The 144179-nt window shown below is 33.3% G+C and overlaps 1 protein-coding gene across 1 annotated transcript; it reads right to left on the bottom strand.

Moving 5' to 3' along the window:
• Window positions 1–32533: 32533 nt before the first annotated feature.
• On the bottom strand, window positions 32534–141993 carry LOC131845608 (knirps-related protein-like). The gene is made up of 3 exons (XM_059194686.1): window positions 141494–141993; window positions 57968–58045; window positions 32534–33728 (listed from the first exon to the last, which is right to left on the bottom strand). The coding sequence occupies exons 2-3, from the start codon at window positions 58043–58045 to the stop codon at window positions 32694–32696; spliced, it is 1113 nt and encodes a 370-aa protein (XP_059050669.1). The 5' UTR covers window positions 141494–141993; the 3' UTR covers window positions 32534–32693.
• Window positions 141994–144179: the final 2186 nt, after the last annotated feature.

The following is a 144179-nucleotide window of genomic DNA, read 5'->3' as shown; positions in this document are numbered from 1 at the left end:
ATTATAAATAATGTTAATTATTAATAGGTTATTGTTAAATTTATACAATCGTCTAAATATTAATATTGATCTAAAGTATGTTGAAAATTTAGCTGAATATGAATTTTCTAAAACAATATCACCTATTTGAAGCAAATAAATAAATAAATAAATAAACAAAATGTTTGAGGTATTTCAATTCCTTATTTTACTAATATGTAACTAATCACATGTGCAGTGTTGCTAGATGATTGTCTAGCTTTCCCCCAAATGTTATCTGCAATGCAAGTATAATTTAGATTTTCAATTTTCCGCCGAAATAAGGGAAAGTTTGTACTCCTGTCATCGTGATAAAACTTCTTCTCCCGTTATTTTATGGTCATTAAAATATTGAAATTTTATTTATTTATTTCAAATTCAATGCACAATTATAAAATGTACATATTGCGGACTAAACACCTTACGGCGTTATCTACCAGGCAACCATGAGTGGTGCAGAGAAAGATTGTTGGCGGTGTACAAATATATTTTCTTTATGGGAGTAAAGGGGATTGTGAGGAATATGGACTGTTGATCTCATTGTTAACAATATATCATAACAGGTCGACCTGCTCTCATGTTCATCTTATCATTCTCTATCGAAAACCGTTTATACAGACGCTGGACCATTCCATTATCATCCATTAAAAATATATTTTATAAGGCATAGAAACAATATTAGCTTAAAAGTTAATATATATTATACATTATATATTATATAATTTTGACGATCTCGGTGGTCTAGCGGTCTATCACTAGATGGCGCTTTGTGAAATGTCCTGAGATTTTTTTTTTTTCTCAGCTTTTGCTGGTTTTCTCCACACTTACGGGCCGAAACCAAGTAAGTGCAGAGTGTGTGTATGTGTGTGTGCTATTATTATTATTATTATTATTATATGTATCAATATATAATACACTGATCGTGTAAATTTTTCTTTTCCCCATAATTGACCAAAAACATTTCTCGCGTTTTGTATTCGCACGTTTCGAATTAGAAATGTAAAGTTACAATGATTATTTAAAAGAGTAACACACAAGTTTCTTGCTCGTTCTTCTTGTGATGAGACAGCTTTCCGAATAAGCGGTAGATTAAAAGAATGATAACGAAGACTATTCAAAAGTGCTTAAACTAAGTTTATTTGAATAAATGATTTTGTATTCTATTCTTCTCATCTCCTCATCGTCACAAACTCCCCAAAAACTTCGGAGATTACCTCAGTATGACATCACTGGACACGTGTGACTCGTCACCGACCAATTAGGTGTTACGTGGGCTGCAGACAAGACAAATCGCCGCCATATCTCAGCCGAAACAAGATCACTAACACTACACTGGTTTGCTTTCCAACGATATAATTTATTTCGGCTCACATACATTACAGGTCTGAACTATAACCTTATAGTAATAACTAACAAACGTCCCGCAGGTTTGCTTGCGTTGATCGAAATTAGTTTGGTGATTTCGTTTTTCAATTTTCCCGTGGGAAATATTATTTTTTGTTATAGTTTTTTTTAATTCTGGACAATTGTCACAGCGCCATCTAGTCCCAAGTTAAGCTACCTATAGCTTATGTTATTGGTACTAGACACTTGATATGAAATCTTAGATATTATTATTTTTTTGAAAATACATAGAAATCACCCAGACTGATATAAACAAAAACGGCCTCGGTGGTCTAGCGGTTTAACACACTGCTTTACTTACAATGGTCGCGGGTTCGATTCCTCGTACGGCACAAAGATTTATATTCATGAGTATGATTGTTTGTATCGGTATCGGTATTTTTTATGTATAATATATATGTATTTACAAAAAAAAATCTGTGTATTCATATCAGCTGTTCAGTATCCATAACACAAGCTTTAGCTAGCTTCACTTGGGTCTAGGTGGCGCTGTGTGAATTGTCCTAATATTATTATTATTTTCACTGTAGTTTCATTTTCTCAACTTATTATTATTATTATTTAATTATTATTTATTATTTAATTGAATTAGTGCTAATTGGTAGTTTGTCAAACACTTAAACTTAAAAATGAAAAATGTAAGAATAAAATTATTTAATAGAGCAACACGCAAGTTTCTTGCTAGTTCTTCTTGTTATGAGACATATTTCCGAATGAGCGGTAGATTAAAAAACATATGATGACTATTCAAAAGTGCTTCATTGTAAGTTTATTTGAATAAATGATTTTCTATTCTATTCTATTACTGGTGGGAATGACAAAGGAATGTAGTTTTCACACATCGTACAAACAAAAATTAAGTATGTATACATGTATAGACAAGTAACTATTTATTTTATCTTTCTTTCTTTCTTAATATATAGATCGATAAATTAACAAGTTAATCATTGGAAGAACGCTTTTTCTCGACCACCAAAGTCACTAGCGTGAGCTTCACATAGCAGATATCACAGCTTATCATAGTAACGAATTAAGTGGAAAATTACAGTTTTGCCGAAATGGACTTTGAAGCTGAAATTTGAGAGTCCACTTTCCATTATTTTTTATATTCACTTAATACGGTATTAGTAGTGTAGTAGTAGTGTGAACATATATACACACCCAGTATAATACTGTCATAATTTAAAAATGTAAAATTTTTGAAAGTAGACTTAAAATTAAAGTAGTAGAGTATATTTTCCAAAGCTTATAGCGTTGCGTGGCTTTAGCTAGATGTGCGATATATCTAAAGAGAAATTATTACCATTTTTTTTGTTTGTTAATTCGTTATACTGACTTGAATTATGATAAGGTGTCGACCTTAAATCAACATCGAATTTCTCATTTGTACACCAATTTATCTATCCATACTAAGATTATACGTGAGAAAGTCTGTCTGTACATTATTATCTTAAGACTTAACGGCGTATGGAATCTTGATATAATCCTATTGATATTATAAACTCGAAAATTTGTAAGTATGGATGTTTGTTACTCTTTCACGCAAAAACTACGAAATGGATTTTGATGAAACTTTACAGTAATCTAGCTTATACATCAGAATAACATATAGGCTAATAATTTTAAAAGATATTATGTAAATTGGGTGAAATATAATGATAAATGTCATGTGAGGGTATTATTAGAGAGTATTCTTATTTTCTATATATCTTATTTAATATTTACTATACAAAAGCTAAAATATGCTAATAGTGCTAAATATGACTCCCACTCAGCATTTATACTGTAATACAACTAAGTTATATCACTTTCAGCGGGGCCACCTCACACGAGACAGCGTACGCACATACTCATATACAAAAGAAAATAAAACGATTACGAATGAAACCGCGCGGCGCTACTAGTCTTCAACAAAATATGATATACAATAATTCCTCATAGACAGCCAATAAATGAGATGTATCGATAGTACGCAATCCAATATGTATTAATTCGAGTCGTAACAAATTAATTTTATTCGATTTTAAGTGGTATTAACCGATTTATAAGAACATTTATATGCATACATCACTGTGTGTAGATCTTAAAAAGTAAGGACGTTGTATTAAAAACCGTTACAACATTTAATTGTTGTAATATTCGGGCAGTTATTGGTAGACGAGCCGTTTACTAAATTCGTGGCTATACGAATTGATTGTGTGAAAACTATTCCGTAACTAAACGATTCAAACGAGATATATTCGAGTTTTATTTTTATTTTAAAACGTTAGCAAAATATTGAGTAGATATGTTCTTAAGAGCTATGGAAGAGTGTAAGGGAGGGTCATTCAGGGAGGGGTTTTTTAGGCAGGGGGTTTCGATACATTAAATAAAGTTATAATAAGTTAAACATTTTTTTTTAGTAAATATATTAATTTAAATTTATAACTAGTATTTACATAACCTAATTGTACAAATAAGAACCTAAAATTAAAAAGCTTAAAAAAAATATAATATGATGACTAAAATATATTATTAAAAGGGGTCGCTTTAGGCAACGTTCCGAAGATACTGGCAGCGTTCCCTCTTTGAAAAGCTAGACTAATTCTTTGTCCAAGGTAGCTGCCAGCTCTTCGGTCTTCTGTAATGTCGACTAACCTTTTCGTTATTTCTTTGAAAAGTCTTATAGCGCTAGGACCCCACGGACCAAGGGTCTCGACACCGAATGGGACAAATTCATATTCACATTATTTAGATTAAAGGACATCCGCAAGAACCAGAGTGACCGACATAGCCCGAATTGCAAAACTGAAGTGACAATAGGCAGGGCACATAGCTCGTGGAACAGAAGGCCGTTGGGGCAGTAAAGTTTTCGAGTGGCGACCGCGGACCGAGCAGCAGCGGGAAGGCCTCCAGCAAGGTGGATCGACGATCTTGTCAAGATCGTTGGAAGGCATTGGATGCGAGCAGCGCAGGACGGATCGTCGTGGAGATCTTTGGGGGAAGCCTTTGTTCAGCAGTGTCCACTGCTCCGGGCTGCAATGATGATGAAACATTATTTATATTATTAACCGGGTCTTAACACGAACTAATTTTATGGCGAATGAAGGTATACCTCTCTCGACGATTCGACTAGGTTGCACTAGCCGTTAGATGGGTCCACACCGTCCGCGCTACGGAAGAATGTTCGCCCACACCTGGAGCTCCGGCAATAAGGAGTAGAGGTACACCTTGGGATTTTACCGGTAGGAGACCGGCAGTACCCGCTCATTACCCCTGGAGCGTAAGGGTCTCCATGACAGATTTCCTCAAGAAAAAAAAAGCGTGGTCACGCTTTAAAAAGAACTAAGTTAAACATTGTACATACCTAACGTTTGTACATAGCTTTTAAAATAAATAATGATAAAATGGTAATTAAAAAATATACCAGTTGTGTTTCTTGTCAGGTCTTCTTAACATTTTTTTTCCGGACTTTTTTAATGCTGTTGGCCGCAGCTGGCCTTTACAGCTTCTCCGGACGATAGAGGGCGGTGCAGATGGGCATGCACTCCAAACCAAAGGCAGGACTCATGGAGCGGCTGAAGACCAAGTCCCGCCTGACGGATACGACTTTAGTCAGAGGGCACTTTAGGGGTTCGAACCTCGGCTTATGCAGTCGCAATTTCGATCCCGTTTGAATTGGAAGGGGGATCGGTCGACGAATCTTAACGTAACGTGAATAAGTGGTCAAAAATGTGCAATATAATTTCATGATTTAGGCTATTAATTAGCTTGAATACAACTCATAAATGTATGTAAAATGGTTTTCTTTGATGATTCTTGAAAAACAATAGTAATCTAGGACAATTGTCACAGTGCCATTTAGTTCCAAACTAAAAAGAACTTATGGGTACTAAACAACGTAGATGAATAAGAACTTTAACAAACATATACCAGCAGTTGGATAATATAAGTTAACAATAAACAAAACATGCGTAGTATTTATATGCTAATGTAAACTGCCAGAGTCTGTACTCAACTTGCCAGAAAAAAATGTCTTATAAAATATTTTCTTTGTAAAAAAGCTTATTATAAAACTGAAGAATTTATAAATGATAATAATGTTTTTGTAGAAAATATCTAACTAAAATTCATAGCGCTGACAATGTTATCTGATTGAACAGATTAAGCGCGTAGCGGTTTCTATGTTGATAGTCGCATGCCTAATCCTAGAAATAGCAAATAAATAGCTCTTACTTTCAAAATTACAAGCAAATAAATTGAACTCGTGTGGTTAAGAATACTTACGGTATATAATCTCGGGAGATCCGTGATGGATGCTGTACGTTAAGAAAATAAAACGTTAGTGTTTGATAACTTAATCGATTCCGGAGATAGTGTGCCCTCATGAATAAAACTCACATTAAAACACGTGAAGTATGTTTGAGACGTAAGTCACCGCGACGCGTAGTCGTAGTTATATGGTGTGAGTTTAGAACAAATGTTTACAATTTTTTTCTTCAGTCGTTCACTCTTAGCAGAGTGATCGTGGCTCTTATGATTGTATATCTCGAGGTATGGTATTATTGTAGTTTTTGGCGATAGAGCTCCTTGCAATTTGCCACCATTTGGTACAGTTTTTGGCTGCACGAGAACATTGTACGATGGACTGCTTTGTAGCCGTTTTTATAATGTCAATGTGTACATTATACTATAAAGTGTATTAACCACGGTTAAAGACAAGGAAGGTATTAGAATGAGTTATTTTTTTATGCATTACTATATGTAAAGGTCCTTAAGTTGACGACCTCGGTGGTCTAGCAGTCTAGCACACCGCTTTACGTCCGATGGTCGCGAGTTCAATTCCCCGCACGGCGCAAACATTTGTATTCCTGAGTATGATTGTTTGTCTCGGTCTGGGTATTTTCTATGTATAATATGTATGTATATAAAAAAAAATCTATGTATTTGTATCAGTTGTTTAGTACCCATAACACAAGCTTTCGCGAGCTTAACTTGGGTCTAGATGGCGCTGTGTGACTTGTCCCGAGATTATTATTATTAAAAATTTTTGCTATTATATACACCGGTGTTTTCCTATATAATAAATCCGATCGAATATTCAAATGGTGATAGCTGAGGTTTACAATCTTGGTTCAGCTCTAGCAGACAAAGAAGTTCTCGTATTAGAGAAAATTAAAGAAATCCATGGAGTAATTACTTAAACTAGAGTCAACTAGGGTTGATTGGTAGCATAGAGATAAGTTAGAATTGTTTTCATTGAGGGTTTTGGGCTATTATCAGGTTAGGCTACTGCGACCTACATAGATTTATTGTGCTCACCCTTATTCAAAGCGCACGACCTGTCAGTGACAAGAATCGAAGGATATTCTTAGGAGCGATAGTTTTTATCTCTTCAGGATAGAGTGTATATTTTCCAAAGAAGATATTTGGTTTATGCATGAGTGTGCTACAACCACATAGGATGTGTAATTGCGTTTCCTAATAAGTGAAATATTGGAAATTCTCTCAGACCACAGACAACAGAAGCAATTATATATATGAAACTTTGGATTTTTTAATACCGTCTCAATATGCAAACGGTGTTGAAATGAAAGCTGTACGAAATTGTCTATAATCGATTTACTATCGATTACCATCATGGGATATTCATAGAAATCTAGTATCGCACAATTATTTGTAGAAATGCAATTATTTTTGGCTACATTTTTGCATATTTCAATCGTGTAATGTAACTGCATACTTTCCACTTAAACTGCTTAACTTTGAGAGCTATGAAGTTTCTTTCAATCTTTTCTCGTTTAGATATTTAAAATTTACATACACATTTTTTAACCGACCAATTTATTGTTTTTTCAGATGATGATTTAGGTTTGATATCAGTGTTTGCTTGATCGAAGATTAAATCAAATTTACAGACAAAGTTTCTTTGGTTTTACAAAGTTTCGTTGCTCCTGTCCAGATTCGAATTCACGACCTTTTTAGTCGATGTAGTAAATATCAGTTACGTTCTCTTATTAATCTTGATTATGAGTGTTGATTGCGATTTATTTAAAAACCAATACACTTTTTAATTCGATCAACACCGTATCTCGGATTAGTTTACGAGTGGTCCACAGTCCGCAGGAATCCCACTAAATACCACAAGCTACAGAAATGATCGGGCGACGCGGGCGCAGGCGCGCGCAGCCTCTCCGCGGGGACTCCGCGCCGAGATAATATCTCGGTCGCGTTTGTTTTATAATTTTAAAAGCTTATAACATTACGTTTATGATGCCCCTACCACGAGTGTGTGTGGAAATTATATATTTAATAATACGTATAATAAGTAATTGTTATGCCTCGGCCAGACAATCTAATCACTCGTCGCCATCCTCAGGTTGTCTGGAAGAAGTAGCTATTTAGCAAAAAGGCACTTTATTAATTTCATTATTTTTTCATTAATTTCATTAGTTTTTCATTAATTTCATTAATTACATTAACTTTTTTCATTAATTTTCATTAATTTCATTAATTTTTTAATTGATAGTCTAGAATCTTCGGTTTTGGGCTCTATAAGTTGGGGTAGTAAGTCATTAACCACAAACTAGAGTTTCAACGACGTAATCTTTGTAAGAAGTCGCCTGCGTGGATCTCCTCAATCTGACTTATTTTAACCACTATCCACAACACAATCAACTCTACACTGCTTACTATTGTGTTGGAACTCGAAGGCAAGTCGAAACAGGTCAGAAGTCGTCAGTTTTCGTATCGAGAAACATATGTAGGGGCACAGCCGAGTTTCTCATGTGTAGAAAGTTAGTTAACGTACCTAATTAAATAATTACCGTGCCCTGACCCCTGTCTTGTTTGTCTGTCTGTGCGTTCACTTCTAGTTTTTATGTGCGCCCCTTATAATTAGTTATTTGGAGCATAATTATGAGTATCACTTTTGAATCAACGCTCTCTCATTACTATTTATAATACCTATACTAGCGATCCGTCCCGGCTTCGCACGGATCCATTACAATTCTTTGAATTTATCGGCATGTTCTGTACTGTAATACTATAACACCCATGTATTATACATATAAACCTTCCTCTTGAATCATTCTATCTATTGATGAAAACTGTTTTAGAATCTGTTGCATAATTTAAAAGATATAAGAGAATGCCACGAAAAAAGGAAATCGCGGCGGTAATAAAGAAAACCGCTTCCGTTGTCTGTTCAGTCATAGGAAGAGTAGAAAAAAGGGGTTTAATATAGTAATCTGTGTTTATCTCAATACGCATAGGGTTGATATTAAAAACTCCAAAAAGTAAAATTTATTCCCGCAAAAATTCACTCAATTCGATAAAATATAAAAAATAGGCATTATGTGGGCGATAAGGGAAACTAGGGAATTGTTGGAGATATATATATATATATAATTATTATTATATTACAAAGAAACACTACTAACTAGGGCCAGGAAGGGAAACCGAAAAGAAACAACAGAAACAGTGACAATCTATACGTATAAATAAAATTGTTGTGTCTGTTTGTAATATTGAAATAACCGTGTTTTACTACATGAATATGAATATAAACACGGTACATACACCAAAATCACATATTTTACAATTTTTGTCTGTCGGTCTGTTTGTTCCGGCTAATCTCTGAAGTGGCTGGACCGATTTTGACGGGACTTTTTTTAGCAGGTAGTTGATGTAATAAGGAGTAGCTTAGGCTACTTTTATTGTAGAAAAATAAAATAAAATTCCACGCGGACGAAGTCGCGAGTACAGCTAGTTTAATTTTGGTATTCGAAATATAAAGGTTATAAAATAGACCATAGACTAAATAAGTATTCCACACATTACTTTTATTATTATTCCGAGGTCAACTATTTCATGTGGTGCCGACAATTGATTTAAATATAGATTTAAAACTTTCATATAATGTCTATGGCGAATTTAAAACCACAAAATTGCACGTAACTAACGTAACTGTTTGTATTTAAGCTCAATATACATATATAAATACAATCATTTCAATAGATTTTTTAATAGTTTAAAAAAACCGGTTGTAATTTTAATTACTGTTGTTTTGAATTGATGCAATTTTTTTTGCAACATTTAAATGATAATGTAATAAATTTTACATATATATATATATATATGTACATTATGTAATAATAAAAAAAATGGATAGTACATATACCCTTACTAATATTATTAATAAGAAAGTAACCCTGTCTGTCCGTCGAGCTTTCACGTCAGAACTATTAAACGAAATTTGGTAAACAAATAGTCTAAGAGTCTGAGAAAGGACTTAGACTACTTTATATTGTGAAAAAGGGTTGTAAGGGGTTGAAAAGGGGGATGAAAGGTTGTATGGAAGCATTTTTAAAGCTAGAAGCTTCAAATTTATTTTTTAGACTGTTAATTAAATATACATAAATAAGATATTTAAAGATTGGGTAATTATTTTACAAATATTTAAAAATGCTATTAAAGGCAACTATTCCACGCGTACGAAGTCGCGGGCACAGCTAGTCATTATATAGTATAAAATAAAGTCGCTGTCGCTGTCTATCCCTAGGTATGCTTAAATCTTTAAAACTACGCAACGGATTTTGTTGCGGTTTCTTTTAACAGATAGAGTGATTCAAGAGGAAGATTTATATATATAATACATGTACACCCGTGCGAAGTCGGGGCGAGTAGCTAGTAGAGAATAGAAGGAAAAGAAATCGCAGGCCTATGAATATTTTCTTTATGTAATTGGATTGTTAAACTATCTGGCGGCCCATCTGATGGTAACATATCACTACGTACGTGATGCCCATCACGTTATCATATGATACATGATACCACTCAAGTATCTCGGAGGACAAGGACCATGTTTAGCTGTTTTAGCTGTTATTCATATGCTGTAACGTATTTCTTAATATTTCTGTTCATAAAATTGTATATTTATGATATAACTAGCTGTCCCGGCAAACGTTGTTTTGCCTTAAAATAAAAATAAAAATTTAGGGGTGGACTACCCCTAACACTTAAACTTAGGGGGGTGAAAAAATAGATGTCGATTCTCAGACCTACTCAATACGCTCAAAAAATTTCATGAGAATCGGTCAAGCCGTTTCGGAGGAGTATAGGAACAAAAACTGTGACACGAGAATTTTATATATAAGATATTCTCTAAAAATTCAGACAGCACCATCTAGACCCAAGCTAAGCAGAGCTTGTGGTATGAATAATAGACAAGTGATATAAATTAGGTAAATAGAGAGAGATATATATTTTATTGTAAACATATAAATATTTATGATTGTGTATACAAATATTTGTGCAATGCGAGGAATTGAACTCGCGACCCTCGGAAGTAAAGCGGTGTAATAAACCGCTAGACCACCGAAGCCGTTGTATATATTAGAAGAGTTGAAAGGAGAACAGATTGAGTACTCTGTTTTAGTATATAGGAGAAGAAAAATTCAAAAAATTCAAAATTCAAAATTCAAAAAATATTTATTCATGTAGTTCCGTAACAGACACTTATGACAAGTCTAATTATAATCAATATATATTGTATATACGAGATAGTGTAACAATTACACTACTACTTAGAGAACATATTAATATAATAACTTATACATCCAGGAACAAATCTTAGCCTACTCTTACATCACAAAGACAATAAACAAAACAAATAAATTAAATTGTGGCAGGCTGTGCTTCATTGCATCCTGTTAGACATTAGAATCTAATATAATAATAATTAGTAATAAACATAATAAAATAAGCTTTTTAATCTTTTTACCTCATGATAATAATTAAATTATTCATATCTAGGGTATACATAATGAAGAAATATATATGAGATGGTAACAGATTGTGTGCTCTGTTGAAATACCTTTCATTTGTTTTAAATATGAAAAAATCATAAAAATCACGTTAGCAAAAAATAACCAGTAATATCACTTTGAGGAATTCAGGAAAGGATAATTAGAATTAAGTAAAAAGGTAATATAAACCTACGCAAGTACATGAAATTCTAGCACTAATAACAATATCATTAAAGCAGTAATTAAAACCACTTATATTACTGTATGATACGACAGAATCATTTATATTCATGAAGGAGGCGTTATACACTTTAAACTGACAGACAAACGTATAGGCATTACTTGAGTTATCGCGGTGAGGATTTGACTAATTTTGGACAAGGGCCCAGCGGAGGGGCCGACCACCCGCGCTTAACAAATGTACTGACATCATAGTGCTGCCACGCTTTATGTTTTATTATCGGACATTCCAAATAACATTAAAAAAATAATATCAAAAAATTATTGCACATGAACACAATGACTGTTTATTAAAAAACAATAATAATTGTATATGTACGTATCAACATACTGTTGCCACACTTAAACTTTATTATCGGACATTCCACAAAATATTTAAAATAAACACAAAAAATACGCCGTTACATCAGTGTACATAATACAAGTATTTATTAAATGTGTTACCACTGAAGTGGTAGTTACTGTATGTGAATCTATTGTCCTCTTGTGAATTATACACATTTAATAAATACAAGTATTTATTAAATGTGTATAATTCACAAGAAGGCTGACAATACGCCAAAAGTGACATATAAAAAAAGCGGCATGAAAATAATATAAATATTTATAAAAATAATGGTGAACAAGCTGCCAGCAACATATGCTTATTTGTCAATTATTTGCACACTATATACTTAAAGTATTTAATTAATTTGTTTAATTCCGCTACAATTCGGTTGTGTGAGATTACAAATAATCAGTGCGAAAACCTGACCATCGCTACTGGATGCGTTCGACCTTTTCCATTTGTTGATCAAGTTTCGACTGTAATTGAATATCAACCAGATTCCGATACGGTTTTTGCCTCTGAACGAGGCATCATCAGGTAATAAATAGAGTTCTGTTGAGAAACTCTTTTTATATATTTAAAGTTTTCTTGTATCTATAATCAAAACTATAAAAACAAAATATATATTATGTCATTTCACTCTCTGCCATCTTACCATTAAATACATTTTTCCAGTCAGAAATAGTTTTACTATATATTTCTACAACAAGCTCAGATATAGTTTGTAAGCTTAGTGTTGCCTGTTCGGCGACCAACGACACTTACATATTGCATTATATTAATATTCTAAAAACAAAATCTGTGTACATGACATACTAGTTGATTCACGCAACTTTGTCTACATCACACTTATTTGACAATATATTTCACTTAATTTACATAATATCTTTTTACATTATAGCTTAGTTATTATTATGATGTATATGCTAAAGTTTTATCAAAATCCATTCAGGAGTTTTTGCGTGAAGGAGTAACAAATATCCATTCATCCATACTCACAAATTATCGCGTTTATAATATTAGTAAGATGTTTAAAACATCTGTAGATATTCTGTTGGTATTCAAGTTTTGTATGCGTAAAAACATATATGTATGTAGATTTGTCTATACATGAATTGTTAGACAAATAAAAAAAACTATATATACGCTATGATGCACATACTCATAGTTACATAGATAAATGACGTAAGGTTTTGTCTACTAAAAACAAAAAAATAATATTTATTTTAACAACTTTTTAAAAAATAACAACTTATAAAAGCAGCATGATACAAACGGGACATCCCAAATATAACGCAACGTGTGGTCGCCGCAGTCCACAAACGTGTTAACTACGTCCGTTTGTCTGTCTGTCTGTAATCATTGCTCATGTACAAGGTGTGTGTGAACCAATCGACGCGTAACTTTGTTGATTGTTACTTCTTATCGACTTGAGCTCCATCACGCTGAAGAAGTTGTTCTGGGAACGTTATGTGACGTATTCATTGATCAATACACTTTGTTAATTTAGAAAGCGTCATTTTCTAATAAATGTAGGCTATTACAGTTCATATTTCTGACTAGCTGTTCCCGCGACTTCGTTCGCGTGGAATTTAACTCTATTTTTCTAAAATAAAAGTAGCCTAAGTTACTCCTTATTACATCAGGTACCTGCCAAAAAAAGTCCCGTCAAAATCGGACCAGCCATTTCAGAGATCAGCCGGAACATACAAACAGACAGACAAAAATTGTAAAAAATGTTATTTTGGTGTTTGTACCGTATTTAAATTCATATGCATGTAGTAAAAAACGGTTATTTCAATATTACAAACTGACACTCCAATTTTATTTATAGGTATAGATGTATAGATGAAATATAATCTACTCAATTTTTTATTTTTTTTTTATTTGTACAACCAACAAGAAATATACCATGAAGTCCTCCCTTGAGTCCTCGCATAATTGTATTCATGAGTATCATGTACTCAAGAATACAAATGTGCGAGGATTCAAAGGCGCACTCATCGAAAGTAATGCGTGCTAAACCATTAAACCACAGAGGCCGTTGTAAATAATAATAATAATAATAATAATCTCAGGACAATTCACACGGCGCCATCTAGACCCAAGTTAAGCTATATAAAGCTTGTGTTATGGGTACTAGATAACTGATACAAATACACAGATATTTTTTTTGTAAATACCTACATATCATACATAGAAAACACCCAGACCGATACAAACAATCATACTCATGAATACAAATGTTTGTGCCGTGCGAGGAATCGAACCCGCGACCATCGGTCGTAAAGCGGTGTGCTAGACCACTAGACCACCGAGGTCGTAAATAAATATTAACCATATAAAGACTAAAATAATTTTCAGTTAAACTTTAAAAAACATACAGTAAATAATCATAGAGAGAAATCGTAAATTTGTAAAAGCAGTTTGATTGTGGCAATCAGTCGGATAACGTAATAAATAACTGAATGTGATTACCACGCTTCGTTTGCATTTTACCACGTATGATCTGTTTATTGGTATAATTTGTAATTAATCTTAATTTTTATGTTAGCATTTGAATAATTCGATTAAGTGTAATAATTTAGAACATAATGACAGTAATATTCATTGAATCATTTTTTTATATGCCTTACAGTTTGCTCATCATCTGCTTCTTCCTTATCCCATTTATAATAGGCTACTTTTATTTCAGAAAAATAAGTTAAATTCCACGCGGGCGAAGTCGCGGGTACTGCTAGTCCAAATATATATAACTCAAAGGTGACTGACTGACATAGTGATTTATCAACGCACAGCCCAAACCACTGGACGGATTGGGCTGAAATTTGGCATGCAGGTAGATGTTATCATCCTCTAAGAAAGGATTTTGATTAATTCTACCCCAAGGGGATAAAATAGGGAATAAAAGTTTGTATGAAACTTTGTCAATTTTAAACCGATCGGACTGAGACTTTGCATGCATAAAGCTACTATAACGTAGTCATCCCCTAAGAAAGGATTTTGATAAATTCTACCCCTAAGTGGATAAATTAACGCGAGCGAAGCCGCCGGCAAAAGCTAGTTTGACATAACATTAGTTCGTGTTAAGACGTGGTTAATAATATAAACAATGTATAACATACATCTGTTTATGGATGTTAAATCTACTGAAATAGAATTATAAATGTCACGAAAGCGGCACGTTCTCCCATACAAGATGAGATAAACATATTTGTATAGCATTAAATCCACCACATATTGGTTATATAGTTGCATGTGTTCGGATCACGAACTGAACCCGCGAGTGAGCCATTATAAGTTATCGATGTTTGATGAACCAATGACCTATGTCTTCATTCAATTGTTAAGTTCCATACACTGGGCAACTTGTGCCGATACTGGCAAGCAATGTAATAAACTTTATAGAGTAGACAATAAGAAGAGAAGTCTATACTTGTATGGATTTGGATTGTTGTAAGGGACAAAGATATATATATACTAGCTGTTACCGCGACTTCGTTCGCGTGGAATTTAACTTTATTTTTCTAAAATAAAAGTAGCCTAAGTTACTCCTTATTACATCAGTTACCTGCCAAAAAAAGTCGCGTCAAAATCGGTCCAGCCATTTCAGAGATGGAGCCGAACAAACAGACAGACGTACAGACAAAAATTGTAAAAAATGTTATTTTGGTGTACATACACCAAATTATAAACTCAGGACAATTCACACAGCGCCATCTAGACCCAAGTTAAGCTAGCTAAAGTTTGTGTTATGGGCACTAGATAATTTTTTTGTAAATACATAAACATTATACATAGATAACACCCAGACCGATACAAACAATCATACTCATGAATACAAATGTTTGTGCCGTGCGAGGAGTCGAACCCGCGACCATCGGTCGTAAAGCGGTGTGCTATACCGCTAGACCACCGAGGTCGTCAAGATTAATCATATGAAATGTATTTCATGCTATGTGTGTACGTATTTATTTTTATTACGAACATTATTTGTTGGGGTAGGTTGTTGTGAGTCTTAAATGAAATAAATTAATCTAATCATAGACTTGACCGTATTGATTTAATTGTATAAATTATAATATTTAATATCACAACACGGAACTGTTAAATGTGTTTATAGTAATTAATGTTTGTGATGCGTCCCAAACGAAATGTCAAGTTAGAAATTATTAATAGCTCTAACAAAATATACTTGTTTGTTTTAAGACATAAAATATATATTAAAGTTTATAAAACCGTAGTTAGACCAGCGATAACATGGCGCGGTATGCTGGCCACTCACGAAACGGAAATCTGACATACTTCATGTTGCCGCGATGAGAATGCTCAGGTGGTCAGGCGGAGATACCCTGGACTAAGTGCCAAATCACTATATCAGAGGCACATTCAGAATAAGACCTATACTGGAAAGCTAGTGGAAGCACGACTTAGATGGTATGGCCATGTCATGAGGACCGGAAGACCACTTGGCGAGAAAAGTTCTCGACCTCAATTCAGGACCGAAAAAGCGTGGACGACCTCGATTAACATGGATGTCAGTAAGGACCTTAAGGACAACGGAAACATAGAGCCAGCAACAGTCCAAAATAGACACCACTGGAGAAGAAAGCCTGGCACAACCACATTGTGGAATCACCTTCCAGCAATGGTATTTCCGAACCGATACGATATTGAAACCTTCAAGAAAAGAGTTTATTCCTTTTTAAATGGCCGACAACGTACTCGCAATTCCCCTGGTGTTACAGGTGCTCATGGGCGGCGGTAATCACTTACCATCAGGTGCTCGTTTGTCCCCTGTGTTATAAAAAAAAAATGAATGATTAGGAGAGCCGACCCCAAATGAAAATGGGATAAGGCCGGAAGAAGAAGAAGAAGAATATATATATAATATATATATAACACTTTATTGCAACAAATTCAAATTTCAAATTCAAAATATCTTTATTCATGTAGGTCTATTACAGACTCTTATGATATGTCAAATCTACCGTCAGTTCCGAATGATTTCGAGATGAGAAGAACTGACAAGAAACTCTGCTCGTATTTTTTTTTAAATGATTCATAATTACAATGATTGAATGATTCATATTTACAATAATACAGATTCATTTAAATTCAAATTGGGAGAATAGAATGGCCACCAGCATATACTATTGAAAAAAAATCTAATCAGTGTTCACAACCTGAACAGACCAGTCCCCACAAGCAACACCCGTTCACGAGTATGACGGATGAGCCAGACATCATTATAACAGTTTTAATTTATATGACAAAACAACGTTTGTGGGGTCAGCTAGTAATTATATAAATAAATAGTGGGTAGTTTTAACTAAACAGCGCACCGCTGTGGTCCGTGTTATTTCGTGCGCGCTCCGAGCACTGTCACAATGCTCCATAATTCTCGCATCGGCTGTTGTATGTACAGTGTACTGTGAACCAGATACAAAGAAATACAAATAATATTTATCTATACATATAAATAAAATTGGAGTGTCTGTTTGTAATAATGAAATAACCGTTTTTTATTATATGTATATGAATACAAATATGGTACATACACCAAAATGACATTTTTTACAATTTTTGTGTGTCTGTCTGTTTGTTCCGGATAATCTCTGAAATGGCTGGACCGATTTTGACGGGACTTTTTTTGGCAGGCATAAGGATAGAACGGCTACTTTTATTCTAGAAAATTTCTATTTATTATTTAAATACATACATATTATACATAGAAAACACTCAGACCGATACAAACAATAATACTCATGAATACAAATGTTTGTGCCGTGCGAGGAATCGAACTCGAGACCATCGAAAGTAAAGCGGTGTGCTTGACCGCTAGACCATCGAGGTCGTCATAATACATTTTATATTTTGATTAGAGGCGATGAAAGCAGACGTCCCGAGAGGTCGAAGTGTAATTTCGAATCGAAATATAATATTTATTATCATTATCTATATAATATTTAGTGTAATATTATATTTTATATGCAAATCACTAGGGTTCCAATATTATATTTGTCATATAGTATACATATGAATTGAGTATAACGTTTTTGGTTATGATATTCCAAATCAATAATAAATTGCAATCAAATTTATGTTTTTTTTTATGTTTATATCCATATTATTATACCAAGGTTAATTTGACAGTGTTATTGACTTCGCAAGATTAACAATTTTTATTACAAGTTCCTTGTATTTTTTATGTACATGTCTTACAAAACTGGGAGGTGCTGTTAAATCTGCACTACCTATGTTTGACTGGTAGAAAATGTCGCATGGTGTTAAGATCTCCAAATGTACTGAACTATATATTATATTGTGTGCATTAAAGTTAAATAAATAATAAAAAAATAGAATATGTTTATCATAAGATAGGTATAACAAATATGTATGATTTTTTTTTAGTTTTGGATATTTCAACATTATATTGTTAGTTGCACTAGTGTTACCCACTCACTAATAGCTATGCCTCACTGTTGGGTTGACTGGTTGAGATCTCTTTTAGAGGTAAGTCGACCTTTGCTCGGTTTGTTTATAATTAAGTTAAATTTATTTAAAAGTGCAATAAAGAATCTATAATAAATAATTAGATAATTTAGACTTAATTTAGTTTATGTTATGAGAATATTCGCTATACTCAGCTGACTGATTTAGAATAAAATTTGCTAAAACAAAAAAAGCAACAAACAGCGGCCTCGATGTTCTAGCGGTTTAGACCTGGCCTTACTTGCAATAGTCGCGGGTTCGATTCCTCACACACTACATACATTTGTATTCATAAGTATGATTGGTCTGGGTATTACCTATGTACCTATATTATATATGTATTTAATAAATATATGTTTATGTACTTATATCAGTTGTCTAGTACCCATAACATAAGCTCTGCTTAGCTTGGAACTAGATGGTTCTACGTGGATTGTCCTGGGTTATTATTATTATAAACATAAGCTAAATTTGATCTTCAGATGTGAATTTTTTTTATTTGTTTGATACTCTGTTGTGCTTTTTCTTTTCTGTATGTAATGATATCATCTCTAATTTAATGCATTGTTTTTATTTACGTTTATCTTATATAATAATTTATACGCAGCTGTCAGCATGGTTTTCATTGTGTTGTGATGTGTGATGTAATAAATGTCATTCTATTCTGTTCTGTTATTCTAAATTTCGTAATAAAAAAATGTACTCAAACAACAATAATCCGTGGGTGATCATCGCGACTGCACACTCCGAGTTTAATATAATGTTATATCAATCGATTGCACCTAAATTTTGAATAATTAATTACGTCGACGTTAACAGCCGACGATTCTTTACCGTTGACCATTTCCAATATGAATATTATAATGGATTATGTAAATACAACGCGTCCACCAAATCAACACAAATCGAGAGTGAATTCCGTGCATTCTCCATGTATAGAATTACAACTACATTTAATTTCTAGTTTATTTCATCGATCCAATGTCGGAATTCGTGTCGTTATCGTTTACTATAGGAATTATTGGTTCGGCCCACGGTGGTAAATATTTTATTAAATAATAATATGATATTCAAATCGAACCGAGGCCGGGTGGTCTAGCGGTTTACAGATCGCTTCACTTTGAATATCGCGAGTTCGATGCCTCGCTCGGTGCACGTATTTGTGTTCATGAGTATGATTGTTTCGGTTTGGGTGTTTTGACAGAAAACTTATAACAGCACTGCTTAGCTTGAGGATATATAGTGTGTATTGGCCAGTGTTGGAAACTATTTTTATACCTTTTTTATCATCTATGTTTTTTTATAATATTATATTGTTTTTATATGACATAAGTCAATTTAATACAAAAATATTCTATCAACTACAACGGTGCCGTTTTACTTTTTTGCTCGTCATCTTGATCTCCATCCTTCACAGCCAGGGTTGTAAATGTAAATATAAATTGGACTCCAGTCTCCGCAATTAGCATCTCATTCGGACCGTTGTGCGTGTAGAGGCAGACTACTAAAGTAGCCAGCCAAGCTCCTCCCAAAAGCGCAGAAGTCTCCTGGTGTCTTCAGGCTTCATGGAGCGACCTCACCGTTCCGAGGATTTGTTTTCATTGTGTGGCCACTGCTGCGAACTCCAGGATTACGTGAGCCGCCGTTTCTTCAACTTCAAAGCAGTCCCGACAAAGTGAACTGTCTGGCCAGGATTAAAAAAATATTATTTATGTGTGAATTGTCTAGAGTAATTATTATTGCAATTAGAAAAGTTGCTCGAATAATTATTATTTAAAAACTTAACAACTATTTGAACTTTACGCGTTTTTTGTGCTTTGAATTGAATATCTAAGTCTGAGATTCAACAACGATATCCCTCCGATCGATTCCCAATCATACGAGGATTTAAGACGAAAGTCGGACATGAGGTTCGAACACAAGTGCTCTCAGAATAAAGTCGTATCCGTCAGACAGGAGTTTGTCTAGAGCAGCTCCATTCCTTCCGCAGGTTTGGAGTACCATCTACACTCGCTCTCTAGCATTCAGTACAGCCAAAATCATTAGAATAATTAAAACAAATTGTCACAGTGGGTATAATACTAATGTATACATTATAAATAAAATTGGAGTGTCTGTTTGTAATACTGAAATAACCGTTTTTTACTACTTGCATATGAATATAAATACGGTACATACACCAAAATAACACTTTTTACAATTTTTGTCTGTCTGTCTGTTTGTTCCGGAACTAGTATTTAAATTTAAAAAGAAAGCTGTCTGTCTATTTTTTCTATAATACAAGTATTATAACTAAGTAATTAAAAATAACATAAAATGTATATATCTTTGTAAATTTAACATATATTATACACAAATATATTCAGATGAACATACAACGAACATATAAAAATACATATTAGTCAAAAATATAAGAATAAATTTTATCGATTACAAGTCCATTTTACTTACTACATTAATTCGTTTAATTCCGCTACAACTGTAAAAACATAACCCTCTTTTCCCTTCGCCGCAGTCGGATAAAGATGGAAGTACTTATAACTACTGTTTTTCATTTCATAATATATATATTTAGATATACTACTACACCATACCTTATAATTTTACACAGTATAATACAAAGACTCCGCCGCTGTCTGTTCGTTTACATCTTCGACTTTCGACTTTCGACGACCTCGGTGGTCTAGCGGTCTGGCACACCGCTTTATGACCGATGGTCGCGGGTTCGATTCCTCGCACGGTACAAACATTTGTATTCATGAGTATGATTGTTTGTATCGGTCTGGGTGTTTTCTATGTATAATATGTATGTATTTACAAAAAAAAAAAAAATCTATGTATTTGTATCAGTTATTTAGTACCCATAACACAAGCTTTAGCTAGCTTAACTTGGGACTAGATGGCGCTGTGTGGATTGTCCTGAGATTATTATTATTATATATTATCTTTTAAATTACGTGGCGGATTTGAATGTAGCCTTCAGCAATAGATAGAGTGATTCAAGAGGACGGTTTATATCTATAATTGATGCGTGTTATAGTATACAACAAGCTGAGAAATTCAAAGATTTGTAATGCACCCATGCGAAGTCCGGTAGCTAGTATACTATATTCATGTACACCTTTATTACACAATCTCTGTGTTTGACTACTCTGAGCGCTAAGTGATGGGACAGAATGGATATAGGTTGATCATTAGAAAATGAACCGTCAGATGTGACGCAGGTTGCGGGCGATAACATTATCCTGATCAAAAATATAACTTTATTTTTACTTCGCCGTAGTGGGATAAGAACTCAAGTATTGAGTTTTGATGAAATAGAATGGATACGGTCAGCTGTGACTCTAAAGTCACCACCGATAAACATATATCCTGGTCAAAAACATAATTTTATTTTTCCTTCGCCGTAGTCAACAAGAAACAAAAACTTTTATTTGTAATTCTCTATGTTTGACTACTCTGAGCGGCACCTTGCCATCACAATGTGATGGGATAGAATGGATACGGTCCGATCGAAAAAAAACCATCAGCTGTGACTCTAAAGTCACCACCGATAAACATATATCCTGGTCAAAAACATAATTTTATTTTTCCTTCGCCGTAGTCAACAAGAAACAAAAACTTTTATTTGTAATTCTCTATGTTTGACTACTCTGAGCGGCACCTTGCCATCACAATGTGATGGGATAGAATGGATACGGTCCGATCGAAAAAAAACCGTCAGCTGTGACCCGGAGGTCGCGGCCGAGCAGCAATAATTATAATAATAGTAGCGTCGTGCGAACGTTATTACAAATCAGTGATTTATCTCGGTTATTTTGTGCCAAATTATATTGACTCAATGATATTTATACATATACTACTCATATATAAAAAACCTCGGCGGTGTAGTGGTTTAGCACACCGCTTCACATCTGAAGGTCGCGGGTTCGATTTCTCGCACGGTTGCACCGTGCATTTGTATTCATACGTATTATTGTTTGTATCGTTTTGGATGTTTTCTACGTATAATATTTATGTATTTACGAAAAAAAAAATCTATGTATTTGTATCAGCAATCTAGTACCTACCCATAACACAAGCTTAACATGGGGTTTAGGTAAATATTTAGAGAGAAAGAAAAGCAAAGAAAAGGAGAAAAATAAAAAAACCATTTGTATGTATATTCATATCAATTTTAACATACATATTACATAACATATATATATATACATATACATACACATATCAATTGTCTAGTACCAATAACACAAGCACTGCTTAGCTTGAGGATGTATGGCGCTGTGTGAATTGGCCGGGGTCAAAATAATAATTATCTACATATAAGCCGTCTTAAGGAAATAGATTTTTTGATGGATAATAACAGTATGGATCACGCTTACGCTAACAGTACACGCGGGCGGGACACCAGTGGAGGATGATAGGAGATGAAGTTAATTACCCTATCATGTAGTTAATCAGCTTATCGTCCCGAATTTGCTATGGGATTAACCACGAAAGAGTCCTCGGTTTCATGATTTTTTACACGAATTTTGTGCGTCGTCCTGCACTTTTTATGTATTCTCATACTTTATTGGAGTCAGTGCCACATGTAACTATGGATCTAACATTTAAAACAGTAACTATTTTTTATTTATTTATATATTATAATATTTATACCTATATTTATTTACTAGCTTTTGCTCGCGGCTTCGCTCGCGTTAATTTATCCCTTTAGGGGTGGAATTTATCAAAGTCCTTTCTTGGGGGATGGCTACGTCATAGTAACTTTATGCATGCAAAGTCTCAGCCCGATCGGTTTAAAATTGACGAAGTTTCATATAAACTTTCATCCTATTTTATCCCCTTGGGGGTAGAATTAATCAAAATCCTTTCTTAGCGGATACTTACGTCATAACAATGGTTTGGGCTGTGCGTTGATAGATCACTATGTCAGTCACCTTTGCGTTATATATATTTAGATTATTTATATTTTATACATACATTCTACAGTAAATCTTTTCAGTCCATGCTGCGCACAATTACTACCCATTCTTAAGAACTCTGCTAAATCCCATTACCTCTCCACTTAAATTCTCCTTTTTTGTCCTTGTTATGTATCTTCTTCTTTTGCTTATGACATTGTTGTTTTGTACTCACATTTTTTTGTGTTTTATTTCTTTTATATATGTTTATATTGTATGTACTTTTTATATATTCATATTTATGTACATATATGTATATAGCATAATGTGTGTTATTTTTTAATATTTATTTTTATTACTATTCTACATCTATTTACTACGTTTATATATATATTCTTCCCTGCAATTCAAGCTCCACCTACCACTTTTGTTGTTTTTCTCTACCTAAAGGATGTCTGGAAGATATTGCTTCCTGCAAAAAGACGTCTTTTGTACATATATATCTCTTTTCTATTTAATTTTTATGTAAAATGCTTGGAGCAATAAAGTGTTTATAAATACATATAAATGAATAAAACTTTTCAATATTTATTAATAACCAATACCATTTGTTCATCGCTTATTACCTATTACGCTTGTTATCTCCGTTCGATCTTAAATCTCGCTGTTTTATTGTCTCCAAAATATTAAAAACGTGTGTTGCCCGTTATCAATATATAAATCAGACGATAATTCAAAAACAATATAAACAGAATGCAGTTACGAGTATACATACGTACCTACATAGCGTGATCTATGAGACGTGTCACCATATATCAACGCCCCGCGGCGCGCGCGCACCGTGTCCTCTCATTATTTTTAAAACATAGCGCTCTTTATGGCGATAGTGCTGCGAAACGATGTATATATATTGCTGGGAAAGATTTTTTCCAGCTGTACGGAAGGCGAGCTGTTGGACGAAGAACTGGATTCCTGGTTACCCGCAGGTGAGGTATGGAAACAATTTCCGATCGGTAGGTGGTGAGGTTTTCGATTGAGATTGTCAGGAATGACGTGTTGAATTATTTATTGGTATTCTTGTTTTGACGGCAGTTTTTTTTGTTTTATTATCTGCTACTAGTTATTGTACGTGTATTGTACATGGTTATTATATTGTGATATGGAAATGCATTTCATCACTTAGTAATATCGGGACAGTGCACGTTGGATAAGTAACTTTATCTAACATCACGTAAGGCATGTAATATTTAATATAAATAGATTTAATATAGAAATAGAGTAAGTCAAGATGTAACAGTTAATACACAAGTATCAACCCTACTGTATGTCATTACACTCATCACCAATCCTATGATCACAATAGAAGCAGTTGGTTATGTCAAATGATGATGCCAGCGAATGGTGTTTTAGGATTAAGAAAGCCGGCTTCCTTTAACTGAAAGAGACGAGGATGGAGAAGGTTTAAAAGTGATTGCAGCATGATAGTAAGTGATTACTGTCACCCATGAGCTCTTGCAATTCTCCAATGGTCATACCAAACCATAATTAAAAACTACTGTAGCCACACTCTCTGTTATGTTGTATACAATAAATATATTCAGTAAAAAGTCTTTTTTATTTCTAACTATTGCAATTTTGAATGCTGTTGTTTCCAGGTGGCTTTTACAGCTTCACCGAACGTAAATGGATAGTGCAGAGCGCAATCCAAACCCGCGGAAAGAGTTGTGGAGCTTATCTGTACCATTTTCTTTTATTTTTAATTCCGATAGTTATTGATATTATTGCTTATTAGCGAAATCAATAAGACCACAGTTTCCAATTAGACCTATTGATCTAATTGGATGCTGCGATCTTGGTGCATGCGTCCTCGCGTATATAACTAGGCAATACCTGAAAATTCTGCTTGCTGTATGAGCAAAAAATATAAGTAATTCGTAAGTTGTTTATACCTATATTATATACTCACTTTATTTCGCGATATCACCCGTTCAACCGCGTGAAATTAGGCTGTTTTATTACGCTTAATTTATTCTAATATTTAAGGTATATTACTGTAAAGTTTCGACAAAATCCGTTTAGTACTTTTTGCGTGAAAGAGTAACAAACATCCATACATCTTTTCATCTAAACCCACAAATTTCGCGTTTATAATATTAGTAATCATACTAAAATACTCATATACTGCATTGTTTAATAATTATGTTAAATGACCAATACTGTATGTATCTTAGTCTTGCATCTTTTTCTTTCTTTGAATGTACTTTATGTATATATTCTTTAGGTATAATAAAAGTTATAACTATATTTATCTATAGGTATATTAGTCGGCGTTTCTGTAAGGCACAGGGTCCTCTAATTACGTATTCAACTATAGAATATGACCTATAACATGGCAGTTATTGTGAGTCGAGTTTACTACTGTTACACAAGTCGTTACCACTTGCTACTCTACGGACGCGTAATGATGCTGGATTAGGCAGTTCAACGTTCATCAGATGAAATATTTTCTATAAGAAATAGATTATTTGAAATAGAAATAGAAATAATCTTTATTCAAATAAATAGTGTTGAATAGTCACATTTTTTTATTCTACCACACATTTGGAGCGCTGTCTCATCACAAGAAGAATAATCAAGAAACTTGTGTGTTGCTCCTTTAAATAAATGTTGTTTTAAGTAGATTTACTTTAACAAGGATCAGGCATGCGATAATCAACATAGAAACCGCTACGCATTTAATCTCTGTTCAATCAGATAACATTGTCAGCGCTATGAATTTTAAGTCAGATATTTTATACAGAAACATTATTATCTTTATAAATAACCATTCATAATTTTTGTTAATATAATAATCGATGAAATAAATGTTATATTTATCAGATCAATTTATTTTTCGACGGCCCTAATCATAGAGCCCTTTTTAAATAACAACACCACCATATTATTCCTGATTAACCTAGTGGACCTGAACGGTCCACTTGTTACATCGTGTCCTGTTTTTTTCATAGAACTAGCACGAAATAATCGGATGAATGAAAACATCTGTGAAAAACATCTACATTTTTTTTCGAATAAGTATCGATTGAATCATATAATTGAAAACATTTAGACCTAATGACTTTTTTACATTCCTAGCGTTCATTCTATGTTTTATATCTGTAGTAATTAAAACATATTTTTGGAATAATGTTTGTAATATTCGTAAATTAATAATATTAGTTAGAATAGAATAGAATAGAAAATCATTTATACAAATAAACTTACATTGAAGCACTTTTGAATAGTCATCACATTTTTTTAATCTACCACTCATTCGGAAAGCTGTCTCATCACAAGAAAAACGAGCGAGAAACTTGCGAAATTGAAGAAATAGACGTTGATATTACAGACGAAAAGACATGAGTTCCTCCAGATCGTCCGGTGAAGCTGTAAAGGCCTGCTGCGGCCAGCACACAGCTTTAGAGTAGTCCGAAAAAAAATAGGAAAGCTTGAGATAATGCGGTACGTATTGACGACTGTACTATAAATAACAGCGTCGCCTGATCTCCTTAAGGACCATTTTTCTGTACTACATTCAAAACTACTTTAGTTTTTGTCCACCTACAACAGTCAAGGAAACGAGCACATAAGATGTTTGGTTATTTTGATTTGTCCTGATTGTTTTATATATATATAATATATAAATTACAAAATGATATTTTTATTTTTAAATAAACAATTGAAGGAGTTGAGAGAACGACGTAAGACGATGTAAAAACAATTTTAATTTTAATTACATACTACATTTTTTTTTGACAATTCACACAGCCCCATCTAGTCCCAAGTTAAGCTATAAATAATTTAATATTATAAGACTTCTCTTCAAGCCTCACTCGCGACAATCCATACATATAAATATATATAGGAAACGGTTGCCATTTGCTATTAGGTAGGCTGTTAGTCAGTTTGTTACATCAAAAATATGATTCTACTATAAAAATTATACTTTTATAAACTCATAATAGGAATGCTAAACAAACTCTTGGACTTACCTAAAGGAGAGTGGTATATTTTTCTTATATTATTACTTACCACGGATCTAGAAAACCTCTCTCGAAGCTCGCGGTAGAAGTTATGGAGCTGATGAAGATCTACTCCCGTCTGACGGATACGACTTTAGTCTGAAGGTAACAACGCTAGGGGTTCGAACCTCGCCTCAGGCCGTCGTAATTTCGCTTTGAATTGGACGGGGGATCGATCAGAAGGGCTACCGGGTGCACCGGTGCGAAGTGTAAAGCGCCCCCCGCCCGTTGATTCCGCGGTATGATGTGGTTGAAATTGAGAAGTTATTGTATTTATTTATTAATTGACTCTCTCTTTCTCTCTCCCGTTAAACCCGAACGTATAAAAGGAAGCCACTAATAGCAGAATTAAAAGGATCGAGATAATAATAATAATAATCCATACAGTAAATATAACTCATACAGCGCGGGGGGAGGGGATTGTTAGTAATGTGGACTAATGATCTCATTGCTAGCAATTTACCATGTCAGATTGACCTCCACGCGGTTCCCCCTGGAAACCATCGTGATAAATTCCTGGTGAATTTGTCACGTTGGGCTAACTGATCTGACTTCATGTTTATCTTATCATCCTCCACTGGTGCCCCGCCAGCGTAAACCGTTAGCGCAGGCGGGAACAACATTCCATTATCATACACTAAAAAAAAAAACTCATACAGCGCCATCTAGTCCCAAGCTAAGCAGAGCTTGTGTTATGGGTATTAGATAACTTATATAAATATTCTTATATATATTTTGTAAATACATATATATTATACATAAAAAACACCCAGACTGATATAAACAATCATACTTAGGAATACAAATGTTTGTACCGTGCGAGGAACCGAACCCGCAACCATCGATGCGCAAAACCGCTAGACCACCGACGCCACAATGCCTCTACCTATGTCACATAGTATATTAGTCATGAAGATAAGTTATAATATGGTTAGTTTAGATGTATATATATTTAGATTGGTCTCATCCAGCGTCTGTAGATCTCTTCAAGACGAGCTCGTGTCTCCGGGTCAAGGATCGCCCGCTCACATACGATTGAATTACCTATTAAAAGCAACTACATTATGACTCTTACATTCAACTGGAGACGGTCGCTTATGAAAACCGATTATATTTAATTTTAAGTGCGAACTGAACGAGGTCGGCTTTAGTTAGTCTTATTCGACGACGACCTCGGTGGTCTAGTGGTTTAGTACACCGCTTCACGAGCTATGGCCGCGGGTTCGATTCTTCGCATGGTACAAACATACAAATGTTTCAGTATGATTCTTTGTATCTGTCTGAGTGTTTTCTATGTATAATATATATAGTATTTAGGAGAAAAATATATCTACGTATATGTATCAGTTATCTAGTACCCATAACACAAGCTTCAGCTAGCTTAACTTGGGTCTAGATGGCGCTGTGTGTATTGTCCTGAGATTATTATTATTCTGTTCATACATGCAAGTGTCCTCAAATACGATTTAGCTCGTTGATGTCTTTTGTATAACGATATATTGAGTTGTTTATAAAAATGCTTTATAGTAGGACTGGCTTGTGCTCGCGGCTTCGCTCGCGTTAATTTATGCCTTTAGGGGTGGAATTTATCAAAATACTTTCTTAGTCTACGTCATAGTAGCTTTATGCAAACAAAGTCTCAGCCCGATCGGTTCAAAATCGACGAACTTTCGTCCTCTATTTTATCTCCTTGGGAGCAAAATTAATCAAAATCCTTTCTTACCGGATGCCTACGTCATAACAACTACCTGCATGCCAAATTTCAGTCCGATCCGTCCAGTGGTTTGGGCTGTTCGTTGATAGATCACTATGTCACTCACCTTTGAGTTATATATATTTAGATTAATTACAATTAATTACATTAATAATAATAGTTATTTTTCAACTTTCGTGTTTCATATATATTATATACATTATTAAATGGGTCATAACTGGAATAATTTTATAGTAAATGAAGGTATTTACCTCTCTCGACGTTTCGACTAGGTTGCACTAGCCGTGGTCACGAGCTGACTGGAGTAACAGCGATGTCAATGTAGATAGGTGACAGCAGTTTTTTCATCTACCGTCACTAGATTGTTCAATGAAAGTTCGCAACACACTCACGGTATCCGTACACTTATTGACTGTGGATGCTACTGAACTAAATTTATTTATGACTGGATTCCATGCAGATGATCATTTTTAAACCATCCTCTCTGTTGAATATGGATATTTTTTAATTTAAATCGCCACTCGTACCAATATTAGTGTTAAAACCAATCATCATCATTATGATCGCAGCCCGGAAGACGTCCACTGCTGGACATAGGCCTCCCCCAAAGATCTCCACGACGATCGGTCCTGCGCTGCTCGCATCCAATGCTTTCCCGCGATCTTGACCAGATCGTCGGTCCACCTTGCTGGAGGCCTTCCCACGCTGCGTCTTCCGGTCCGTGGTCGCCACTCGACGACTTTACTGCCCCAACGGCCATCTGTCCTACCAGCTATGTGCCCTGCCCATTGCCACTATTAAAACCAATATTATTGATATAAATATGACATGAACAAAGTGGGACATTCTATTCTGTTCATATATAAGATTCGATTTCTAGCTCGTTGATGTCTTTTGTATAACGTCATATTGGGTATTTTAAATTATGTCCTAAAATCAGATTTGAACATAAGAAAGCACATTATATGCTTGTTTTAGAAGACTACTATTTTAACTATCTGTAATTTTGATAAAAATGATGTGTTTCCTATATATTTGCTGATATCGGAGAGTCTAATAAAGTTATTACTTTCTCTGTAGTCGACTTTTACAAAGGATTCAAAGAAGCTAAAAATGTTATCTGTTATAGTATTCATTATTAGAAGAAATCTCTTTACTTTGAAGTTAGTTAAATGCATGCATATGACTGGAAATATTATAGACTTGATTGTTATTATTGCGAAATTATTTAATTGAAATATTGTAGTAATATTTCTAAAGCTTCTAACTTTACTTACGATCACAGCATTACTTGTTTTATTTTCATCTTCATCATAAAATTTTATAGGAGAATTCTGAGTCGCCTGCATTCACTATTTATTTCAATATTAATATATTTATATTCATTAACTACTTTCCATATCTATGCGGTTATGTTTTTATCTATGCTCATATTGCACAGATCAGATTAGGGCATTAGAATAAAAAAAACATGTCGGGTACATCAAATAGTTTCTGCATTCATCTACTTAGTTGTGGATTTTTATCTGCATTCAAACTACATTGCATTTGATTAGGAGCGTCGGAATCAGAAGACAACATGTCCAGTGCATCAAATAGTTCCTGCATTCATCTACTGCTTGCGAGATAGTTGTGGATTTTTATCTGCATTCAAACTACACTGCATTAGATTAGAGGCGTCAAAATAAAAAAAAGAACACGTCAAGTGCATCAAATAGTTTCTGCATTCATCGACTACTTGCGAGATAGTTTCAAAATTCAAAATATCTTTATTCATGTAGGTCTATTACAGACTCTTATGATATGTCAAATCTACCGTCAGTTCGAAATAATTTCGAGATGAGATGAACTGACAAGAAACTCAGCTCGTATTCTTTTCAAACAATTGTTGTACATGTTTACAACAATACAGATTCATTTTTAAATTCAAATTTGGGAGAATAGAATTACGAATTTTTATCTATGTTCAAACTACACTGCATTTGTTTAGGGACGTCGAAATAAAAAAAGAACATGTCGAGTGCATCAAATAGTTTATTTTCAACTCTCCGTGGAATGCATTCAATACATATTTCATTGCAATTCAAATCGCTCTAACTACAATACACATTTATATACAAACGCTTTACGCAGCACCATACAGTATTACATCTGAGTATATTCGTCTGTTCTGTGACTAATTTCACTACAATTATATCGTATTTTACATTTTAAGAAGTACATAAAAAAATATTATAATATTTCTTTGAGCAACGCTATAGGAATGTTTGTAAAATTATCAATAATAGAGTATCTCTTTGTTTCAGTACATTATTATCAGAAATATTATGTGTATACATAGTTATATTATTATAAAAAACAGTTGAACGCAACGCAGCTTAGTGGTTTGCTATCTTAGCTTAGAAACATAGGTAATGAGTTCAGATCTGACTGATATAAACATAAGTGTGTCAATTTTTATCACTAACTCAAGATATCATTATTCATGTACATAAAAAATACATTTAAAATCAAGTTTCTTGCTCGCTGTTCTTAGCAGAAACTGAATTGTGGATTTGAAATTGAAACTGAAAGCTACAAGATCATAAAATAATCTGATGCATGTAGGTCTATTACAGACTCTTTTGATATATCAAATCTACCGTCAGTTCGTAATGCTTTCGAGCTAAAAACAACTAACAAGAAACTCAGCTCTTATTCTTTTCAAATCTTGTACATAATTACAAACATACAGATTTTTTTTTAAATTCAATTAATGAGAATACAGATAAGAAATATAACTCTCCGGAAAAATCGATAACAAACCAAACCTGTTTATTTTAAACAGGCAGTAGGCCTTTTGCCGCGTTGGATTCAAATATACTGAGCGAATATTGAAATGTGGGCTTGTCAATTGTTTCGTTCAAGATATTAATATTTCACAATGTCTCTAACTAACCCATCAGGGATAACTGTCGTGAAGGTAATTATTATAATTGTGATTAACAGTAACTTAGGATAGAAGTAAAACGAGGGTATTAAACAAGCTACGCTGCACAATGCACCCGAAGATATTACATTTCAAAATGTCAAACAGCACATCAATCAAAATTTCTACTAAATGAAATAAATTATATTCGATTATACAAAAATATAGGTACATATCTCAAGGTCCACTCCATAAATTACGTCATAGATTGAGGCAGAAGGAGGGGGTAGACATAAAATTTGAACTTCCAACTTCATCTCTATAAATATAAGGTTTAAATTATTTCGTTGACAATATTACAATCTGTTTACTAAATTATAAAATTGGAATATTCGTGACGTTATACTAGGGAAGGATGTCTCAATAAGGTGATCAGCTGTCAAGGACGAGGGTGTCAAAAAATATTATAAAATTGTAGTAACTTATGGACGGGCCTTAATGGAATGTTGGAACACCCGGTCGGCTCCATTCACTAATAAAACCAATAACTAAAGCTAAACTATGGCTTACTACACTATACAAAATAATTTATATTTACACACAATTTGTACATAACCATTTACCGGGCGCGTTGTGTCTATAACATTTTACTAGGCGCTACTTAATTTACGTATTTGGATAGACTCTTTATTCATGCAATAACAATTCACAAAACATCTGATTCTGATTGTCTTTTCTACTTATTTTTAAAATCACAATCCGATTTACTGGCCTTAAATTATTCACTGATGTACTATAATGTCTTACACCGGCACTACACGCGTCGCGTGCTGTCACACTTTGGTCGTTAGGTCCAACGGGTGGAGTTTGATTCTCTTTATTTGTGAGTAGGACATGTCTTCTTCTTCGCTAGCAGAGCCGACACCGCTCGCTGACTCGCCATCATCGTTATCAGGAGTTATAATTTCACTGTCATCTGACCTTCTGCGGGCCGAACTTGACCTCCCATCTGATTTGACAGACAGATCCATTGGATTCTCCTGTAGCGGAGATTCAGACGTTCTTCGCTCAGCAGGAGGCGTGGGAACAAATTCAGCTTCTGAGAAGGTATCTTCTTGTGGCGTTGGTTGCGTGGACCTCTGTTGTTTTAGAATTTCGTCCAAGAAGAACCGCTTTGAGGAATCAGCATTATGATCATCGATTCGTACATCGTTGTTGTTTTCTGCCGCCTGCCGCAAGGCTGCGTGGTCAAGCAGATGCCTTGAGTATATTGGATGGAAACCAGGCGGGAACAGCAAGGGGTGGTTGGCAGCGAACGGGCTAAAAGGCGGCGGTGGTAAGAACGGCGAGTGGGGAAAATGGGGCAAGGAAGCTATGTTGGCTAAGGGTAATGGGACAAAGGCGTCTCTGGGCGGCGTTAGCGGTCTATCCGACGGCCGTGACTGCGTGATCCTTGCTTTCTCATCAAGCTTCGGTGAGGATCCGCTTCGGTGCGAGTCAGGGGAGCCTGAGCAGGGTTTGTATTCATCGAGGCCTAATAATGCGAGTTCCTCTTTCGTCCGCGGTCTCGCCAGTCCTGGGAAGAGATGAGGTGGAAATGGCGGCGCTAAGTGATGTGGCGAAGGAGGCACTCGCGGCGGTGACCTTGACTGAGCGGCTTGTTGCTGTTCCTGTAGGAGGCAGTGGATTTTGAACCAGTTGGACCTCCGGCCGTATCTGGACCCGGATTTAGACATGCCCACCATGAGACATTTCCGGAGACGGCATGCTTTGCACGCGGTCCTGTTCTTCTTGTTGATGACGCATTCCCCATTGTTTTTGCATTCAGTGATGGAGTTCAGGTTGTTGTATGAACGGCCGAAGAACGACTGGAAAGAAAAAGAAACAGTATGTTATTGTAAGTTACAAATTAATAATATACGACGAGGTTCTAACGTATTTCATACATAGAAAAAACATTAATTTCTGTATTTTCTGTCGATTTAATAATGTCTCCATATTTTGTTCTAAGCTGTGACTGTGGATGAATTATTTGTTACTCTTTCACGCAAAAATCACTAAATGGATTTTAATGAAACTCGAAAGTTTGGGAGTTCGCGTCTATAATATTACTAGCTACTCGCCCCGGCTTCGCCTGGGTGTACATGTATTATATATATAAACCTTCCTCTCCAAAATACTCTATCTATTAAAAAAAACCGCTTCAAAATCCGTTGTGTAGTATTAAAGATTTCTGCATACATAGGAATGGATAGACAGTGACAGCGACTTTGTTTTATACTACATATGTAATGATTAAGATAGTCTTCGTCATTTAATGTCAAAACCATTTGCTTTGTAAGGTGAGCTGTAAATAGATTTATATATAGCATTCAAAGGGTAACACAAATCCATATTAGATAGTGACTTAATTGTATGAGAATTAATTAAACATGTCATGTAGAGTTAATGAAATAGAGTTAATGTTCATGTAAATGGAGTTAACAGTGAGGCACGTGACGCGGCGTACAAAGGCACAGAAAGTGATCCACGGCGTCGGGTCGCATGAGAAATCCTCCCTAATTAGATACAGGTATATTGATCTTTGCTAATTAGCTCTGCCTTGCGTTTATTCTTAACGGTTACTCGTCTGACTCATAATAATGTTACTATTTACTATTCATGTTTAAAAATTAATTTTATTTCAATTAAAATGTTAATCGCTGGAAGGCTGGAAGGCAGCGCAGGACCGATCGTCGTGAAAGTCTTTGGGGGAGGCCTTTGTTCAGTGGACGTCTGCCAGAGATGATGCTGATGATGAACATGTTAATCGGTAAATCGGTCGCGGGTTCGATTCCTCGCACGGCACAGATAAGAGTTAATTGCAAGTAAGGGGTTTCTTCTTTCAGATATTGAACAAAATCTTTCTCTGGAGATCTGATCTATTTCATCAATTTTCGTTACCAGTACAGTGCATTTAACTCTGACCTAAAGCAACGTTTACACGGCCCGCTACCCACCGTCGGGCCGCTTGGGTTCGAGAGTGAAAACTACGTCTTACATCGCGTTCACGGGTCAAGACGTCACTTCCGCCCGATATAGGCCACAGGTTCGGTTCCGGTCTGTTACTCGCGTTTACGTACAGTTTTGTTTTCTAACGTCCTTCGAATTTCGTTAACATAATTTACGTAAACATCGACTATTGTTAACCTTTTGTGGATTGAGGTGATAACTACGGTTTGTAAGAGCTGTAATCATATTGAATGAATGACTTGTAATTAGATTACATAGAACTTAATATAAAAAAAATCCACATTACTAACAAATCGTATAAACAGAGAACATATGATTTTTATGTTCATAATGATCTATTATTTCAAATATATTTAACTTAAAAACTAATGGAATAATGAATTGTAATAATGGACCAAAGATATTTTTTAATTTAATGTAATAAAGTATTTATAGCGACTTTGTTTTACACTACGTAATAGAGATGTGCTAACTCGTAATAAACATAACTCGAGTTGACTCGAGTTATCTGTAATAAACAGTTTTTATTTTGTTTTTTTTTTTAATTTTTCGAACAAATCTAATGTTTTTGGCCGCAGCTAGCCTTGAAAGCTTCACCGAACCATAGGGGCGAGTAGAAATGGCACTTCAAAGCCGCGGAAGGACTTATAGAACGCATAATCATTTTAATGATAGAATAACCAGACGAGTATGCGAAAAAAAAATGATAACGACCTCAAATAAATATTGAAACATTTGTGACGAGTGACAATTGTATGATATGAAATGATCGGAAAATTTCATGTCATTATCAGTTCGATGACAGAATCATGCTCTCGCTCTTTCACTTGATTCGTTCATTTACCAGTTGAATACTTCCAACTCGAGTTGGCAGAATTCAACTCGAGTTAACTCGAATTCACCGCAACTCGAGTTATCGAGTTGACAGATCTCTACTACGTAATGATAGATGTCGTGTTCTCGCTCCTGTCCCAGTAATAATTAAATGGTTAAATGAATTTGATGGTAAATGGTAACTGTCACCTATAAACATGAGCTGCATCTACATTAGTGATTTGAAAAGTAAAAAATAGATGCATGTATAAATGGTACTAAAATCCAAGGTAGCTTGGTTGCATCTTGACACATGTTAAACAGTGTCAATATGATTGGCAACCGACTCGCTGTCTGAATTTTAAACAGACGGACAAAAACACAGTAAAATGTCCAACAGATTAATGACATCGACATTGTTAAATTATTTGAAATTTGAATTCAAATTTGGATATTAATAATAAAAATAGTAATCTCAGAACAATTCACAAAGCGCCATCTAGGTTCTAGTTAAGCTAGCTTGTGTTATGGGTACTAGACAACTGATACAAATACACAGATTTTTTTTCATAAATACATACATATTATACATAGAAAACACCCAAACCGAAACAAACAATCATAGTCATGAATACAAATGTTTGTGCCGTGCGAGGAATCGAACCCGTGACCATCGGAAGTAAAGCGGTATGCTAAACTGCTAGACCACCGAGGCCGTCCATTATTAAATTCATTATTGGCGTTAATTTAAGTAACATTTTATCCATGAGTTTGCATTAGACTATGAATACATCATAGAAGTCAAAGCAATTTTAACAATCAAAGTAACATTGTTATGACGATCAGTGATAATATGACAATAAAATTGCGTTTATATAATAGTAATATTGATAACAGATAACAAAACCTAATCATCATTACATAGTATAAAACAAAGTCACTATCGCTGTCCGTCCGTCCCTATGTATGCTTAAATCTTTAAAACTAAGTAAAGGATTTTGAAGCGGTTTTTTTAATAGATAGAGTGATTCAAGAGCAAGGTTTATATGTATAATACATGTACACCCGGGCGAAGCCGGGGCGAGTAGCTAGTAACATAATAATAACCAAAATTATATACGTATATGTATTTGTTAGTGCGTGAGTGTATGTGATTATGTGTGTATGTAAGAATAAAATGAAAATGAAACTTTTAATTCTGTTAATATTTTGGTTTCCGAATAAAATGAATAAAAATACAGTCAGCTTGTTTCTAATCTAAATATATATAACTCAAAGGTGACTGACATAGTGATCTATCAACGCACAGCCCAAACCACTGGACGGATCGGGCTGAAATTTGGCATGCAGGTAGTTGTTATGACGTAGGCATCCGCTAAGAAAGGATTTTGCTTAATTCTACCCCCAAGAGGAATTAAATAGGGGATAAAAGCTTGTATGAAACTTTGTCAATTTTAAACCGATCGGGCTGAGACTTTGCATGCATAAACTTACTATGACGTAAACATCCCCTAAGAAAGGATTTTGATAAATTCCATTTAATAATGGGATAAATTAACGCGAGCGATGCCGCAGGCAAAAGCTAATTCTGATTATAAATTTCTGTCTTTTATATATATGTTAATTAATTTCTTTTTTTTTAGAACTATCGAACTATCTATTCGAAAGGTAGTATATATACAACTACAATTAGAATGACTGTTCTAACTACATACAACCTCATCTAACAATATAACACGTGTTGCCATGTATCTTGCCAAAATGATTGGCAACCGGTACATCGGCTGAATAATAATCGCAACGAGCAATGATCGCGTCATACACCAAGAATTTAAACTGAAACAATACCATCTAAAAGCGATCCGGCCGTGATGAGCATTAATTTTGTATTTTTGGTTAGTGAATGTGGAAATACCATTGTTGTTTTGACTCGTTTTGTATTTATTTTTTTATACTTTCTGATCAGTCATATGCATCGATTTCGATTGTCGTTCATAACTTTGTGGTTTTTAATAACAGTATTAACCTGGCTCATCCGTCATACTCGTGGACGGGTGCTGTTTGTGGCGACTGGTCTGTTCAGGTTACGAACACTGATTAGACTTTTTGCCTATGCTGGTGGTCACTCTATTCTCCCAAATATGAATTTAAATGAATCTGTATTATTGTACATATGTACAACATTTATTTAAAAGAATGTTTGTTTACATGAATAAAGATATTTTGAATTTGGAATATGTAGCTTATATCATTATGGAATCATGTATCCTTTAAAAGTGAATCTTTTTTCATTGGAGCAAATACTTTTCGATCATTCTGTATCTTCGCTTATATCTTTTAAACCACGCAACGGATTTTAATACAGTTTTTAGTACCGTACTCTATATATATACACTACTTATATTTATAATATACTAGCTGTGGCCGCGGCTTACCCGCATACTATTATTAGCCTATATGTTAGGCTGATGTATAAGCTATATTACTGTAATGTTTCATCAAAATCCGTTCAGTACTTTTTGCGTGAAAGAATAACAAACATCCATCCATACTAACAAACTTTCGCATTTATAATATTAATAATAAGATTTAAAAGGAATGTTTATACGTAAAATACATATACAACCATGCGAAGCCGGGTGCAGTAGCTAGCTCAACATAAAGTATAAACATGTTGACCAATTAATCCAAAGATTTATCGCGTATTCCCTGTAGACATGGATAATTTAAACATCATCGTTGTATTCGTATTTCGAACTGGCAAGTTGATCTCGATAAAATTCAGTTGGCTAATTGATGCCAACCTGCCAATAGTTCGGGAGATGTCGTAATTAATCGGCGCGATACGTCGGGTGCACGCAACCACGTGTATCAAATTCAAATTCAAATTAAGAAATCATTTATTCATGTAGGACATTTTAGCCGCTCATGAACGTCAAATTTTTATCTTATAATTCTTTCCCTACCGTCCAGTTCAGTATTACATTTTATTGAGAAGAATTGGCAAGAAACTCAATTGATTACTTTTTTTTAAAGCCAGTTTATTTACTATGTATATTTATATAGGTGTCTATGTCTAACATTAAATGAAAATCCCGTGCATGAACAACTATTGCCATGCACGCTCGTCATTCAAGTAATCATTTAGTGAGTGATAGGCTTTTTCGCTTTAATTAAATACAGTTGCCAATCAATTGGCCAATAATCTGCTTAATTGGCAACTTTTGACATTCTCTGTATATTATGATGGGTTGTTGAAAGATTTCATACATGAGTGTTTCAGGGTCGCAGTTGATTCTTTGATAATAATTGTTGAGCTGAGTTTCTTTTCAGCTCTTCTCATCTCGAAATCATTCCGAAATGATCGTAGATTTGACATATCATAAGAGTCTGTAATAGACCTACATGAATAAAGATATTTTGAATTTTAATTCACACTGCAAGCGTAGTGTAGGTTCTGGTTTTGCGTAATAGTTATCTATAGCTCAAAGGTAGTATTAAATTTGATAGTATCTTTATTTACACAATTTTTTGTATACAATGATACTGTTATATGTCCTAAAGGATTTTGTCTGTATAAATAGAATATTAAAAAGTTGATACTCAACCTAGAAAGAACCTAGAAAGTGCATTCATGCTACAAACAAATATGTACGTGTAAGAATATGACATATATATATATATATCATATATATATGTATATATCTATATATATACATACACAGTACTTACACTTTAACTTAACACGTAAAATGATAACGATAAGGATAAAGATAAAGTAAATATAAAATTAATAAAGGTATATTACTATAATAAAATAAATAACAAAATATATTATGCTGACGTGTATAGTTCTTCTGAAACGTTTCCTCTCTCGTTTCTCTATACCCTGTAATTTCACTGACATATATCACCCATGCTGTAATATAGTTTGTGAAGAAAGCTGTTTAGAGCAGTATTACATAAACAGACCTATGCAGATGAGACAAAATTCCCTCTAGTTATATAGTGATATGTGGCAGTAGGGATACACTCATTTGTCGATGTCTATTTAATATATCGTCGGTTAAATAGAAAAATGACAGTATTCAAAATGTACATTTTTTACAAGAAAATCATTTATTTTTTTTGTTTTTTAAATTTATTGAAATTATTTTGTTAATTTGTTTAACATTTTAAATTTATACAGAAGTATTATATATAATTTTAAAAGTATTTAGATAATGATTAAGACGGCGTGGTTAATTTCATCGACTTATATAAAAGGAGGCAATTCTAGCTTCTAATTTTGAAAATTGTCATTTTTCTAATTAATCGACGATATGTGAAATGTATACAAAATACAATACAATAAAAATAAACAGTCATAAATTATGCATAATACACATAGATAATAACATTCAAACAAATAATAATTAAACAGTTTCCGTTAGAAAATCTTACTTTATCTTCCAAGCTACCTTATTCGATTATGTTAATTCAAGATAAGATCTATGGATGTCACTTATAAATCCTAACTTACGAGTAAACCCACTGATTACGACTAGTATTGCAATAAATTTCAATAAATTCAATGCTACATAAATGTTATGACCCATTACAATAATGAGGTCATATGTTGTTGGACCTCGATTGTTCCTAAGTTCGTACAACCAGATTCATTATTGGAAGCCATTATGTTGCTATTAGTTTTGCTGTAAAACATCAAGACACTGCATTATAGTTAATGGCAGAATAAAATCTTATTACTCACTAAATGCACTATCAGAAATTATTTATTGAAGTGGGGCTAATGCACGATTCACATCAAACGGTGTTAATCGACACGCGTGGAAGCGCGTCGACGCGGAATCGCGGGCAAACCTTGGATTAAACTCAAGATATCGATATTCAAATAACAAAAATGTAATACAATATGTACGTGTACGTAATATCTATCAACAGCAGCATATAAATATGCGAAAAAAAAAATAACTGCAGAGTACTGCACAAATGAACACTGTATTTAAAGATCTCGCATTATTATAAATATTAATTTAAAATTTAATCTACGAAAAAATCTGTAACGAAATAAAATATTTGCAAATAAAATTTGTCTAGTTCTGAATAATACGAATCTGCTTATGAGGTCGAAATTTTCTGAGTTCAATGTATGTTCTAACCAAATGCTTGCAATGCCAAAGAATTTGGCATTTACATAATAATTATTAAAAAATTGCGTGGTTTTATATAAAAATTATTTTAATTATTAAGCCCCTGGTACTGACAAGTACGTAATTATCATTTATTTATTAATTTTCAAATATATATTGCATTTGCATTATGCGCTAGTTGATGCGTCTGCTCGCACCGTTTGATGTAAATCATTCTTAAGAGAAGTAGATATAAATAGTGCACAGAACTTTACACCTAATCCTCATAGGTCGACTGATGACAGATGTACAAAGTTATGTTTTTTTGCGTCGTACAGATTCAAACTTGCGACCTTTCAATCTAAGTTGGGTTAGTAATGCCCGACTATAGTAATATTTGACGAACTCGGTGGTCTAGCGGTTTAGCACACCGCTTTACGTTCGATGGTCGCAGGTTCGATTCCTCCAAACATTTCATGTGCTCATCATCATATTTTTAGAGGATGCTCGGTACAAGATAATACTGCTATGTCTCTCTGGTTTCCACGATTACCCATCCTAGCAATTATCACCATCAGACATTGCTTGACCTCGCAAATCAGCGCTTAACCGAGAATACTTGGCACAACTTCGCTAAATGCATATTTATAACTGGCCCATTAAATCCAATCCAAGTTTATAGGCGATAAATAATAGCGGATCTATAAAAACGAATGTTACAACCAATCTCGAGAACATCTCGCCGAATAGAACTTAAAGACTCCCTAGCTTGGCTATTTCCCCACTACATTAATAATGGGAAATAGAATAATAATAATCTCAGGACAATTCACACAGCGCCCTCTAGTCCCAAGTTAAGCCATCTAAAACTTGTGTTATAAATACTAGATAACTGATACAAAGACATAGATATATTTCTCTTCGTAAATATCTACATATTATACATAGAAAACACCCAGACCGATACAAACAATCACCCATGAATACAAATGTTCGCGCCGTGCAAAGAATCGAACCTGCAACCATCGGAAGTTGGCGGTGTGCTGAACCGGTAGACCGAGGATTATGGATTAATAAAATCACTTTCGGTATATATCCCGATATTTATCACGAACAATGTAATCTTTATAAACGGGAGTGATACCGAGCCGTCTCATTAAGACTCCATAAACCCCCATATAAAATGTTATGGTACACATTTTATGGTAAGATTGTTGTGGCTTACCTACCGCAGTGTAACTATCGAGTATTATTGAACGACTTAAGCCAAGATCTACTATATTATGTGTGAGAAGGTATTAAGGTTATAAATAAATAACCTAATTGTACAACTAAGGACCTAAAATTAAAAAGCTTAAAAAAAAATATAATATGATGACTAAAATATATTATTAAAAGGGTCCCTTTAGGCAAGGTTCCGAAGATACTGGCAGCGTTCCCTCTTTGAATAGCTAGACTAATTCTTTGTCCAAGGTAGCTATTATTTGTTATTATTTGTTAACAAAACTTATTTATTTAATTACAGGATAAAAAAAATCAATTTTTTATAGCATACAGAACAAACGAGCTTGCTTACCGGATGGTAAGTGATTACCGCTGCCCATGAGCACTCTTTCTTTTTTTTGGACTACTCTTGGCCACAGCAGGCCTTAACAGCTTCACCGGACAATAGAGGGCGAGTGCAGATGACACTCCAAACTCACGGAAGGACTTATAGAGCGGCTGAAGGCCAACTCTCGCCTGACGGATACGACTTTAGTCTGAGGGCACCGCTAGGGGTTCGAACCTCGGCTCAGGCCGTCGTAATTTCGATCTTCGTTTGAATTTTGGGATCTATAGGAGGGGAGAGATCATGAGGGGACAAACGAGCTTGCGACTCACCTGATGTGGTTACAGCCGCTCATGAGCACTCGCAACACCAGGGATGTTGCAACTGCATTGCTGGCATTTTAAGAAGGAATACGCTCCTTGAAGGTGTCTATATCGTATCGGTCCGGAAACATTGCTGGATGATTCCATAACCACACTACGGAGTACTTATATATATTGAAATCTTATGGGAATATAGAAACGAAAGTTAATTTACTAATCATATGGTTTCATATGTAATCTTATATTATAGTTGTGACTAATTGTTTCAAACAAGCATTTAGACTTTTTCAGTGGAGCACGTAATAATGGCTGCACGCGAATAGAAACAAGCGTGAGAATATACTAGATAACGATACGAGCTTAAATTTCTGACCTTTCTCTTACAACGTTAAAAAAACTAGACCAGCAGACCTTACGCCCTATTCCTTAAAGCATAAAGTTTAAAATCACATTAGACATGTTTTGGGAACGGCAACAATATGTTGGTGTGAAGACTGCGAGTTCGTGTCATCTCGCGTTTGCATTCAGAAGCACTGACCTGGACGCGCGGTACCGATGTTTTGATTGTGTTTGACATTCGAATAAAATCGATTATTCGTTTAACGTGACTCGATGCCGCGCGGTATTGCACCGTTGTTTAATACATGATATAAATTTGAAATTGGAATTAAGTTCGAATAAATTCGATTCGTTTAACGTGACTGGATACAACGCGAAATTGCTATGTTGTTTAATGACGAATTTTTAGTAAAAAAATAATTTTTAGTTCTTTAGGCTACTTTTATTTTAGAAAAATAAAGTTAAATTCCACGCGGACGAAGTCGCGGGAACAACTAGTTCATTATATATCACTGTTGTTATCACTGTATTATAAGACTTTGCCAACAATGTCTATGGATTTTATTCTCGTATTTGAAATTAGTCTTGTAATATAAATTTATGTTTATTTTTGTGTACTACTAGCTACTCGGTAATCGGTAATAAGGCTATATCGTTTGCAATATACTTGATAATAATAAAATTAACCCCAATCACATTAATCCAGCTTAAAAACCCCAATAATCTTTAAGGTTTTTAAGCTGGATTAATGAATTAGTAAACTACAGGCCTACGATCTCACAAATCTCTTAATTAGATATTTCTATGAACTTGTAATTGGGGTTAATTTTATTATTATCAAGTCTATTGCAAACGATACAGTCTTATTACCGATTGGTACACGAGAAAGCCTTTAAAAGGAATTAATTGGTGATTTAACTGAGTACAGTTATTTAGTTTATTAACTAGCCAACTGACAGTTCTGCACCGCAATCTACTTACATTAAAGACTGCAATAAATCTGACAGATGAAGTAACTCGGATGAGACATTCATTTTCAGTTTGGGATATGCGGGTTATTAGTAATGGGGACATGTGACGAAATTAGTTGTAATGTTAGTTCGACCTCCACGCGGTCCCCCTTATACCAAATTCAAATTCAAATTCAAAAATAATTTGTTCATGTAGGACATTTTAGCCGGTTATTAACGTCAAATTTTTACATTCTAATTTTATTTTTTTTTCCCTACCGTCCAGTTCGGTATATAGATCCAATTGAGATGAACTGGTGGTGGTACCATCGTGGTTAATTCGTAGTGAATTCGCCATTTTGAGCTGACTGACTTTATTATTATACACTGGTGCCATCTCAGCATATGCTGAGATCTACAGCACATGGCGAAGGCTGATGAGATAATATCTCATAACAACTCACACAGCGTTATCTAGTTTCAAGTTAAGCAGAACTTGTGTGATAGGAGTAATTGTTATAAATAGATGTTTTTATTTAAAACATACATACATACATACATACATAGTATAAAACAAAGTCGCAGTCGCTGTCCGTCCGTCCCTATGTATGCTTAAATCTTTAAAACTACGCATCGGATTTTGAAGCGATTTCTTTAAATAGATAAAAGTGATTCAAAAGGAAGGTTTATATATATAATACATGTACACCCGTGCGAAGTCGGGGCGAGTAGCTAGTAATATACATAGTAAACATCATTTGTACCATGACGTGAGGAATCGAACCCACAACTATCCGAAGAAAACCGGTGCGCTAACACTAGACCACCAAGCCCGTATATTATAATATATATGTATGTGTATAATTGGATTATCAACTATTTAATTATGAATCAAGCTTCAAAACGTGACGTTTGCATAAATTATTCGGCTACATAATGCATAGACATGTCACCCGGACGCCACCATCGATATCGTGACGGGAATAAAAATTATCGATATGCTCCAATAAGTTGATCGGTGTGCCAATTGTTTGGGTTGCGTCGTTTGACAATTACAAAACGACCTCTATAAAACAATGACAATCATTAAAACCACTTACAGACGATTGTGGACCTTAAATCAACATAACAATCACAGATATGGATGCCAGAATCGATTACCCGCTGTTACAAATAAAATGAGACCGTACACCCAAAAGTTTGTGAGTACAAATTCGTATCGATTACGAATCGAATCGAGACGAATCGATTCACCCCGTGGACGGTGTTGTAAATAAAGTAGGCATTGTTTCAATGTTGTTTCAATATTTGTTTATAGTCGAATTAAACGTTTTATATCGATCTCATTTTCAATTAGTAAAATAGATATAGAAATAATCTTTATTCAAATAAACTCATTACAAGCACTTTTGAATAGTCATATTTTAATTCTACCACTCATTCGGAATGCAGATTCATCACAAGAAGAATGAGTAAGAAACTTGTGTGTTGTTTTTTTTAATAGATGTTATTTTGTATAAATAATTACAGTATAATAAGTAAGAGGCATGCGATATATATAGTTATTTATAAGTCCATATATATATATTTGTTACTCAAGTAGCTATTATATTTATTTACTATGCTAATTGGCGATTTATATACACACTAAATATTGGAAATGTAATGCCATATACCATTTATTTAATAGAGCAACAAGTAAGGTTCTCGTAAGTAAGTAAGCTCGTTCTTCTTGTGATGAATCTGCGTTCCGAATGAGTGGTAGAATGATTATTGAAAAACGCTAATATTAAACTAATTGGAATAATGTTTCTATTTCTATTACATCTCAATTATCATCATGAATTCTGTTGTATATAAGTTATTATTTTTACATATATTCATAAAAAAATATAATTTATTAAAACTATTTATTGCTCACTCAAAAGATAATAAACAAATGAACTCTTTACATTAATATTCTTAATAAACGGCGGTCTTATAGCTCAAAGCAATCTTTTAAAGATAACCTGCAATATAACATATAAAAAATATTGATATTATAATAAAATTTTAACTATTACAGTAATTTTCTTGCAAATGTACATATTTTTTGTTAATAGACGACTATAACTTGAAAAAAGTAAATAGTAGGTACATTATCTAAAAGTTATTAGTTTTAAGAATTAAGGTTTTATTTTATAACATTTTTATAATTATAAATAAATGAGGTTTTTATTAAAATGCAAATAATTAAAGGTATATATGAATTAATTACCCAATACATTATCAAAAATACTGACTTCATTAGTAACAAAATAATCGTCATAATCGATGATCGCAATAGCAAAAGTATGGTTCAGAGTATAAAATACGGTTACATTAAACACCTCTTTTTTGAAGTCGGTTGAAAATGAAACTCGACATAAAGTGTACGCCTAATAGCAATGATATACAAAATTTACATACATTTCCTAGGAACACGTAACAAGCGTGTAATAATTGTTATTAACTGCAATTATTACCGTTTATTGCTCGGTAATACGTCCTTCACGGTGCCTAATCATAATTTCATTTCAATCTATAAATAATAAGAGCGAGGTATGTCACGCCAAATGGCCAATTAGTAACAAGGCAATCTATAGAAACACTAATATAATAATAATCTCAGGACAATTCACACAGTGCCATCTAGACCCAAGTTAAGCTAGCTAAAGCTTGTGTTATTGGTACTAGATAACTGATACATATACATAGATATTTAATTAATAATAATTATAATAAATCCAGGACATACTGTACTGTGTCAAGTAGTCCCAAACACAGTAGAGCTTGTACTATGATTGCAAAAGCCTCAGTGGTCTAGTGGTTTAGTCTTACTTCCGATAGTCGCGGGTTCCTCGCACGGAAAAAATATTTGTATTCATAAGTATCATTGTATTTATCTTGGTGTTTTCTAAAAAAGTATGTATGTATTTATGTATATCTATTACAATGTCTGGTACCCATAACATAAGCTCTGTTTAGCTTGGGATTGGATAGTGCTGTGTGAATTGTCCAGGATTGTACATAAAATCTGTAGAAAAAGTTTTATTTATTTCAAAATATTGGCACGTTTTGGCTAGGGGTTCGCTAGGGGTTCTAAACCCTAGCGGTACCCTCAGACAAAAGTCATATCCGTCCGGCGGGAGTTGGCCTTCAGCTACTCCATAAGTTCTTCCGCTGGTTCGGAGAGCCATCTGCACTCTCCCCCTATCGTCCGGTGAAGCTGCAAAGGCCAGCCACGGTCAACACTGTTGTAACTGGCTAATCAGATATGTATTTTATATTCTAAATTTGTATTTGAATTTATAGTTCTTTTATATTACATTCTTGTTTTTGATACTTCAATTCATTATTTCTGTTGTCAATATGTTAGTTCTCTATTATTAATATATTTTCTCCGTTTACCTAGTCTTCTTTCTTATTACTACAAAAACACCATTCGAGAAGTCCGAAAAAAAAAACTAAAAACATAGACACTTAACACTGCCTCTGTCTACCCATTATTACTAGCACGGTGGTTAAACTTTAACCGACTCCGAATAAAACAACAGTCCAATTAATTAACTCACATTAAAGCGGGCCATTAAAGGCTCGACTTTTGTTTTGTTCAGCGTCTATAGCGGTTGACAAATTACGACCGCGTCGGCTTCTTTGGTGGAGTCGCACGCAGGCGCACAATGACGCGCGGCGCCACTGTCGCCGTATGTCCCCGAACAATACTCGATTACACATACAGATAATTCTTTCCAGAAACCTTTAAAAGCAAATTAGAAGCGATGATTTATTACGGTGTGCTGTTACGAAACAAAGCGGTCTCGGTTTAACCCGAATACCTTTTTCCGTTGAACGTTTTCCGTTCGCGTGCGTTACCGCAATTTGAATGTGCTCCAAATTTGAAAATAATTCGTGTCGGCCGACAGTTGCCGCTGATTGTTAATAGACGAGTCTGTTTATTGTCGCTTTGATAAATATATCTTATGCTAATAATGAACAAAAAAAAATAATATCAACTTTCAAGTTTTAGTCTTAAAGTCCATTTTCCAAAAAAATATTTTATAGTTTAATATTATTATAATTTTCATTATTAATTATCAAATAATCTATGTATATATTTATGAAATAGACATACATATACATATTCAAATAAGTACATACTAGTTCTGGACTGAATGTATGTACAAAAGTGTTATTTAATAGTATAAAAATTAAAATAATTTCTCGGGAAATTTTATTGTCACTTTGAGAAATATAGCGTTATCTATACATATATTAATTATATGTATTATGCAATTATATCCATCCGGGAATTAGTATATATATTTATAAAATCGACATACATATACATATTCAAATAAAAATTAAAATAGTGATATTTAATAATGTAAAAATTAATATAGTTTCTGGGTTGTGGCGTAAAATTTATTGTCACTTTGTGAAATACAGATAACTGGAACATATATTAATTATACCTATTATAGTATATACATTTCCCTACCCAGAATGGTAATATGATAATGAGAATATCCGGGAAACTAGAATCATCCATACATCACTAGTCTAATTCCGTAATTCCGATTAAACGCAACGTCGGTTGCTCCAAATCGCTTTCGTGTTTGGTATTGCCAGATACAGTTTTTGAAATACGAGCAGTATATTAATAAAAAAGAAATTTGTTAAAAATAAGAATAGGAAAACAATTTGAAAAATAGTTTCGTAGCTCTTCTCCTGCTCCAATAAGTCATTTTATAATATTAGTAAAAATACTGAAATTTTTATAAATATATAACATATATATTATATTTAAAGAAAATATAGGTCATGATATTACTAGTTGTATAATATTCATGTTAAATATAGAGCTGGTAGTTATCGTACCTGATATATTTATATTAAATAGAGATCTGAAAAAAAACATCGATTTCGATAAAATATAAGTTAACTATACTAATTTTATGCAAAACTGGGAGTTTGTCGAGTTCAGCTTAAAATAGAGAGATCTGGCAACACTGATCAATGGTTACGCAATCGCAAAATACTATTTAAATAAATAAATATATTATATTTATAGAAAATATAGCTCACGATATTATTAATTGTACAGTATCATTTTAAATTTGGAGCTGTGTAAGTTGTCCATACTAATTTTGACCTGACTATACAAATGTTGTGCCAAACCCGGAGTTCCAATAAACTTTCAGTTTTGCACAAAATTTGTATAGTCAAGTCAAAATTTGTAGTTGTATTTGTAATTGTGACCTATATGTCTTAAAATTTATTCATTTTGTCTGCAATAGAGAGATCTGGCAACACTGTTCACGGGATACGCAATTATATTAAATATAAGTTGACTATACAATTTTTGTGCAAAACTTTTGGATTTTGATGGGTTCAGCTAAAAAGATCTCTAATTTAAGATGGACCCCTCGGCATAGTAACACCGAATTCGATAAAATACAAGTTGACTATACAAATTTTCGAAGGGTTCAGCTTAAAATAAAGAGATCTGGCAACACTGGTCACGTTACGCAATCGGTGTACAAGCGTTCACACGTTTTTACCGTGCGCTCCTCGCATCAATCACGACCGCTATTACGCCTAACTACTGGGCTACGGTCACTCGGTTAAACCATCATAGTGTTACAGTTCGCTCGTTTCAACCTTATTACACTATATGTTTGGGAAACTACTCTGCTACCAAAATGTTAGGGAAAACGGTAGGTCACGTACCGGTATGGTTCTGCGATTTCTTGGGCTTCAGGGTCTCGAAGGTATCTTCGCTAGCTTTCCAGCTTCACAGCAGGCCTCACAGTAGGTTAACACAGTTCTAATTTATTTTAATTCACAACACAATGCGCGCGCGCGTCAAGGCCGCCGTACAGTCGGTTCAGTACTAGTTAGGGAGGGGAAGGGAACGCGCGGGAACAGAAAACTAACGGACTCTAATATAATAATCTGTGCTTACGATGGTATAGGGTAGATTTTGAACACTATATATATACACGTTTTTTATACTGTCGAATAAATAAAATGACTTGTAGATGATATCTGCGATTTTGTTGAAGACAATTTGAAATACTTGTTTAAATAATGCAATATAGATAGGGAGCTGTGGACATGCTAAGAGTTGTGTTTACCACGAGATCGACAGCTGACAATGCTTCTGACAGCTGACAATAATTTATTTAACTTCAATGCACACAATATAAAATATAGTAAAGTACATTTGGCGGAATTAACACCATAGGCAGTTGACAGGCAGTAAAAGTGTATCTACTACTTGCATTAATACTAGCTGCTGAATTTTACCACCGAACTACCTGCCAGGAACTAAAATACTGATGTATGGCGGTCCTCCACAGTGCGGTTTTCTAGAAACTGCCACGCACAACAATTTGGAATCACCTTCCAGCAATGGTATTTCCGAACCGATACGATATTGAAACCTTCAAGAATTCAAGAAAAGAGCTTGTTCCTTCTTAAAACGGCAATGCACTTGTAGTATTTCTGATATAGCGGGTGCTCCTAGGCGGAGGTAATCACTTACCATCAGATAAGCTCGTTTGTCCCCTGTGCCATAAAAATACTAACAATTGCATGCGCGCGCGCCGCTTCACAGATTTACATACAAACGGTGCGCTTGCGCAGGGCTACGTGTAATTAGCGATCCGCCAGACAAATTGACGACCGACTGTGCTGCTGACGCTACTGTATTTACAGATATGACGCTCGAGGATTAGGCTTAAATTGTAGCTTTGAAATATTATGATAACTGTTTTTTTTATGTAATTATCATAAAAATAGCTCGGGACAAATTATAAAACGCCATGTAGAGCTGTGAGCTAAGCGGAGCTTGGGTTATGGGCCCGTGATAACATTGGTGTTGCCATTCCAGAGAATTAAGATGTTATGTCTATGATCCTGTAATGAAATTACCAATTAGTGCCTAAGCATAACCGAAACACAGCTTACAAAGTATGGTGCTCGGTGAAATAAACGATTACTTGAATGACGCATGGCAATAGTTGTTCATGCACGGGATTTTCATTTAATGTTAGACATAGACACCTATACAAAAATACATTGTAAATTAACTGGCTTTAAAAAAAAAAGTCATTCAATTGAGTTCCTTCCCAGTTCTTCTCAATTGGATTTATATACCGAACTGGACGGTAGGGAAAAAATATAATGTAAAAACTTGACGCTCATAAGCGGCTAAAATGTCCTACATGAATAAATGATCTTTGAATTTTCTAATAAATTTCTAATAATGAATCTAGAGGGGAATGGGATTGTTAGTAATGTTGAACAATAAACCTATTACTAGTAAAGAACCATGACAGGTAGACCTTCATGTGGTTCCTCCTGGAATGGAAGCCATCGTGGTAAGTTATTCGTGTATTTGTCACGATGAGCTCACTGGCATTATGCCAGTACTAACATTTTATAATTCACTTAAAAAACTTATTTAAGTATTACAAACACTTGTTTAGTAGTCATAATACTAATTCTGCTTAATTTAGAAGTAGATGGATTGTGTAATATCCAGGATTATCTAATCTAATACCCGAATTGTCTATGCCTAATACACTGTCAGGTTTAATCGGAATATTTGTGTAATGCACTCAAAGAGTTTCTGCTTAATTTGGAAGTAGATGGAGCATGTAATATCCAGGATTATCTAATCTATTACCCGGATTGTCTATGCCTAATGCACTGTCAGGATTAATAGGAATACTTGCGTAATGCTCTCAAAGAGTTTCTGCTTAACTTGGCAGTAGATGGAGCATGTAATATCCAGGATCATCTAATCTATTACCCGGATTGTCTATGCCTAATATACTTTTTTATCGGAACACTTGTGTAATGCTCTCAAAGAGTTTCTTCTTAATTTTGCAGTAGATAGAGCATGTAATATCCAGGATTATCTAATCTATTACCCGGATTGTCTATGCCTAATACACTTTTTTATCGGAACACTTGTGTAATGCTCCCAAAGAGATTCTGCTTAATTTGAAAATAGATGGAGCATATAATATCCAGGATTATCTAATCTATTACCCGGATTGTCTATGCCTAATGCACTTTTTTATCGGAACACTTGTGTAATGCTCTCAAAGAGATGTTTAACTGTTTCGATACTTGGTCTATGGTCATTTTACGGGCTGTGATCTTACCGGAGTTGGGAAACATACGATTTCTGAATCGCACACCATGACCAACCTTTGGTTTCTATGCCGATGTTATTTTATCACAGAGATGTTGCTGTAGAGCGGGCAAGTCATTTTATTGTTTAAGAAATATATATCATAAAATTAACATTTGATTTTTAAAAATAGAACGACAGCAATTAATTGTTTAATATACATAATGCATTTACCATTAGTAGAGAAAAAAATATTCTTCTGTATATTATACTACTTATTATGTAATTTAAATAACTTGTTTTTAACATTTTTTTATTGTTTTAACTGATTATATTATTTATTGAGTTTTATGATAAGCAGTAATTAGTACATTATATTGAATGAGCGTCTTTCTAATGTGTAACCCAGTAGAAAGCAGCAAATATGAACTCGTAATCTATTACTGCCATTATAATTTACTTTATAAATTAGAAAACAATACAGTAATATATTTTTATTTTTATTTATTAAACTTTAATGCACAGATACATTAATAAAGGTGCACATGGCGGACTTAACACCTAGAGGCATTTTCTCCCAGTCAACCATAGGGCAAACAGAGATTCATGTGGGCGGTACATTATGATTAACATAATAGTTACATAACATAAATTTAGTTATTTAGCACATGTAATGATGTGCTAACACTGTATATTAAACTTTAGACAATTAGTAATACACTTCTAGGAAAATACTGTTATGTAAGTTAGAAAACAATTAAATATATTAAAATTTTATGGAGCTATATTATAACTGTACAACTACCCGCCGAAGAAAAAATATATCTAACGATTTAAATAATTGTATACATATTAACATTGTTTTCGCAAATATAAAGTGGATATTTTAAAATACTGTATAATATTCAATCTAGTTGTTGAAAATTAGCTGAAATATTCTCACTACGCTCCAGCGGACACCAAGAAATGTATTCATATTCTTATTGGTAATAACACTAAAGTCCATTCGAATTAGTATATAGAAAATTAAATAACACTCTCAACAGTATGCTTGATCGGTATCATCGTGGTATAAAAAATAAACATTTAATAACTTAACGTCAGAAAGAAGAGGGTTATTAATGTACCATGTCAGGTGGACTTCCGTGTTTTGTATCGTGGTAAATTGCCATTTGCCATTATGGCTAACTAACCTGACTTCATATTCATTTTATCATCCTCCTCTGGTGCCCCGCCAGCGTAAACCTTTAGCGCAGGTAGGTGTATCATTCAATTATGAACCTAGTGGGTGTTCGCTAGGTTTCATCTGTTGGGAAATGAAGTTGAGACTTAGGTATTTATGAAAAAAATATCTATATATTTGTATCAGTTATCTAATACTTATAACACATGTTTTGACCAGCTTGACTTAGGTCTGTGTGTTAGATAGATAGATGGCGCTGTGTGAATTGTCCTGAGATTTTTTTTTTTATAACACAGGGGACAAACGAGCATGGGCTCACCTGATTGTAAGTGATTACCGCCGCCCATGAGGACCCGCAACACCAGGGGAATTGCAAGTACGTTGTCGGCCTTTTAAAAAGGAATAAGCTCTTTTCTTGAAGGTTTCAATATCGTATCGGGTCGGAAATACCATTGCTGGAAGGTGATTCCACAATGTGGTTGTGCGAGGCAAAAAGTTTCTAGAAAACCGTACTGTGGAAGACCGCCATTCATCCAGATGATCAGGATGGTATTTCAGTTTCTGGCGGGTGGTACGGTGGTGAAACTCAGCAGCTGGTATTAATCCGAACAATTCCTCAGAACACTCCCCGTGATATATGCGGTAGAAAATGCACAGAGATGCAATATCTCGCCGCAAAGCCAATGGGTCGAGTCTGTCACATAGACGTTGATTACTATTATATAATTATTATTAGATTATTATTATAATTAGTTTTGAATACGTCCCCTCTATTACATATATCTGTGTTCACGTATATATTTACAAGCAACGTTAATGGTGCACGCCACCAGTTCGCACTGTTGCAATATTCATCCACTACACATTATATATCGCTGTATATTTATACTTAATAACCACTATACCTCTATGTCTCCAAGATATTTATCCCCATTTTAATGTTTCTCCTTGTATCCGACGTTTAACATTACTTACAGTAATGTTATAATTATTAACTGTCCTGAAAGAATCGTTTAATTGCTACATTAATAGATCTAAGATAAGCTTGGCAAGCCAACTCCGTTATCCAGATACGATTTCAATTATGTACAAAGTTGGCAAGTGCTAGTTGGATGTGGGAAGCAAACTTGGACCTTATCTTATAATCCTGGGAAAATTATGTTTGTGGCACACAAATATATATACGAGTAAGCATTTAGTTATCTTTTCTAACAATTTTCTTTATTTTGTTTTGTTATTTTTGTAACATAACATCGTAATATATATATATTATGATATGTAATGTTAAATCGAATGTAAGTTATAATAATAATAATCTTAGCACAATTCACACAGCAACATATAGTCCCAAGTTAAGCTAGCTAAAGCTTGTGTTATGGGTACTAGATTACTGATACAAATACATTGATTTTTTTCGTAAATACATACATAGTATACATAGATTACATTCAGACGATAAGATGATACGAACAATCGTACTCAAATACAAATGCTTGTACTGTGCGAGGAATCGAACCGACTACTATCGGAAGTAAAGCGGTGTGCTAAAACACTAAACCACCGAGGCCGTCTAATAACGTAGAGTTGCTTGAAATAAATGATGAATATGTCATGATGGGCTAACTGACCTGACCTCATGCTTATCTTATCATCCTCTACTGGTGTCCCGCCAGCGTAAACCGTTACCGCAGGCAGGTAGCACCATTCCATTTATTTATTTACATCGTACTAAGTGAGCTGTACAGTCTCCCAATATACCCACTTAGGAAGATAATATACAAATTACACACATTTATAAACACTAATTACACAAGGAAATAAATAGAGAAAAAAAAACAATAATAATAATACCTAATCTCCATTTAACGTACTACCTAAATAATCAATTTTATTTATATGTATATTATCTATACATATAAATAAAATTGGAGTGTCTGTTTGTAATAACCGTTTTTTACTACATGCATATGAATATAAATACCGTACATACACCAAAATAACATTTTTACAACTTTTGTCTGTCTGTCTGTTTGTTCCGGCTAATCTCTGAAATGACGGGACTCATTTTGGCAGGTAGCTGACGTAATAAGGAGTAACTTAGGTTACTTTTATCTTAGAAAAAATCTTTTATATTAGAAAAATTAAGTTAAATTCCACGCGGACGAGGTCGCGGGAACAGCTATCTGATGATATCTATTATATCTGAATGATAACTATTGCGTATTTATTGATTGGTGTTACGTCTAAAACAAGGGTCTTCAACCCGCGGCCCGCTGGTGTGTTTTCTGCGGCCCGCCAATAGCATTGGCCCACTCTCAATAACGACAACAATGAACTAATAAAAAGTGCATTTAATATCAAATAAAAAAATCCTTATAAAAATATCTATGGTGTGCAGAATAAAAATGTTTTTGGCCCTTGAGTTATAAAATGTTGAAGACCGCTGGTCTAAAACGAATGCTAATCAAGCTGAATCTGGTTGGATTGTCAAATGTCCGAGCAGGCAGCCGCCTGACCGTGGATCCTGCGACGTTTGCGCAATAGTACTATTGTCGGTTTGTTCCACTCGCATTGATGTAGTTGCGAATTTATTACGCCATCAAATACGGGGCGTGCAAAGAGTGCAGGATTAAGAGTATAAAAATAATAATAATTTCGTTACTGACTCCGCCAACTCCGTACCGCCTTAGAATTATAGGAATTTTGACGTTTAGTTTATTTCTAAACGACTTTATTTCTAGGAATGAAGATAATATTTTAAAGAAGGTGTTACATATGAATGTGGATGGTTATAAGGGCAGAGGAAGACCGAAAAAGAGATGGATGGACTGCGTGAAAGATGATACGGTAAGAAAGGAAGTAAATAACGCGATGACTGCGAACAGAGATGAATGGAAGAGAAAAACATATTACACCGACCCCAAATAAATGGGATATGGAAGAAGCAGATGATGAGTTTATTTCTAAACACAGGATGCGTTTAGAACATTAAATTGTAATTTTCTTGAAATACAAGAAAGCTTTATAAAATAATTCTCTATTAATGCAAATTATTATTGTATAGTGTCATTTTGTGTGTGTAAAAATTAAGTTATGCATGCTGTGTCTACATCTAGAAGGATGTGTTACTTAAATAGTTTGTTTTATGTGTATTAAGTTATGTACTATGTAAGACATCCAGTTTTGTAGACCTAATAAATAAAAAAAAAAAAGAAATAAGCTAAACTTCAAAACTTGACAGTTTGTATGTGAAAATAAAATTCTTATTTTTACTATTCTCTATCCAATTTCTTCATATTTTATCACCGTTTAAACCTTCCCTGGATTTCGACGAATATTTCAAGATTGAAATTAGCCAAATTGCTTCAGCCGTTCTCGAGTTTTAGCGGGACTAATGAACAGCAATTCATTTTTTATTACTTTCGCATTTATAATATTAGTAAATATATTAGTTACAGGAGCTAATACAATGTCAGCGTTACAGATTTATCTGTAGCTTTAGGCTGATTTGGTTGCCTTTTGATCTTTGCGGTACATAAAGTCATCTACATTTCTTTTATTTGTACAATTTTTTTAACTAGTATAATGCTAGATAGTATAGGTAGGGACGTTGACGACTAATGAATGAGTTGATACTCCACATACAGAGGCCAAGATTTGAATCCTACGCAGAGTAGTCTCAAAAAAAATCACACAAAATCTTTTCTTTAGTTGCGATTAGATTTGAACTTACGACCCTCATGTCGGTGTAGTAAGTCACTAAGAATACGCGTCAATTATTTAAATACTTCAAATACGGAACTCTATAAATTACAAACATTAAAAATAGGATTTTTTGCGTGCTGGTCGAATTATTGAAGCGTATCTCCCGGACATCGAGCGATATCTAATGAGCGATTATTGTAAAATGTTCCTTGTGAGTGTTTAATATAAGGTTTATTATATCAGAAAGGATTACGAGGATCTAGTTCTCGGAGGACGAATCGAATTCAAATCGGAATCGTAGCAATTATCACAATTAATCGATTATTCAGAAATATTTTTTATCAGTCAATATGCAGCAATGGTTATGTTTAATCGATTTCCAATAAGTGTTAAATAATCCATTTAAAAATATAAATCAGATTGTGATTTTATTTACGGAAATAATCTAATTTGACGGTCTTGGTCTAGTGGTTAAGCACACCGCTTTACTTCCGATGGTGGCGGGTTCGATCCCTAGTGCGAATTCATGAGTGTGATTGTTCCGATATAAACAGTCATACTCATGTATACAAGTAGTGCTACAGTTACCACTTTCCATATGACCATAAATACCATTCTATAGATATAAAAAATACAAAAAAATCAACGACTGACCGTTACAGTACGGTGCAATCTCTCTAACACAAACAAATTATTTTATTTGAATATATTAATATACATAATAATCTTAATCATATTATAAACGCGAAAATTTGCGAGTATGGCTGTTTGTTACTCTTTCACGCAAAAACTACTGCACGGATTATGATAAAACTTTACAATAATATAGCTTATCATCAGAATAATACCTAGGCTATATTTTTTATTGAAATTTAACGCGAGTGAAACCGCGAGCATAGCAAGTATGTATGATATGCTATCCAACTTTATTTACCTTGCATCCTTCACAGGTGAAAGCGCCAAAATGGAACCCTGCCGCCGGTTCTCCACAAACTTTGCACTTTTGGTTCATCTGTAAATAAAAAAAAACACCAATATAGTTTTTAAAAATAATACACATATATAAATAAACAATGTGTGTGTTTAATAATACATATTCCTAATTATATATTTCATGTTTTGAAATGACAAATATGTGGAAATGTTGTGTTTATTTTCTTGTAATTTAATACTGTGTTTGTTTACATTTTATTAAATAACTAGTGAGTGATACCGGCTTTTCTTGGATGCATTACAAATCTTTGAATATCTCCGCTTGTCCTATATGCATATATTATACATATAACCTTCACCTTTAATCACACTATCTATTACTGAAACTTGCATGAAAATCCGTTGCTTAATTTAAAAGATATAAGCGAAATTACAGCGAAAGCGACTTCATTTTATACTATACTTTACATAGTATAAAAAGAAGTTGTTAATTACTTAAATAAATAAAAAAATCAACAATAATTTTATGACACAAAATGAGAAAATAAGTTGTTAATTACCTAAATAAATTATAATAATACACAAATAATAATTTTGTGACACAAAATGAGAAATGAATTTGATAAACGCCTAAATAAATTAAAATAATACACAATTAATAATTTTGTGACACAAAATGAGAAATAATATTGTTATTACACTGAAACAGTGCAATAGTGTTGTTCTTATCGATCGACATAAACAATGTACTGAAAACCGGCACACAAACCCAATTCAGTGTTAATACACCATGACGGAGATCTACCATTTTCCAATCAGTCATTTAGTTGTTAATTTCGAGGCCCACGGCGCATGTTATTGCTTCCGATAAATCGTTTTGTGTAACGATTAATATTGTTACAATGTATCGACTAAAATTGTTTCATTGCATCTTTGTACAGTTACACGGATTTTATGTTATAAAATCTATCGATAACAGCGATGCCCAGCGTTGCTAGACGTCCCTATTTTGTCGGGACGTCCCGATTTTTAAATTAATCAACAGGCTCTGTCCTGCTTATCGGGGATAACTCGACAGTTCGTGTAGCGTGCTGAGAAGAACAAGACTTTACTACCTACCGATAGGGTAAATCTAATTTAAAATATCTTATTTCTATTAAAATACAATTACTATCAGTATTTTTGTCATCTATTGTCTTATTATCGTAATTCAAACTTAAATAAGGAGATAAATATTTAAAATCTTCTGATTATAATTATATATGTTTTTTCATTATGTCTCAATTTTGACGCTAAGGATCGCGCTTTTTACACTCAAAAAGTTTGGCTTGCCCGAATTAGCAGTAAAAATTTGGCAATGCTGGCGACGCCTGACTCCCTTAAGGATCATATATCTGTACTATATTCAAGACTACTCTCTTTCGTGCATCAATAGTATTTAAGAAAGCAAGCACAAAAGTCCAAGACGAGCGAATAAAACATTATGTACATATTAAATACATAATAAAATTACAAGTAATTAAATTGTATGTTTAAATTTTAAGAGCTATCTGTAGAGACAGCTCTTTATATGCAATACGCAATACTCACTCACTCTATCCAATTTTATATAATTTTCTTTCCAGTTTTATTTTATAGTATTCTGTTTAAAATAGTGTTGTTTCGTCTACACAATTATATATATAAAGTAACTCCAACTGGAAGTTTAAACTAGTAGCAAATATAATTATTTCTCAAATTTATTTATTATTTTTATATTGTTATTGTTTTTTTTTTACAAATTAAATGCTTCATTTAATTTGTAAACAAGATAAAGAAATTCTCGTAACTGACTAGGATAAAACCTACAACGAGCCAGCGCACCGTCGCCAGATCCTGACGGCAGTTTGGTGTAATCGCTTATCTAAGTTCAGTGGTACAAGCCGCGCATCAGGTGCGCTGGATACGTTGACATCTAGATGGAACGCTAATTGTCTATGGCCACGAGTTATTTATCGTGCTGAGATGAGGTATACATTATACTGGGTACAAAAAGACATGTACATGGCTATAACTTTTTGATCACCCTCCGATCGATACCCCGTCCAATTGAAATGAGGTCCGATGTTAGGACGGCCTGAGTCGAGATTCGAACCTCTAGCGGTGCCCTCAGACTAAAGTCGTATCCGTCAGGCGGGAGTTGGCCTTCAGCCGTTACATAAGTCCTTCCGGGGTTGCTGAAGGTTGCTGTGGGGAAGCTGTAAAGGCCAGCTGAGCCCAACAGCATTAGAGTAGCCCGAAAAAATTATATTTATTTTTTAAGTTTAAGAGGCTTCTACAACGCAATAAAGAACCTAATAAAGAAATTAGATTTTTTAAATTATTTGAATTTGAAATAGTACTTGATATATTTTTGTAATTCTAGGTTTTCAAACTTAAGATAAATGGAGTCAAGTCGTTGTTTGATTGATATTAATTCTGTATTTTGAACATATATTTTGGTATGATGAATACAGAAGTCAGTATGATATACTATAGTAACATATATACAAACATAAGCACGAATTGTATAAAAGTGTAAAAGTATAAAAATGATTGAGTTACTTTATATAAAACTGTCACTTATCTATACATCTATACATATAAATAAAATTGGAGTGTTTATTGTATAGTAATAACCATTTTTACTACATGCATATTATAAATAATTTTTTTTACAATATTTGTCTGTCTGTCTGTTTGTTCCGGCTAATCTCTGAAATAGCTGGATAGATTTTGACGGGACTTTTTTTGGCAGGTAGCTGATGTAATAAGGAGTACCTTAGGGTACTTTTATTTTAGAAAAATTAAGTTAATTTCCACGCGGACGTAGTCGCGAGAACAGCTAGTCATGAATTATTTAAATATCATGATTCAAATTTATTTATTTTTGATGCAGTTAAATAAAGTGTACATATGGCGGATGTAATAACTAGCGGCATTATCTACTAGGCAATCATGAGTGTTACAGAGAATGATTGTTTAATTGATATATCATATAATATTATTTAAATGTAAAGAAAGACTTTCCTAATCAGATAAAAGTAAATGTAAAACTATAAATTCATCTGTGGACATAGTAAATTAGATACTATACCCGTATTAAAGAAGTAACATTTATAACAAAGTGTCCACTCGTCGTGCACTTAGATTAATACGAGTTCATATTACAGGAAGCACTGTAGGCAGAAGGTGGTTATATTCGAAACCTGATAGCTACAGTAAAATGTACTCGATTTCAACCACTCAATTGAACAACCACTAAGAGATTGCGCACCTCACATCTAGTAAATCACGCAGCGTGGTCCCGACCCGCGCCGCTTATCGCTCCGCTCATCTGCCCGCCGCTCGCTCTAAATTAGATTGGACACGATTCTGTACCGCGACCAGGGTTGTCAACTGTATGATATCCTTATATGTGAACGAGATTTTTGGTGGTGTACGGTATGAAAGAATATTGTCAGAGATTTTTTTGGTATATTCATACTAATGTTATAAATGTTACAAATAACTTTTTTTGGAATTAACTGAACTAAATGGATTTTAACGAAATCTGATAAGGAAATATAATGTATCTCAGAAAAAGTAGATTGTCTTTTATTTAAAAAAAATAAAGCAGACAAATATAATTAGAATTTTCTTTGGAAAGAAAATAAGAGAAATGAACGATGAGAGGTAAGGAAAAAATTTTAATACAAAAAATTTGACGTTCGGCTAAAATGTCCTACATGCATATATGATTTTTGATTTGATTTTATTTGTAAGTAATCGTTCACAATGTACTTTTTTGCTTATGTTTTTAGAAAACAAAATTCAATACTAATTATTCGAACCAAAGTATGATTATACAACAAATTTTGTCCTACGGAAACATATGAATCGATCTTTTACTGCAATTAGATATATGTATTGTCGTATTCATAATTTGAATGATAAGACAAGCACATCATCATCATCTGCTTCTTCCTTATCCCATTTATTTGTTGTCGGCGTAATATGTTTTTCGCTTCCATTCATCCCTGTTCGTAGTCGTCGCGTTATTTACTTCCTTTCTTACCATATCATCTTTCACACAGTCCATCCATCCTTCCTCTGCCCTTATAACCATCCACTTTCATATGTAACACCTTCCTTAAAATATTATCCTCATTTCTACGCATTACATGTCCATACCACGATAGACGATTACTCTTCAACCTCTCTGACACCGGTGCCACTTTCATACTTCCTCTAATGTATTCATTCTTTATCTTATCCATTCTTGTCACACCATACATCCACCTCAACATTCTCATTTCAGTTGCATGCAGTCGTCTTTCATCCGTCGCCTTTATGGGCCAGCACTCTGATCCATACAAGACAGCAGGCCGGATCATGGTCTTGTAAATTTTCCCCTTAAGCTTAAGGGGAACACGCGAGTCACACGTCGTTGCCGTAACCTGCTGCCATTTCATCCATCCTGCTGATAAGACAAGGATATCATTAATTGTTATATGAAGAGTTAGCGTAACAAGTAACAACCGGCGCCTGCGCGCGCCCGGGCGCTCCACACCGGCGCCCCTGGGCGCCCCTCCGATCGATCCCCCGTCCAATTCAAACGGGGATCGAAATTACGACTGCTTGAGCCGAGGTTCGAATCCCTATTGGTGCCCTCAGACTAAAGTCGTATCCGTCAGGCAGGAGTTGGCCTTCAGCCGCTCCATAAGTCCTTCCGCGGGTTTGGAGTGCCATCTGCACTCGCCCCTAACGAAGCTGTAAAGGCCAGCTACGGCCAACAGCATTAGAGTAGTCCGAAAAAAAGTAACAACCCTAACTGATTTGGTAACCTCTATATGGTATGGGTATTTTAAAGTGTCTTTTACGGTTGACAACCCTGACCGGTCCCGTCCTTGTTTTTGAGAGAGACGATGTCACCAATGATTTGTCGTTTTTATGATATCGGCGCTGTGGCGGTGTTCTTTATTATTGGCGCGTGCAACGGTACTTGTGGGTATTCGGTCCTCTTGTTTGTATTTAATTATGCATCAAGTGTTTAAATGTGAAAATAATGGAATTATGTATTTTATCAATATACAATGATTTCATATTATTGTCTCTGTCTTGGTCAGGGATTATTATTGAAAATTAAAAAAAAAATTGATATACAAATTAGAATTGTCTGTGGTACGTCTATGGGTAACGATTACGAAACATTATTTTATTTCATTGGAAAACTTATTAGAAAACCAATATTTTGATATATGTTATTACTGAATTAAACATATGAATGTGGGTGATTATAAGAGCAGAGAATGCCCGAAAATAGGTACTGTAGTCCTGTTTATGGGAAATGTATACTATTGAATTTTTTTCTTAAATTGGAAAAGTAATTAGAAAATCATTATTTTGACTTATATTACTGAATTAAACATTGACATGATATGTCATGAAAGGGAGTGAATAACGAGATGACTGCGAACAGGGATTATGAAGGTAAGAGAAAAACTATTATATATATATATATATATTGGGGTCCTAAATGAATGGGATAAGGAAGAAGCAGATGATGATATTATGACTCATATTGCTATTACGTAGATAAACAAATAATTTAAGACGTCTCTGCTTTATGTCCAAAATGTCAGACGATCCTACTAAAATAAGATTATAATATTAATGAACCACATACTGACACCTTTACTAGGGTAGTTAATGTAGACTAAATTCCTTCTCAAATTAGGAGAAACATGCCCAGAGACAAGTTAAAGGGTCATTATGGCGCTGATAGTGAATTATGACAGGTAAATAGTAACAGAATAATAATTTAGGTTACACTTTAACCACAAACAAATACTAGAGCAAATTAGCAATAATAATTAATTAATAATTGTAAGTAAGAATAAATTATTTAAAAGAGCAACACACAAGTTTCTTGCTTGTTCTTCTTGTGATGAGACAGCATTTCTAATGAGCGGTAGATTAAAAAAAAAATGTTATGACTATTCAAAAGTGTTTCAATGTAAGTTTATTTGAACAAATGATTTTTATTCTATTCTATTCTATTCTAGCGCATTTTGTTCATTATACCTATTGGTAGGTACAAATAAGAGGCGGTTCTAACAATTATGTCATTCACCAGTGGGAGGGAGGCGGTATTGTTGGCGACAAAACGTGACATACAGCTCAGTTCATTTTATGTATATGATTCATAAAACTAGTCGAATAAAACCTAATTTGCTATGACACTAGCGATTAATAAAATATGCAACAAAATTTACGGGGCCATTAACCCCGCGGTTGAAAAGTCCGAATAACCCTCTGCATCGTCGAGCACGATTCGAGTTGTCGAGTATTCGAGCATGTAACTCTACTCAGCACATCGATCTTTTGCCTTACGACTTAATTAATTTGTCAGTTCCATTCACCTTTTTGGGGTTGTGTGTCCTGTTACAGAATAATACATAAACAAACGACTTACCGCTTAAAACTGATAGGATTAAAGCCGAATATCGCGAGATAAGGATTTATTTATTCAAGCGAATGAAACGAAAGCTTATGACAAGATACGACTCGCGAAAAATTGTTAAACCGAAAAGGTTGTCACTGGTTGGCGATCATTTATCTTGAATGGGATCTGGGCGCATTATTACCATATTAATTACTTCATATTCCGAGGACGCGGAGATTAAAATTCGGCCGAGTTATTTTTGTAATACATTTATTAGTTTTTCAATTATTTATATCGTAATCTATATTTAGTATTTAAAATGAAGTGAAGCGTCTCAAGAGTGCTGTCGTACTGTTACCTAAACTGGATTGAATCAGTGTCAACTAATTTTAAGGTACTTTAATTAATATCATATTTTACGTACTCGCATAGAAAGCAAGAAATAAACTTCTAACGAAACTAAACTACTACTAAACTAAAAATATCTTGTAAATAAAATAATATAAATATTCTGTAAAAACATTGTATCCTTTTGAGCGCATCATGGCCTCAGTATACAGGTTGTTCTTAAAATATTAACGTTTAGTTCAAGAATAAGCCACTCTAATATTTAATTGCCAAAGTATTACAAAAATTGGAACATTATTTTCAAATCATTCGGTTTGAAAATCAAATAGCGTTCGACATCGAGCGGGGCGTGTGAACCGCGCCCGCTCTGTCATTTGCGCGACCGCCATTATCGACGGATAGCTTCATAGTGTCGACTGCCGACCTCCGTGGGAATGCCGCACGACTGTTATGGGAATTTGTAGCAGCGCTCACAGGTGCCACTTGATGCTAATGTAAGGTTAGGAAAATACCGCACTAGAGGATCACTTGGACTTTTCAAAAATAGAATGAAAAACATTCTATTTTTGAATCTTTGTCTGTGGATTAATTTGGTTAGTTCTATTTTCAAAAAGTCCACTGGATGCTAATGTAAGGTTAGGAAAATACCGCACTAGAGGATCACTTGGTCTTTTCAAAAATAGAATGTTTGCGGTCTGTGGATTAATTTCGATGGTTCCATTTTCAAAAAGTTCACTTGACGCTAATAATATAAATACCGCACTAGTGGATCACTTGGACTTTTCAAAAATAGAATGTTTGCTATCTGTGGATTAATTTTATTTGAATTACTTCTATTTTCAAAAACATATTTTGTCTTGGATACATAGTTATTATGGAAGCGAAAAACATATTACGCCGACCCTAATTAAATGGGATAAGAAAGATCAGATGATGATGATGATGGATACATAGTTATTAAATATATTGAAATAAAATGACCAGTAAAGTAATCTTTCAAAATATTACAATATTAAAAATGTACCAGGTTCTGTTTACATAAATGTGGCACATATTTAAATTTAAAAAAAGATCGTCGCTATGATATATATCTATGTACTACAACATTTGTTTATATGTTTTAAACAATAAATAGGAGAATGTAAGAAGAAATCTGAGTAATTTGATTTTATAAGGTCAAGTATACAGTGTATCGTGCATTAGAGATGTATTAGGAAAGAAAGAAAAAAATAGATCGTTCGATCGTTTATTTGAATTTAGAAGACATGCAGTCCGTAATATTAGAGATGTATTAGAAAGAAAGAAAAAATTCGATCGTTCGATCGTTTATTTGAATTTAGAAGTCTTGTAAATTCAAATCAACGATCGTAGTATCACGGATCGTTGATTTCAATCAGTGCGCTAAAATTGTAAACGTCGATTATTATCTAGAACACGGTGCGATATTTTGACGTTCACTAGTCATAACCCGTCGGCGGCGATGTAAAACTATGGGTGCCTATTCTAATACCGTTCGTTATTATTTAATACACATGTAAGATTATTTTAACATCTAATATGTACTGTTATTTTTACATATAAATGTAATTAAGTATCTAATATGACGTATATTGAATGTTTTTGACTTTAATAATAATTGTTGTGAAATAATAATTATTTATAGGTTACTAGCTGGTCCCGCGACTTCGTCCGCGTAAAATGACGATACTTACATGAAACCTTTGATCCCCTTTCAACCCCTAACAACCCTTTTTTTACATTATAAAGTATATCTAGTCTATGTCCTTTGTTAAAGTTTAGACTATCTGTGTACCAAATTTCATTTAAATCGGTTCAGTGGTTCCTGCGTGAAAGCGAGATAGACAGACAGACAGAGTTACTTTCGCATTTATAATATTAGTAAGGAAGTAAGGATTTGTATAAACTGTATTTACTATGAATTATATTTTTGTATTTATTACTTAATATATAATATAAAATTGTCAAATAAAATAAGTTGTTTAATGACTCAATGGACGTGATTCCTCTGAATAGGTTGATTTTGAAATGTGAACATTCGGAAAAATAAATACTTGAAGACAACCGAAGTTTGATTTTGACGATCTTAAACTCTGACACCCACTTAATCCTGGATAACTATTTAAAGGAAACTGTATTTTTTATTTAGTTAAGTATATATGTTTTTATGATAATTGTGAAACCTGTTTCGTTTAATTTTTTATAATTAAAAGTAATATGTTTATAAATTTTTGATAGTTCGTTCCTAATATTATTGAAAAAAGTGACATATTTTCTTTCTTGATTTACTAAAATGTTTTTATTTCTTTATATAATAGAATATATATAATTAGTAGATCAATTGGAAGGTGTCAATTATTTGTTAATCCACTCATCCTATGTCTGTCTGCTGTCCCGGAACCTAGTATATCTTTATCCACAACATCATCGATTTATCCGATCCATTACAATTGTGAACCAATTTTGAAGGTATTTAATTATAATTAAACTTACCTTCCGTCTTTACGAACACGAATGCACACGAATTTTCTCAAAATTGAACATTGTTTTGTTATAAAAATACCATATTTTCATAATAATACAGTATCGTCCGAGAAATATCTAATTTAATATTAAATTTGCTCAACAACGATCAGTTCCAGAATATAAACGGAATGAAGTATCAAAACATAATAACGATACGCAACGATTTCTCGAAATCTGTAAAACATTCAATAAACCGTTTATTGTTATAGAGCATCAATTTGTATTTATATTTACAAATCAAATTAACCGTGTAATGAGTTTGATATAAATCGTTAGCCAATTGTATTAATAAAATTGGGTTATTTCGCAAAATTCTGAATGTTATGGCTAAACTAATTCAGCTCGTTATTCAATAGAGTGAATACTGTTTATCATACAATTAATTGTTTACTGTATTGCTGTTTCACGGAACATTTATAAATATAATCATTATAATATTAAGACAAATCACAGAATCCAACTAATAATGATCGTGTCAAAGTTATAAAAGTATATAATAAAATAATATCTTTTTAGATTGATAAAAATTATCTTTACGACTGTAATCTTTGATGGGGTAATCAGAAACATTTCTTGCTTAGGGTTTTATTGATTTTTTCATGTTTTGTTTTATTCTTCTACCCGTACTTTATAACTGTTATATAAAAGGAATTACTCACGGTTATTTAAAACATATCTATTTTAATAGTGAAAAATAAAACCGTTATTTGAAGGTTTATTTGATTATTTCAACTTTAAATATTTTCTTACACATTTTAATTATATAAGATTGCCTGTGATTTTTGCATTGTTTTCCATGTTCATTGTTATAATTTATGGAAACTTAATTGGCTGTAATATATAAACCGTAAATTTCCTAGACATACAAAAAACACTTTACGTTTTTCTTAAATAAATAAAAAACAACCTCAAATACTTACTTTGTAAATATATATAGATTACATTATGATTTCATAGACCTACCCCGAGATATATATCTAGTGATACGATAATAGATCGCCGGTCTGGATATTGCAGTGATCTCGAGTTCTCACAAACGGCGATGAACAAACGAGCGGGGCCAATTCGTAATGTGAAGGAACCGTACCGCGGATACACGGAATAAAAAGCCCGCTCTCAGATTTAGCACTTTTTATTAACCAGCACTTTACATATGATAAATTCGTTTGAAATTATAGATTCATATTTTTTTTTTTTTTGACAATTCACACAGCGCCATCTAGTCCCAAGTTAAGCTAGCTAAAGCTTGTGTTATGGGTACTAGATAACTGATAAAGATACATAGATATATTTTTTTTTTCGTAAATACATACATATTATATATAGAAAACACCCAGACCGATACAAACAATTATACTCACGAATACAAATGTTTGTGCCGTGCAAGGAATCGAACCCGCGACCATCGGACGTAAAGCGGTGTGCTATACCGCTAGACCACCGAGGTCGTCGATATTTATTGTATTACATGATATTTTTTATTTGAGTTTACAGTATATTGTATTTTGCTTATCTATCCGCAATAAAGAATTAATATTATTATTTAATTGAAAATATCTTGAATGAAAGGGCTTTAACAACATATTAAAATTATTACATTTTTATGGTTGTCTGGAAGAAATCGCTATTTAGCGATAAGGCCGCCCTTTGCTATCTCTATATTATAATTATGTTGTTTTCTATATATATTTTATGTACATATTAATTTATGTAATTGTTATATCTTTCTGTGAGAGGAATATAAAAAATATAAAAAAACAAGTTGCCAGCAACAGGCTGGCAACTTGTTTTTTTATATTTTTTATGTCACTTTTGACTTCATGTTACTTTCACTGTTCGCTCTGAGCCCTTTTGGGAAAAATACACATTTTTTACTGTTATTTGATTTTTAATTAAAATAAACACATATAATATATAAAAAGTTTTCATTCATTCATTTATTCATTCATTCATAGTGCGTTCTAATGTTATAAATATTAAATCTTTTCTATTTGTTTCTTTGTTAACTGTAAACAACTTACCGACCCGGTTAAATCTTAATTAAATTTGACATAAAAATACAAGCAATTTTTATGTCAAATGTAATTCAGATCCGTACAAAAGCAGACAAAGTCGCGTGTAACAGTTTCTTAATTTAATGCTTGAGCGATAAGTGCATCAAAATCTCTTGTTAGTATTAAATGTAAGTTAAGAAATAAAAATTCGACAAATAAACTGGTTATCTTTCAGTTTTAGTTTTTCTTTCAAATAATAATCTTCATTTTAAATCACGTGACGATATATCCTCATTTTATTAGGTTTTACGGTTTAAAAATATATAATTGTAGCAGTTACCTAAATATATACTCAAATAATCTTCGAAGCTGTAAATATGATTGATTAATGGTTAAATAAAGAAAGAGCTTACAAATAATAAAGCTAATACTAGAAGAGCTTTCACAAAATTATAGTAAGCGGCAATCAAAATATGATTTATCAAAGACTCACTTAAAGAATTTATACACGACGAGCTGTTCCCGCGACTTCGTCCGCGTGGAATTTAACATTATGTTTCTAAAGTAAAAGTAGCCTAAGTTACTCCTTATTACATCAGCTACCTGCCAAAAAAAGTCCCGTCAAAATCGGTACAGCCATTTCAGAGATTAGCCGGAACAAACAGACAGACAAAAATTGTAAAAAATATTATTTCAGTGTATATACCGTATTTATATTCATATACATGTAGTAAAAAGACACTCTAATTTGAGTTATATGTATAGATATGATTTGCGTCTAGATCGATCTGGTCGATCGAATCGAGCATACGTTCAGAACAGTTGTTCATAATAGTGCTGTTCGATATGCACGGTGTCTATCTTCTCGAGATGACCTACTTCGACTCTCCCAGTCGTGCTGGAGGAGCATTGGGCTTCTAAATTGGAGGTTAGACACTCAGCCTTCTCCTCGTCGAAGAAGGCTACAGTGGACTGAAGACTCAGACTAAAGTCGAATCCGACAAACGGGAGTTGGCCTTTCGCCGCTCCATAAGTCCTTCCGCGGATTTGGAGTGCCTCACACTCGTTCCCTATCTGGTGAAGAGCCTTCTCAGAGTCGAAGAAGGCTATAGTGGACTGAAGACTCAGACTAAAGTCGAATCCGACAAACGGGAGTTGGTCTTTCGCCGCTCCATAAGTCCTTCCGCGGATTTGGAGTGCCTCACTCGCCCCCTATCGTCCGGTGAAGCTGTAAATTCTATCTGCGGTTAACAGCATTAGTGTAGTCAAAAAAAATAATAGTATTTTAGAATAGAATAGAATAGAAAATCATTTATTCAAATAAACATAATTTAAGCATTTATGCATGCAAGCATTTTTGAAGCTGTAAATTCTAGCTACGGTTAACAGCATTAGTGTAGTCAAAAAAAATAGTATTTTAGAATAGAATAGAATAGAAAATCATTTATTCAAATAAACATAATTTAAGCATTTATGCATGCAAGCATTTTTGAAGCTGTAAATTCTAGCTGCAGTAACAGCATTAGTGTAGTCAAAAAAAATAATAGTATTTTAGAATAGAATAGAATAGAAAATTCATTTATTGAAATGAACATAATTTAAGTATTTTTTATACTATATACATGTTAAATTTCATGACTATTGATTAATTCGTTAAAGCGCTAAAATGTAACAAAGAACAGACATCCATACATATAATATTAGTAAGGGTTCTAAGATATTGGAGAATATACTATATTACGGAACAATGATACCTACATTACGGTTTATCTTTAGACGTATCTGCGCAGGCGTCGAAATACTCGTAAGTGCCAGCGCATCACTATTATTACTGGGTATAGAATCTGTGACCTCTGGAGGGTAGGCTACGATCGCGACCTGATATATAACTCGTTATGTGTAATACTTTGCCTAGGTTCTGTAGTAGGTGCGGCCGGTATTGACATTTATAACTGATTTTAAAAAAGGTGGAGATTCTTAATTCTACTGTATTCTTTTAAGACTGTCCTTAGAACATTTATCTAAGTCACCCGATTTTGATTATTCTTTTTTGTTTTAAAGCTTATGCCTCTTATGTGGGGGGGGACTGTCAGTAGTGTGTACTAATGACCCCATAGCCAGCATTATACCAGGTCAGGTTGACCTCCACGTGGTTTCCCCTGGAAAACATCGTGATAAATTACTGGTGACTTGTCACGATGGGCTAACTGACCTGACCTCAATATTGTCCTCCACTGGTGCCCCGCCAGCGTAAACCGTTAGCACAGGCGGGTGCAACATTCCATTATCATCCATTAAAAGAAATGCTCGTATGGAGCTCTATATAAGTTTAATCAAATGACTAGTAGCATAGTCGGTAAAACTCATGTTTATTTGAATAAAGATCATTTCTATACAATTCTATTCTATGTTACCTATTACTTCAGGATCATTTATATTCAATTTTATTTAAGGTACCTATTACTTGAATAATATTCCACGTACCAATGCGTAGAATATTATACTAGTCAGATTGATTAATCGATTTTGTTGATCAATAGTTACTATGATCATATGAAAGACAGAACAATTTTATTCAGAATCTAAAAACATATAGTATAATAACCTGTAAAAATAATATATAGGCAATTTTATATATATATATAAATAAATAAAATGGATGTACCTATTATATAGTAATTTCAAATTATCAGCTTTTTAATAAATGTATTGTATTAAAACACTTATTTTTTTATCTGTCTGTCTGCGGTACTTGCATCAACGAATGAATTTTTTTTTCTATCAATCTGGTTGTTCTTGATAATCTCTGAAATGGCTGGTCTGATTTTGATGAGACTTTCACTCGCAGATAGCTAATGTTGTAAGTAGTAACTTATGCTACTTATATTTTAGTTTTTTTTTATTTTAATAAATAAATAACTAAAGTGCTTTATAAGTTGTTGTAGTTGAATCATTTGTAGCGCGAGAAAATCATGGTAAATGAATATATCCAATTAAAATGAAGAATGGATCACTTTACGTGCCAATTAGCGTAACGAGAAGCCGCGATAGGTTCAAATAATTAATACTAATATCACAGTTTAGAGTTTAATAACTGTGTTCTATCAACTGTTATTGTTTAATATGATTAATGATGACGTTCAAATTTGTTTGTGCGAAATAGTTCACTCGTTTCTCAATAGCAATTAACTATACAACAAGTGTGTAACTTATGTTGTTATAATTGTATTGGTGTTGTTTTATTGTTATATTGTAATAATGTTGTTGTAAATCTGTTGTAACTTACAACAGTTAAGATATACAAAACTTACAAAGTTCTGGACACTCGAAGCGAAGTGCCGTACTTTTGTTGTTATTAAAGTTGTATTGGTGTTGTCTTATTGTTATATTGTAATACATAATGTTGATGTAAAACTGTTGTGTTGTTAAGATGTACAAAACTTACAAAGTTATGATCACTAGAGCAAAATCGGTGCGGCAGAATAGTCTATACTAATATTATAAAGAGTTAAAGTTTCTTGGCAGTTCATCTCAATTGAATCTGTTTATTGGAGGGCAGGGAAAAAAATATCCATTTATAAGCGGCTAAAATGTCCTACATGAATAAAATGATTTTTGATTTAGATTTTTCGATTTTGGTCGGCTTCGGTGGTCTAACTTTTTAGCACACCACCTTGCTTCCCATGAACGCAGTTTCTATTCCTCGCACAGTACAAACATGTAGGTCACATGAATAAATGATTTTTGATTCAATTTCCTTTCTAAGACCGACCCAGTGAACAGTTTTTCATTCATTCATTCAAATTATAATTTAATAAGTCGTCTAAGTGTGCACTTAAAGTTATTTACCGCGTAATACGCCGTCTTGTGTTCGATTGAACATAGCCGTGATCTGGTGACGATCTCACTCTCGGGCTTCATTCATTCATTCAAATTATAATTTAATAAGTCGTCTAAGTGTGCACTTAAAGTTATTTACCGCGTAATACGCCGTCTTGTGTTCGATTAAACATGAAGGTGATCTGGCGACGGTTTCGCTCTCGGGCTTCATTCATTCATTCAAATTATAATTTAATAAGTCGTCTAAGTATGTACTTAAATTTATTTACCGCGTAATACGCCGTTTTGTGTTCAATTGAACATGGCCGTGTTCCGGCCCGTGGCCGCCTCGCTCTCGGGACCAACCACCGTGAACTGACCGATTTAATTTGGGTAACACGTGTTTTTGTTTTTTTTTATCACGTCGTTATTGTATCACGTGTATAATTAGATGTAGTTGTCGTTTTTGATATGATTTTAAAATGACCGGTATATATGGTATGTCATAAAAACTGGCTTTAATAGTTAATAAACATTGCTATGTTACTTACAGTATTTTGATTAGAAACAAAACTAGTTATGATGATGATATTTTGTTTTCAATCAATCAGATTCCTATATCCTTTTAAAATTTTTTTTCGGAATCGGTTTTTCTAATAATGGTATCTCAAAATAAATTTATTTACTGGATTTAAAAAGTAATAAAATTATCATTTCATATCCCAATGTTTATTTATATATAAATAATCAACATTCTCATTTTTATCATTTCTCTGTTTTTTTTTTATAATTTTTTTCTTCGAATGACGTGGCATAAGGCAAATAAAAAAGTGGGCATGTGCCCTTTTCAGCAAAAAACTGTCTTGCCATACGTGATATATCATTCTAATATTTATTATTCGAATTCACCTTTGATCCATAAAGGATTCCGTTAACCGATCGATTATCGATAAAAACGAATGATTTATTGTGCCTAATTGATATAATTCATGGAGTTAGCCCCCGGGACGTCCGACCCTGACTGTACTTGTCACCCTGACTCGCGATTTTGTGACAGCCCGTGACAAATTGTTGTGACAAAATATTTCAACAGTTGCATCAAACGTTACAAGCAACCCTTGTCAATATCGTAGAATCTCACGTATGCATACCATTTTGTACAATAAAGGAACGTGTTTCATTATTACGACTAGAATTAAATTTTGAAATCTCTATTCTTTTCGAAATTCGAACGCACCAATAATAGTTTAAGAAAATCATGACTGTGCATTCTAAATTCAAATTTGGCATTCGGAATTCGAATGAATGAATTCGCGTTCGGAAATTAAAGAAAAGAGACGAAGGGAATCTAACAATATTACTATTTGTTGCATGACTCGACATTACATAACTTAATGCAGATGTACCGATTTCCAGTTTAATATATTCGCGTATGTCGTGCAATTATACATATGCGTGTAATTTATAGATTGTGACTACTTGTGACATTACAAAATACCAGTTTTATCCTTATCCCAATCGAGAATTGCACATTTGTAGTTAATAATTAATTAGACATTAATTCGAACGTACGACAAGGACCGTTGACCATCCGCCTTTTTATGCAATATTTAATGCATTACACTGAGTTTATTATACAGTTATAATCACAATGATCGGCGATTACGGCGGTAATCCGCGATGTTGCCACATTTGGATGTCATTGTTAATACTTAAATGAATGATAAACCAATAAATAAGTATTATTTTGAAGCGTTTGTATGATAAGATCGGTCGGGTCGATCTGTAGTAAGTCTCCTTACTAATTGACATACATTTCTATCACACTGTGTTTTTGTGTATGATGTCTGTGTTTAATAAAAAGTTATTATTTTAAGCATTTATGTCTTATATATTACATTTGTTTCAAAAAGATTTAATTGAGGATTGAGAGATTGACTGACCTGATGGTAAGTGATTACCTCCGCTCATGAGCACGCGCAACACCAGGGTAATTACAAGTGTGTTGCCGGCGTTTTAAGAAGGCATATGCTCTTTTCTTGATAGTCTAATATCGTATAGGGTAGGAAATATAATTGCTGGAAATACGTTATGCGTAGCAAAAAGTTTCTGGAATTCTCACGGTGGAGGACCGCTATTCATCCAGATGATCAACCCTCCACCGACCCATCGCTCAAACTCTATTATACTAGCCGAATTTACGGGGATTGCGCGCTGAAAAGCACGCAAACTCTTGACACCTAGAAATTATTTCCACTCCTGTCCCTTACGTCGCTCTTCCTTCTGGGGCAGCGTATGAAACGGACGGCTTCGGTGCCGAGCAGCACTCTTTCTTCAGCAGCATCCAGATGATCAGTATGGTATTTTTGTTGAAAGTTGGATAAGCGATTGATAGTGGCAAAGTTTCAGGAAAAACGCACGGTAGAGGACCGCCATTCATCCAAATGATCAGAATGATATTTTAGTTGGACGAACGAAGTTGGATGAGCGACTGAGTGAAGTGTATATGAACAGTCGATAGATTGTCCCGACGGACGTGTCAATTTGTGTCAACGCTTTTAAACACGGATTTTAATGATGAATTTGAGCTTTCTACGTCGATTATATTATTCGTGGTCCCGCGGTGACCTCCGACCTACAAATCGTACCGATGACTCGTCGATAATCTCACGGAATGGTATTATGATGCGAAGCGCTATCACCTCACTTTTATATATAATACGCCTATTGTTTGCTGTAAGCTATACTTTGCACTCCATTCATTTAAATGGACGTTTCATTGATGCGTTTTTTATGTTTTTTTATATTACTTTTTTAGATAGCGGCCCGTAGTGATCGATCGTCCTTTGGCCATGTTAAACAATATTTTTAATGTAACAAATACCTGAAAATGGCATTGGTAAATCCGTGTTTTAGTAAGAGTAAGAAATTTTAGGGTCGGCAACGCGCACGTGACACCCCTTGTGTTTCAGGCGTCCATAGGCTACGGTAACCATTTACCATCAGATGGGCCGTATGCCTGTTTGCCACCATAGTAATATAAAAAAAAGAGTAAAAATGAGACGGATGTAAATAGAGCTTTATCAAAACAATGATTATTAGAATTTTTGTCTGTTTGTCTGTACGTTTGTGAAACTCTTGAGAAAAACGGAAACGGTTTAAACGACTTCATAGGTTTTCAGTAATGTATAGCAATAAAAATTAGTAAAAATGTTGTGTTTGTTTTATACCAACAATTTTATAAATAAATGAATACATATACGGGTGCAATTTATTTCAAATTCATAAAATGGTAAATACATAAGTGAAATTATGATACGTGGAAACTACCACGCGGTTCCCCCTGGAAACCATTGTGATAAATTCCCGGTGAATTTGTCACGTTGGGCTAAATGATCTGACTTCATGTTCATCGTATTATCCTCCACTGGTGCCCCGCCAACGTAAACCGTTAGCGCAGGCGGGTGCACCATTCCATTATCATCCACTAAAAATAAAAATACATGGAAACTATAAAATCTACATAAAGTCAGTACAATTAAATGCCCATATATAATTGACAATTACACGTATAAAAATGACAGTCGTACTTTTAGGTAAGTATAAAAATAAACCGCGTCGCGTCGCGTCGCGTTGGAATTGTCTTTCAATCGCATTATTGAAACTACAGGTTAAGCCAAACGTCCATACATTGTGCTGACTCACCTCGCCCACTTCCCATGACAACTGCCGACCTGTGTCGCTCGCGTTTATGGAACCGCATCTTTATAGATCATCTACAGTTTCTTCTTCATAGCTTTGTCATTTTGATGATTTATAAAAATCAATATAATAACAATACACGTTGTTTTTTGCGATTTTGTCCATTAGGTACGTTATTTTCTAATAAAATATTCGAAATATCATTTCATAGTATAAAATAAAGTCGCCGTCGCTGTCTGTCCCTATGTATGCTTAAATCTTTAAAATTACGCAACGGATTTTGAAGCGATTTTTTTATAGATAGAGTGATTCTAGGGTAAGGTTTATATACATAATACATGTACACACGGGCGAAGCCGGGGCGAGTAACTAGTAAAGTATAAAGCTGATAGCGATATTATGTTACCTACAAATAAATATTATAAAACAATTACTTACATACCTTACTTTTATATTAATGATTTTTTTAAATAATTAAATATTTATATGGTGTTTATTAGGATTTTCTAAATGATACTAGAATGGCAAACATTCTGAGGACACTTCCTAATCTATAAATATATAAAAAACTATACAAACAAAAACTTACTTATGTAAACATACATTCGTACTAACACGTTTATTAATACAAATGTTTTAATTTTTGGGAATTGAATTTGCGACTATACGAAGTTGAGGCAGCGAGTTAAACCGCTATGCCACCGAGGTATTCAATACAAGAGTTATTAAGTCATTAATTGGAGGTTAGTCATAAGGCGTGTTGTACATTGTCACCTCACACAATAGCTCCCGAATCAATTCACATTCGAATACAATGTATCGATACCTACGCCCGAATACGAGATGCGAGCATCTCATTAATATTGTATCTAATTATATCTTCACTACCAAAGTTTCGTAATTTCTGCATTATCTACTTTTGACGGCCTCGGTAGTCTACTTCCGATGGTAGTGGGTTCGATTCCTCGCAGAACAAACATTTGTATTCATAAGTATGATTGTTTGTATCAGTCTGGGAGTTTTCTATGTATAATACATATATATTTATGAAAAAGAAATATATCTATGTATTTGTGTCAGTTATCTAGTAAGTACCCATAACACAAGCTTTAGCTAGCTTAACTTGGGTATAGATGGCGCTGTGTGAATTGTCCTGACATTATTTATCTGCTCTTAAAACAGATGTTGGATGGACTGTATGAAAGATGATATGGCAAGAAAAGGAGTATATAACGAGATGACTGCGAACAGGGATGAATAGAAGAGAAAAACATATTACGACAGCCACAAATAAATGGGATAAGGAAGAAGCAGATAATGAAAACCGATGTTAAAAACCGAAAACTTTTATGAATATCTCAGCTTAATTTGGTTCAATAATAGTATACGGTCCACTACCGGAGAATTTCTAAAACAATTACATATAGTTAGTTATATCGGTTTAGAACTTACGAAGTTAAATATCATTAAAATAATACTATTTTAGATAGGCCACTAGAGAGGTTTGTATGTCTATATGTTTTAATATAATTCGAATAAATATGCTGTCTAAGTAAAAGATTATACTATGCTTCATAATCTACCTGCCTTTAAGAATAGTAAGTAGAAAAGATTTTTTAAAAAAATGAAGTAATATAAAAAAAAATGCGAATTGTTTTAGTAACGACCCATTAAACTATCCCTTATCTGACTGTAATAAACTTTAAAAATGTGCGAATAGACCATTCGCAATAAAAAAGTTCGAACATGAAGAAAGAGTAAAAAAAAACCCAAAGGCGGTACATGAAAGAAACACAAAGGCGCGCCGACCTGCGCCTGCGCACCGAAACAAAAGGTGTCGTAAACGCGATCTATTCGCAGAAAAGAAATTTTGCACAAGTTGCGAGCTTATTGTTGCTTTAACTGTACTGTTTTAGTGCCAGCTAGGTATAGGAGGTATGAACCGTACATTGTGTACTATGAATACTTGCCAAGCGTGCTCCATTGAATTATAACATGTTGCTTTACAAGAAACTTAAAAAAATGCATATTTATTTATAATTGCACATGTATATAGACGACGACATGACGACCTCGGTGGTCTAGCGGTCTAGCACACCGCTTCACGACCGATGGTCGCGGGTTCGATTCCTCACATGGCAAAAATTTGAAAAAATTTGTATTCATAAGTATGACTGTTTGTATTGGTCTGGGTGTCCTCTATGTATAATATTTATGTATTTACAAAAAAAAATATTGCATTTACACTCATTTATTTCTAATCTTTTCCACTTAAAATATTTAATGGATCAATTATTTTGTTTGACATCAGCGTAAGACCACAAATATTTAGTGCAGAAACCTAACCACCGCTACTGGAAGCGTTACATTCTCTATTGATCAAATTCCGACCATTATTGAGTGGGCACCTCGGTCTTTATAGAGTTAATATGGGTGCGCCTATTGCGATACGTTTTTCATCTCTGAAAGAGGCATGATCAGGCAATAAATAGAGCTCGGATATAGCTTGAAAGTTTAGCGTTGACTGTTCAGCGACTAAATTAGATTAAGTAGCCGTAATGGACTTAAACAAAATAATATAAATCTATTAAGTAATGAAATGGACTTCCGCAAAATAGCACCTGATTTGATAAAATATTTTCTGCGTGAACCGATTATTGGGAGACCTATGTTAGACTCCATTCTCCGCAATTAGCCTCACATTCGGGCCGTTGTGCGTGTAGAAAATATATTGGGAGACCTAATGAATATAATAGAAACTGAACGATTGATAGAATCCTTGTTTGTACGTTTGTGCGAGCTAATCTCATAGAGTGCTGATTTGGCTGCGATTTTCACTTATACACCTATTCTGCTAAGCATCAGTTAAAATTCTGTGTTTGTTTTATTCCAATCGGATTGCAAACAAATATCTTTAAAACTATTATCCATATATTACGAGTACGAAGTCGCGGTCTGAGGTAGTTAATATTTATCAGCTGTTAGTGCATTCTGTCAAAAATAATTTTTAATCTGTAGGTATTGAATAAAAGTAGAGGCACGCGGAGCGCATGCGCCAGTGCTCTCAAATGATTGGTCGCTGTCGCCCCGCCTAGCGTTGCGTAACTGATATATACTGATATGTATAATGTACCTACATAATCACAGACACAATTAACATATAATAATATTATTTCTTACGTGTTTACCTAACCTTGCTAATGCAAACAGCATTCGAAAACAGCCATTAAAGAATTTATAAAAATAAAACACTTCATTTTGAAAATGGAACGTCGACCATAGAGCAGCGATATTGTTTTATTTCTTTTTTTTTTAATTTTACTCATTATCATACATTCCACTACGTCACCAGTAAATATATCAATTGCAACATAATTTATCATATTTTTATTATAATTACAATATGCAATATTTATCCATAAATTATTCTCCATCTAAGGAAAATCTTTAAAATTTATTTAGTGTTCTTTTTTTAAAATTCCTAAGTACGTCGGACTTTCTTATTATAAAGCATCATTAGGAACTGTTGAACACTTCGTAGTAGTATAGAGAGCGAGTGTGTTAGTTTAGCATACCGCCGTACCTCCCTGTTGCGGGTTCGATTCCTCGCACGGTACTGGCATTTGTATTCATAATGATTGTTTGTATTTACAAATAAAAAATGTATTCAAGTATTTATACTCGTAATATAAGCTGTCGTTAGTTTGGGATTAGATGGCGTATGATTTGTACAGGGTTAATATTAATTAGGTATTCGCATGGTCTCTTGAAATAATCCTGTTCCGCTACGTTAGTGGCGATAATTTCAAAATTACAGACTCAAACGACAATTGTTGCAATACACCAAGGTTGATAGACCGTCTGTCGTTTATTTGTCTGTTTGTTTAAAATAAATAGAATCAAAAATTATTTATTCGTATAGGACATTTTAGCTGCTTATTAAAGTATTTTTTTTGTATTATAATTTTTTCCCCTACAGTCCAGTTCAGTCATATACATACTGAACCGATTTAGCTAATTTTAGACTTGAAATATTCGTGGAAGTCCAGAGAAGGTTTAAACGGTGATGAAGTATGAAGAAATTGCATGTAACATAGTAAAAACAACAATTATATTTTCCCATAGCAATGTCAATTGTTGATACCTGTCAAAAAGGGTGCGTTCAGAAATTTATTACGTAACGAAACTTCAAAAAACCTTTGACATATTTAATTTTGAGGCGGAACGGTATCCGCTGCGTCAGCTAGTTTTAGAATAATTAATTTGGGACTGTCGTTTTGTATGTTTTTTTATTGTCTATGTTTTTTATAATAACTATATTATTTTATGTATATGACATAAGTTTATTAATATTTTTTTTTTCCAAAAATTCTCATCTCCTCTCTTAAGGAGAGGAGATGGTAACATACCCCCGGCAGAAGCACAGTCGGCCGGGGTTCAGGGCCCCAGGGAGAGAAACCGGCGTACAATGCGGGCAGAATCTAACAGCACCGCTTTCTGCATCTTTCCCGGGAGTGAGCCGCCCCGGAATCCCAACCGTCTGAGATGTTGTTCCAGACTGGTTGGGATAAGACCGTTAAGATTATTATTATTATTATTATAACACTTTATTGCACCAACATATAAAGGACATGAACAAAATTAAAAACAAAAAAAAAACTAAGTACAAAAGGCGGTCTTATCGCTAATGCAATCTCTTACAGACAACCTTTGGAAAGAGAGTATTTACAAAAAAAAAATAGAGTAGGTTTAAGATTATATAATTTTTCTGACTATACTGTTACTTTTTACATTACTCGTCTCGTCTTCGATCTCCTTCCTTCACACTAATAGCACCAAAAGGGGGATGGGATTATTAGTAAGATAGAATAATGACCTCATTACTAGCTATGCACCTTGTCAGGCTGACCTCCACGCAGTTTCCCCTTGAAACCATCGTGATATTCCTGGTGAATTTGTCACGATGGGTTTATTGACCTGACCTCATATTCATCTTATAATCCTCCACTGCTCCCCCGTGTAAACCATTAGCGCAGGAGGCTGCACCATTCCATTATCATCCACAAAAAAATTAATAAAAATTAAAAGACTTTCGTAATATCGGATTGCAATTGAAAAGAAAACGAAGGTAAGTCAGAGTCATATAAAAACGTCAATCTATTTCCCACACCTGAGTTGATTTAAAATGCATTAGATTCAACGGCGGCACTAGATCAAGATCTAGATCAGCCCGTAATAATTCATAGACGGCGGTGGATCGATGGATCAATATGGATGAGTAGGGGCGCCCGCGCATTCAAGTGTCAAACACTGCGCGTGCGCTGATTGTACGCACTGATAAGTACTTTGTCGGCCCTCATAAATTTATGGTATCTGCGCTTTTATACGTATAAACTTTTTGTCATTTTGTGAATTATACATCAATATATTATGTTTGTTGCGTTTCTAAATTTGTTTTGTCGTTTTATGTGCATATCTAATAATAATAATATTTATGAGACACAATTACAAATAGATCTTAACTTAACTTAACCTATGACAATTAAACAAAGCGATCAGTTGTGTTTATTTACAACGGTCGCTGCACTAAGCATAGCTTGTAGCTCAGGGTCCAGATTATGTCTTATCTATTTAGTTTGTTTAAGACAGTCAGTTCTAATGTCAAAACATTTCATGATTGTTAACAAATATTACGTAAAAGAAAATAAAAATAGTGGTAAAATAAAAAACAAAATATGGCTATTCAAAAGTGCTTTCATTAAGTTTATTCGAATAAGGATTATTTCTATTCTATTCTATTCTATTCTATAGAATTAAATAAGCCTGCTATTTTATTGAAGTAAGATAATATTATTATTTACTAGCTGTACCCGCGGTTTCGTCCGCGTGGAATTTAACTATATTTTTCCAAAAAATGTTTTTCTATAATAAAAGTAGCCTAAGTTACTCCTTATTACATCAGCTACCTGCCAAAGTAGTCCCGTCAAAATCGGCCCAGACATTTCAGAGATTACATATTCCGAACTGACGGTAAATTTGACATATCATAAGAGTCTGTAATAGACCTACATGAATAAAGATATTTTGAATTTTGAATTGAATTAGTGGGAACAATTAGACAGACAGACGAAAATTGTTGAAAAAATTCATGTGCATGTAGTAAAAAACGGTCATTTCGATATTACAAACAGACACTCCAATTTTATATATATGTACAGATTAGTTTATTGAATAACAATAAAATCGGAATGTATCCAATCGACGAATGACAATTTGGAGTCGTTTGAGGTCGCAACTGCTGTACCTAACAAGCAACCTTGAGTCACAGCGCACGTTTGCGATCCTATCCGACCTTCAAGTAATAACGGCTCATCAAATACATATTACGACAGTAATACTAACGGTTTGTATGTCCGTCGCCTTGTCCTACCATTCACAATTCAATGTACTACACATTAAATTGTTAATAGGACGGCCTCGGTGATTTAGTGGTTTAGCACACCGCTTTACATCCAATGGTCGCGGGTTAGATTCCTTGAAACTCGACAGTACAAACATTTGTATTCATGAGTATGATTGTTTATATCGATCTGGGTGTTTTCTATATATAATATGTATGTATTGACGAAAAAAAAACTTTGGATTTTGTATCAGTTATCTAGTACCCATAACACAAGTTTTAGGTAGCTTAACTTGGGTCTAGATGGCGCTGTGTGAATTGTCCTGAGATTATTATTATTATTATTATACATTTGCTTTGAAGAGTTCAGATATCTCTCCAACCAAAGGTTACCTGGTAGAGATTGCAACTAATGCGCTATGAGCTGAAAGAGCCTCCACTCAGCAGGTGCTGCAGAGCGTCACTTCAAATTGAAGTTCATATTTGAGTCAGTGGTCTAGAAGTTTACCGCCCTACTTCCGATGGTTGTAGGTTCATACTTCATGTATATATTTATGTATACAGGGTTTTAGTGGTATTTTATGTATTGACACATATATATAATGTTCTTATTGTTGTCTGTCCGACAAATGAATAAAGTTAATGGTGTTACATATATTTAATGAGAGAATCATCTTCTTTTTTCTTAACTAGTTGTGTTCGTGACTACGTTTGCGTGGTTTCTCGACAAATAGACTATCCAACACAAAATATTTCAATTTAAACCAGTAGTTCCTGAGATAAGCGCGTTCAAACAAACAAATAAACAAACTTTTCAGTTTTATAATATTAGTATAGATAACAAACAATTCATTCATAACATTCTCCATCCTTGTCACACCACACATCAATCTGAAGATCGCATCTCACAACTATAAAAATTCTACATCACGCCTTCACAAACTAAACCGGTCGGGCTGCGAAACGGTGTTTATTCATAATATTTTCCATTAAACAATAATTTAGAGTCATTTATGACAATTCACAAAGTGAGGTTATTTGTCTGGAGCCATCTTGTTGTGTTTCTCATAATTTATTAAGCTGTGAGCTGTGCCAGTCTGTCTTGGTTTTATTATTATGTTTAATATGCTTATGTTATCATATCATACAATAATATTAACTACACGACTAACCCATTCCATTCACACATTTGAAGCAACAATAACGTTTATTCTCTCATTTAAAAGCGTATTTTAAGTAGTTTATGAGATTTAATTATTTAATTCATCTTTAACAAATCTTAACGAGTCATTACATTTTACATGAGAATTTATATTAACTATTGCTTCTTCTTTTGCTATTTTCCACTGTAGGTTTAAGACGTTTTGTGTTAATTTTATTCTGATTTTAGTTTAAAATATTCATCATCATCATCATCATCATTTCGGCGCGGAAGACATCCACTGATGAACAAAGGTCTCCCCCAAAGATCTTCACGACGATCGGTCCTGTAAAACAAAATATTAACCTAGGCAACTCACGCAGCTTCATCTAATCCTAAGCTAAGCAGACCTTTTCTCTTGAGTGTTAAACAAAGATACGAATACTTAAATAGACATTTAAGTTGACGACCTCCGTGGTCTAGCGGTCTGGCACACCGCTTTACGACCGATGGTCGCGGGTTCGATTCCTCGCACGGTACAAACATTTGTATTCATGAGTATGATTGTTTGTATCGGTCTGGGTGTTTTATATGTATAATATGTATGTATTTACAAAAAAAAAAAACTATGTATTTGTATCAGTTATCTAGTACCCATAACACAAGCTTTAAGCTAGCTTAACTTGGGACTAGATGGCGTTGTGTGAATTGTCAACAAAAAAAAAAAGTACATACGTATCGTAAATATAAATACCTAGACAGTTAAAAAAATCTTACTCATGAATATAAATGTTTCTACTGTGCTAGAAATCGAACCCGCGACTTTGAACTTTGCAAGTACAATGTATACCTCGAAGGTGTAGTCGATGTCTCTTTGACTATAATCAGGTAATTAATGTGTACCTTATGAGTTACGAAATAAATGCTACTGTTGCATTTCCGATTTATGCATTCGCCCGCTATTATAGAAACGATACGTTTTCCAGGATGCGGTTATGCAAATGTTATTTATTATATGTTCTCTAATTTGTATCCCTAACTGGCCATATAGCTTTGTACCTCATATATACATTGTATTTTCTAGGATTTCTTTCTTTTTATATACCGAACTCAGTATAATAAAGAATTAAGAATGACCAAACGCAATCTTTTCAAATTGTTCAAAAGTTTTAATTTTATTGTACAAATATTCAAATTTATCTTATTATTTACCAAAGATTATTTCTATTTCTATTGTTACGTTTACTAGGTCATACCAACACTGTTATTCTGCTTATAACATGGTAAGTGATTACCACCGCCCATGAACAGCTGCCGTTTCAGAGATATTGCTATAGGTAGAGCAGAAATTTTGCTATCCAAAAAAATATATTTATGAGAATATATGTTCTTTTGTGTCTGTTTGAAAATACTTCTTCTGTGACATGATTGCCTAGTATGCATATGAATTCATAAAAAGCAGCAATGTGAGATATCAACTAACCTATTTTATACTTTACCTGAATAATGATTATTATTGTTAATAATATTGATATGATTGTTCAAAATATTGTTATCAATACACATTTAGGTACATGCATTGAATATTTAAAAAGAATGAGAAATCTCGTTTGCGTCGACGAATACAATTTTGATAGCAATATAATATCAGCTTGGTGGCTTAATATCGGGATGGTGACAGTCACGGTGCTGGTGACGGATGTGTGGTAAGCGGACAGCAGCGACCGTCGGCGTCGGTGGAGGGCGACCGTTGAATGTGGGCCAATAGCACACCGCCCGCGCATCCTATCCAACCGTTTCATTACATCCACTGTCTTTTATACTTATCATTCGTGATGCTAATCATTAAAATCATAATTAAGTGGGAAAAATGTTTGTTAATAATGTAGATTGATGATCCTATTGCTAGCAATGTAGGTACTATATCAGGTTTACTTCCACGCGGTTCTCGCTAGAAACCATTATGACAGATTTCTGGTAATTCGGTCATGACGGACTAACTGCTCTGACTTTCATATTCATTTTATCATCCTCCACTGGTGCCCCGTCAGCGTAAACAGTTATAACCCGTAAATATTAACCCCAGGCGGTTATAACACTCCATTATCATCCATAAAAAAATCATAGTACAGCATGGTTCGCCTTCGATTTTATATTGAGTAACTCGTAAAGATTTTACTAATCCGAAGGCCAGGTAGAATAATCATGAAACTCAGTCACTTTCACCAAGAAACAAAGTGAAAATCTAAAAATAAGTTTCGAATTTGTCGTACTAAAGTCATCACGTGATCGCCCAGTGCATTTTAACTCTGTAAAATACAGAATTAAATGTTAAACATATCTTTTGGGCTCAGCTACTTTTACGGAATTTCGTGTTTGTGATATTCGGACAAAAATTAATGAACAATTTTTTTGACCCTTGTAATATGTATATAGTATCGATCTGTATAATTCATTTAAAGTATCTAATTTAAGAGATTAGGTCTGAGATGGCCTGTCTAAACTCTATGTATCCTTTTCATAGTTAGGAATATTCTATTATGCTGACAAAGCCATAAGATACAGTTAGTTATAAACAACACGGTCGCAAACAAAATGCTGAATGAATATTCTCAATTCAAAATCAAAACTATATTCCTCCGATTGGCATTGTAGGGTTAAACGAGTCAAACTTTCTAGTGCATCTCTCTATACCGACACCTAACTCTTATTGCTTTGTAACAAAATCTAGATTTCTTTAACGCTTTTCGTCGTGTTTCGTGTAAATTTTCAGTAGGTGTTATGCAAATATGTTGCTTATCTTCGAGGGTGAAAGTTTAGGATTGTTTGTGAGGTGTATATTTCAAGGGCCGAAGCTACTAAATGGTATTAAGGTGCACTTTCTGCGCATGCGCGGGTCACGGGATGAGCTCAACCTTTCACGCGTGGTTGGTTCCACAGTGGGCGCGGTTCGCTTTAAGATTACGATTGTTTTCGGTGAAATTCAAAGGGTGGATTTGGATAATAAATTATTATGGTATGTATTGAATGGTTAAGTATCATGCCCTTATAGTAACAGAATTTCAATATTTGATATTACTATTCGATTTGATCATGACAACACGTCACTAATCAATTGTAATAATAATATTTTACCAAAAGATTGATGATACAAACATACATACAAAGTGATATTTAATATTAATAATAGATTTCATTGCTTAAAAGTATAGCGAATATAATTAAGAAATATAAAAAGACATATTATTACTATGTTTAATTACTAACTGGAAATCCACTCTGATAAAGCTAAAACTCCCACTCAGCATATAACTGTTGAACAAACAATGTACCTTCAATACTTCATTCATTCATTCATTCATTCATAATTTATGAGCTACGCTGCCTTCAATACTATACCGTTGTAAATATTATGAGTTATTTATGTATTTTAATCGATTTATAAAAAATATATTAGAATGTTCACAGATATTTATGATTGTATACAAATAATTCGGCCATTGTAGCGACGCTAGGGCCGGCATTCACATTTCTCCACATCTCCCAAGTTTAGTGTTGCTCACATTTATTGAAATGTACTCAGTAGGATTGTATGTAAATCTTGTACAGCTACGGAACCGATGCGTTTGAATATGTCTGGCATTGGCTAAGGTCGCCAATAACTGCACTAAATCTTCTTGACGTCATAATACTCCATTTTGGTAAGCACTGTTTCACAATTGGAAAGTCATAGTACTCATTTTTGATACATTAATCTTTGCCCAGAGAATACACATATTCTCTAGTCAAATATATGTGAATACCCTATAAATACTATTCTTAAATTAGTTAAAGACAGTATATTTATAGATAAGTTAATGAATGTTAATATTAATCATGAATATTACCATGTTACTTAATTGAAAATTATCGTTGTTTGAACATTACCCAGATATGTATTTATATATGGTCTTTTTTAGAAAATCACAAGCAGAGCAGTATTGAATTGTAATTCATTGTTTATTTGTAGTAAATTTCAAAAAATCTTTGTCAATTCTTCAAATGCTTATAACAATATAAAATTATTAATACACCCATGATCCCTAGTTCTCATATATACATATATTATGTATATATATATAAAGGCTATAAAGCAACAATATAACGATGTTTCTAGCCCGCTATAATTCGCAAAATAATTGGCCGGGAGATTTACTAAACTGGCGACGACCTCGGTGCGCTGCGATCGTAAACCAGCCAAACTGAATTATACACTAAATGTAAATATGGTGTTATTTCAAAACGGATACTTAACTTGGCCGGGTGTTTTGCATATATTACCGTGCCACCTGTCTCGCTTGCACATATGACTTGAAATTATAACTGCAGTGCCGTGAACAAATTAAAACCATTCATTTTGTCTACATTATTGAGCTCCATTATTTATAGTCTCAAATTAAAAAAGAATAGCTATTTACGTAATTTAATTAAAATAAAGTTGACGATAAAATTATTCAATAATAATCAATAGTCGCTGACAAAATTCAATGAATTTAAAAAACATTCCAAAAATATTCATCTTAATTCGACATTAAGAATAATTCAATTTATAAATTGATGTGGTGCGATATGTATTAATAAATTTATATTTATTGTACAGTTGTTTTTTTTATAAATATATTTTATAGTATTTTATTTATTACAAAATCATAAGAAATACTTCCGTAAGATTATAAGATTTTATTTTGTATACATTAATGTACATGCATTGAAGTTGAATAAATATATTGAAGAATTATAATCGACATGAATACAGTTTTATATTTGTAATTAATTGTATTTAAATATACTTCACCAAAGAACCAAATTAATTAATTAATATTATTTCGCTTGGGATTCCAAGCGAAATAATAAATGAAACTATATATACAATACATATATGCATATTTTTATTTCAATAGATAAACTTTAATTTTTTTTATATAATTTTATAATAATATAATTACTATTAATGTATACCTTAATGTTATTTAAAGATTAACATTCAAGTTAGGACGAACCCTTTCATATATGATATCATAAAATATGAACACCATTACATGTCAAATTTTATATCCTTATCAAATAGGATAGTATAGATTCTAGAGCAAATATCATGTACGCCAATTAGTAGCAAGTGCCACAGAGTGTATGATATGTTGGTTGGGCCTTAATTACACGGTTATGAACCCTCAAAGTTATGGCACGCGTAAATATCGCTATAATATCTTTATTTACTCGTGTTAATACAGAAAATGGGGTCTTAAAACTGATTTACTTTTGCAATTTATTACAAAATAATATTTATATTTGTGGGAACCGATTAGGTCGAAGGCAATAACTATATTAATTCTCATGTAACGGTAATGTGAGAATTGAAATAATTATCTGTAAATTTGTGCGAGAATTGTTAAAAAGACTTGTTAAAAAGTGTTGATCGTTGACGATGATTATGTAGGTACCTATTGCTTTAACTAACAGTTAATTTTCAACCTACTTCAAAAAGTATGAAATGTGATAATTTTACAATGCCTTTACCGATTGAGATGTATTTTTTTTGGAAATGCTGAAGCTTCAATATCGATGTAATGAAAAATTATACATACTGAAGGAGCTAGTATAACACTAGCTACATAAAATCTCTAGACCAGTGAATTCGTTAACAAATATTCAATTTTTTTTCTTTCATTGTGGCACAAAACAGTAAATACATTTATGTATCAAATGATGAATAGAAAAGAGCAAATAGTGCTGAAACTTAAACTTTACTATTTAAATTTATTATTAAATTAATTAGTTATTAAATATTTTAGACATTATCTAAATTAGACCGAGTTAAATATTAATGTGAAATACGAGTAAAGTCAATTAATTGAGAATGACATTTTATATAAATTAATTACCGATATATTATGATCCGTAGATAGCAAAGGTTGCTACGTGAGGGGTGACAGGTTCTAGTCTCATGACCCGAAAACATTTAAGAATTGCTCACATTAATACGCTGTTAGTATTAAGTAGTTAAGATACTAAGTAAGATATGGGTTTAAAAATGTTGTTTATGAAGAAATCCTAATAAAATGACTCTATAATATAATTATCCTGGTTTTTGTAAAAACACACGTGTCAAATGTACAGTAAATTTATAAAATGAGGTCTTTTGCCAACATATGGCTAGGTGTAAAATAAAAAAAAGAACCAGTTCTATTTTTAAATTCTAATTTGAGTGCGCGGCACAGATACACCATAAATGTGATTTTATCCAAAAGAAGAGAAAAAGAAATGTGATTTTAGGCGGAAAAGTCCGAGATCTGTTTAAGTAAGACTTTGGCTAGGAGGCGTATATAAAAAACACGTGTCAAAAACACAGTAAATTTATAATATGTGGTCTTTCGCCAACATGTGGCAAGACGTAGAAGAAAAATATGACCAGTTCCATTTTCAAATTGTAATTTGAGTGCGCTGCACAGATAATAAATGTGATTTTAGCCGGAAAAGTTGGGATCTGTCGAATTTCTCTTTTTGGCGGGAAAATCTTATGTCATAAATAGCTTAGAAATATATTATTTTATATTCTGTAAATTTTGATTGCTGACTACTTATTGTTACTACTTCGTTGTTTAATGATTTACTGGTATCACTACCCGAAGTTCAATGGGGCATTTCTTTCTAAATTCCATTTGGCGCTACAATCGTTTTACGCCTTACAATTAACCCTGGCAACACCGTGTAGTAACACTGAGATTTTTCATTCCCTCGTGAGTTGAAATCAAAAGCGATAAACCGAGTACTGCCGTGTGGAACTTCCTTACAACGTCGGCGACTTTTACGCTAAGTAATGGCTAACTAAAGTGTCAATCTGGTGACATACGAATGTCCGATTTATGGCTACTAACGCTGCGGTGCGAGTGATAGTGGATTCATAAGCGGTCGCGGAAGCGGGAAGAGGAATATATTGCTTAATGTGTTATTGGTTGATTCTGTATTACTGTTTATCGTTGTATGTCAACTTAAAATCTATTAATCATTATCATAAATTCTACGTCAAATATATCATACTCGTATCTGTTAAATGGCGCTATTAAACAGTTGCTAAATGATAATATGTCCAGTTAATAATATTTTTATTATTAACTGGACATATTACCATCATATTGTATCATCATTATTGTTATCATACTGTTTTTTCCAAATAAAGTTTTATTTGCAAAAAATTGTTTTATTTGTTTTTTTTAATTTAAAATATTAACTTCTACTGGAAAATACTCTACCAGTTAATAGTTGAGACTGAAATCAAGATCTACATTATAGCACTAGATGAACATGAATGTCATGATGACATGAATATCAGTAATTTTCTAATTTAAAATCGCGCAATATAGTCGTTTGTAATTTCAATCGCATATATAATAGTTGATGTTCTTTTTGATAAATGTACTGTTGTGATAAATAGAAATCGTTACTCGCTTATGACTTACACCACGTCTTATCTGTCGGCGGTCTAGTGTTGAAATTTTAGATTTCTTCAACCAATCGCACCTCGGCGATAGATTGTGAGAGTAATTGGAACTACAGGGTGTCAGGGTTTAAAGGTAGCAGTTAACATGATAGCCTATTCGGTAACGAACAGGTTACACGTTCGAATCCAAAAAAGGAACGCCGACTGAGGTAATCGATATTTTTACATCGCTAATAAATGCAAACAGTAAAAATAGTTTCTTCATTTAAATAATGTGCAAAAAACAACTAGACAACGAACGTGAACTCTGAATGAGTTTTTTTTTTATTAAGTCCATAATAAAAAAAAAGACTCAGTTACCATGAAATGGTGCGTTTAAAAAAAAGGTACAAATCCACGAACCCGCATTGTACACTAATTCTTAACGATCCACACATCAATTGTTTATTTTTATTTATTTCAAATTTCATCGCGATATTATTAAGTTTATTGCGATTACGATCTCGAGAATTCATTTTTGACATTTTTATTCGAATTTATGCGGTTCCACACATGTCTACCACTACAGTTCATTGTATAAAAAATCCGCTTTTGATCTTTAAAGTCTTTATATTAAGGTACGTTATCGTATATATTTTAATATGTTACAGGTAAAATTAATACTGGCCGCTTTGAGTCCGTGTGACCCGTTCTAAGATTTTATTATTTTAAAAAATTGATATTTTTATTTTTCGAATTGGTCCGCTGACGCTCTCAGCGGGTGGTTACGAGTCTTTCACCAGGTCTAAATTGTATCTTATTACTTTGGTATTACGATTTATTTTGGAATACCAATTTAGTTAAAACCATAGTATCTTCAAAGAATTGCGTTTCGTTACCTATGTTTTGTTTTCAGCCTCTCAGTTGGATATGTGATATTATCTGTAGTAATGTTTTATGCTATTACTATAATATCTGTGGTTTAGGATAATGATATATACCTACCTAAAAATACTTTTTTTTTAATATTCGTCTTGTAATTTGAGATATCTATGTAAACAAAAATTAATTGCCAAATGTATCTATGCAAGTGAATTACTTCAGAACAAATGTCTCTAATTGGCTAATTATTTGATGAAAGAAAAATATTGGAATAGACAGATAGAAAAATAATAGATATATTATAAAAAAAATATATAAAAAATATATATTTCATCGCAGCCAGTCATAAATTAACTTACAATTTTTTTGTATCTCCCAACTTCGAACTCACGCTTCTAAGCAATACAGTCGGGATAGTTAACTACTGAGCCACAACGCCTGCTAGTTAGTTTATAATTTGAAAATAATAACCAGTTGAATATCAAATTAAATTCCCGTCAGTCGTTATTACACATTGTTAAGTAATGTTAATATATTATTGAAAACACCGAGTAATATCTTCAAGGCTAGTCATTTAGGTAGTCGGCAGGACTAGTCACGTTCATAATAAACACGACGTATCACGAGAGGAATAATATATTTTATGATATCACTCAATTAATAATGTGAATTGAATTTATAAGACGTATATCGCTATATGAAGATGCATGACCTTTGCAATGAGTGATAACTGGAATTAAATTATCGGATTTAGTTTTAAAAATATTTTGTAAATTTATAGCAATACTACCTTTTGCCCGCGGCTACTCTCGCGTTAATTTAACCCTTAGGGGTGGAATTTATCAAAGTCCTTTCTTAGCGGATGCCTACGTCATAGTAGCTTTATGCATGCAAAGTCTCAGCCCGATCGGTTTAAAATCGACAAAGTTTCATACAAACTTTCATCCCCTATTTTATCCCGTTGGGGGTAGAATTAATCAAAATCCTTTCTTAGCGGATGCGTACGTCATAACATCTACCTGCATGCCAATAGATCACTATGTCAGTCACCTTTGAGTTATATATATTTCGATTATCAACGCAAAACTATACCTATCTGTCTGTTTATTCTTTTATTACCGGTATAAAATATAGCTGTTTAAAAGTGTTTAAAATGAAAAAAAATCAGTATTATGGGCAGGGCACATAGCTCGTAGGGCAGATGGCCGTTGGGGCAATAAAGTCCTCGAGTGGCGACCGCGGACCGGAAGACGCAGCGTGGGAAGGCCTCCAGCAAGGTGGCTTCCGCTGGAAGGCATTGGATGCGAGCAGCGCAGAACCGATCGTCGTGGAGATCTTTGGGTGAGGCCTATGTCCAGCAGTGGACGTCTTCCGGGCTGAAATGGCTGGACCGATTTTGACGGGACTTTTTTGGCAGATAGCTGATGTAATAAGGAGTAACTTAGTATACTTTTATTTTAGAAAAATAATATATATTTCACGCGGACGCAGTTGCGGGCTACTAACTAACAGCTAGTTAAAACTATAATTACATGAAGTCAAAGTTCGTATGTCAAATAATCGTTTATACTGTATAAGTGATTTACAATCAGCCACTCATATAACCTTGCCTTAAAATGCTTTATATAACATTGTATTATACTTAATGACATTTGTAATCATTACATAGTATAAAACAAAGTCGCTGTCGCTGTCTGTCCGTCCATATGTATGTTTAAATCTTTAAAACTACGCAACGGACTTTGAAGCGGTTTTCTTTAATAAATAGAGTGACTCAAGAGGAAGGTTTATATGTATAATACATGTACCCTCGGGCGAAGCCGGGGCGAGTAGCTAGTAAGTGATAAATTGAATTAAATTGTCAGTCTGTATGTTTAAAAATATTTTGTAAGTTTTTATTAGTATTAGAAATGTGAGATTACAAGAGATTTTCGTTTTACATCGCAGTTAGACTATAATTACATTTTTTTTATATGTACGTTTGCTATTTTTTTACGAATAAATGGTTGTATGTATCATAATGACAAATCGCAGCCAGATGATAATTAAGGTGCTATTTTTAATCTGTATGTATGTATAAACATATTTTTTGGGACTAAACTGTACGTATTTTAATGATATTTGGTATGATGATAGAGTAAATTACGAGGACGAACATAGCCTATTTTATATCTCAAAAATATCTGGAAGGGTTGAAAAAGGGATGAAAAGAGGATCAAAAGGGGATGAAATATTGTGCAGATGAAGATTGTAGATAATTGTGCATTATTAAACATAGCTTATTCTATATTTAAAATAATCTGGAAGGGGTTGAAAAGAGGATCAAAAGGGGATGAAATATTGTGCAAATGAAGATTGTAGGTAATTGTGCATTATTATTACATAGTATAAAACAAAGTCGCGGTCGCTATCGGTCCGTCCCTATGTATGCTTAAATCGTTAAAACTACTCAACGGATTTTGAAGCTGTTTTTTTAATAGATAGAGTGATTCTGGAGGAAGGTTTATATGTATGTATGAGCACCATAGCGAGGATGGTCTAAAACCATTTAATGCATACCTTGATCTTCACTTTGTCTTATGAAAAAGTTTGTCTTATGAAAGACTTTGTTTTGGTACAGTCGTTAGTAAAAATATGTGTTAAAAAATATTTTTTTAATTAATGAACAATATGGCTTATAAAATAGAGTCATTTAGTTTAGAAGGTTATAAAAAGGTAAAAATAAACTTATCCTTTAGTTATAAAAGTATGTGGCCAGTACGTCAGCAACAATACCTGTACACCTGGGCGAAGCCGGGGAGAGTAGCTAGTTATAAACTATATAATAAAATAAATTGGTAGGGTGAATTAGCAATAAATGAGTTTCAATTAACAGCATGTTGCAATTAGTCTTACATATCAAATAAATATCTGTTTCATCATCATCATCATCATCGCAGCCCGGAAGACGTCCACTGCTGGACATAGGCCTCCCCCAAAGATCTCCACGACGATCGGTCCTGCGCTGCTCGCATCTGTTTATTTGTATTCAATTCATTGCTAATGATTTCATCTTAAAATTGGACACAGTGTAAAAAAATTGAAGTTCCTAAGCGGCTAAAATGTCCTACATGAATAAATGATTTTTGAATTTGAATTTGTATTTGTATTTGTAAACTCTGATCACTATGACTGATTTCCTCTTATTAATTGTTTAACCAGTTGTTGTGTATTCAATATTTTTTCTATTTCATTATTTAATTGAATTAGTGCTAATTGGTAGTTTGTATTCACACACTTAAACTTAAATTGTAAAGTAAGAATAAAATTATTAAAAAGAGCTACACACAAGTTTCTTGCTCGTTCTTCTTGTGATGAGACAGCTTTCCGAATGAGCGGTAGATTAAAAAAAATGTGATGACTATTCAAAAGTGCTTCAGTGTAAGTTTATATGAATAAATGATTTTCTATTCTATTCTATTCTATTTGAATTTGATTTTGAATGCAGTAGTATAATTTAGTTTGCAGTGAATCATAAAGTCATACAAAATTAGTACCGGACTTATAGGTCCTAGATGATATCGGTACAACTTTTTATACGCTGTAAGCCAGAGGTTCTCAAACTTTTTTTGTGTCGTAGACCCCTTGCCATAATTTTCGGTTTTGGGTAGACTCTCCATTCTTACCTGGTATTGATTATTTGTAAATTTCTAACTGTAGTAAAGTTTAGTGTTAAAAACAACAAGATGACCGCTGTCGTAGACCCCTTGCAGTTTGTCATAGACCTCTGGGGGTCGATATAGAACACTTTGGGAACCACTGCTGTGAACTATAAAATTAAATATGCGATAAGATCGGGTACCATCCACCGTCGCGACCGTCGGGAGATCGAATAATATTATATGTTTATGTGGTGATCACATCTTTATAACAGTTTTCTATGCGATGCAGATGAATGTAAGTTACGATCCTGGTGTGTAATGGTTTGACTACTTTGTGGTCGCCGGTTCGATTCCCGTACAATACAAGTAGACAGCGTCGGTGGTCTTGCGACTTCGGATTGTTTTGTTTGATTGTCTGAGTGTTTTATATGTATACGTTTGCAAAAATCATGTAGTCAATAATAGTAATATCTCAGGACATTCACACAGCGCCAGCTGGTTCCAAGCTAAGCAGAGCTTATGTTATAGGTATTAGAAAACTGATATAAATACTTATATACATTTTTTTTCGTAAATTCATACACAATATACATAGAAAATACCCGAAGCGATACAAACATACTCATAAATACAAATGTACCGAGCAAGGAATCGAACCCGCGACCATCGGAAGTAAGGCGGTTTGCTAAACCACCGGCTTGTTAGTCCACCGAGGCCGAGGTCTATCAGTTTTCTAGTACCCATAGTACGAGGTTTCCTCTAGAGTCCAGCTGAGGTATTTCATACGATTAAGTTTTTTTTAGTCAAGTTGTCACTATCCTGTTTTCAGATCTGTGATGATCAGGTGTCTAGAACCTACGATAACCATGTACCATCAGGTGGGCCGTATGCTTGATTACCACCAATGTCGTATAAAAATAGAATGCTATTTAGAAAATCAAACCAAATCAATCAGTCAATATTCAATACAATTCAATCGCAATACCGTGACACAGACAAACAGACAACAATGGTAGCAAATTGAACGGTATTAGCGTTAAGTTCGACTTCAGTACTAATGTACGTATGCAACAGTGAAACATTAAAAACGGGCAATTCACCAAATACCTGGGAAAGTCGCGCCGCGCGCCGTCGCCGCTGCGAGCGATACGTGCGCCGCGTAATAGTACACGACGCGAATTCTCTTAAGGGATACTGCACACTCGCACAAACATACACTACTTTTTTTTTCGGACTACTCTAATGCTGTTGGCCGCAGCTGGCCTTTACAGCTTCACCGGACGTTAGGGGGCGAGTGCAGATGGCACTCCAAACCCGAAGGACTTATGGAGCGGCTGAAGGCCAACTCCTGCCTGACGGATACGACTTTAGTCTGTGGGCACCACTAGGGGTTCGAACCTCGGCTCAGGCCGTCGTAATTTCGATCCCCATTTGAATTGGACGGGGGATCGATCGGAGGCGCAAAATATGTGTGCACGTACATTTATTTACATTTTTTTAGGTAAAAAAATGTACAGAAATAGTAGGTATTATTTAATATAGAAAAGTTACTACTACTATATGTGTGCACGATGATCTTTACATTTTTTTTTACCTATTATTTAATATAGAAAATATATATGTCATTGTCATTTTTCTTCTGTTAACTATTTTACTTTTGTACGTACAATTATGTCATTTGTTCCTAAAAATCGACTTTATATTTATATTTACCAAAATATATACAGTCCGTCGCTCACTATATAATAATAATAATAATATTTCAGGACAATTCACACAGCGCCATCTAGTCCCAAGCTAAGCAGAGCTTGTGTTATGGGTACTAGATAACTGATATAAATACATGTATACATTTTTTCAGAAAAAATTATAATATAATACATTTGACGTTCATAAGCGGCTAAAATGTCTTATATGAATAAATGATTTTTGAATTTTGAATTGATGATGTCTGCAATACTATACAGATCTCCTTAACGGATACAACAGAGTCGTCAGCCAATAAGAGTCATACATCTGTCATCATCATTTAAAATTTAATTTTCAAACAAACATGCATAAATCAACATACACCTATACCTTTTTACTATAAATCTTTGCACTTTACTTTTATATTAGATGTACTTTACTGTCTGTATTAAACAGATAGTTTCAAAAGAGTTAGTGATTGCACTAATAAAAGCTTACGTAACAATAACAAACTGATTTTACCTAAATGTCGTTTGGCTAAAGTTAGTAATTCGTTTTATGGCAATTGCGTAAGGTTTTACAATAAAATACCAGAGTCTGTTATAAATCTGCCAGAAAAAAGATTTAAATGTCAAATAAAACAGTTCCTTTGCAAAAAAGCTTACTATAAAATTGAAGAATTCGTTAACTATAATAATGTTTTTATAGAAAAACTTTAAATCTATAGCACTGACAATATTATCTGATTACACTAATAATGAGTGCGTAGCGACTTCTATGTTGATTATCGCATGCCTCTTACTTGTTATACTGTAATTATTTATATAATAAAATATCTATTAAAAAGAGCAACACACAAGTTTCTTGCTCATTCTTCTTGTGATGAATCTGCATTCCGAATGAGTGGTAGAATCAAAATATGACTATTCAAAAGTGCTTGTAATGAGTTTATTTGAATAAAGATTATTTCTATTTCTATTTCTACTTTAGGTATATTTTCATTAATTATGATTTCTATAATACGTGTGTGATGTTCTTAACATCTAAATGAAGTAAAATAAATAAATAAATAAATATATTTTAATTAATTTTGATTTCAATGTTACGTGTGCGATGTCCTTAATATGACAGTGTATGGGAAACTAAAGCGACGTAATAGGAACTTCTGGAAATACTTAGTTTATGGTGTTGACTCACAATAACAGTTGTATGTAGCCTAAAGACGTGTTTGGGCCACTGACCACCATAGCGAGGATGGTCTAGAACCATTTAATGCATACCTTGATCTTCACTTTGTCTTATGAAAAAGTTAGACTTTGTTTTGGTACAGTCGTTAGTGAAAATATGTGTTAAAAATAATTAATGAACAATATGACTTATAAAATAGAGTCATTTAGTTTGGAAGGTTCTAAAAAGGTACAAAGAAGTTATTCTTTTAGTTATATGGTATCTAATGCTTTCTTTTATATTGATTATGAATTTAATTACTCAATATAAAATATTACTGTATTTTATTTTAATTTTGATCATATATCTTCATTGTATAATTCCAACAATGTTGACTTAATACTCGATTTATTAAATTACAGCTAAAAACTAAAATTCTACATTTAAGTTGATGTTGATTAAACTTGAATTACGATGCTTAATATGTGATCATTGAAATGAACACAGATTACTGCATCCCACAGATGATATACCGAATTTGGACATTTAAACGTCAATGACCATTTTGTTCGGATCGTATATAAATTATATAAAATAACTCGTAAAAACTACATCAAATGACATAATTATAACCAAGATGTAAATGTCAATACAGACGGTAGCACAAACAAAAAAAAATGCAAACGCATAAATTACACGCTGAATTAATTTCACATTGCGTGGGCACGGTCTATATAATAGTATAAACTTAACGCCGCCTTTTGAACTGTAATAGACGTATAGACAGATTGTATTTCAAGATAAAACCTATAAACATTCAAATAGCTCGGTTAGGGTTTGTTCACACTACATCGATGTGGGACGGGACAAAGTCGCGCGAAAGGAGTACGCACTTAGATTCTTGATTACACTGTTTTTTTTTTAATTTATATTTCATGCGATGTGTTTTCTAATACTGCATAGATTTGTACAACCTGTGAGGTTAATTTGTACTAATAAGAGAGGGAGAGCGAAGGTCTGTCTTACAACACATAAATGCTGTGCTATCGCCGACGGAGTTAGAGTTAGTTAGAATAGATTCTCACTACCATAGTAAAACTTTAAATAAGTCAAATTATTTATAAAAAAAATAACATTAGAAATACACAGACTCAAATGTTTACTCTTTACAACAATAGTATAAATATTAAAAAAACGGAAGTCACTCAGTCACATACTAATTGATAAAACTGATCTTATGAAGATTCCTATCTTCATAAGACGTGAACCCAAAACTGTCTAATTGACACACAAACAAAATGATCCACTCCGATACTGGAATCAAACAGGTTACTTTACAATTAGCGGCTCCACGAGTTACAGTTACACCATTATTAGATGAACGGAGTAGTTATGGATAGTCTACAATATGGTTTAGCAGGTTTAGTAGCTTGAAATATGTTTTTATACTCACGACAATTGAATAAATAATATTATTTTTGTAAATATGCATACCCATATTATTTACATAGTTTTTGAGGGCTTCATTGGAGTGTAACCAAATATCCTTATACATATAAAGAAAATTAAAGTGGAGTTTAATATAACTAGAATTGCAAAAAAACCTTACGGTCTATAATATTACGACGTCCTGAGCCGAGATTCAAACCCTTGCGGTACGATGAGGATCCGTATCCGTAATGCAAGAGTTGGCTTTCAGCAGATTCATAAGTCTTTCCGCGGATTTGGGGAACCATCTGCACTCGCCCCCTATCGTTCTAAGAAACTGTAAAGGCCAGCTGCGGCTAACAGTATTAGACAAATAAAATAAAATGCTAAAAATACCATTCTGCAGAATATGTTATGCCTCCGTACTCCGTAATCTAATTACCACTTTACATCGTTCAACCAAATCAATGAAAAAAGCAAACACAGATACTAAATTTACGTCTTTGTATATAGTCTCTCTGATCTATTAAAAGATCTTTGGACATTTCAATCATCAGGAAAAAATGAATTATAATATAATTCAAACATGTCCCGTTCCGTTCGGATTATGTTAGTCTGACCACACCTTTAGCGAGACAAGTTTGTTACTGTCAGTAATTAAAAATGTCCACGGTATAACATAGTCTCGTTCTGTCCCTACACTTGTATTTGTATTTCATATTTTTAGATCTAACAGATGATAATGTAGATAAATTTGTTTGTTTATTGAACTAATGATAATCGCATATGTAGCGAAGGAATGCTGAATATTAATTTGTTTATTGTTTACTGTAATAAATATCGAGTTAATGTTTTCTATAAAGATGATACGGTCGTTAATACCAACTACGATATATGCCATGCATTAATGAATTAATATAATATTTGGAACTATAATAAACAAAATTTGAATAATAAACAAATATAAATTTTGTACATTATAATATTTTCAAATTAACTAATAAACGACTGAACCGATTTTGATGACATTTCTACGAGTCTAACCTGAAAGAATATCCTTTCGAAGCAAAAAATGAGTATACCAATGTTGTTATTTAAATTACATAAACAAGCTTATTTTTTTTTATCCGGCCCGAAGGACCAGATGTTGCATGATGATGGCTTCAGCAGATTGTAGATATGATACAATATGCTTACAATTCTTCTCCATTTGCATACGCTACGTCGGTGTTGCGTTTTGTTTCTACTTACTATACGACGATATGATAAATAATAATAACCCTGTACAACTCAAACAGCGCCATTTAGTGCCGATGAATTATTTTATCATTAATACTTAAAACTCACTACGTAACTAATATAGGATAGTGGAGAACATACAACGTTCCCACGGATCACCCACGCCATTCTACGCCCGCCTGGCATGGTTTTATTTATGTATTTAGTTTTAACAATAACTCAATACACACACAGATTGAGATATTTGACTTTTTTATGTATTAGCATTCAAATAATCGATTATATGAAGAAGGATTTTAATTTCGTTTCATTATTTTACGATTTAATATGTCTAGCAGTTTAGCGCGCTGCTTTATTTCCGATTACGGGTTCAATTCCTCGCACTCGTATTTGTCTGGGTGTTTTCTATGTATATTACGTGTGTATTTACAAAAGAATCTATTAAAAATCAAATTCAAATTCAAATTCAAAAATTATTTCTTCATGTAGGACATTTTAGCCGCTTATGAACGTCAAGTTTTTACATTATAATTTTTTTTCCCTACCGTCCACTGATATAAATCTAAGTATTTATATCAGTTGTCTAGTACTCATAACACAAGCTCAGCTTACCGTTGAACTAGATGGCGCTGTGTGAATTGTCCAGGGTTATTTATTATTTATTATTATGTCTAATTGAGGACTCAAGTTTACGGAGCTGGTGATATTTTATGACACGAGTCATGAATGTGAATGAAGAAAGAGTTGTGTGTAAGGACCGCTTTATTGGAGAAGATGGCTTCACATTACATCGTAACGGGTACGTGTATATCCTAGAGTAATGAATTATGGAGAAGATGGGTTCGCACTACATCATAACTGGTATGTCCCAGAGTAATTAATCGGTAATTTCTGTTAATAAATCTATAGTTAGAACGTAATTAAAACAAACCAAACATTAAAGTGAATTAACTGCCGAGGTATGGTGTACCATTTCGTTAATCTGCAATTAAAACTCGACCGTAATCGTCGGTTAATCGAGATCAAACAAAGACATTACGAGTCGCCTGCAGCTATGGTTATTACATGAAACTAAAATTTCTGTATGGAATGATTTCTATAAATATATAAAATTGAAGTGTTTGTTTGTAAATTCAAATTAACAGCTATTCACTCAATGCATACGAACATATATACAGTACTGACATCAAATAATTATTTGTAAAAAAATTTGTCTGTCTGATTGCTCTTGCTATTCTCTGAAATGGCTCGACCGATTTAGACGATACTTTTACGCACAGATAGCTAATATTATGAGCAACATTTAAGCTACATTTATTTTGAAAATTAAAAATATTAAAAATACATATTTTAGACAATTTTCATGCCGCAGGTAATTGCTATAATTTTGTAATTTGAAATGATGATGAATTTCAGAACCACTCTCAAAGTTTCAGATAATATAATTAAAATCAGATAAATCAAATCAATAAAAGTCTTAAAACGCGAATTATTCTTCAAATCGCGACAGTGGATTCGAGAGTTTATCATTACATAGTATAAAATTCAAATTCAAATTCAAATTCAAAAATCATTTATTCATGTAGGACATTTTAGCCGCTTATGAACGTCAAATTTTTACATTATAATTTTATTTTTTTCCCTACCGTCCAAAACAAAGTCGCTGTCGCTGTCTGTTCCTATGTACCTATGCTTAAATCTTTAAAACTGCGCAACGGATTCTGAAGAGGTTCTTTAAATAGATATTCTGATTCAAGAGGAAGGTTTATATATATAATACATGTACACCCGTGTGAAGCCGGGGCGAGTAGCTTGTAAGGTTATAAAATACAAAATATATTATTATTATATATTTCATTGTCAATACTCTTTGTTCTAATTTACTTCATTTGCATTTACAAACAGATAACTAAACAAAATTAAAATAATATATAAACATGTAAAACAAAAAATACATGTACACCCGTGAGAAGCCGGGGCGAGTAGCCAGTTTTCTTTACAATAAAAGCTACTCTATCTCTTTATAATATTAGTATAAATACCCACAGATAATTAACAGATTAAAAAAAGTACCAGTTAGTAAAAATGTTAGAGGTTGTGTCTATGGCTCGCTACAGTACAGTTTAGTACAAGTTTGTTTGTAATAATCCAGAGATATTAAATTACGAGCAGCCCCGGGTCAAAAGCGATTCTATACAATTACATCTTGATTACAGTTTAACCTTCAGTTAATTACGAGACTGTTTGTAGTGCTTTTTTTTTAATTTATCATCGCGCAAATTTGAAATACAACCTCGGGTAGTTTATAATAGCGTTAGTTACACCTATTATTATATTTTTAGACACGTATGAAGAGTATTACAAAATCTTAGAAGATGTAGGTATTTCACCAGGTTGTAAGGGGAGATGTAAGGTTGTACGGAAGTATCATCATTTTTAAAGCTAGAAGTTTGAAACTTATTTTTTAGGCTGTTGATTGAGTTGCATAGAATTCTATATGGAAATTTTCATTTTTTAAACTAGAACGATGAAACTTTAATTGGGTTAGATTGCTAAATATTTTTTCATTGTTTAGTCAATATTTTATGCCGACGAAGTCACTGGTACAGCTAGTATATTCATATTTTAGAAAAAAAAACTAATCGTGTAATATTTATTTATTTATTGATTTATTCTTTTGCATACAAAATTATATACGTGGCGGACTTAATGCCTGATGGCATTCTCTACCAGTCAACAGTCGCATTGATAGTATGCCGGTGCAATTTTACAGGTATTCAATAGTTTAATACAGAATATACATATATATACGTACAAATATACTTCATAAATTATATACTGTAATACTGGTAGAGCTCACTGTATCATCGGAAACAAATATACCAAAAGACCATACAATATAAACAAACAAATACTACGAACTAATTAACAAATTAACTGAAAATAGGTATGTGGTTAATTCATATGCGGTCGAAATGCGAGCGATAGGAATATCAGTAAAATCTCTCTAGAATCTTCTAAAAGATCGATAGCCTGTCTAGAACTTTGTACTAGTAGGCTCCTACCAGATTTGGCTGGGCAGACAGAAATACGAGAGGTGAAGGTAAAAGTCAGTAAGGGGATCTACATTTGTCTAGAACTGCAATAAGTTATATACTAGAACTAGCTTCTGCCCGCGGCTTCGCTCGCGTTAATTTATCCCCTTAGGGATGAAATTTATCAAAATACTTTCTTAGGGGATGCCTACGTCATAGCTTTATGCATGCAAATTCTCAGCCCGATCGGTTTAATATTGACCAAGTTCCATACAAACTTTCATCCCCTAATTTATGCCCTTGGGTAAATCAAAATCCTTTCTTAGCGGATGCCTACGTCATAACATCTGCATGCCAAATTTCAGCCCGATCCGTCGTGTGGTTTGGGCTGCGCGTTGATAGATCGCTATGTCAGTAACCTTTGAGTTATATATATTTAGATGTATATAAAGCAGCGCTAGTAGATCCCTACCAGATTTGGCTGGACAGGGAGAGAAATACGAGCGGTGATGGTGAGTGTAGATGTACGTCGGCAACGAGACCTACACTCGGGTCACAAGTCGCGGGAACTGCTCGGAGTTCCTCTCTTTGCCACACGATGGACCCGGCACTCATACGGTGAATCTAAGGAGTTTATTTTATTGGGTTGTTTGGGATATTGTCAGGTGCTTGGACCTGTAGCACTGCGACATACATAGATCTATTATGCTCGCCCTTTTTCAGAGTTCGCTACCATTTTAAACCCGTCAGAGATAAGAATTGAAGGATATTCTTACGAGCGATGTTTTTTATCTCCTCAGATCTATGAAATCCGTCTCATCTCGTCTCTAATAACCGTCAATAAAGTATTATTGGATGACGTAACGGGAATCTAAGTAAAAACGTGTCCACATCCCGTCACACCGCATTACCGGCTCATAAATCGATCGTTAAATCGGACAATCGATTAAAAATACTCGATACGTCTCGATCGAACAATATCTCATTTTGAGAAAAGAATAGCGGGCTGGAGCGAAAGTAAAACAATTGAAGCATAATTCTATCGGAGTCTATGTGACCCCGGTGCCCCGGAGCGCTCTGGCCGCGACCGCCCACCCCTATTAGCTATCGGCGAGATAATAACTGTTTTCAAAGGCTTTTACCAGAGAAATTAGTTCGGTCTAGCTTTTGAATACACGCCATACTAATTAATACACACATTTTGTAGTGTAACGATAGTAATGGAATGTTCACTTTATATTAAGAACTATGATTTTTAAAATTCTAGCTCAATGAGTTTGTATATTATGTGCGGTCCTATATCACGCATTTTTTGTCAATCTTTCACGATTTTGTAACATTATGTTGTTGATCTAAAGAACTATGATTTTTAAACCAGAAGTTCAACTTAGTACATTTTCGTGTATCCTACATCACGCATTTTTAGCCAAACCTACATGGTTCTGTAACATTACGTTGCAAATTGTGTTTATCATATTAATAAAGAACTTATATAATATTAATGATTATTATATTTAACATAATTGAATTTTGGGTGTTTTGAGAATACATAATTCAATTTTTGTATTCAAGGTTACTTTTTAAATTCACCACCCTATTAGTAACAATAATAATCCACTATAATCATGAATTTGTAATCACATACCTTAAAAATACCGCAATAAAAATAACTCGAACATTCATCAACACAACCACTAGTAAAAATAACATATAAATGCTATTAATAAAAAAAAATCGACCACAAATAAAAAATCACTCACCGCACATTGAATAGACCAATCAACTGTAGTTCTTACCTGAAATAAAGACGTATTTACTTAAACAAAGGCCATACAAAGCGGTTGAAATTATATTATAATCTGCGCATATTATAACCGAGTCTCAAACAATTGTGGCGAACAACAATAGTGAAGTTACATTATCTGTGCATTTAACAGGAATACGATAGATTTATGACACTGCGGAACTCTTTTGTTTTTTTTAAACCGTAAGGTAGCAATGACGGCTTTGGGACGACGGCGTTTTATAATTTCCTAGGATTTGCATAGAGTTGTTACTCATTATTTATATAACAATGCGGTAGGATTATGTCCCGAAAACAACACGGAACTAGCCTGGGGAATACGTAGTCTAAATATTGTTAAATAGTATGAATGGTTTAAAGTCAACGGTATAGTGAAGTTGTCTATTTTTTTTTATATTATTTGAGAACTTGTGTGAAACAGAAAACCTTGTGATAAAATTAGCGTGGAACGAACATGACATTAAAAAGAAAGAAAGTGATGATGAAAAACTGATTAAATTAATTTTAACTTCTGCTACGTTGGGAATAAATTTTATTTTAATTAGTTTCCTTTTGTATTGAATAGAATATTTATTCATATACATTTTATTCTACAGTTTATTCGAAATGTTGATTTTTAAATCATATTGAAAGTAAAAATTAAAACTGGGTTGAAATCTGTAGATACTCATATTATAAACTAGCTGAATTCTGATCAGAAATCATACAAATGAAACAAACTTCAAATTTGAAGAAACCTATATAATATGAAATACATATCATCAGTGAAATAGCAAACGTATAGACAATATAAATCGTTGTATTGATTTCTGTTATATACACAAAGGTTTATAAGATTAGTTGTTAGCCGCTACATCGTCCGCATAGAACTTCACTTTATTATTAGTTATATTTTTTCCGAAATACAAGTAGCAAGTTAGTCTTTATAATATTAGTGAACTGTGAGTGAAAGTCCAGTCAAAATCGAAAGAACAAACAAACAAACATTTTTTATAATTAATTGATAATTTACTAGTTTAAAGTTTTTAATGAAAAACCATTCATTTGAAAATACGGACAGACTTTTCATTTTTATTTATTTATTTATAATTGCACATGCATATACATAAATTTACATATGTATGATAAATTAACAATACACATGGACTCTGTTTAAAGAGTATGGCAATTTCGTAGATGACTCATTCCCATAATGAAATTTAAAATTTAGATCTGTTGTAGTGTCCAGTTAGCTCCTATAGTACGTCTGTTAAAAATTCTTTTACTGTATAGTAAGCTTTGTCGGTCAGTAGTTAGTAGTAATTATATACCGCTTAGCTAACTTAGTGAGTAAATAGCGCCGTGTAAATTCTCCAGGGATAATATTATTTTTTTACCCAAAAAAAGTAGATGAAGTCGCGGTTTACAACTAGTGAATCATAGTGCAATGTGTTGGTCCAAACATTCTCCATATATTGGCTCGGAACACCCACACCACAAAAGGCTCTAACACTTTAAGTGCTGTGTTAATACACTAATATACGCTTACAATGGTCGAACGCATTCAAATACGGTTAGCATAAAAATCATAGTACAAAAGACGTTTCCGAGTTACGACCGCGTTAATAGAGCAGGCGTGCGGTGGCATGTGATGGTAATGGGTGGTATATGGTAGAAATGGTACTTTTTTTTTGTTAAATGAACACAGCGTTGAGTCGTGGTCGAAACAGGTGTGAAGTTGAAGATCTTTCTGATTCTCATTTGAGAATGTTCATAATCTACTCGAGTATTTAAATAATACACCTATACAGGTAATATCCTAAATGGGATGATCAAAGGCATAACATTTCTTTCTTTCTTCCTTTCTTTCTTTCTTTCAAATTGTTAGACTAATGAGAACTGATGAAATAGAAATAGAAATAATCTTTATTTAAATAAACTATATATACACAGTTTTGAATAGTTCTATTTCTTGCCAGTTCTTCTCAATTGATTCTATATACTGAACTGGTCGGTAGGAAAAAAATATAAATACAAAAAAAAATGACGTTCATAAGCGGCTAAAATGTCTTACATGAATAAATGATTTGATTAGATTAGATTTGATTTAATTAGACGTCGTTGGTAGTGCGCTATTGAAGTTGCCCATATTTCGCCGTGTATATATTTGTATTTGAAGTGGCATAGCAAAAGCTTATTATTTGTCTGTATTTTTTTTATTTATTCCACAAGTCCTCCCATATGTCAAATTCCAGGCTTTTTTCTTATACCTACTTAATTACACACACACACATTTTTATTTCCGATCGATCCCCCGTTCAATTCAAACGGGGATCGATATTATCGGCCTGAGCCGAGGTTCGAAACCCTAGTGGTGCCCTCAGACTAAAGTCGTATCCGTCAGACGGGAGTTGGCCTTCAGCCGCTCCATAAGTCCTTCCGCAGGTTTGGAGTGCCATCTGCACTCGCCCCCTAACGTCCGGTGAAGCTGTAAAGGCCAGCTGCGGCCAACAGTATTAGAGTAGTCCGAAAAAAAAAACTTTTATCTTAACCTAGTTCTAATACTTTAGGGATATATTTACGGGGTTTTTTGTCTACCACAATTTTATTACTATGACTTTTATCCTCAGAGTTGTGTTTCATTTGAAGGTTGAGATATGCCAGTGAAATTGCAGTATTTGACGGCACAACATCTTAGTCCTGCAGCAAGGCTTTCCAATTACTTTCATAGACTCGGAAGTCTAGCGGTTTAGGACACCGCATGTACACCTGATGATCGTAGGTTTGATTAGTTGCACGGTACAAATATTTGTATTCATACGTATGATTATTGTCATACATACCTTGAGTACGTAACTTGAGAACTTGAGATTTTTTTTTATTAAACTGTATTATGTATATATACACTATACACTATATAGATGTACACGGCGTACCGTTGATAATGATCGCTCAAACAGTCTCGGGCGAAAGTCGCCGAGTTTCCAAATTAGCACGTACACCAGTTGCTTTGATAGCGGACGAATTAGCAGCTTTTGTTGGTCACACCGCCAGATTGCCACTCTGCCACACGCCGCACGCGTTTAAGGTTGCTACATACAACATCATTTTTTGCCAATTTTTTGTTTACTAATATATATATTATACAGATTCAACTCAAAGAAGTACGACGTCATTTTTTTAACAACTTTTTGTGTATTTTAATTATATGTACAGATACTGATTCAACCGAGTAGAACTGGCAAGAATCGCAACTGAATTTCTTTTTTTAAAGCCAGTTAAAGACATAGAGACAGAATGTAAAAACACACTCTGTCTCTATGTTTACCATTAAATGAAAAATAACAAAATATGAAACTAAATCTTTCTCAGATACAAATATTTGCATCGCGCGAGGCATTGAATCTACGACCATCGGAATTAAAGTATAAACTAAACCGCTAGACAACCGAGTTCGCCAAAATGTTTTATATCTGTATAAAATATTTTTTTTAGAATTTTAGGTTATATCAGAATAAAGAAATTCTACAAAGTCTTTTAAATTGAATAAAATGAATTTATTTAAATTCAATCAAATCATTTTTTAATTATTAATAGAAATAAACTTAATTCATTGCCATACACTGACAACAAGTATGGTGTGAAATATAATATTATTACCATCAATTTACGACAAAGAATTTTAGTATGAGCTAATATTCTAATAATCAGAGAGAACGTGACAAAATTATGTTAAAATTATTCGGTAGGTGTTATATGAATCTTTATAATCCGTTATAATAAACGATAAGATGTATTTTATTTTATAAATTCATATTTTTACTGCTACGGGTACTGACAAATTGAGCCTTATCTGATGACATAGCCGGCTCACTGGCAACAGATATTTCAAATTTTATATTCAATTATAAGATTTATGAATTACCAGCTACTATTTATATTGAAATATATCATGTATATTGAAGTATAAATATATAATATATGATTCCCAATCGTATAAAGTCCATATATCAGATGCTATTACATTTTTCATTAAGTTATTGGTGACGGGTAACACGAATGGGTAGCATACCGGACTTTCTTGTCGGTATGAAGTTATATTTTATGCAAATAAGTGAATTATACATTATTATATAAAATAAAGAATTAATAATCACCAATATATTATGAATACATTTGCGTCATTATAACTTTTACTTTACAAACGTCATTGTTGTCCAGTTTTATACTCGCTGGTGTATAATTAATTATTTTTTATAATTCATACAAAATATGATATTCTATAAAATTTTACATTTTGTTTGTTACTTTTTTATGCAAAAAAAGTAATGGAGTATACTTTTTTTTTAATTATATAAATTTTGAAGTCAGTGGAAATGGATTTTTTTATGCCGATAAAGTACATAATGGATGATTGAATTTGTTTTTAAATATACAATTTTTGAAGTAGTAGTAGAATAGGTTTTTTTTTAATTAGAAATATTGCAATCAGTCACGTGGACTATAAGCAGATCTGGTGTTCCGTATATAGCAGGTAGAGTGTCGCTCTCAGTATAGCAGCTCCTCGTTCTTAAAAAGTCAGTCCACTCACTGTTTCGGTCAAATATATCACGCCTTTTCTTTAATGGACGCATGTTTTCGGGTATTGTAAGTTGCCCAGCGAATTTATTTGGGTGCCTGTGTAGTCGTAATTTGTTAAAAAGTAGACATGGTCATTCTTTTATGTCGATAAAGTACATAATGGCTGTTTTTTTTTTAAATATACAAATTTTTAAGTCAAAAGAAATGGTATTTTTTTACGCCGATAAAGTACATAACGTTTTTTTTTAAATATGCATGTTTTGAAGTCAGTAGAAATGATATTTTTTTTTTATAATGGCTGCTTTTTTTTTAATATTCAATTAGTGGCAGCCCTATAACCATTTAGCAGTCGCTATTACAAGGTGTTCCGGTCCGAATGCGTTAACACCCACTTTTCCGGGGCCGATCTGTGGACACATTCGTAACTATATTATTTTTGTTTGCTCTGTCAATATGTATGTTGAGCTGTTTGGCGGGCACACTCTCTTTTTAGTTTAGCAATAATTATCAATGTAATTCGGCCAGTGGGAGATTCTTTAGCAGGCTCTGTTCCGGCTTAAGATGCATTGAAACTCCTTCTCTTAATATAAGCATTTTTGAATAGTCATAATTTTTATTTCACCACTCGTTTGGAACGCAAACTCATCACAAGAAGAATAATGATATATTTATTGACACCTATTTACGTAGTTACAGTTATTCTTTTTATCATCATCATCATCATCATCATCAGCCCATTTTGGGTTGGGTATTTGATGCCCCATTATAAAAAAAGTGTCCCAAAGATAAATGTTAGGGGTCGACAGCCCCTATCACTTAGGGGTATGAAAAATAGATAATAGCCGATTCTCAGACCTATTGAATATGTATATAAAATTCATAAAAATCGGTCAAGCCGTTTCGGAGGAGTATGGTAACTAACATTGTGACACGTGAATTTTTTATATAAAATATTATGTCCGGCCAGAAAAATGAGATGCTGTCAAAAAATGCGAACATTGACCCCAATCAGACAAAGTTATTAAGAGTCTTTCTCACTGTCGGTTTCATCGTGAAGAGACTGATGAAATAATAAAGTTGGGCAATCGATAAATAATATTTATTACACTATCAGATTAATCGGCATATGACTTAACGCGAGACCACTGGGTCAAACAGTAACGAACAATGTCCATAAAAAGTTATCTGTAATCTCAATGCTATGATATTGGATTAATTCTTAAAGGCTTAATAATAAGTAAATAGATTTTGTAAAATATTAGAATAGTTAAAAAAAGAAAAATAAGTTTGTGTTCATATCTCTGTTTCACAAATTTTTAGCCAAACTTTGCTTAGTAACGCTTTTTTATGCAATGACGATGGCAAACATATGACTCATCTGATGGTAAAAGGTTAGCATAAACTATGGAAGCCTGAAACAAGGGTGTCACGTGAGCGTTACCGACCCTTAAGACACCCTGATATACAAAACCCTTCTACAAAAACCGCCATGTTGTAGCTCTAGAGACAACCGTGTACGCAGGAAAAAGTTATACTCTAAATTACCCTAGCGTCAATCTTTTACGCCATGTAACAATAATAATAGGAGCTTGTATTATGGGTACTAGACAACTGATACAAATACATAAATACAATACAATCATACTCATGAATATAAGTCTTTGTACCGTCTGAGGAATCGAACCCGCGACTATCAGAAGGCTATCTATACCGCTAGACCTTCGAGACCGTCTATGTCTATATTGTGGTTACATAGTAATTAATATAAATATGTAGGTGACCAAATTGTAACCCTATGTCGTCATTAACAAGGTATATATTCGTTATCCCATCACAATTGTTTAATTTTAAAATGTATACATTCAAAAATAAACTTTAAATCGTTGTAATTAAGGTCCAAATAAGAAGAGTGTGAACAGCGCCTCTAGTTGCCACAATCTTGCGATGGTATTTCACACAATTTTTTCTAAAGTGGTTATTGTTTTTAGATTAATTTGACGATAAACCATCCGAGGCGATTCATAGCAAGTTGATCGGTTATGTAAATATGTTTTATTATATAATTAAAGATTTACTAACAAAAGGTTATAGTGGAGATGTTTGGAGGTGGTATCCAACGGTGTAATTTGACACCCGACCTGTGTACTGATCATTTCTATGATAAATGGAGGACTAATACAATTAATATTAAATATAAAGATATTTTCACAAAATTTGTTATTATATGTTAATCAATATATAGTCTACAGCAGAGCTTCCCAAACTTTTTTGTGTAGTAGACCCCTTACCATATTTTTCGGTTTTGGCTAGACCCCCCATTCTTACCTGGTATTTATTTTTTGGAAATTTCTAACTGTTGTAAACTTTAAAGTAACACAACAAGATGACCGCAATCGTAGACCCCTTGCAGTTTGTCATAGACCCCTGGAGATCGATATAGACCACTTTGGGAATCACTGGTCTACAGAATGATTATAAAAACATCCACCAATGTGTATGTCTTGCAATAATTTTTAATACGCCACCTATGTATAAAAAATGTAAGTATTTATAAAAGTCGAGTTGTATCCATAACACAAGATTCGATGACCTCTGTGATCTAGCAGTTAACTTCGATTCCTTGCATGCATTGCTTTGCAAATATTAGTATTACATAATTGTTTGTATCGCTTTATGTGCTTACTGTGTTATATTTTGTGTATATTTGTGTATATTAATGCCCAGTATCCATATAACAAGTTCAGTTTATCTTAGGATTAGGGGCGCTACGTAAATTTTTTTAAGTCTATTATAATTATAATAAACTTAAAAAATATATACTCTATGCCTAGCTGTATAATTTATTAGAAATTCCATTAATTAAAACATCAAAGCATCATAGCCATAACTCACGAAAATATTAATTTCAAAAGGTATTGAAAGTTATTTATTATGTATCTCGCGCGTATGCCTCCACCCATTTGCGTAAGTCTCCACCGGCACGTGACCCGGGGGTCAGTTTGCCACAAAATTGGTAATAATGTGCCACAAAACTGTGGTAATAAGGTGCCACATTAATATAAGCTGGTATCAACCCGTGGGAATGCTATAAACCGTTTTACGCTTTATGTAGAACGATCTGTAATTGCAATGTACAGACAACAAATAACAATAAAATATATATAAATATTGTGGTGGACCGACGTTCTGGTCAAGATCGCTGGAAGGCATTGGATGCGAGCAGCGCAGGACCGATCGTCGTGGAGATCTTTGGGGGAGGCCTATGTCCAGCAGTGGACGTCTTCCGGGCTGCGATGATGATGATGATGATATATAAATATTAATTTTTATATTTATGGAATTTTATAGTCTATGGATGGTAGTCTTACTGAGTAAATTCTATAAATAAATAAAATTGAAATGTCTGTTTGTAATTTCATATTAATAGCTTTTCATTAAATGCATTTGTAAGTATATACGGATTTTACATTTTATTTGTTGTCTGTCTATTTGTTCTTCCTAATCTCGGAAACGTTTGGACCTATTTTGTCGGGTCTTTCACTCACAGATAGATGATGTTATAAGGAGTAACTTAATGTACTTTTATTTTAGAAGTATTAATTATGTTAATAAAAAAAGAAAGTTGAATTACACTCGCACGAAGTAGAAGTATCTGCTTTTTGAGTTTATTGGTATTTTATATATGGGTATATCTTTATATACAAGTGTCATTTCTGTATATCATATAAGGATCGTCAATCCGCACTTGAAACCCCTAGTAATATTTCAGGCGTTCATGGGCTACAGTATCCGTTGACCATCAGACGGACCGTATGCTTGTTTGTATCTATCTACTATACTATATTATATATACTACACTATCGTAGAATAAAAAAAATCTAAACAGTCCGACATGTTCACACACTTATCACTTTCAACTCAATGGACAATACATTTAATAGCTTCATTTAACTCTTAACTACATGTGTGTTTTTTGTGCTCGGCTCCGTATATTTATAGATCAATTATTGAAAACAAAAGATAGTAACACCCATGACATTTACGGACGTACGATCTCTTTTGAAAGCAATTTACTCGCATCGACACATCAATTGTGAATCAAATCGATCAATTAAAAAAACTCACAGCGATTATGAAACGTAACGTTGAAATTTATAATAAAAATTATTTGCGTTTATAATAAATTTGTACGATTTTATGCTGTCGGTACACGCGATTGCGTTTTGATATCGAATCATCACGGTAAGGGTTAAATTGATGTAGGAATTTGTTTGTGATTGCTCGAAGATTTTTATTTGATTTAACCCATATTTATACTATGTTTTAGTATATATTTTTTTAACGGCTTTCGATATCGCTAGTAATGAGAATTACTGTGTTAATGACGTATGATGTCAGATAGATGCCCCCCTCAAGATCCATTAATTAAACGATGCCCTCTGCGGTATAGTGGTTCAGCAGTGCTTTACTTCCGATGGTCGCGGGTTCGATTCCTCGCACGGTATAAACATGTATTCATGAGTGTAATTGTTTGTATTGGTTTGGGTGTTTTCTATGTACGTTGAGGATGTATTTAGAAAATAAAATATCTAAGTATATATAGATATGTACTAATAAGCCCATTGATAGTAATGTTCCATGTAAGGTTGACCTCCACGCGGTTCCCCCTGGAAACCATTGTGATGAGTACTTGGCGAAGATGTCCCGACGGGCTAACTGACCTGACCTCAGGCTCAAATTATCATGCTAAACCATTCCATTATCATCAATTAAAAAAAAACCCGCTACAATCCTGTACATTAAGATAACTCTATACCCCGTAATTACACTACCCTTTGCTTCTCAAATTACATTGAAACATTATCATCCTACCTCTTAACACTATCCTAAACCTATTATGAACTGTAAGTGTGAAATACCTCTTATGAGGTCAGTAATCACTGCGATAACCGACACTAATTAAAGGTGCGTACACGATTGGTTATGTTATTAGTATGGAACAATTTTGACGGTCTCGGTGGTCCAACGGTTTAGCCACACCGGCTTATAACCGTCGCGGGTTTGATTCTTCGCACGGTACAAATTTTTGTATTCATGAGTATGATTTATTGTATAGGTTCGGGTATTTCTAGTTTATATATATTATTTACTAGCTGACCCGCGCGACTTCGTCTGCTTCACGCTTATCATTATATATCGCCCAATTTACATAATATCTTTTTAAATTTTACCTTGACTTACTAATGTAAATAAAGAAAAAAAAACTACTATAATATCTTATTTTTATTTAAATGTAACTAATGTAATATAAATAAAGATAAATGTAATATACTTTTTTTTATTTAACTATATACAAATCATTGGATGGCGTAATTCATCCGTCATCATTCAATCCAGCCAATGATACTAATCATTACATATTATAAAACCAAGTCTTGGTCGCTGTCTGCCTATTATATCTCTATTTATGCCTAAATCTTTAAAACTATGAAACAGATTTTGAAGCGGTTTTTTAATAGATAGAGTGATTCAAGAGGAAGGTTTATATATATAATACATGTATACCCGTGCGAAGCCGGGGCGAGTAGCTAGTATCAACTATATTCATACTTAATTAAACAAACCTGATTTAATTAAATGATTCTAGTGGACACGTTGCAATCATTAGCTTGTGTTACGGACAGGTTCATTTGTCATTGCACGAATTAAGTTGACAACCAATTATAGTTTAAATGATAAAAGATATTAAGTTCATATTACAGTGTAATGTATTAAAATGTACAATTATTTCGCTATCAGTGGGAACTTGTATAGATATTAGGAAATAGAAATAGAAATAATCTTTATTCAAATAAACTCATTACAAGCACTTTTGAATAGTTGTATTTTGATTCTACCACTCATTCGGAATGCAGATTCATCACAAGAAGAATGAGCAAGAAACTTGTGTGTTGCTCTTTTTAATAGATGTTTTTTTTATATAAATAATTACAGTATAACAAGTAAAAGGCATGCGATAATCAACATAGAAGTCGCTACGCACTCATTATTAATATAATCAGATAATATTGTCAGTGCTATAGATTTAACGTTTTTCTATAAAAACATTATTATCGTTAACGAATTCTTCAATTATCAGTTTGCGCTGTCGGGGTACCAGTGGAGGATGATAAGATGAGTATGAGATTAGATCAATAGCTCATGGTGACAAATTCATTAGAAATTTATCCCGATGGCTTCCAGTAGGAACCACGTGGAGGTCAACCTACCATGGTACATTGCTGCAATGCTATTTGCCACCATCGCAGTATAAAAAAACAGGTGGGTTACCTCAACAAGCTCATTTAACTCCGCGAGCTCTAACAATACGTCTAAACAATATGAAAGCAAACATTTCGAAATAACTCAATGCCCATATCGCACCTAAGCACAAACAGACAGACATAATCTAACTATTAGTAACGCAAATACAGACCCGTTTTATGTACAATACGCTAAATACATCGAAAACAGAGTAATATCAGAAATTAAGGTCTCTATTTGATGTTGAATTTCGACACTGGCTTGTTAACGTGGTTATATGTGATGGTGGTGGATCTTACAATTGAATAATATTTTGAAATCGACACAAATGTTTACGATTTATCTAGAAATTTGTCTATGGAACGTAATTTTTTTATTAATTACAATGCTTAGTTCATAAATTACGTGAGATGTTTAAGGGGGGGAGGAGGTCGAGCCAAATCTCATCTAATCTTATCTTGGAGAGAGGGGTCTCGGCAAGTATCACGCAATTTTTTTTCTGATTGAAACAAAAAAAAAATTATACTATTTTGGTCTATTCGATCCAGATTGTACATGCTTTACACTTATATCTCTCAGCAATATTGATTACTAGTCTTAACTAGTCGTAAATAAAATCACGAAGCAAATTTTTCTGTTTACAATAACAATCCAACGCGTTTACGTAAGAAACCCACATTTTGAAAAATCTCACGTGACATTGGGGGATGGGAGAGGGGGTTAAAATCTCACGACATCTCACCGAGGGGGGCGGGAGGTACAGAAAGTTAAAAAAAAATAGCTCACGTAATTTATCGAATCCCCCTTATAAATTACTTTAGATGTTAATGATGCAGATTTTTACGACTTCGTTTGTTTAGCGGTTTAGCACACCGCTTAACCTCAGATGGTCGATTCGATTCCTCGCACGGTACAAGCAATTTTATCACGAGTATGTATAGAATATACATAGGTACGGACAGACAGCGACAGCGCCTTTGTTTTATACTATGTAATGATTTTTTGTATAAAATTACCTATACATTTCATAGTATCATAATATAGAATATATTTTTGTGAATCAATAGGAGCACAACGAAATATGTCCATGTCATTTGCAACGATATCGAACAACTCAAATGAAAACAAATTTATAGATGGTACTGTACAGAATAATATTACGAATAACACTCCAAAGACAGACGTGTCGCGTGTTATTTTGTGCGCTTGTTTCTTGTAAAGTTCATTTGTGTTTTGACATTAGGTACGCTTGTACTGTTTCCATTGTAATCATTGTAATAGAAGTAACTCGCGATAATTTTAATATCATTTCATTATAACCTCGGTGGTCTAGCGATTTGGCACACTGCTTTACTTCCAATGGTCGCGGGTTCGATTCATCGCACGGCACAAACATTTATATTCATGAGTATGATTGTTTGTATCGGTCTGTTTTCTATGTAATATGTATGTATTTACGAAAAAAAATATCTATGTATTTGTATCATGTCTAGTACCCATAACAAAAGCTTTAGCTTAACTTGGGTCTAGATGGCGCTGTGTGAATTGTCCTGAGATTATTATTATTATTATTATCTCATTATAACATTGTTTTTAAATATATCTGCTATATTAAATGCGATTAAAAAGGTATTTATGGTTAATCGTAATGATAAGTAGATTTAGTATCTTAATAAAAATCTATTATAAAATTTATCAAGATATATCAATATGTCAATCATAGAAATGAAATCCGAAACCTTGTATTAAATATTAAGACATCGTTTTTGTTTTCTCTAAATTGAGAAAAAAATAGACTCTTTCTAGATGTGCGTCCTCAACTACATAATTGAGACTCGGTAGATGTATGCAATACAGAGCCACACCTAACCTATAGCCAATAAATGAATTTAACAAAAGTATATTTATCGATGTACAATAAATCGATCAAATTATGCTTAATTTTCATTTATTTGTAAATATGTGTATTATGGATCTGTTTTGATAATTAGGGGAATAATATCAGTATTAAAACAATTTACTACCAGGCTTTTTTTTTTTATTGGGTTGTTTGGGCTATTGTCAGATGTGTAGCACCTGTAGCACTGCGACCTACATAGATCTATTGTGCTCGCCCTTTTCAGAGTTCGCTACCTAGACCCGTCAGGGACAAGAATTGAAGGATATTCTTAGGAGCGATCGTTTTTATCTCCTCGGGAAAGAGTGTAAACTTTCCAAAGGAGATATTTCGTTTATGCATGAGTGGGCTACAACCACATAGGATGTGAAGCGGCGTTTCCTCTTCAGTTTGGCAGAATCTGCAGATACTTGTCGTGCATAGGCCTAGCTTAGCCATATGCTTGTTCAATTTGCAGTGTCCTGTGAGGGCCCTAGTCATCATGCATATGTTGCTTTTACTCAATAGCAGTAATCTATTGGAGTATTTGGTCGAGAAGCCCGATATTAGGTCTTTTGAATACCAGGCTTACGCAGTAATCAAATCGAAATCATATCTAAGTCGCAAATTGATAACATTTCGATTACTCGTTAAACCTTTAATGATATCTTATATAAAGTATATTTATATTTTGTTAATTATTTGAATTTGGAACAGTTATGTTCTAGAATATTCAAATATTTTTAATTACGTTCTTTTATCTTTGGCAAATGCACCAACGTGCCAAGCCAGTAAAATAAAAAAAAACAACATTCGATTGCGTTCGAAAGTAAGTCCGTTAATATAATTATATCGGAACGTTTGCAACAATGGAAACTGTATCCGTTTGAAGTTACAGTATTATTTCGTAACACAGCGAGGTGAAGATGTGCACGTTATGACATTATTATAATTAGATCACGCGATACCAATGATTAGTGTTACGTGATAAGTCAGCGGTAGTGCAACATAGTCTGGATTCATATTTATAATAGGGCTAATGGAGACCCGATTGGCCTCATTTTGACGGCATCGATGGTCACTAGACCATTTTTGCATACCGCCCTAATTTCGGTTGCGGGTTCGATTCCTCGTACGGTATAGATAACCTGATTGTTTATATTGGTTTGTGTTTTCTATGTATATTATGCATGAATTTATGATTAGCCACAACAAACAGACATACAGAAATTGTAAAAAATATTATTTTGGTGTATGTACGGTATTTATATTCATATACATGTAGAAAAAAATTTCCATATTACAAACAGACACTCTAATTTTATTTATACGTATATATTAGTATGACATAAAACAGATCCGGTGTGCTCGCAATGACTGCTTCATAATTACAAAGCCGTTTTTTAAACTCGTCAACATATTACAACGGAAATAAACTAAAACAGAACTGACCGCAATGCAATCCATTAGTAGAAACCTATTTCTACCGTAACTAATGCGTCATAAATCTACCATGGTAGACTTTGTACAAAGTCGTATGCGTAAAAAAAATTATGTATCAGTTGTCTAGTACCCATAACACAAGCTCTTAGCTTAGCTTGGAACTAGATGACGTTGTGTGAATTGTCCAATGATTAGTTTTCTCAGCCTTTAAAAGATAGAATAGAAAAGAAAATAATTTCTTCAAATAAACTTAATTTAAGCACTTTTGAATAGTCATAACAATATTACAAACAGACACACCAATTTTATTTATATGTATAGATTATGGATGTTTTTCTATACACTCGTATTATGTTTAACTACAAAAGTATATCTAGCTAACAGTTGTTTAATACCCCTAGTACACATATGCACACACAAACATTCGAGTGATGGCTCTGTGTATGCAGTTTTTAAAATAATTTGAACTACCATTTACAGCTACCCACAATCTTCCTTTATTGCATTTATTTAGTTTATTTATCTAACTCTTTCGTGTTAGACGCATGCTTACTCTACCGTGAATACACAGATAAAAGTGAAAAAAGACTTCGGCCCAGTTCACACGAGCGGCGGTGTAGCGTGCACGCAGTCAATACAGCGGCAATTGAAGAGAGGTAGCGGGGAGCGGAGCGGGTTACAATCGCTTACTATTGTCGAATAAATTAAAAAATTCTAAATCCATTATAGTAATTACTATTTCAAATATTCGTATACAATCTTTTGTTATATTACGCCAGCTTATATATTAATATTTAATTTCAAATTAAAAAATCATTAATTCATGTAGGACATTTTAGCCGCTTATGAACGTAAAATTTTTTATATTGTAATTTAATGTCTTCCCTACCGTTAATAGAATATCGTTATGTTATTATCGATGTTCTCTCTATCCTGAGATGACAACAAATTTATTGCTAAAACAGTAAGTAATAAACTCGACTAAATTTTAGACAGTAATTTGTACCATTTTTTAGGTTTTAGCGGTACACGTTTATTTGCCTTTTGAAATCCTATCAACTCATTAAAATTCTACCTTTTTACTACTAATAATATGTATACTATAAAAGATAAATAAGAATAAAAATATTTTTCTAAATGAAATGTACATATACTAGCTACTCGCCCCGGCTTCGCACGGGTGTACATGTATTATATATATAAACCTTCTTCAAGTATCACTTTATGTCTTAAAAAAACCGTTTCAAAATCCATAGCGTAGTTTTGAAGATTTAAGCATACATAGGAACAGACAACGACAGCTACTTTATTTTATACTATGTAATGATGATTACGTAGTTAGTAAACTGGGAAACAAATGGTTAATTAATTAAAAATGCGCACTGTTTTGATAAAATTTCCAATTAACTGTTTTAGTTAAATAGGTTTTTTTCACCGCACCTAGTCTCATTATTGAATAATTGTGACCAATAATTAAGTATTCATAACAGTCATTTACAAAAACCGAACTATAATTATAAGACAAAATTAATTAATTTAATTAATAACAAATCATCAAAGAATTACATCTATTCACATAAAAAATAATCATTAGAATCGACTCGCAATCAGTGTATCCAAGACACTGGCAATGCCTCTTTGAATACCCAATCTTACCCTCTAGGTAAAATAGCTATTAGTTCTCAGGTCACAAGTAACTTCGACGAGGAGTTTCATCGCTGAAATACATTATTATTTCAGTCTAAATTGTAAATGATAGCGGTTACAAATATAATTATGTATTTATAACCGCTATCGCTTATAATTTGGACAATAAATACGGTAGCAGCCTTGATCTTGCTCGCGTAATTAAGTGCGCCAGTTTACGCGCGATGGCGCACGCGCAGGTGACGTCACGCCGCCATTGTTGTTTAATTGGTGCAGCTGAATGCGTTGCGGTGCCTTCATGTCATCTTGATTGATACAGCACTTTGTTAATGTTCATTTAATTAGTATTTCCTTTGGTATTATTCATATTTAGAATTTAAAAATGTTGAACATTAGAAAAATAATTCATTCATTCATAATTTAAGATCGACGTTCTTGTAGCTGGAGCTCTTCACTTCTTCTTCTAGCCACATTCCACGATTTAAACGTTGATACGTCATGACTCCAATTTGGTCTTTAATTTACTTGATGTAGCTGTGTCTATGTGTCTAATGTTATAAATGTTGTAGGACACCAGTGGAACATGATAGGAGAAGTCAGGTCAGTTAATCCATCGTGGTGAAATTTCCAGGAGTTAAGTTGAACTTGCCTTATATTATTAGTAATGAATAGAATGACTATGTAGTTAGTTCATTTATGCATAATAAGTCATCTCAAAGAAAACATAACAAAGTTTTTAGCATAGGTCAGATTCCAACCCCCGACCTTTTGATCAAAGTTAATCACTAAGCCACTACTCTCTAATGTATTTCGCAATTAATAAATAGAACTCATCGGCCGGAGATGGTGTACGTAATAAAATGAACGGACTGACAGTACAATGCCGTCAAAAGTTATTTGTGAAAATCAATCATGGCGCGGACGACACGGCGCGGTTGTAAAATTGAAATTCAATAGTAAATGTCACTCGACTTATTGCTACTTATTCCGGCGGAATGCGTTTTAGATGTGCGGGACGAGTGCGAGACGGGTACGATACGATGTAGATACGATACGATGCAATTACGATTAGATGATTTGCAGTTTATTTAGACATTTTCTGCTACATTAAAGTCGGTTGAAAATTTTGACCCACTGAATTCTTAGCACCGCATACTGTATTGGGTTAACTGGAAAAGATCTTTAGAGTTAAGTCCTTTTACATTAACATTATTATTAGCTTTTTAGCGATAAGGCCGCCAATTGTTACCTCTATGTCTTGTTTATTGATGTTTTTTTTTAATAATTTTATACGTAATTGTATTTTCTGTGAGAGGAACAATAAAGAGTTTCATTCATTCATTCATTATTTCTAACTAGCTAGTTACTAGTTACTACATAGTTACCGATGACTTTAACCTCGTGAATTTAACATTTGTTTTATTAAATTAAGTAAAATGTCTATTATTAAAGTAGCCTAAGTGTCTTTTCTGTAATGTGATGTAACAATTAGTCCAGCCATTTCAAAGTATAGACAGAACAAACAGACAAAAGTTATTTAAATTATTTTTTTATGTAAGTACAGTATAAGCTTTTATAGGAATAATCCAAGAAACGATCTCCACCATTATTCTATTTTTTTTTTCGTATTAGTTATGAATTTACTTTGATATTAATTAAAGTATTTTTAATACGAGTCCTCTAATTGTAGAAATTCCACCAAAGTTAATTTATAAGGTTGAACATTATTACAAAACCTTAATAATTTTCAAAGACTATACTTCGCGTGTGTGTTTCAAATACATGGTAATGTATGTAATATTTTTTCTATTGATATAATATATTTTTTACACACAATTTTTTAAAAAGAATTAGCATTCTGCCCTCATCTTTCTAATATTATAACGCGAAAGTTTGTGAGTATAGATGTTTGTTACTCTTTCACGCAAAAACTACTGAACGGATTTTGATGAAACTTTACAGTAATATAGTTTATACATTAGAATAACACAGGCTATAAATGTTATGCAGGCGAAGCCGCGGCACAGCTAGTTCTCTATATAAACTATAAGTGTGCGAAGTTCCATACTCTTGCGTCCGCGCAATTTCCGTTAAAAAATTTTTGCTTAACGTATTAATATTAATGATTAATTAAAACGAAATCAATTAATTTGTATGATATTCATTAAAACAACACGTCCTGTTTAACACAATAACATGTAAAACCATCTTTCACCACTCCACATCAAGCTTTCGACAAATAAAAAAAAAAACGAAACGTAATAACGAGGTTGTCATTGATAACATTGACAAATTAAATATCAACACATCACATACAACCTGATTTCGTTTGTAACAGCAATTGTAGACCTTATTTTGTTGGTTGTAGAGTGCTTTTCTTTGTGTGTGAGAGGCGTGGAGATATGTGTATGATGCGTATGAGTAGTGCAGATGGGCGATGTCAAATTTTCGCTAAGGCATAATTAGAGATGGTGCGGTGAGGCAAGGGGTCATGCGAACGGAGCGATAGAAATCATCTTTTATGCTGTTGTAATGGGTGGCGCGAATCAAGAGATGTTGGCGATTAAAGATTAGCTAATTTTCTAGTTATTTTTAATCATATTAAAAAGATCTGTTGCGAGAAAGAAATAGAAATAGAAATAATCTTTATTCAAATAAACTTATTACAAGCACTTTTGAATAGCCATATTTTGATTCTACCACTCATTCGGAATGCAGATTCATAACAAGGAGAATGAGCAAGAAACTTGTGTGTTGCTCTTTTTAATAGATGTTTTTTTATATAAATAATTACAGTATAACAAGTAAGAGGCATGCGACAATCAACATAGAAGTCGCTACGCACTCATTATTAATGTAATCAGATAATATTGTCAGTGCTATAGATTTAAAGTTTTTCTATAAAAACATTATTATCGTTAACGAATTCTTCAATTTTATAGTAAGCTTTTTTGCAAAGGAACTGTTTTATTTGACATTTAAATCTTCGAAAAAGGGGCGGAAGTGTTTAATAACTAAAATATGTGTCAATTTATAATTTATTTGTAGTTTTTATTTTACGCAAGCGTAGATGAATCTATTTTTTGCATTTCATAAATTTACTATATAGGCGCCAAGTTCATGGCGTAATAGGGAGAGAAACTCCAAGTAGATCTTAGACTTATAACACGATGGTGTAAGTGATAATATGTATTATAATCGAGTAAAAATACCTCCCAATTTGAAAGTCAACGTAACAGGGAGAGACACTCCGAGGGGATAACAGACTTGTAACACGTTGGTGTGATATTTTTTTTCACACAGCGCCATCTAGTCCCAAGTTAAGCTAGCTGAAAATTGTGTACGGGTACTAGATAACTGATACAAGTACAAAGTAAAGTAAATACATACATATAATACATAGGAAACACCCAGACAGATACAAACAATCATACTCATGAATACAAATATTTGTGCCGTGCGAGGAATCGAACCCGCGACCATCGGACGTAAAGCGGGCTAGACCGCTAGACCACCGAGGTCGTGGAGGTATTATTATAATTAAGTAAAAATATTTAGTAAGAAATTGTTCCCAATTACATTTTAAATATTAAAATTTGATGTAAGGAAACTTAAAAGAAAACGAGAAGATCTCAAACTTATAACACGATGGTGTAAATGATAATATGTATTCTAAACACACAGATTGATACTAACAAATACTTCCCAACTTCAAAGTCAGAAATTATTCGCAATTTCTTAATATTCATCATTGCCTTGCCTTTATCCCATTATTTGGGGTCGGCGCAGTATGTCATTCTCTTCCACTGCTCCCTATCAGTCATCATATATAAACATACTCTTCTTTTATTCATATCATCTTTCACACAATCCATCCATCTTTTCTTAGGGCGTCCCCTCCCTTTATATCCATCCACATTATATTATATATTCATATTTCATATTAAATTTGAATCAGGAAGGATCAACTTCAGTTTTATTCAATGTCCGGACTGAAATTTATTCTTATTTAAATTGCACATAACTTAATATTAATCGCTACCGTTTACAACTTAGACTATACAATAATAAGCTTCGTTTGTAGTTAATTAAAATTAATAGTCGTAAACTGATCGATGGAATTGTTGTTAATGATTTATAAAACTTCTCGGCTACTTGGGGTGAGCAGATGTAATGGAATAACAATGAACCGACTGACCGGTACATACGACGCTATAGAGAAAACTGTATTGTCTTATATTATATATATATTTATAGCAGGGATGTTATGGATATGAAATTTCAGATACGGATAGGTTTCGGATATAGGAATGATTATTATACCGGATACGGATATGAAATTATTTCGGATTATCCGTTAGTTTCGGTTACGGATATTAATTTTTTAAGGAATTTCAAAAGTAAAATACAAATAGCTAATAAAATGGTTACATAACGTGTCTCAATTAGACTCCGCCTCTATCCGATATTATCCGAAACTTTTATTTCGGATTCGGTTACGTTTACGGATATTTTATTATATCGGATATCCGATAGTTTCGGGTACGGTTACGGAGCTCCCTAGCATCTCTGATTTATAGTATAACTAATTGTTTTTACGATCAAAAATAGCAAACAAGATGATGACCCACTCGATGGAAAGTGGTACATGAACAGCGGCACGGAACTCAATACTCAATATTGTTCATTCCATAATGTTTACAGTTACATATGTTTATAATTACAATTTAATATGGCCGTAATATTCAGGAATATCGAAGTATTAAACGTTATATTTTTGACTAAAATTTGTAATTATTATTTTTATATATAATTAAATTCATTAAATTGTTATAAATAAATTCAAAACATCTGTTAAATCATATTTACTGAGCATGGCCTATTACTCACTAAACGATTACTTGAATGACGAGCGTGCATGGCAATAGTTTTTATGTACGGGATTTTCATTTAATGTTAGACATATACACCTATATAAATATCTATGCATTGTAAATAAACTGGCTTTTAAAAAAAATATTCAATTGAGTTTCTATATACCGATTCAGTTGGATCTATATACCGAACTGGACGGTAGGGAAAAAAATTATAATGTAAAAACTTGCTAAGATGTCCTACATGAATAAATGATTTTAGAATTTTTGATTTTTATATATATGAATGTGGTTAAAAGAATTGGATGGACTGTGTGAAAGATGATATGGCAAGAAAGTGAGTGAATAGCGAAATGACTGCGAAAGGGAGGAATGGAAGAAAAAAACATTACGCTGACCATAAATGAATGGGAAAAGAAGCACATGATTAAATTGTATTTGTAACGTCTAAAAGTTGGTTTTCTTTGTATTAGTCTGGACCTACCTTTAAACTAGTGGAAGAATTTCTTAAACCGGAGTTTACATTCCTCAAAACAAAATCAGTTTACCCGTGATCATGGTGGTTGAAACGCTGCCGAAATATCGGGAACTCAGCAAATAAATATAAAAAGTGTTAAGATCCCGTGATTTTTTACTAATTATACGTCTAAAATCCGTTCTCTCTCTTTATAATATAAGTATAGATATTGTAATAGATATAATTGTTATAAAACAAAAACGTCTAACAATTTATGTAATTTAAATTAAACAACATATTTAAATTTCGAATTAGAGAATTTTACTTTTTTTTTATAAGACTCGACGATGGCAAAGGCGCGATAGTACAAATGACATAAAACATTTCAGTCATTCAACAAATCGATACACGATTTGTTCGTTGTTGGCGGTGTCGGCCGCGACGTCACGAGGGCGCCGTGCCTTATAAACAACGCCGACGGATGTTCGAGGCGACGGTCGACTTGTATGAGAGCACGATTTGATACTACGTACCTACTACTTATTCGGTGTTGCCAGGATGGAGATTTTCTCCCGTAATTTGGAGGATTTTGTGGTGATCGGGGGAAATATGATGAAAATTTCTGAGGAATTCATGGGGAAAAGTTCAGGTTTTTATGAAAATAGTTAATAAGTGTAGTAATATGTACAGTGGTATCAATATTATAGAAGAAAATCTGAGATAATAATAATACTATTTATTTTATTTATTCCATTCTATTAATATTTACAGAGCTAATGTGAGAGAATGGAACGGGATCCGTGCTAGGAAAATATGTGTTATTTTGAGAAAAGCAGAAGGAAAACAAGACAGCCAGCTGGCAACACCATTCTTATTATTAGGTGATACTTGTGAAGTTGTGTTTGTAAATGTTGGTGCCCTTTATGGTTTTTTATTTTTGAATACATAATGATTATTAAGACTACACTAGAAGAGTATTTTGGAAATTGGAATATTATACGCGTGCAAGTTAAAACAATCTATGTAATGTTGAATTTTAGTATTAGTTAGTATACTATTAGTTACTTAGTATTCTAAATGTAAAATAAGAAATAGTATTCTAATTTCGGCCATGTGTTTATGCGCACATACTGTATCATATACGGCCTTGTGTGCACATAAAGCCATCCTGTTGAGCTGTATAGCACTGGGTAACATAATTTTAATTGTCAAACATTGTATATACTTTTAATAAGTAAATCATGGGATCTTAACTTGTTTTATTTTTATTGAGTTCCCGATAATTCGGCAGTGTTTCAACCGCCATGATCACGGGTGAACTGAAGAGCAGCGGGTAGATGGCAAATAAATCTTTTACGGGCAGACATATTCGTCTACCTTCATACGTCTTCGTTTGTTGCTACTATTGGAACTCGCTCGATATACATCTCGGCAAATTTGAGTGTCTGTTCATAATATAGAAATAACCGTTTTTTACTATATGCATATGAATATAAATACGGTACATACACCAAAATAACATTTTTTATAATTTTTGTCTATCTGTCTGTCGGTCTGTTTGTTCCGGCTAATCTCTGAAATGGCTGGACCGATTTTGACGGGACTTTTTCTGGCAGGTAGCTGATGGAAAAAGCAGTAACTTAGGCTGCTTTCATTTTAGAAAAATAAAGTAAAATTCCACGCGGATGAAATCGCGAGTACAGCTAGTTTGCCATAAAATTATTTACGTTAAAACCCTGTTAATAATATAAATAATTATTTATAATATTAATTATATTATAAATAATTTGAACTATTAAAAAAAAAAATAGGTCTTATATTTTGTTTCATGATTACAATATTTTACATTTATTTTTTTTGGATGGATTTTTTTTTAGTTTCGGATATTTTTTACGAACACATACAGAGTTATGGGAGTGCTTGGAGAAACATGAAGCGTCTGAGAATTGGACCAGCTCCCCGAAGCACTGGCTTTCTACGTAGAAAGGGATTCTTACAATGCTTTCTTATAGATGGTGAATCATATATTGCACATTAAAAAAGAAGTGTTATCTAAGAGAAACTTCTCCATTGCAGAAGATTGTAATATGAAACAGAAAGTACACACGCGATGTATGTCTGTCATAACGGACCATTCACAATAACATTAAAGAATGTACCAGTTGAGTTTTCTCAAATGAAGTAGCTTGCTGAACTGGACTATAGAGATAGTCATAAAAAATACTATTTAAAGGAAAGGTACTATTTAAATAAAATACTAAATATATAATTCTACTTATATTATAAGCGTGTAAGTTTGTAATTATTAATGTGTGATTAATAATTAATGATGATGCGGGAACACGCAATACAAGATTAGTAATAAAAAAAAAAATTGTAATAAATGTGCGGGAATATGGACATTTATTACAATTATTTTTTTTTTTCAAAAGGGCTCACAGAGAAGAGGGTAATAAAAACAGTCAAAAGACACATATACAAACAGATATCAATAACACAAAGCTTATAAATGGAATGGTAGACAAGCTGCCATCAACAAAAGAATATTTCTTACTTTTTTTTTTAATGTATTGACTAATAAACTGATTCCAATAGAATATATAATTATATTTGCGATGGAATATATATTTTTTCGTAAATACGTATATATTATGCATAGAAAACTCTCAGAGCGATACAAACAATGATGATACTCATGAATACAAATTTTTGTGCCGGAGGAATCGAACCCGCGACCATACGAAGTAAGGTGGTGTGCTAAACCGCTAGTCCAGTAGCTTCTACTAAACTTATTCATTTAGATTGTAGGGTAGGTTACTAGTGAATTACTGATTTTATTCATCGAATAACAAACCGACTAGACGAATAAAAATGACATTTAATGATGAATTAAAAAACATACCTACATATGTATATAGATTTTATTAATGAAAATGCAACCCAACCAGTAATTATGACTTATAATTTATAGTTTCAACTAATAAAATGATTCAGTTTAACATAAAATAACACTAAAAGTATCGCTCTAAATATATATATATATATGTAAACCGTAAGATATTTTCATTTACTTTCAAAACATTTGTAACTGTCCGTTTGGATTTTTTTATATTCCAAAGTGATCATTTGTGATGAATTGAAACCCGTTTCTGGTATATTTTTATAGATATTTTAGAATGATATTTGACACGCAAACTCTTGAACTCGATGTATGCTTTCGCATCAATCTTTTCGATTCGATTATAGTTGTTCAAATATATATCTTTCACGAGTTCTGGTTGAGAAATTTATTCTTTAACGAAAATTAACTTTGTGTATATGTACATAAATAAGGATATGTTTTGCAATTTATTAATGTAATAGAATAATCAATGGATCGTTGAAATAAAATTTGAAATTCTGTGTTATTACCTGTTGCTATGTTTAGATATTTTCATGTTATTGTTCACGGTATGACAAATAATTTTAAGATATTTTTGAGATATTTCGATATTTATGTTTTTTGAAAACTTTGAGATATTTATATTCTTATGTATTTCGAAATAATTGTTAAATATAATACATCATCGTCATCTAGTCCCAAGCTATAAAAAGCTTGTGCTATGAGTACTAGATATCTGACATAAATACATAACATATTTTTTTTTGTAAATACATAGACAACACTTAGACGAATCCAAACAATATTCATGAATACAAATGTTTGTATCGTGCGAGGAATCGAACGCATTACCAAAAAACTCAAGTAAGGCTGTGCGCTAAACCGACAAATCACAAAGGCTGTCAGATATAAATTATTTAATGCTAGCAACAATATACATGAAACTAGTCTGCTTAAAAATATATTATCACTAGCTGTACCCGCGGTTTCACCCGCGCAAAAAATATAACCTATGTATTATTCTGTATTACTGTAAAGTTTCATCAAAATCCATTCAGTAGTTTTTGCGTGAAAGAGTAACATTCATACTTACATACTTTCGCGTTTATAATATTATTATGCGGTAGAGTGATCGGAAAGTGTATACGCTCCTCAACATTACGATTATGATGTCATTACCGACACGTGGGAACTGGACTGCGGGTAGGGAGGTCGCAGGTTCACCCAGTATAACTATGTTTAGGCCTCACGTCACGATGCACCTACATGCACAGTTATAAATAACCAGAAACGCCTCAGTCTATACCTATACTAATATTATAAATATAGAAGTATTTCTTGTATGTTTGTTTGTTTAGTAAGTTAAAAATTACATTGTTTTAAAAAATTCACGGTTTATAAAGCTTAGTTATTTCTGTAGTAATTCAACTAAAACAACAATTTTGTTGATAAATTTTTAAGTATACCTATTGTATATATTAAAAGAAATCTTGATTAATTTTAGAAATTTATTTATCTATACAATGCTATATTAACTGGGAGTAATAAGAGCTCACTGTCACGCGGTTAGATCCGGGAGATATTACTAGTACTATGATGCAAAGCAAAAATAGTTCAATGATTATAAAAAATATTTTCCTTTTTAACACTATACCAAGGAGGAGTAACATAGGTTAATTGCCACATTGGCAGATCCACGAGATTCAACCAGTACTACGGCAAACAAGAGACCATTTCCTTTTCTTCGGGTTTCCCAACCAGAAATATTAACTTGCGACAGTTAAAAATCGCAAACAAACGACAGTTAAATGTCGCAACCAACTAATTTGTTAGCAATTAGCGATTGAACTGAAAAGAGTCGGCTCGGCGGACCGTTAACGCGAGACGTTTTCGAAACGTAAACGTAACAAGTTGAGGTTAAGTTAAGTTGCTCCCACGAAATTGTTTAGTCAACTCCGGGTTAATGATTTGGAGTGAATTCTTTTTGAAAATGACTACCGAGACAATCGTCAGTGGCAGCTTTTGTTTAGTAATCGTAGGGTATTGTTTTGTAAAAAATGACTACAATTCGATGGTCGTGGTTCATTATTTATCGTTTAACTCACCCCCTTACGGTCTATTTATTTTATTTCTAGACATCGACTTACTTTTTGCTATAGATTTAAAGTTGTCAACTTTTATTTAAAACAGTAATACGCGAGTTTCTTTCTCGTTCTTCTCGTAACGAGTCTGCGTTTCGAATGAGTGGTAGAATGAAAAATGTATTACTATTGAAAAGTGCTTATATCAAGTATATATATATAAATGAAGTTTTGAAATGTACAGTAGGGAAAGTGGTATAATAATCGTCGTATTTGTTGTCGTATATGATCAAAAATGTTACTTATGATTATTAAAGATGGCTACTCGCCCCGGCTTCCCATATAAACCTTCCTCTTGAATCACTCTATCTGTTAAAAATAAACCGCTTCAAATCCGTTGCATCTTAAAGATTTAAGTATATAGACGGACAGACAGCGACAGCGACTTTGTTTTATATTATGTGTGCACGACGATTTTAGACTTTTATTGTATTTTTTTATATACATTTAAAGTCCATTTTCTATTGTTCTATTATTTGTCACTTTTGAAATATATATCTTTACCTTCAGCGACAGTAGTTTCTCTTATAACTAAAATTAAAATATAATAGTATACAGTCCTGTAGAAACCATTCACTACCATTAATTAAAAATATGTAATGATACAATTTATTTTTATAACAATCAAATATAGTACCACTGGAGGAATCTACTCATGAGAGGATGTATAGAAGATTTAGCATAGACAAATAGATTGGTATAGGATTTATTTCGATTTTTCCTCTTATATTTATTCCTTTTTATACCGGTTTGTCTATATTTTGTTACTTTAATCTTCATATAACATGGGGGTGAAAAGAAAACTATTTACAAATTATATGAAAATTAAAATGATATATTTACTTTATTATCCCTGTTGCTGGCAGCTTGTCTACCATTCTTTTTATAAACTTGTATTTTTGATATCTGTTTTTTATATATCATTCATTATTTGATTATGTTTTTTGACTGTAATTACTTTTAGGTACGAGCCCTTCTGGGAAATACACACATTTATAATCACTTTTAATAAAATAGTCGTTGTGTTGCCAATCCAGTCGCAATCCCACTAAAAATACAATTATTTTACACAGTTTAAAAAGAAAATAATTCAGTCGTATTGATGATTAATTCGGTGTGAATGACCCAGGTTGTTTATCATATAAAAAATTGTATGATAAAGACACAGCTAGTAATACTAAGTATCGGTTTAAATCCATAATGGTTGAACTGGTGTCAATAGCGTAATTAGTAGTGTAATTTATAATTACTAACACGCGAACAGTAGAAACAATTATAAACGTAGCTAATGATGAATCATTACAATAACTTGCTAATAGAAATAATGAAATGAAAATTGTAAATAAAAAAAATACATTAATATCGAAATATAAATATGTATAACTCAAAGGTGACTGACATAGTGATCTATCATCGCACAGCCCAAACCACTAGACGGATCGGGCTGAAATTTGGCATGCAGGAGATATTATGACGTAGGTATCCACTAAGGATTTTGATTAATTATACCCTCAAGGGGATAAAATAGGTGATGAAAGTTTGTTGAAACTTTGTCAATTTTAAACCGATCGGGCTGAGACTTTGCATACATAAAGCTACTATGACGTAGGCATCCCCTAAGAAAGGATGTTGATAAATTCCACCCCTAAGGGTACAAATTAACGCGAGCGAAGCCGCGCGCAAAAGCTAGTTACTTATAATGATAAAACTATAATATTCATGAATACAAAATTTTTGCACTGTATGAAGAATCAAACCTGCGACTATTGGAAGTAATGCGGTGTAACCGGTAGACCGCCGAGGGTTACAAATATTGTTAGGTTACATTGGTTTATTCCTTATATGAGTTATGAATAACACGGGTTAAATCCTACTGTATTATTGACTGTAAAACTTCATAGAATTCGTAACATACATACAAAATAAATCCAAATTGAACAGTTATAATCCAACTTCCTTATTTTTGATCTATGTTGATAATATATTGCAACATTACTTAAGTCCGCGACACCAATTAAACGGCCACCTATATTTATTTAACTGCCTAACATTCTAGATCGGGAAATTAAAAAAAAAATACGCATTTAAAGCGAGCACTGCACTGGTATGAGCAATCGTCTCAAACAGTCCCATAAATGGTTCACAAAGCATTAATTAAAGCATAGTTGGCGGGAAAAACTGGCAGTATTCACTTCGATCTCAATTAAATATGCAAATAAACTATCTAAGGGATTCTGGTACTTTGTACTGACTTCTGCAAATTCATTATTATATAAAACCCGTTGGTGGTTACGCACTCGGTGGTTTACGGGAAAATATTGTTTTTTTTATATTCCTTATATACTATACTAGTTTTTGCTCGCGGTTTCGCTCGCGTTAATTTATCCCTTTAGGGGTGGAATTCTTCAAAATCCTTTTTTAGGCTACATCATAGTAGCTTCATGCATGCAAAGTCTCAGCCCGATCGGTTTAAAATTGACGAAGTTTCATACAAACTTTCATCCCCTATTTTATCCTCTTGGGGGTAGATTTAATCAAAATCCTTTCTTAGCGGATGTCTACGTCATAACATCTACCTGCATGCCAAATTTCAGCCCGATTCAGCCAGGGGTTTGGGCTGTGAGTTGATAGATCACTATATTAGTCACCTTTGAGTTATATATATTTAGATTAATAAAAGAACTTTGTACTCCTTTTAACTAATATTGCGCGGTCTGAAGTGTATGAAATTTCGCACACTTTTATTTAATATAGAGTGCAGAATGATAATATCATTACATAGTATAAAACAAAGTCGCTGTCGCTGTCAGTCCGTCCCTATGTGCTTAAATTTTTAAAATTACCCAACGGATTTTGTAGTTGTGTTTTAATAGATAGAGTGATTCAAGAGGAAGGTTTATATACTATATATAATACATGTACACCCGCGCGAGGTCGGGGCTAGTAGCTAGTAAATTAATAAAAGAAACACACACTACCATTTAACATACACACGCATAGAATAGAATAGAAAAGAAAATCATTTATTCAAATAAACTTAATTTAATCACTTTTGAATAGTCATAACAATTTTTTTTTAATCTACCGCTCATTCGGAAAGCTATCTCGTCATAAGAACAACGAGCAAAGAACATTGTGTGTTGTACTTTTAAATAATCCTACAAGGATTTTACAAGTCGAAACGTGTGAATGCAAACTACCAACCAGCACTAATTTATTAGGGTCAAAATAAATATACAATAAGATTAAATCAGATGTAATATCAAATGTAAGTACATATAGACTTTGACAATACAGACTTCATATTATTAAAACCTATTGGAAGTGTTGGGACGACCAGTACTTATTATTATATAAAATAAATATCAAATTTTCAAATAATTACCAACTATAGCTATGTACTGGTGTGCCTGCGATACCGATATGTTTAATCGAAAACTTTTATTTTAACATATCAGTTTTAAAAATTTATATGTCATTTCCAACACAATTTTAAAATTACGTACATATACTAGTACTTACAATATTGGAAACGTCAAATTTCACTCCGGGATTAAAAAAAACAAACTATAGTTTACTTACAAACCAATTTATTAGGAGTTACCTCGATTGGGTTCAGTGTAAACAATGGTATTGTTGAATAAACTTATAAATTTACATCTTTTTATTCATTTATGGTATTTTATAACATTTATCTACTAAATAGGATTGTTAATTTGCATTCATATTGTTATTGCACTATTCAATAATCCGTTACATTCTTTTAGTGTTAATAAATTTCAAAAATACTTTTAACATATATTTATTAAAAGTAATATAAAAAACATATTAGCATTTTGCATTCCTCTCATCTATATAAACTATAAGTGTGCGAAATTTTGATACTAGGTCCGCGCAATTTCCGTAAAAAGAAGAAGAAAAATAAGTAATTCTCTTATCCTGCAAATTCACTCTCTAATCTCATCTTTAACCGACACAGCAAGTTGCTTTATATATGTAATTAGATATTTAGGAAATTTGATTTTAATAAACTTTTGATTACATTTGATAGGATGTAACCAATAAATTATATTTGATTTGATATAACGTATATCAAATGAAATTAAATCAAAAATAATTTATTTCTTTAGGATATTTTTGCTGATTATGAAAATCAAGTTTTTCTAAGTCTTAGTATATTAAGTATAGTAGTGATGAAAAATATTTACACACCATACACAAATTTAAAATATTATTTTCGTAGAAAAGATGAAAGGTAGAATAAAAAGAATAAATAAAAGATTATAAAAATAAACAAAAAAGGGCATGGACATAATGGTCTATGGAAAGTAAGAGCGTAATAATAAAAAAAAAAGTATAGTAGTGGTATAATAATAAATAATTCTGGACAATTAACACAGCGCCATCTAGTCCTGCGATAAGCAGCATATAATGGGCACTAGACAACTGATTATTATAAATACTTACATACTTTTTTTTATAAATACATAGAACACACCAATACCGATACCAACAATAATACACTCTATTTTGCACCGTGCGGAATCAAATCCACAATCATCAGAAGTAAAGTGCTACCGCTAAATCACCGAGGCCGTCGTAGTATGGCTAAGCATGTGGTGGCGTTTAAGCGCACTGTCCGAGTTAAGTTTATTAAACAATTGTTATTGTTCATTGTCATTGAGATAATGTTACGTGTACAGAGCGGTGTTTGTTGGTTTTTTCTCGCACACGCCGTGAGACTCGTTCGCATGCCCACCATATTGTCTCCTCAGTAATGTCATGTTTTTGTTGCTGTTTTTAATAATCTCTATAAAATCAACATAATGGCGGATTGTTCGATAGTTTCGATCCAAAATGGGGTCAACTACGATTTGTTTGTTTTAATGTATAATTGTATTGTTTTTTTGACGAATATGCATATGAATTGATTTAAACGTACGTTTTAATTAACTATAGGTGTTGGGTAATTTTTATGTGTAATAATAAATTATGTTATATATAGAAACATAGAAACATGATAATATCTTCATTAGATGATAGGGGTATAGATCTGGCTGTTTTCTACTTATATTATGTCTGTGTTGACTTTTTCATAAAAATCGGTCAAGCCATTTCGGAGCAGAATAATAATCATTATCGAACCCTTTCGTTGCATAGACACATGGCGATGTCTTCAATAGATGATAGTGTGTAGATATTAAAGATTTCACTTGAACTTCTTAGATTTATTTTTTAAAACTTTTAAATAGATGTTTATTAAACTTTCACGCAAAAGCTACAGAACGGATTTTGATAAAACTTTATAGTGATTTCAGGCTAGTGAATCTGCGACCACAGCTAGTCTAATAGTATATGTGGTAGAACTTCGCTGTTTATACCAATAATAGTCATAATTAACTGATTGTTACTAACCATAGTTAGATTTTCCGTAAATACATTGGTGTCAGTGAAAGTGTAACTAACTAGATTACCACCAAATCTATCCTGAACACTATTGTAACTAAACTAATATGATAAAATGATTAGTTAATGAAGATTAAAAAAATATTGTTCGTATAATAGATTGAGTATTCTTACGACAGAAACGTTATAAATAATATATACTTAATGTTCTTATAAATCATGCGGTTTACGATTTTGCCTATATTAGAAGAGATAACATCTCAAAACATTTCGAGTGGAATTTTAGAACACGGCAAAGGTTGTGTGTTCGAGTTTCGATTTTTTTCTGTATGTTAATTCAATTCATATTTGTAATATTAATGTGAAGTAGTAATAAATAATACAATAAAAATAGGCATAATGATAAAAATAATTATTATATATAATAATTTTTTTTTTCTTGTGTAATTAGTGTATGTATTAGTAACTAGTGTTTTATAAGTGTGTATATACATATATACAATCTTCCTAAGTGGGCATATTGGGAAACTGTAAAGCTCACTTAGTGTGACGTAAATAAATAAATAAATAAATAATCATAGGACAATTCACATAGCGGCATCTAGACCCAAGTTAAGCTAGCTAAAGCATGTGTTATGGGTACTAGATAACTGATACAAATAAATAGATTTCCTTTCGTAAATACATATATGTTGTACATAGAAAACACCCAGACCTATATAAACAATCACACTCATGAAGACAAATGTGTCGTGCGAGGAATCGAACCCGCGACCATCGGTATTAAGGCCATGTAATAATCTATTATTATTTTACATCTATGTGTGTGTATAAAATATTTATGTTTATTCAAAAGTATTATATCTGTACTAAGGCAGACTATGTAAAAAGTTATCTGCATGGGTCATCTTTCTACCTCAGTCTATATTAACCACGAAGCAGCTTGTATATTGTATTTCTATTGAAAGATCGAGACGAGGCACTGATATTACGGTATACGATACCTGGAAGCGAAGCCTATTACAATATATTAGTGAAAACCACATCTAAAAACGTTAAAACCGTTTCAGAAATTAGCGTGAGAAATTACTATCAATTTTTGTTTTTCACAAATACACGTATACACTCACTCTTACATACATTCAGTTTACACAAATACTTTCCTCTTTTTTTATTGTTCTTTTTATATATTACTAACTACACGCGCTTCGTATGGGCGTATATGTATTATACATATAAACCTTCTTGAATCACTCTATCTATTGTTAAAAACTGCATTACAATCACTTTACATGAATTATACATATGTACCTTCTTCTTGAATCACTCTATCTATTGCTAAAAATAGCATTAAAATCCGTTACGTATTTTTAAAGATATAAGTGAACAGCCTACTTCATTTTATATTAAGTAAAGATTTTCAGAGGTAATGTATGTTACTTTTGTTCTTAGTTGGACTGAAGCTTGTATTAAGTTAAAATATCTGATTATTATTACAGAAGCCTCGAGTTTAGTGCAGAGATTGTTGTTAAATAATTTTAACTGTATTTAAAATTAAATTGTAAAAGTATATAAGTAATATTAACATTTAGCCCTTGTTTTTAAAATAGGTTAATCTTTAACTTTCACTACAGAGGTAAGGATTGTCTTAGATATTGTTGATAAGGATTGACTTGGAGTACTTTTATTTTAAAAATGTTATTTATTGTAATTTAAAAGAAAAGTAAAATACCACACGAACTGCAATTCTATACATATAAATAAAATTGGAGTGTCTGTTTGTAAAATTGAAATAACCGTTTTTTACTACATGCATTAATATTCATATATATAATAAAAATATACTGAAATAACATATTTTGTCTGTATGTCTGTTTGTTCCAGTTAATCTCCGATTTTGGCGGGACTCTGTTTAGTATGTAATAAGGAGTAACTTAGGCTTCTATTTTAGAAAAATAAAGTTAAATTCCACGCGGACGATATCGTGGTTACAGCTAGTTCAAAATAAAAATAGCGTAGTTGCTTTAAATTGTGTTGATGTAAGCAGAATGAATAAGGCATTACGTTTTTAGCGACAATTTATATTGACATGGAATTCTGTTGAAAACGTGAAACGTCCAATTGTCACATAGGTGTTTATTGACCCGCTTTATATTATAACGCGTGCCGTTTGAAGTGAAACTGAGTATTTGAAATAGATTACGAATTCACACATTTATTAATAGAAGAAAATATTTATTAGATGTTTATTTTTGTCTTTATTCATTACGACTATTTTATTTTTGGAAGCATCTTCTAGATTTTTTATAAGCTAACTGTGCCCGCGGTTTTATCCGCATAATTTTTATAGCCTGTGTGTTAGTCTAATCTATAAGCTATATTACTGTAAAGTTTTATCAAAATCCGTTCAGTAGTTTTTGCGTGAAATAGTAACAAACATCCATCCATACTTACAAACTTACTCTAAGATAAATAGATTACAATTTTTTAATAATAGATATATATCAATGTTTATATAAAATATTACTTTGACTTGTGTACGATCTTTGAGAATTTAATTTTCTTTCTATATAAATGTGGTTTTGAAGTATTTAGTGTATTAGGTAAATTTTTAATTACGTTAATACATCCATCATTTTAGTTGCCTAGAATGTTAATAATAATTTCTAGAAGATTCTGAATTACTTCGTTTTAAAAAATATTTCATCTTAATCTTTCTATTAAAACTCAAGAAAGACAAACGTAGATTTATGATTAAAATATTTAATGATTATTAGTAGGTTTATTTTTGAGTTTAGTTTTATTGTATTTAAAATAAAATGTATTACCTAAGTTTGGTTTGTCAATAAAATATATCGATGTCACAAATATACTAACTAGAACTAGCAGACTCTATTTAGTACAAATTGTAGTATAGTATAAATTATAATATTTGATTACTATCCACTTTTACTCTTCGTTTTTTATATATAATTACAACAATTGCATTTTATGTTGCCAATTTTTTAAACGTTTAGGTATCGTAGCGCGTTGATGTCTTTTATAAGGATAACTCCCGGTATCCCGAGCACGCAATTTACGATATATTTTTTTAGCTGTTTTAGTTATAAACTTTTATTTTGTTTTATAAAATTAGACATTATATTGATCAATAACTTAGAAAATAAACTTTAACAAATAATAATGAAATTATAACACCACTTACCTTTATTTCTTTGGTGTGAATTTTGAATGTAAAACAGCTGACAGTGCGCTATGTAATCCCACATGCACTTCACAATGTATATGTTAATTTTCAAAATTTCGCTAAGTCAATAAATTTCACTAGGCGACACGCATGCGCACTGCCTCAATTACGAATACTATCGTTTTCAAATGTCACAGCAGAGTCACTTTCGATGAAAACAAACAAGAGTGTCGTCGCGACCAATTTACAGGGCTCGTCTAACTGAAAACGCAAACTGAAATCTGCCGATACGCTAAACAATCACACTGCTAAGTTTATTGTCTTTTCTACAACTATTTACACACCGTTCAACAGTCTACGAATGTTATAATTAAAAAAAAATCTAAAACAAAAATAATAGTTAACAAGTCCGAACACTGGCCATTTTCTATTTGAATTGCATTCGCGGTTACGATTCCATTTTTCGAAAATTTGAAATTCGAACACGGGTCGCGTGTTGCTGGCCCGGCGCGCGCGCACGAATGCCCGTGGAGGAGGACTCGGAGCTTCGAATGCTGAGGGGGCGTGGCTAACTTCTAACGCAACGTCTATCCGTATCGCTGTCTCTATCACTCGCACGAGCTCGCCGCACCTATCTCTGTCTCTAACTCTCGGTGCGTTACCGGTCTAGGTGCCGTGGTGGGATAGCGTGAACTTTGCCACTGCGCCTGCGCCTGCGTTCGAAGCGCGATTAATAAAACGATACGCGCGACGTTATAGATCGCGACGCGATTATCGTAACTCTATAGTTTAATGCGTCTTGGAGGTTTTCTTTTTCATATAATGCCCTGTTGTAGGTAATTATTAAAATGTCGGATCGATAGAAAGTTGGCTTATGTGAATCAACGATGGTATTTGTGTAATATGATATAAAAAATGTAATAAAATAATCCATACTGATATTATAAATTCCAAAGTGTGTCTGTCTATCTGATCTATTTTAAAACTAAATGGCTGAACGTAGTTTTATAAAATTTGAAGTCGAACTTAGGATTACAAATGTTTGTATCGTGTGAGCAAACAAACTTCGATTCCTGCGCTAAGTTTTATCTCAAACAAAACAGAAGATGACCCATATAAATACATATATATTCATGACTATAATCTCATATATAATAGGCATTATCAGTTATCTATCTATGACCGATGGACCTTAAATTGTTAATTTACCAAGATGGGCTAACTGATCTGACGTCATACTTATCTCATCATCCTCCACTGGTATTCCGCCAGCGTAAACCGTTAGGGCAGACGGGTGCATCATTCCATTATCATTCATAAGACAGAAAAACACAAGCCACTATTATATGCTACATACAGCTGGTATATGGTCGTAAAAATAACGATTTTCCCTGAGATCGATCTCCGGTCTAATTCAAACGGGGATCGATATTACGACGGCCTGAACCCCTTCGAACCCCCTGTTCGAATCCCTAGCGGCACTCAGACTAAAGTCGTATCCGTCAGGCGTGAGTTGGCCTTCAGCCGCTCCATAAGTCCTTCCGCGGGTTTGGAGTGCCATCTGCACTCGCCCCCTATCGTCCGGTGAAGTTGTAAAGGCCAGCTGCGGCCAACAGCATTAGAGAAGTTCGAAAAAAGAAAAAAAAAACGGCCGATTGCCATAGAAGAAAGTAGAAGAAGATCCGACACACGACTTTTACTTTCAATGTAATAAAATATCTTCACAAATCGCCTATTGATGATCGAGATTAGATAAAATCGTATGTATGAGTTATTGTTCTATTTAAATGACTAATTCGATTAGATATCACTCGATTACAAATCGCAAATCGGTGTGTCGTGTTAACAAATCGCAAGAACAAGAACAATGGAGGTCGTTGTTTGAACAATAGTAATTTTGGCAGAGCCTTTTGTATTATAAAAAATAACAAAACTGTTTTACTGTTACAATAACTTTTAAATGAGGATTTAAATGGTATATTTTGATATTGAAAATAATTTTAAGTACTTAAATACTTTATTCTGCTTAAAATTATTTTTGTCTTCATTTCGATTTGGTTGCACTAGCTGTGTTCACGCCCTGTAACAGTTTAATATCGTATCAAAATATTTATATACATCTATCTATCTATTTAACTACTCTTACGTACTTATACAGATAGACAGAGAGAACCAAGTACCATTGCTTCTTTCGTAACATAATTTTTTACCTCATTAAGCGTCGGTGGTCTAGCGGTTTAGTAGACTTACTTCCGATGGTCGCAGGTTCGATTCCTCGCACGGTATCAACCTATCTCTATTCTTACGTAAAAATCCTTATATAGATAGACAGAGAGAACCAAGTACCATTGCTTCTGTTGTAACATAATTTTTACCCTCATTAGTCGCAGGTTCGATTCCTCGCACGGCACCATTTGTATTCATGAGTTAGATCTTGCTCTGGTGTTAATCTTACATTTGTATTCTCTATGCTTTTTCTGTATGTGTTTACAAAAAAAATCAATGTATTTGTATCAGTTGTCTAGTACCCATAACACCAGCTCTGCTTAGCACGTGTCTAGATGACACTATGTGAATTGTACTGAGATATAGTATTCACATTTTTTTTATTTAATTAACATAATATAAACTTACAGCTAATTATACGTTTATATTTTAAAAATATGTATACTACTTAAACTATACAATGATAAAAATAATCTCA

The sequence above is a fragment of the Achroia grisella genome, unplaced genomic scaffold (genome assembly GCF_030625045.1).
Source record: "Achroia grisella isolate CSIRO2021 unplaced genomic scaffold, CSIRO_AGI_Agris_v1 utg478, whole genome shotgun sequence".
Classification (NCBI taxonomy): domain Eukaryota; kingdom Metazoa; phylum Arthropoda; class Insecta; order Lepidoptera; family Pyralidae; genus Achroia; species Achroia grisella.
The sequence above is the reverse complement of the archived record's forward strand: the minus strand, read 5'-3'. Positions and strand labels throughout refer to the sequence as shown.

Excerpts from the sequence above, each read along its gene's own strand:
- LOC131845608 (XM_059194686.1), bottom strand. The coding sequence starts at position 58,045 with ATGAACCAAAAGTGCAAAGTTTGTGGAGAACCGGCGGCAGGGTTCCAT. Across the intron at positions 33,729-57,967 it reads TCACCTGTGAAGGATGCAAG|TCGTTCTTCGGCCGTTCATA; the intron begins GTAAATAAAGTT and ends TTTTCTTTCCAG.